Source organism: Lepisosteus oculatus, chromosome 8 (genome assembly GCF_040954835.1).
Source record: "Lepisosteus oculatus isolate fLepOcu1 chromosome 8, fLepOcu1.hap2, whole genome shotgun sequence".
Classification (NCBI taxonomy): domain Eukaryota; kingdom Metazoa; phylum Chordata; class Actinopteri; order Semionotiformes; family Lepisosteidae; genus Lepisosteus; species Lepisosteus oculatus.
The window spans coordinates 35,377,131-35,504,871 of record NC_090703.1 but is presented as its reverse complement, the minus strand read 5'-3'; the positions used below and the strand labels follow the sequence as shown (position 1 = coordinate 35,504,871).

Sequence of the window (127,741 nt, the reverse complement as noted above, 5' to 3'; positions counted from 1 at the left end):
TGTTTACATTCTTAAGCAGCTTAGCATTGTAATAAATGAAATTTTTGAATTATATACCAAACAAACATCTCCTATATATTAAAGTGAAGTTCTCATCTGTAAGTGTTGGAATCAGAATTAGTTTAGCAGTTTTATAAGAAATCTGTAAATCTTTTTTAAATCTGTAAATGTGTTTCATATGTATTCCTTATAGAACTGAACATTTATGTCAGATGAGGTGCAGTATTATATTTATTTTAAGGCTGACACCTTTATCCACTGAAATATTAGTACAGGTTGGTGGGGGGGGGGGAACTAGTATTATTTATAGATTTCATTTTAAAGACTTACAGTCTATAAGTGAATGTACAGTGGCCATCAAATGTATTCCCCCCGGACTTTTTCACATTTTCAGTGGTTTACAATTTTATGCCATTGATCAACACAAAACACTCTAGAATGTCAAAGTGAACCTAAAACTAAAATTCTACAGATCCTCCTAAATTAATTATAAATAGAAAATACATAATTGTATAGGTATTCACCGCTTTAATGTGGCACACCTACAGTGCCTTGCGAAAGTATTCGGCCCCCTTGAACTTTTCAACCTTTTGCCACATTTCAGGCTTCAAACATAAAGATATACATTTTTTATTTTATGTGAAGAATCACCAACAAGTGGGACACAATTGTGAAGTGGAACGAAATCTATTGGATTTTTGAAACTTTTTTAACTAATAAAAAAATGAAAAGTGGGGCGTGCAAAATTATTCGGCCCCCTTGCGTTAATACTTTGTAGAGCCACCTTTTGCTGCGATTACAGCTGCAAGTCGCTTGGGGTATGTCTCTATCAGTTTTGCACATCGAGAGACTGAAATTCTTGCCCATTCTTCCTTGCAAAACAGCTCGAGCTCAGTGAGGTTGGATGGAGAGCGTTTGTGAACAGCAGTTTTCAGCTCTTGCCACAGATTCTCGATTGGATTCAGGTCTGGACTTTGACTTGGCCATTCAAACACCTGGATACGTTTATTTGTGAACCATTCCTTTGTAGATTTTGCTGTATGTTTGGGATCATTGTCTTGTTGGAAGATAAATCTCCGTCCCAGTTTCAGGTCTTTTGCAGACTCCAACAGGTTTTCATCCAGAATGGTCCTGTATTTGGCTGCATCCATCTTCCCTGTCCCTGCTGAAGAAAAGCAGGCCCAAACCATGATGCTGCCACCACCATGTTTGACAGTGGGGATGGTGTGTTGAGGGTGATGAGCTGTGTTGCTTTTACGCCAAACATATCGTTTTGCATTGTGGCCAAAAAGTTCGATTTTGGTTTCATCTGACCAGAGCACCTTCTTCCACATGTTTGGGGTGTCTCCCAGGTGGCTTGTGGCAAACTTTAGACGAGACTTTTTATGGATATCTTTGAGAAATGGCTTTCTTCTTGCCACTCTTCCATAAAGGCCAGATTTGTGCAGTGTAAGACTGATTGTTGTCCTATGGACAGACTCTCCCACCTCAGCTGTAGTTCTCTGCAGTTCATCCAGAGTGATCATGGGCCTCTTGGCTGCATCTCTGATCAGTCTTCTCCTTGTCTGAGCTGAAAGTTTAGAGGGACGGCCAGGTCTTGGTAGATTTGCAGTGGTCTGATACTCCTTCCATTTCAAGATGATCGCTTGCACAGTGCTCCTTGGGATGTTTGAAGCTTGGGAAATCTTTTTGTATCCAAATCCAGCTTTAAACTTCTCCACAACAGTATTACGGACCTGCCTGGTGTGTTCCTTGGTCTTCATGTTGCTCTCTGCGCTTTCAACAGAACCTTGAGACTATCACAGAGCAGGTGCATTTATACAGAGACTTGATTACACACAGGTGGATTCTATTTATCACCATCAGTCATTTAGGACAACATTGGATCATTCAGAGATCCTCGCTGAACTTCTGGAGTGAGTTTGCTGCACTGAAAGTAAAGGGGCCGAATAATTTTGCACGCCCCACTTTTCATTTTTTTATTAGTTAAAAAAGTTTCAAAAATCCAATAGATTTCGTTCCACTTCACAATTGTGTCCCACTTGTTGGTGATTCTTCACATAAAATAAAAAATTTATATCTTTATGTTTGAAGCCTGAAATGTGGCAAAAGGTTGAAAAGTTCAAGGGGGCCGAATACTTTCGCAAGGCACTGTATAGTTATAATAAATTTAGGAGGCTCAGTAGAATTGTGTTTTCATTTTGACATTAAGGCGTGTTTCCTGTCAATCAATGGCAAAAACTCCTAGTGAAATACATTATGATTCCATATTGTAAAACAATGACATGTAAAAAAGTCCGGGGGGGGATACTTTTGATAGCCACTGTATTTCAGGAATCTACTGTAAATGGAAGTTAACAACTTAAGCTTGGAAGGGATAACAATGATACCTCAATCTTGCACAGGTGTACCTGCATTATGGAAATGAGCTATACATACAGTCTATCAGAAACAAACACCTTCCCTTTACATTCATCTCAAGCACCCTCTCCCACCTTGCGGCTATCCTTTGGTTCACTCAGTCTGAATGGGGTTTGAGGCTCCTCATCATATGATCAGAGGAATACCCATTAACCAAACCAGTTACCCCAAACCCATTTAATCTAATATTCCAAACAGGAAGAATAAAACATAAATGTAAACATTTTCAAAGCTTTCCTGTATAACAGTACAAGACAGGATGCAAACAAAGTTTTTTTATGACCGCAATACACAAAATACTTTTTTTAAACCAGAAAAAAAACAACAAAAGAAAATCTCATTTGATGGGACTTGCCAAAGAAAAGATTTCAACTTCTTGAAAGAAAAGGCATATTACTGGTTCACACGTTTGAGGTTATTTGGAGGAAATTTCCTAAGAGAAACCCAATTCAGTTGTAAAATTCTCATTTGAAGCATACAGTAAACACAATATTTGTGTTTACTGTTTTTGAACAAATTTTTATTTAATTTTGAAAACACAAACAAACGTACAGTATAAACATGGAAAAAAGTTGGCTAATAAAATGTGAAGAAAGCATCATGCTGCCACAGTTCGCATGCTATCAGATTTAATCTAACTGTGCTTCTAATTAGGGTTGCACTGTGAGACAGTTGTTATCATAACTACCTCACAGCACTGGGACCCTGATTCCAATTTCTGGGGTGCTGTCTGTGTGGAGTTTGTGTGTTCTCCTTGCATTAAAGTGGGTTTCCTCCAAATGCTCCACTTTCCTCCCATAGTCCAAAAACATACTGGTAGGTTAATTGGCTTCTTGGAAAAGTTGTGAGTGTTTATGTGTCTGCCTTCTGATGTACTGGAGTCCCATTCAGGACATACCCTGCCTTGCGCACGTTGCTTGCTGGGACAGGCTCCAGTTCCCCATAGTTGCTGAATTCGAAGAAGTGGTTAGAAAATTGATGGTTGTACTTGTACAACTTATACAATGTACTTATATTAGCATAAGGATGATTTCTGTAAATGAGTGCAGACCAAACAAAATTAGGGATGTGGGTCTCCATCCCACTTTTTTTTGGGTTGTCGTTAGACCCGCAAGTAAATACTATAGCGCTCCTCTACCCCCAAAGTTATGGACTGTGCCATTGCCCCATGACCTTGTGTGTAGCAGCTTCCCCCTACCCCACTATACCCTATAAAACGAGGGCCCTCATAAAACTCACTGTCTTTGCACAGCCTGGCAAGCTATGGGAAACTGTCCTCCCCCTTTCTCTCTACCTGCAGTCCCTCTGTCTCTTTACCTCTCCTGGTGAATAGCTGCAAACTTGCTTCCTGCCTATTTTCTGTCGTCGTCCTCTATCTGAAATGGGTTTGGGGTTGTTTTGCCACAATCTACCATGTCTGAAGATTGATAATAACTTCAAAATAATCTTCTTGGACACGTTGTTCATGGTGAATGGGTACAGTCATACCAGTCTATAGTAGACAGGTCACACACCATAAGGTTCTCATTACGGGGCTCTTCGGGCCCATCTGGACACAATTTTTATTTTCACTCTCACTTTATTCTTACCTACTAACCTTTTTTTTCATTCAACACTCAGTCTGGCGTGTACTCAACCCTGTCAAGGTCTTTCTCTATCCCTGCAGTGGAGACAAACCAGAGAAGACAAGTTCTGGACAGGCCTCCTGTACCACTCTTCTTACACAGAGGCCAGGGTGCTTTCAACTGTACATCCTGTCCTATGATTCTACGCCAGGATAAGTAATAATCAGCCCCCCCCCCCTCCTTCCTACCTCAGGGATAGGATATTACAGCTCAGTCTCCTGCTCTCCAGACTCACATTTACACATTCACTTCAGAACACTTTCAATCAGACACACTTCAACTACTCTTTTCACATTTCTCTCACTTGGGTGTGAGCAGACAGGAGAGAAGACCTCCTGCAGTCTAAAAGTCCTTTTTCCATTTTCCATGATTTCTAACATTGACAAACAGCTCATTCTTCTCCAACTGCTGTCTTCCCCGCACACTGTTCACTCTGACAAATACCAGTACCACCCCTAAGCACACGGCTCTGTGCCTCCATATTGTACAGTATCTCATTCAATTCCAGCTGTCAGTCTCCTGCATGCAAGGTTGCATGTCCCTGGGCTCTCCTTCTGAGGCTCGGGAAATGTTCTGGACACCATTGCAGCTGCACCTACACACAAACAAAATGGACTTTACAACGAAAGTTTAAGAAGGATGACAAGTTCAATCAGCCTCAGCTATCAGCAATTTGTTATCATTTTCTGACGTAATTTCCTCATGTAAAAAAATGATAAATACTGATAAATACTTCTCACTCTGCATGGGGGTCCTAGCCTCCTTGTCCTATGGCCAGGTGGATGACCCTCAGCCGAGCAGGTTAAGCCACATTTACTGTGACTTAAAACACAAAATACACCATTCAATTCACTGAATTTTGGGTGGTTGGTTTTCTGAACTATTTCTTAACGGCACACCGACTAAGTTTTCTTGCCCCTCAGCAGTCCTGTGGTTGTCAGCAACCCAGCTACCAGCAGCTACCCAGCTGCCCTCTCTCTCCAGCACATGCTAACACTCAAATATACCCTGCTTCTCTCTCACGTTTGGCCAGCCCAAATGACTCATTAACAGAAGAATAGGAAGAGTTCTCCACCTTCACAACTTACTACTTTAAGGGGAATACTACTTCTTCTCTCTCCCTCCCAGAGAACCAGTGCAGTCTCTCTCGAGAGGTCATTAAGACATCGATTCCCAGCAGCTGCCGCTTCCTTAGCGAATACCAGCCAATGGCCTTTCATACAGTCATATTTGAAGGCACATTAATCACACAAAAATATTCTTTCACAGGCCACTCCAAAAATATGTATTGGTAGGTACCCGTTATGTCCTTAGTGTATCTGTCACAGCCTGGACCAGAAGCAATCCATCAAGAACTGCTGATATAGTGCCTGCATCTCAAGCAGAAGTATGGAATGGATTTGCCTGTGTGCCAAAGAGGGAGTTCTGTCCAAGACTGCATCCTAATCAGAAATCCCTGTTTTTCTAGTTCTCCGTCCCATGTAATGTGTATGTGGGAGATGACTAATTTTAGACAATTTGATCAATTTTAGAAAAGGTCATACAGAGAAGAGAATAGATCCCTTGCAGTGTCTGTTGAAACAATTATTTTACTCACTGAGTAAATATGGTGTCAAATGGGTGCAAAAGGTTTGGAGTTGGCAAATTGGCTTTAAAAAAGCATAAACTTGAAGAGCAAAATGATTACAATGCCAGGTTTAGCATGAGTGGATCCTGGAAGTTAAATGAGCTTAGAACCAGGGCATGATCAAGTAAGAGATTTGGAAGTATTCCTGTGGAGGTAATGTATGAGGATGAAAAAACAAATACCTAGAAAAAATGCAAACATTCTGAATATGCCAACATTTAGAATACACAGTATACACGATGAATCACCATGAACATATATATTATAGAAGACCTAAACCTTTTCATAAGTTGCCTCTTTAAACTCAATATTTTCCTTCTTATAGTTTATGTTTCTTCTATCTGCTTGTAACACTCCAAACTTGAGTACATTGTTTGCCCAGTTTTGATATTTATACTAAATGTTTTTGAATTACCTCTGCAGTGTTCTTTAATCCTCTAACTTTAGTATCATATGCAAACGTATCTTATTTATCATAACTAACTATATCTTATTCTACATAATTTAAATCCCTGTTGTACTTTTCTAACAACTACAACATAATTGAAGCATTCACCTCTTTTCTGATAAATCATTCTCCACCCAAACGCATACATTACCTTCAATTTTAGAATTAAAACTTAATGACGAACTTTATCAAACACTTCCGGAAATCTAAACATGCCATATCACATTCTCTGTATCTGTAGCTGCTAACGTTTGCTCAAGGAACTCTTACAGTTTGAATAAGACCTACTTTTTCAAAATCTTATTATTACTTAGAATTCTACTGCCAATCAGACTACCTTAGTTTTAATTATTTGTCCTTATCCTTTCATGTAACAGAAATGCACTTTTTTTTTGTTTTAAGGGTCTTGAATTGTCATGTTGGTATCTGGTGTTGCATGGTTCTGTTTTTTTTACATTTTCATGGAAAAGTGGTATCATCAATGAGTATAACTTTCTTAAGCTGGAAGAGTTTTCCCAAGAGCTTATGAATAATATATCTTGTTTCCTGCAGAACAATTGGTAGAATACCACAGGCCCTTGAAGTTTATTAATCTTAAGTCATTTTAGTACCTGCTGTATGCCTTCTATGCTAGTGCTAATTCAATACAGAACTTCTATTTCCTAAGCCTGAGCTATGTTGGTGATTTGTTCCTTGGTAAACCCGTAAGTGAAATTAATTTAGTACATCAACTATGTTCCTTTCATCATCTAAAAGCTGCTCAGTATATTTACTGAGCCTATTCCTCCTCTTTCTTTTGCTGTTCTAAAACAGAAAAAAAAACTTTTGTTTTGTATTCAGCCACTATTGTCACATTTTGCCTGTCTCACCTCTTTATACTGTATGTCTTGCTTGCATTTTCATAGAATTAAAGTACACTTTTGTTAAGTGCTTTATGTAATTATTTTTTCACAACCTTGATGATATTTAACAATTTGAGCCTCTGCTATCAAGCCTTTGATTTACTTATGGAATTAATCTGTTTCATGCTTCAAGCAGAATATCTTTCAACTGTTGCTTTACATTATCTACTTATTCCATATCTGTCTTTTTCCATATCCCATTACTGCAAGGACCCACCAGGTGATATTTATCGTTTTTTTACCCCCAATCCTGTTTAACTGTATTCCAGCATTTTCCTAAATCCCCCATTTGTTAATCTAATGTTTCTTTCATGTCATTTTACTTTTATTAATTTTAGAAGGCTATTTTTAGAAGTACAAGCTGAAGGTATCTCAGTAACATTTCTTGCTTTTGACATGTACTCTGTACAGTCTTTAGGGTTTTAATGACAAAAATCTTAAACTAGATAATTAGAATCCATAAATGACTTATAAATATAACATATATAATACATTATAACCCCAAATATAAAGCTGGAAAATGAAGAATGAAAACTGCCTTGACCTGAATTTATCGTGGATCAGAATTTATAGACAGTGCAAATTTCAGGGAAGATCTGGTGTCTTCTTCACTTCCATTTCCTGCTGCTCATATCCTTTTGTCTCCAGATTGTGATCAAAGCTGTCTGTGCTGGCCCCTGATCCCTATCTCACTCATTTCGTAGGGGTCGTCACCATATTGATTTCCTTTGATGGAGGTCAGCATAAATCCTTCACAGCTGATTTATTAAAAAATGTTACAGATCAAAAAGAGTAAAGGACAAATCCCTGTGTAGGACATCTAAAAGGGGTCTGGCAATCATAAAATAATCAGCTCTGTAATTAGGGAAGTTAAAAACTGTAATTGCCGCTTATAATATTTTAGCAAACTATCTAACACATTGCTTTACTACAGCATTTTGTAACAGGAACATTTATTGGTTTTTATTATTACTGAAGAGTATTCTTAGATATTATGGCTACAAACAACTCCTCTTTCCAAAGGTTACTGCCATATTGCTTTAATATTTTATGACAATGGAACATGGATATTGGGAAGCCTCCAAACTCCTAGCAGATTTCGAGTTATTTCTCAAGACATTTTTTCACAACCAAAAGGATAACACATTAAAAAAAGACTTTCTATACTTGTTTCAAGCAATTTCCTGAAATATTATGTTCAATTGGCATACTTGTAAAGACAACTGTATAGATTTGACATACTGTATTAAATATAAGTTGAACTAGAACTTTATTGCCATATGTGCAGTAGCTGGTACATGTAGAAGGTCACCAACACAGGTACTGGCAGTAGTTAATACTGTACATTTTTAAATGATGGTGGAATTTGCAGTCATCATTGCCACAGCTTCCACACAATATTAAGCAATTTATGTTCTCTACTAGGGTGGCACAGCAGTACAGTGATTACCATTGCTGCCTCACTGTGCTGGGGCCCTGTGTTCAATTCTCCATCTGTGTGGAGGTGGCATGTTCTCCCCATGTTTACATGGGTTTCCTCCAGGTTATGGGGTTTCCTCCCACAGTCCAAAGACAGGCTGGTAGGTTAATTGGCTTCTGGGAAAACTAACCCTGGTGTGTGTGCTTTTTTCTGTGTGCTGCCATGAGGTTGTAACCTGCCTTGAGCCCAATGCTTCCGGGATAGGCTCTGAGCCACCATGTATCTGGTTACTGAAAGTGATGTCATGTTCTTTACTGCAGTCAGTAATGCCTCCACTCATGTAGGTAGGGAGAGGAACTATTGAACAATTAAAATTGGCTTACTTATCTGCTTGTTCATAAGCCTGATAGCACCTACAACACTGTTTGACAGATGTTTTACCTGTAGCCTGATGTCATTTGGTCTTAGAGGTTAAGGAAAGTTGCCCTAAAGCTGGAAGACCTCTAAGGAAATCCAAGTTGCTAGTTGCTGCTGTATTTGTTGATCTTTTAGGTGTCACTTGTTCATCTAGACCAGACCCTTTCCCTCTGGTCTCAATGTGATGATCAGGGACACTAAGCTGAAGAAGTACCGCTATAAGATGAGATGAGATGCTAACAAATTATCCTTGATTATTGAAGACCCTATGATAGTTAATAAGAGTAGAGGTGTTACTCTGGGATCCAGGCAATATCTCACTTTGGGCTTGCACAAAATGCAATATATTATAAAATTAATTTCCCCTTAATGTAGTGAAGTCATTTCTTCCTCATTTTTTTCTGGTCTAAGGACGTCAGGTCTTTGTGTCCTTAGGGTGTTTTTTTCATTTGTTAGAAGCTCTCATTATTACTGGTACACTGAAACAATTCTATATTTTTCTAAGCCAACACAGTCTGTGCTTCAAAGCATTACTGTTCTTTTATTCTGTCCTAGCTACTGCCCTCAATTACAAAGAAGAGACGAAATGTTCTTATGTTCTGTTTTCTTGTAACTGGGATGTGGCAGAAAGTGATTTTGATATTTCTTAGTTTTCTACAATCCAAATGGCATATATTAAAACGAAATAAGAGGTACACAAATAAGAGATACATTTCAGCAGTACATAGAACAAACAAAATCCAATTCATATCAGGGAAAGTAGTCATATGCTCTCCACAGGACTTGATACAGTCATGCATGAAGAAGACTGATTATTTATACTTTGGGCATGAAAGTGAAGAAAAATGAGACATTTTCACAATTTCACACAGAAATTTCAGACAATCCAAAGTGGGCCCTGCATACATAGAAAGATCAGAGACATCGAGAAAAATGGTAAGAGAATAAAATACCTGTCTGCTGTCTTTTTTTCTCGATCTGAACTCTAAATCAGTATAGACTTATAGTCAAATCATTTCTGCACTTAGTACTGTTTCAAAAGCACACTAAATGTTTCCAGACACCTCTGCACAGAGAAACTTAAGCAGCCTTCCCCTTATGTCTGATGAAACACCTCTTAATAGATGGTCAATGCATAATGAACAGACACAGGAACGACAATGCGTCAAACACTTCCACAGTGATTTTTTTTTTTTCATTCTGCAAAGGCCTAATTGGTTTCATTTCAGGCACCTCTGAATGAGGGCAGTTCTGAAATTCAGAAATTGATGCGAGGCTGGTAACTAATTACAAACCCCATTCAGGCTTTTAAAAGCTGAAAGCAAATTTATAAATATAACCAAAATAGAAAATTTTGCTACAGCAAAAACCAGAAGAGACAGTGGTCCCTCCAGAACAAGGATCAGTTGGAACAACTGATCCTAACGGGTATAAAGACACTGTAATGAGCAGAGAACACATAAATAAATGACAGGATCCATAAGAGTGAAAGAGGACTTTCTAACAACACCTGAGGAATCCAATTTTCCTTTTACTTAGATTAGGTCTATAACATCTGTGAAAACATACCATAACCTTTTATGTGAAGATGTGCTCCCTTTCTTGGTTTTAAAAGCACTTCCACATAGTTTCCAACAGTGTTCTTTGGTTCGGGGGGTTAACTGCCACTTCTGAATACGTCCATAGGGTTGACTTTGAGCAGACCCTTCGAATTTCAGAGGATTTTGAATACTTGAATCAGGTATCCTTGTAGTCTTCTCCGTTTAATAATGAAAACAGTTCAGCTCTTTTGTCCTGTCAGTGTAGGACACTCCTTTAAACCTGGAAGTGTATCTAGTTGCTTTTGTTTAGCCTTCTTTTATCTCAGAACACGAGGACCTTTTTTATTTGTGACTGATATTATACTGAATATTCTAAACACGGTCTAAAGGACTTGCTTGATTTCAGTTCTGCATTTTCAGCTATTTTCTAACTGCTTTATCTAATGCATGGCTGTGGAGGAACCGGAGCCTATCTCACCAAGCAACAGGCATAAGGCAGAGTACACACAAACACACTCACACCAGGGCCAATTTTCCCAGAAGCCAAATGACCTACCAGTATGTCTTTGGACTGTGGGAGGAAACCACAGCACCCAGAGGAAACCCATGTGTATCCTTTACAAATATGTAAAGAACAATGTGTACTGTTCTTTGCATATTTGCATATTCATACACAAGACTAAATATATGATCTTGGAAGCAATAAAATACTAGCTGCTCCAACACATACCAGTAAAATTAATCACAACAGATTGTGTTTAGGATAGATGTAATTTCATAGCAAACTGTGGGAGGAAATTGAGTACCTGCCATGCAAACAAGTTAAGAACATACAAAAGCCACACAGATAGGACCCCAGGAACTGAACCCAGGCCCCTGAATTGCAAGACAGCAATGCTAACCACTGTGCCAATGTTGCACTTAATGCTTTATGCTGTAACTATACAGTACATCCTAATATTATTTGTTTTGCTATGTAAATATGGCACTACAGAAACAAGTCTTTTTCCTAAGTATCATCAAGCTCAATAGAAACAAATTCTATTTTGCTTCTATAATGTATGTATTACTACCTGCATATAAAATCAGTCTGCACTTTATATGAAACATTATCTGCAAAGTGTTAAAAGTCTTGAACACCCTTAACATTTCTTTGCTGCTTCAACAGTCTGCTAAACCTCTTTATTTTATGATCTATGCAAACTTGATCAGTTTATTAACTATACCAGAATATATCATCTTGTGATAAATTGGGAACAGCAGTGAACCTCCACCAACTCCATCACCAAGATCCAAACATTCACCATTTCTGGCACTAATTTCCATATGCTGCATTAACCATTTCTCAAAGCGTGTGCTTTGTAGCTGCCAATAATTTGCTAATGATTAAGAGATGTCAGTGAATTCTTGAAAATGTTGAATTTTCATCAATACTGATGGCAATTCATGGCAATGCCGAAGACAGCAAGGAGCATAGTAGTGAAAATAGTTACCAAGGAGGGATGTAGAAAAGGAAACATTTCAAACAAGAGAGCAAACTTTCAAAGGGAAGAGGTAGACTGTTGTCCTGTGCAGTTATGTAATGTTCCTCTAGATCAAAAGAGAAATGCAAACTGTGCTTTGCATAAACATGAGGTTGCAAGGACCTACATTTTTTAGCGGTTAACTGTAAGCAAAGAATAGATGCCATCATAGGATTGAGGTTTACCAACTTAAAGTGGCTCTTGACACTGCTAATATTACCCTATGTGTTCTAAACAACCTAGCTATGAAGAGTTGGTTGGAAAGTTCACTGAAATACAATGGTATCATACTTACAGTATGTTGAGTAAGCTGAATAATCTCCAAAAACTCTAACAAGCAAATGGTTATTTTAAACACTACAGTTGATTATATCAGTAGTCAAAGTTCTATTGTGTTGCTTAATGTGGTATTTATAGTAAAACCTGCATTACCTGCATATGTTTTCCATCAAAATTGTTTTCTGCAACCTGTCCATAACGTTTACTAAAAATGACAGAAACACATTATCACAATCAGCTGCTAATGTAGTGGCTTCCATCTTATTGTAGGGATATTCAAAACAAAATGCATTAGACTCAATAACACAAGGCAAGGCAAAGAAAGAAAATGAGACCAGACAGCATTTTTTTATCCTTTTGAGTTTGATTTTTATTTTTTATTGGATAAATGATTTTAAAAGGTAATAACAATAGTGTTTAAAACTACAATATCATCGCCACAGCCATATCTCACATACCCACTTATAATCCATCTAGAGGAGATTTTCTCCATTTTTACCATTTTTTGGAACCTTACTATCATTTTAATTGCCCATTTCAAGTTTATCACACTAATAGCAATTAAATGTGGAAGGAAGGAGGATCTAGTTCTAAAGAAAGGGCCATTATCTTTTTTTAACTGTTTCTTTTAAAGTTTTTTTTTTCTTCAAATTGCTAGGAAAAGGAAAAAACAAAACAAAAATTGGGGCCATAGAAGCTACACCAGGCAGCCCTAAAGCCTTCTATATCACTTCAGCATTATAGATCATTCTATTTGCTGGTGATATATTCCAACTAATTGTGTTTAAATTTTAGAACATATAAAACCACTAAAATAATTTAGAAACTAGATCCAAAATATTTTGAAAAGAATTAAGTTCGATATACAAAAAAGTCATTTTTCTTTTTATATTTTCTTTTTTTTTTACAAAAAGTTCCAAACACAAGTTTATTGTAGTTCTTATTTATTATTTTTTGTATAACTCTATCAGTGCGATTGTATACCAGTGCAGCTACTGGGTCCAGAGTAAAGAAAAAAGGCTTTTTTTTCTTCTTAAACAACAATAAAAATAAGGTTAAATGCATCTTCTTATATAAAGTATCACTGCTGGTCTTTAGGAAAAAACACATTAAGAAACCCATAAATCTAAGAGGCACGCTATGGGGTTTTCTTTAAAAAAAAAATAGAATAATGAAAAAAAAATGCAACCAGTTTCTCAATATCCGACACCTTATGAGGCATCAGACTTTAAAATGAAAATTCACTTAATTAAGGTTGCTAGCAAAAAACAGTTAGAAATCGTACAAAAAATAGCTTTAAAAACAAAACAAAAAACAAAAAAAGTTTAAACATTTATCCTGCAGGGTGTTTTTGGAAGGACAGGAAGGCAGGCTTTTTTTGTTTTAAAGAGCAGCATTTGAACATGGCTGGAGGCATCTTTGGTTCGTTCTAACACACAAAGGTAATGTATGCCTACATGCTCCAGACAAACTTAAAAGAAGGAAACAGAACAATAAACTAAACTCTTGTATGCTTTGATTGGAACCCACAAACTTCTACTACCGTATACATTTTTACATATGGTAGATACATTTCTTGTATGTTTTATCCACATTGCATCAGTAATAACTTTTGGTAGGGCATTTTACACGACAATGGTGTTGCACAAAGTACAAAGAAGTTAAAACAAATACAGAGCTCTATACAACCTGTTCTGGTTGACTTTTTTTTACTGAAATCAGATTCTATCATTTTAAAGACAGATCGTAAAATATAGGAACTTAACCACTTGACAACCTGGACATCTTAACACCATGTCAATAATCAACGGTACTCTTAAACACAAAGAATATAAGCCAATTATTAATTTTCAAATAACGTAGATCTTCAAAAACCCACAAAAATGGGTCCCTCCAGCACAACGAGGAAGCTAGAGACCATGCTAGTAAACCAGTGCTCACAAAGTGCAATCTGAACTGGATCACTATGTTGCTTTTCCCCACGCGATCCTTCAAGTATGAAATTAACATATGCAGAAAACACAGAATGGAGCTAGCTCCACAGCAGGAACAGGCAAACCAAAAATCTAATTCTTTCTTGTCAATATTCTAGTATTTGTAGGAACTGACAGTATTATGTCTAAGCAGCATCTGTTTGTACGTATGGCATCTCCCACAATATGATGTTTTGGTTTACCATTTCCTACAGAAATACTGTTTTGGGTCCTTCTGCACTTTTCTACATACGTTTTTGCATGGTTTCTAGCTTTTAAATGCCACTGATCCTTAAACAAAAAGCTTCTGGGATAAGCTTTAGAACTGGACAGATAAGAAAACTGAACCGGGCTTCAGTTTTAAATGAAAGGGCCAGCTTCACTTCAAACACCAAGAACTGAATTGATTTTCAAAGACCAGAAGATCGTATCTAAACAATGGTAACAGTTGTTGTAACAATAACAATACAGTACAGTTTTGTCTTCAGAAACTGGAATCAATTTGCTAAAGTGTACTAGTACTGGAAACAAATATAGGTTTCAAAACACATTCATTTCTGAAAAGTGGGGAAACTTAGTGAGCAGATGGACAATAACATATTTTTGCCATTGAAGTATCAATATGTGCCCACCAGTCACACTAAATTGATCACATTCACAATGACTTTAAAATATGTTCCAAAACTTCATGTACATAAACTCTCCCTTGACTTGTACACACAAGAAATTCTCATACATTTTTGGAAAAAGTAAAAGTGATATTTTATATTAAATCACAGGAAAGCTAGACTTGTCGAAGGACAGAATAGTAGCGTTTCTGGTTTCTTCTAAAACCATGTTTTGTGTTAGAGGAGGTTTTAGGTCTGCCCTTATGCGGGATTCATAAAAACACGGGCATTACTCTGAACAACCAGAACAGTTTACAAACAAAGGAGTTATTAAACAGCCCATTAAATGTTTTTTTTTTCCCTGTCTGAAAAATCTTTAAAATATTTTTTATATTTTTATCAGTGTATTGTTAAACAGATTTACTGATCGGGGGGGGGGGGGGGGGGAGGGGGGAGGTGGCATTTACACCATCATAGTGTCACACACCAGCTAAAGTGGAAAAAGCAATTAAAGATACTGTGATGCCATCCACAGAAAGGCAGGTTTATTGCACATTGAAGAGGGAGGGAATGATCTTGATGAATGCCATTAATTGTTCTTCCTCCTGTCAGTTTACACCCAATGCGAATGATGGAGATTGAGCCCTCTTTACTGTCAACACCACACTGAGCCCAGTGATGCCTGAGAGCTCTACTGACCTTGACTCCAAGTAGGTGCATTTCTAAAGCCATGTGAAACACATCGGTTTTGATATCCAATGCAGATCTTGTGAAACCAAATAAAATTAAATTAAAATTATGGGCTGACGCTTGCAAATCTTTAACATGAAGAAATACTGAACTGTCCCAACATTAGTTTTTTGATGAATCTGCTAAACTGAGAACAGCTGCATTTAAATTGATGTCAAAAGCACACTGAAGCCCTTGAGAGCTGTAATGCATTGAGGGCATCACAGTATGTAAAATATTGCATCTTTTGCTTGTATACATTAATTTAGCACATACATTGTAAAGAAGACTTGAAGGAACAGGAAGGAAACACCTCAAAATGATATATAAACATAAAAGATAACATAAAATGACTATCTTGTGAGAGATGCTCAAGTGTATGTATACAGTGGTTTCAGCATTTTCTGAACAATCTAAAGCCACTGCACACAAAAAAATAGGAAGCTGTTCTCAGACAACAGTCTGAGAAAAAAGTAACCTCTGTCAGTTCTCAGATCTGGTGATGCTTAAATCCAGGAATGAATGTGCCCCTTGATGCCGCTATGCATGAGAGACAATTAAAAGCTATGCCGTTTTCCCCAAGCCATGGAGGGGAGGATTTGCAGTCCTTGTCCTTTCAAACCTGCAGGATTTTATTTTATCGTTACACTGGTAAGAAACACCTGTAAAACAGATCTGCATATATCAAGGATTATATTTTGATATGATTTGATGAGTCCGCATGACCAGTCATGTGACCCCCCCAACATGAGGTCCATTAGCACCATAATTTTTAGTTCTATAATAATCTCTAGCAGTAGGATGAGCATGCCGAGGCAAAATAGATTTAAATTTTCATTCACATTTTATATATACATACACATATACAATGTAGATATATGCATATATATATGTAATGTCTTATTCAGTAATCTTGTAGACTTGGTTTTGCAGCAGAAAATACCCAGTTTGTGCTCTTTTTCAGAACAAACCAGAAAATACTTGCCTGGGTGCTCTTTAAACTTTATTCTTAAAATATTTTTAATTGGATTTTAAACAGATCTGACTGATTTGAGGTTTTATTAAGTTTATGCATTTAAATAGAGAGCCTATGCTTTCATGTTCAAGAGCCCCAAGGCACTATTCTACTGGTTATTTATTTAATCATTCATTAAGGCAACACAACTGAAACAGGTTATTTTCTTAATTTTTGGGGAGCAGTAGGATCGCTGTGGATGGAATACCAAAAGTCCTTAACATTTAAAAAAATTATCTCAGCAAAGGGGTGTATAAGCCATCTTAAAAGGACCACCGGTTTTAAGGCATGATTTTTTAAAGCCATGAAGATAACGACTTGATTTCTAACCCTCAACCAGCCAAGTCTATAAACGATATTCCAGTTCTAGTTGAGCCTTAATTTGTAATTTTAGTATGGCAAAAAAAGCATGTTCAGGTTCAACATACAGCGAGCAGCAAAATGGACAGTGAACATGACAGGTTCAACCGCAAAGTAATTGTTCCCATTAGTAAACATTCTTTAGCCTTGATTTAAGAGACGGTTTTACAATCTATTACTCTTAAACATTAAGGTTCGGTCCACTTAGGAGACCTTATTCACCCCTTGTTTTCCCTTTCTCCTAACATCACTATCATAAGGACCTCAGCTCCTATATCATATACCACCAGAGTGCTACAACTTATTTTGCTTGCATGGCAGAAAAAAAAAATGCATGATATTCCTTTTTCTGAAAGCACGACAGACTACATCTTACAAACTTGCAATATGCAGTGGATTTCTAAAAACATGATGGCTGACAAGAAGATGTTAGCACATTTACTACTCAGCAATGGAAAAAAAAATCAGGAGAGACTTTGGGTGATTGTTGTGGCATTCCGCAGAAATCAGTAACTATGAAGAGATGGTTCAAATCTAACAAATGTCGTGCGCAAGTTGACAGTGGGTTATGTACCTGATCTTAGTTCCTCTTCAAATAAGGGTTAGCAATATCATTTAAGATCTGGTTTCCTTAGCAGCTGTTCATACCCAATGGATTACCGTATCAATTTTAAAGTTGTTGTGACCTCCAAGGCTTATGACATAAAATTTCCTTGATACTCCAGTAAAGACACCATAAAAACAAAGCTTCTGCCTCACGTCTTTAAAAACTGAACCATTGATCACCCTTAAAAGAAGCATGCATTAGAAAAGAATATGGCTTTTAGTATATTTAAGTTTGTCCCTCTTTTTATACTCAATATCTCGCATTCATTTCCTTCCCTGCTAACTGCACTGCTGAATGATTAGGTGAAAGCCTACAAGGAAACACAATGGTTATACAATCTTTCACAAGAACCATTACACAACAGGAGTGTTTCCTTTCCAATCATCTCAGGCAACATTGGTATTCATGTACCCGATTGAAACAACTATGCCTTCTGAGAATAGTGCTGTACAAAATATTAAGACACTATTCTTATCTGTCGAATGGAACACCTCTTGATCTGCGTGATGTACAAATACGTGTGAGAACAAATGATCTTTTTTGAGAAAGAGGAACTCGAGAGATGCAAAATGTGTTTAGAAAAAGTTTTCATCCAACTATTCATGCGAGTTGACCTAGTTAAGTTACTCTTAAAGTTTCAAAATGTAAGCACATAAAATGTAATTACTGCCTGGGGCATAAAGTTTTATAACAGATGTTATAGGACATTTTGACGATGTCCAAAACCTAATTTAATTTTCTCCTCTCATACTTTTGGCTTTAATTTGTAGTAAGCTTTCAATTTCCGAAACTGAAAGTCAAACACCGATAGATGACTGTGAATTAAAATAAAACTTACCTCAGGTCTAATTTAAACAAACTACAATCCTGGCTTTCTGTAACAAGCTACCCTGAAAATGATATAGCCTGCTTTCCAACAGCTCAACGTCTACCAAAAACTCATTAAATTCTACACAGCAAATTAAAAAAAATATTGACCTGTCTTTTGTCAACATCGCATGTAACGTACGTCACTCAAGATACACCTTTATCTAAACAGAAATAAAAATCAAATCAAAGTAACGAAGAATCCTCTACATACGCATTTGCAATACTAAGCTTAGCATACACAAACTAAAAGCAAAAAACTTAAGCAACTTAACCCATTATATACTCAACACTTCCTTCCATCCACAGACACAATAACCTGATTAGGAATTTTATTAAAAAAACAAGAAAACTATTATTTATTAAAAGGGATTATATATGCTGCAAAAACTCTAACTTATAAGAATGAAAAGGGTAGAAATGACATGGGGTTTTTCTTTTTTTGTCATAGTCAAAAAAATGGTGTTGCCGCCCGTTGCCATGCCGTGGTCCATAGACTGACGCCATGGCAACGGAAACTATCATCATAAAATGGTACAGTAGTAGAGATAACTAGACCAGGAAGGGGCGGGTTCTCCTGGGAAGAGGTCCGCAGAGAGGTCCAGTGACTGGTCATGCGGCTCGGTGTCAGGAATAATGGTTGTATGGTGGGAGAGGGTGCCCGATGCCATTCTGGTAGTGATGGTGCTGGCGGTGGGCGATGTATTCCGCATAGCTCATTGTCATCTTTTCGCTACGATACCTGCAGAAGCAATTACAAGAGAGAAAAGAAAAGGACACTCATTTTCCGAGGCATAACTGCAGAGGAACGTTCTACTCTAAATCCCTAAAGAACTAAACGAGAACAAAAAAAGAGATTCTCCCATCCCTCAGGGGAAAAGGCATGTTGAAGCTATCCACACAGCTAAGCTAGAAGGTGAATTTCATTTATTTAGCAGGAAAAGCTTTGCAAGTGCCTTTGAAGAGGAATAGAAATAAATTTATTAATGCATCCATGCACCAAAGCATACTGAAAAACAATTTTTCAATTAGCACTAATGTGGAAAACTAGGCTTGGGTCTAATCTTGGAAAAACATTCCTTTACAATACGTAACATCACACCTTATAAAAAATATTTACCGTTGGCCAAGGTGATAGTTTACTAAGGGCAGGATTATCCAGACAACAACAGGAGGTTTAAGTTAGAGTTAAATGTGCCTTTCAGGAATTCAGGAAACACAGCAAATACAGTTCTGTTATATCTAGTTTCATCTATTGCATACCTAGCAGATCTGTGCATCTCAGTGTTCTCAAAGCTGTGCTAAGACAAGCTTAATATTGAAAAAATGGTGAATAAAAAAAAAGACTGGTCCCTTAAATTGATAAAAGCAAATGGAAGATCCTGTGGATTAGTTATATACCAGCCATCTGCATGTTTAAACACTGCCAGGATATGAAGAGCTAATTAATTCTGTATATTTTGAATTTCGTAAGGATGAACATTGAGAGAGTGGTGGGAGACACAGGTTGAAATAGATACAAATTCACTAAATAATCAGTGAACAGTGAATCTTTGGTGAATACTATATTAATTCATTGAATAACTAATCACTAATAAAGTAAACAAATTTGTTAACAAATAGACTTATTCACATATAGAACTTTGTCTGGATAACGGTCAAGTGAACTAAGCCAGGAAGGGGAGTACATAAAACTGTTTTCATTTTAAGGTGGAGAGAAACTTCACATACTCCCCTTACTCAAAGTGTTCGTGTATGAAAACAGAATAACTTGGCCCATGTTATCTGGTTTTTCAAACGTAAAAATTTGTTAGAACATCCTAGCATAAAATGTTACGTGGCATGTAAGCCAGACATGCCCAAATATTTTTTGTAAAACCTTTCTTCTGAAAAGGTCAAGTAAAATAACTCTGAACATTAGGCACATACAGGAAATGTAAACAAATGGGAACTTGGGTAAAAGAGGGGCACCGAGTCTGTAGAAGGCAAGGGCTTCCACACAAGTGTGGCTTATGCGTTAATGAAACTAATAACATCCCAGCCAGCTTAGTGTCATGTATAAAAATGCTGCACATGCCTGCGTGTCTATAATTCTGACTAGCACGTCTCTAAGAGGAAGCCTCGGTGACTCTGAATGAAAGGTGATGGTTGATGTGTGTTTTGCGGGAGCTTCAGCATCCAAGACAGCTCCACATGCAGAAGCTCATGTGAATTGTGCACTAAGTCGAAGTGCAAGACAATCACATTTTTAACCTGGCTAGACAGTTTTATCAAAAATGGCTGGCTGGGAAACTTAGGGAGTGGGATACTTTGACCTGGCTGCAGTGCACAAACCTCTCATCGTACTGGGCAAAGTATTTCCGAGTTCAGTGGTGCAATATACAGGCAATGGACTACTGAGCAGTGGAGAAAAATAAAAAAAGAACTTCACAACCCTGAGTGCTGGGTTGCAATAATGGAAAGTTTCATGTATTACATAACGTTGTGGGCCACATTTTCTTGGTATCGTTTGGGTTCAACCACTCCCTTAGATGGAAAATGGAACCACCAAGTGATCATCTTCTCCCCATGTTACAGCATTACTTTCCTAATAAGAAAGGTGTATTCCAGGATGACACTTATGTTATCCATATATGTAGATAGCAATTTTTAACCTCCGACAACCAGGCATGAGTTCACTTTCTCGTGATAGAATGGTGCAACATCCCTTCTACAGAATTCCAGATGCTGGAAAACTATGTGACGTCAAATACTAGACTCTACTGGCTGATGTGGTGGCCCAACACATTATTTCATTGGTGTTAATCATTTTGTTGTCTACTAACTGTGTATTTGTGAAGGCAGTTCAATATATAAGGCTAACAAGCGGTCCCACTATACTGCGCTTATTCAAGGGCAATTGTAAGTATAAGCAATTAAAGGCCTTAACTAACTTCACTTTAATACGCATTTCCAGACCCATTATGCATGTGACCCCTTTTATGCTAGCACATCAAATCCACTATAGCAGAAATCATGGCAAGCTCCAAGAGGAAAACATGGACTGCCTGATATACTTGGATATTGATAGTAAATTGTCTCTGGACAGCTGTTTTTATAAGAGACTGAAGAGATGGAAATCATAAAGTACCAGGTCAGGGGTCTGAGGTGGATGAAGGATCCAAGCACCTGTTCTTTTTTAAAAAGCACTGCAAGAACCACATCCATTCAGCATGCTACTGTGCAGAATGCATCAGAGAAAATTCAACCTAGATATGTGAATTTCTGTGTTTGGTAGCCTTAATGCTTAAGGACAACATTTTGTACTTTAATCAGGGAAATGCGGAGTCAAACAGCAAATTTAATGCATCTTTCCTAACAATGTCTTCAACTTGGCAAATATTCTTATTTGTAAGCAGCCAACCCCACACCTGCTCATCATGTAAATCTTGCAGCAATCAAAGGCACTAGAACACAATCACACCCATTTATGTACCGACCTGCAATCTCGAAAATAATTTGGTTTTATTACAGAACGTCGGGACACTCTCAAGGACTTGTAATGTTTTCCGAGCCCTCCATCTTTTTTAACTGCAGGGCTAATTCATTTTTTAGCATGGAAAGTCTTAGTCCCTTATTTACTACAATGCCTACATAAATGGGACCACAAGTTTGTCACAATTTTCTTTTGAGTGGAAACAAATTACAGTGCAAGATGGAGTAGAATTAGCCTGCGATCCTCTTTGTAGTACTTCACATTTCTATCAAGTGTAATTGTATTTCTGTGTTCCTATACACCTATATGTTATAAATATCCCATACACCTATATATATTATTTTCAGGATTTATAAATAAGTCAAATATAATCAGCATTAAATGAAATGTTTAACCACAACAAATTCACAAATGTTTTAACCTGAAAAGGATAAAATCTATTTTGTATATTCAACATGGTGGATGAGTTGAAGAGGGGGTGAAATGTCACAGGATAATAGCATGTAATCACTGTTGGATTTTTGCAGTTCAAGTGCTTTAAATGCACAGTTTGAACATTCAAGTTTCAATAAAAAATATTATCTTTAAAAATAGTGTATGCTTTTCTTAATTCAACAAAATGGGATATTATTGGCGGGGCGTGAATAATTTTGCAAGGATCTGAATAAATTTCTTTTGATACAAAAGCCCGGGTTATGGAGGATAGGGAGACCTATCTCAGCACGCAATGGGCACAAAGTGGGGTACATACTTGACGGGAAGCCAGTTCATTGCAGGGCACACAAACGCAAACATACACACAGTCATACCAGGGGTAAATTTTCCCAGAAAGCCAGTTCACCTGCCAATATATCTTTGGACTATGGGAGGAAACCAGAGCACCAGGAGGAAATCCACAACAACATGAGAAGAACATAAAAGCTCTATGCCGATAGCATGCCAGGTCCAGAATTGAATCCAGGGCCCCATCGCTGTGAGGCAGCAATGCTAACCACTGTGCCACTATGCTGCCCTCCACTACAAATCTGCTGTATAAATAAGGAAGAAATATAGCTCACTGTACTTTCTTATTCTGTTATGGGCATTAGGGTCCAACTTAAATCTGCCATGCATATAATATATACTTCAAAATGCACACATACAGATAACATTCAAAAACACATAACAGAATAGGAATTCTATTAATTGATTTGATGATTGTAATAAGCATTTAAATGTATTGTTTGACTCTACAAACCTTAAGGCACAACCACTGTGAGCTGCAAGACTGTGATTGAAAGTAACATGCTACTGCAGAACACTACTTATAGCAGTTAAAACATGGTACTTTCAGGCAGATTATACAAAAATACAGAGCCAGTTGCACTGCTGTGATATCTGAAATGCAGTACAGCACACAGCAATGTAATAATAGGCGGGTCTATTTGTGAAAGTTTGAGTTAATCATCCAGAGAACATTGTGTCTTGTTTCACATGATGCTTATGCCTCTGTATTTGCAGTTTACCTGGTACAACCGTAATGTTGAAAAATAAACCAATTTTTAGAGCATTTACAAACTGAAATGCAGGATGTATCAACTCATACTTTTTCCTGGCAAGCTCTCTTCCTTTTTCTGACCCCAATAACTGAGATAACTTTTTATATCCATATAAATATGTTTCAAAGTTGGCTGCAGATATTCTTGTTTTAAGTTGTAATCATTAAAAACGTATACTAAATCACAAATTCAAGATTGTTATCTGTAAGAGCAGGCAGTTAACAATATTCATCTGTCTGAGACTAATAGAGGGAATGAATTTATATTACATCTATATTAACTCAGACTTTTTCAAAATTAAAACGTTAAACTTAATTTTAAAAATCAGCAAATGAATTAAGCAGCTTTTAGCTTGTCTGCAGCAACAGCATGACTCACAGCAAACTAAAGAAGTAAATGAGCAGTTCTATTGGAGATTTTTCTTGGTCTTCTAGTTCTTGTATTGACTTGTCTAACAGTTCCCTTTAACTTCCATTTCTTAATCACATTTCGGACAGTGGAAATAGCAAGCAGGAAGCATTTTGATATCTTTTTATAGCCTTGTCCTGCTTTGTAAAAGGCAATTATCTTTATTTTCTGATCCTCAGTCAGCTGCTTAGAGGAGCCCATGGTTGTTGAGTATAAGCACAACACCCTGAGAGGTTCAAAGAGTCAGATAATTTATTAAACTCTTTAATTGATTGTCATCACCTGACTAAGATTAAGGCCTAACGAGTCAATTACGTTCTGAGAGTGTATCAACAAACTTCTGCACATGCCACATTTACTGTTTTTTTTTCAATCTGTTAAATTCAGCCAATAAATAGTAACTGTGCATTAAAATTTGCAGAAATATGTCAAGTTTAAGTTTGTTCGCTGCAGAGGCTGTTAGAAAATCAACAAAACAATTTGGCCAGGCAGGCCCGAATGTTTGCATACAACTGAATATATATATTTATCAATTTTCTACATATTTCACTTGAAAATAGGTTTTGTGTGGTGTTTGTACCCTAATATGCAAAGTGACACATTTTCTGGGTAAGAAATAAGCATTTTATTTAATCCCTTAGCCATTTTCATTTTTGTGTAACACTGTTGGTCCTCCTTTGATACCACTTCCTTTTGGTTTACTGTTTAATCATGACTGAAAGTAACACCGACTTCAAAGTGAATTACTTTCATTAGTCATATTTATGGTTTATAATTATGTTTTAATGTATTAAAGCTTTAGATATAATTAGATTATACCAAAATCAATGTTTTGCTACATTTTAAAAACTGAATTTCACATTAAAAGACTATTTCCAAACATGTGACTATAAACGGACGGCTAATTACACTGTAAAAGTGTCATACTATATTATGACAGAAAATTATGTATTATATTGAGATGTACTTAATGAAGGATAGTTATTTCAATGCATTTTTTCTTTAAACACAAAAGGCTAGTTTTACTAATATTAAATGAAAATAAACCCATCATGGATGTACTGAGTTTATTTTTGCCTTTATAGCATTTATTTCACTATCTAAAAATGTACTCTGAACTCTGCAGTAGTGATGGCACTTTGCACCAATAAGCAGGACTTATCAAGGTATGTGAGCTCTAGCACATTTGAGTAAAAATTGGTCAAGGGAATCTGGGAGCTGATATCGCAGTTCTTCTGTACATTGCCTTCTTTGGTGGCAGCTCATTTTCAAATTTACACAACACTACCTTTTCAAGGCCTCCTTGAAAATGAAAAGGCACAAAAAAGAATAGGCTGTTCCGGTACAAAGTGTATTTATAGGTATATTCATGAGGTGAGTCATTAAGATTATGTTTTAAATACTCAAACTGACTGAAATCTAATACTTCTGAAAACTTAAAAAGCCCCTTTTGCCCATAATGCCATCTTACTTGGTGGGTAAAGTGCCTTACGATTAGAAGTATTTTAATTTTCTGCTCATCATAGATCTGTCTTTACTTTAGTAAGAAGTTTGGAACAACGCCAAACATAAAATCTATGTGACAGTATAATGGGAGCAAACTTCTTCTAAGACCAAGATAATTTAAGGGATCGCAGAAAATAAGGCTCTATAAATTGCATTCCACGGTGTGTGGATGCATTAGCCACAGGAAAGAGCATTATTGATCAGACTAATCAACAATGCTGCTAGGCAGTTCACTGAATCAGATGTCTGACAGGTAGGGCTCATAGATCATTTGATTAGTGATTAACCACCATAGTATTAATTAAAGTGACTAGATTGTGGACTTGAGGAATGTTCTACTTCCACCTTTGAGTTTATTAAATAAATGCTCAAATCATTTTATGTTTCCAGTACACTGGATGTGCAGTATTGGCTACAGCATACAGCTCAGAATCTATGCAACAGATTTGGAATGAGCATGTTGTCTGCAGTGGGCTTCTCAGGAAGTCTACCGGTGGCAAATGCAAGCCCAGGAAAGCAAGAGCAAATATGAAGTTTAGCATAGCTGAAAGACTGGTGCAGAGAACGGATCCTTTAGGAACAGATGGGACCTGCACAGAAGGAGAGATTGTACTTGAACCAGAGGAGCACTGATGTACTGGGAAAGTGTAGGTGTAGAATAGCTGAGGAGCATTTAAACTAGGGAACTGAGGCGGGAAGGGAGCTTAAAACAGGCCAGCTCTGAAGGGATCAAAAAAGCCCCGGTCTAGTCCAAGAACGAATTCAGAACAAAACACCCATTCTTAAATGCTTACACTTTAATGCTAGAAGCATAAAAATTACATTCAAGAGCCTAAGACTATGGCACTGACTGGGAACTACAACATTATAGGAGGAAGTTAAACATGGTTAAGTTAGGATGAGAAGGGAGAAAGAAATCAATGGGTACACACTTTTTGGGAAACAGACAGGACAGATGGTGGTGGTGTGGGGCTATACACTGTATATCAAACATCTAAGATCTAACCTACAAGCAACAGAACATGAGTTAGAGGGTACAAGCTCTTTGTAATATACATGGGCATAAAAGGGCTTACCAACAGGTACAGCTATAGACTAATGCAGATATGGATACAAATAGCTTACTGAATGATTAAATCAGGAAGGTATATAGCTAAGTTGGCATTAGATTGCTAAGAGATCTCAATTTTCTACACATAAATTGGGATATTGTGATGGGGAATATACAAACTGAGATTAATATGGCTGAAATGGTTAATGATTGCTTCTTAAATTAGTCTGTAAAAGCACCAAGTAGGCAAGGTGCTTCTACTGACAATCTTTTTAAACAACCAGGATATAACTGAGGTGACAGATGTGATAGAACAACAGGGAAATTGTGACCATAACAGGTATCTTTGAAGAACTTCAAACCTAAAAAACAGAAGTCTAGATTAGGGGTTATATAGTTGTAGAAAAAGCAGACTATAAAGGAAGGAGGCAGACCTTACAAACAGTGAACTGGAAACAGAGAGATACCAAGTCAACAGAAGAAAGATGATCTGAGAATTGAACGTGCACGAAATCACTGAAGTGTTAACCTCAACTTTCAGCAATGCAACAGACTAGGATCGTGAGACGAATGTGGCTAGTGAATGAGCCCTACCTGCCACCTCCCATGGACTCACTACTACATCATTATCCCAATGTGGTCTTGTTTTGATATTTTAACGAACGCTCCTGTTTGTGTCGGAAGTGTGGGGTATGACAGGCTGAAGATGACTTTACAGTTTTGTGACACTTTTATTGCCCATTTCATTACAGTGCAGTGTGATAATCATGCAATAGGAGAAAGTGAAGGAGGACAGATTCATGTTTATTTTCACTGATTACTGTAGGTTTGTGATAACTGTTGCTTCTTTTAGTTGATCAAAGATTATTATATTAACTTGAAGCCAATGCATTAGCACTTTAATTACCATATAAAGAAGGACTACTTTTTTAACCATACATACTATACACTTCAAGTACATTATACTTGTGTAGTGCAAAACAGTCCACATGTCACATGGGTCCTTCTGAACTGCTGCAAGTTTGACATGAAAGGGATCTAGGTGTTTATGTAGATTCTTTTAGTCCTCATTAGGACAATGGGTAGAAGCAATAAAAAAGCAAACAGAATGCTTTGGTACACAGTAAAACAAGTTAAATTTAACTCCAGGAAAATCATTCTTAAGCTGTATAATGTACTAGTAAGACCTCATCTTGAATACTGTATTCAGTTTTGCTCACCATGCTACAGAAAGATATTATAGCCTTAGAAAGCGTTCAAAGAACAGCAACAATAATTATTCCTGTTATCATGGAACTGTTGTATACAGACTGATGAAGGAAGCCAAGTCCCTTCAGTCTAGAACTGTAGAGACTAAAAGTTGATTTGATTCAATGTCTATATCTAAATACTATGAGTTCAACCCACAGGATCGGAACTAGAAACTTGAGTGGAATTTGTTTTGGATACACAACAGGAAAAACTTTTTTACAAAGTGTGTGGGTGTCTGGATTAGGCTTCCCAGCCAGCTAGTGGAGGCCCAACCTCTTGGGTACAAAATTTCAGATTCAAGTGGCTACAATGTTATGCTTACTATAACATTACTACAGTTGGTTAAGGTGATATGCAAGAATGATGTACTTTTTGGACATAAAATCACTGCTGCAGCTGGCATTTCACTTGCTCCTTGAGGTGTGATTAAGCAGTGTACCCTATTTATGCTTCTTACTTAATTATTTGGACTGGCTGATTCAGTGGTGAAATCAACAGCACCTGTGACTCCTGAAAGACTGTCCAATAGTAAATCTTAAGGTGTTAGAATGTGATATGTAATTTAAATTGTTAATGTGAATATAAATTGAAAAGATTACAGGACAGTTAAAAACATGACAGTTGTAATGTTCATATTTTTTACTGAGATCTTTGAAAAGCCTTTCCTCTCTTCCTGAGAAACCCAGCAAGGCAGCTCCTCAGTTTGTTGTTAATGTGACAAGGCACTGTTGGACAACAGGCCATTCGACTGAAAACGGTCCACAGTACCCCTTAATACTCAGAATATGGAACACAACCTCGATACAGGAGTTCTGGTCAATACCTACTTGGTGTGCTCTTTACACCTACCTTCAATAAAGTAATCTCTATAGCTTGTGGTCTTCATACAAATAAAAATTCCACGCAGCTTGTTTCAATAGTGTTTGGAATAAAATCAATACTGACCAAGAAAAAACAATTGAGGTTCTAGTTTTTCAAATGACTAAACTCCCAGTGTTTAGAAATGCAGCTTTAACAATGTAACCATGAAAATACACTTATTGTGAAAAATGAAGAAAAAATAATTCAATTTTCGATTGCTTAGGATAATTATCATGACTAAATTAAAGAACTTCGGTGTTCTTAATTTATGAGGACAGTGGTCTTGGCAGGAGCTATTTTATACAATTTGTTCTGAATCAAATGTATGCATATTCATTTTGGTACACACAGTACTGCTGTACCAGCATTCCAATTGTTTTAATGGACATTTAATCAAAATCAATTAAAAATTGGGAATACAGCGGTAGCCTTCTGACTCCTCTACTCTGAATATTGATAGCTTTCCTTACCTGGTCAATTTAATGGTCTTCCTGAAGTCGTTAGTAATGGGAGCTTTATATCCTCCCTTTCTTAGTAAGGAATCTATGGTCTGAATGTGGTCCCATCCTAAAAAATAGAAACATTCATTACCATTAGTGACTTTTAACAGGCACAAATGTCATTCAATCCAAACACCACAGAACCTTTACGATATGATACTGCCTGTGGTGGTGTATGGAACTGGCTGTGGCCTGTAGCTGCTGTGGCAGCAAAGGTTGTGCTGCAACATTGAATGATGAGGCTGTGTTCTCCCAGCTTGACAACAATGTAAACTCTCCTCATTAGTGGAAGTAACAGTCTCATTCAAATTCTGGACAGGAAATATTTAAAACTGTTTAAAAAAGATATACCACGTTCCTTAACCCAGACTTCATCTGACAAAACAGGTTGCTTTAAACAAGAAACGTGAACTCAGAGATTTGTGAACCAGAACAATATTTGAAGAAAATAGTTCATCGGTGCCGGCCTTAACGAAATTAACAATTCCAGATGAACGTTTTAATCTCTTTCTCAGTGCACCAGCTTCATGTCACATCAATTTCACTCTCAGACACAACAGGATTATCCATTCATTTTCTAATCGCTTTATCCAATACAGGGTCACAGGGGATCCGGAACCCATCCCGGCAAGCAACAGGTGCAAGGTGGGGTTCACCCTGAACGGGACACAAGTCACAACAGGATTATATGTAACAAATTCAGGATATCAAGAAAAGAAGCTTATATTGGAAAAAGAACAGAAACAACAGTATTTTAAAACCTCCCCATTTACTTGTGATAATTGTTAATAAAATCAACTTTAGCGTTTCTTCCTTCATACCAGCATGGCAGGACTGGAGACACTACACTTTATCTCTGAAACACTGTTAAAGCCATCTGCTATTTTCACACTGCCAATCCCACAGTGCCTACTGCAGTTACCAGAGCATCAGCAGGAGGAGTGATGCAACTCACATTTACAATGCTGCAAGGTTACAGGCAGAGTTCACTGCTGCATGGGAGGCAAAAGATACCCAAACCCCCACAATCCCCTCAGAACTTGGCCAACAGATGGCCACTACTAGTGGAATCCCAGTGACAGTGTAGCTTAATATCCAGAGAAAACTTTAAGAAGCTTTATTAACCAGTAACACTAATCTTAGAATCACATTAAGTAGTTAGCTGCAGACTCTTGAAAAGCTTCAGGTGGAGCTAAAATAAAAAATAAAATGAAATCTTAAAGAGAAATTGGAATTCAAATAGAAATTTACAATTTCAGGTTAATTACCAGCAACAGGCAGCAGCAAAGAGGCACCACAGAATTACAGCAATTGATGAAATGGCTAAAAGATGAATGTTCGCAAGAGCAGACTGGCTTTTGGATTATTGTGAATTGTGGCAATCTACAACTGACTGCAGTGCAAACGAGAAGTACATTATGTTCCGGCAATCATAAGGTGATTCAAAAATAACACGGGAAGAACAAGGTATCAAGACAGCCAATCATAGCACAATTTTTTTTTAGAAAAACAAGATTACAATTGAAGAGAACAGGGGGGAACTTTATATTTGAATTCTAAATGCATTAACAATAAAACAAGGTTTAAGACCATAAAAAACTAGCATTGCATTGGTTTGTCAGGAGACTGAGCAAAAGAGGTAGGGAAGACCAGACCTAAATATAATAGTACAACATTTTTCTTTAGAAGCAACTTAATATTTTAAAATAAAACAGAAAAGAGGATGAGGATTAACATAAAAGAGATGAGGGACTGGTGGCTTTTGCACATAACCATCTTTCTAGTCGAGGTATAACCTAGAGCAAAAGTCTCAATGGTTTGAACAGAAAGTGATAATTGATAACATGGGGGATATTAATTTTCATTCCCTCAACTGGCAAAGTCTGGGTGAGTTGTGAATTAAAGGTAAAGAAGTGCCCTTTTCTGCTCTGGAATAAAAGAAGACTGAAAGAAATATCTCTGTGTCAAAATGAAAAAAGAATACACTGTACACAACAGTCTCCCCTTTGAGAGAATCATGAATTTGAAATAGGGTCCATTGCTGAAATATTTATGTGAAACTGGTCCTTATTTCAGGCTTCACAAATTTCAGATACAAAATAGTAAATTCACTATTATGATTTACAGTGCCTTGCAAAAGTATTCAGGCCCTTGACCAATTCTCTCATTTTACTGCATTACAAAGCCTACAGTGAAAATGTGTTCTCTGTGATATTTTTATTTCTAAGCACTGAAACTTAAAATTAATTATTTTAATGTGACTGTTTTATGCTAGAAAATATTCTTAAGAAAAACAAAACACTGAAATATGTTGTTTGCATAAGTATTCAATCCCTGTGTTGTGGAAGGTCTAAGTTTACATAGGTTAAAAACAATTGCCCTAACAAGGACACAATTGCCTTACAATTGGCCTCTATCCGTGAATCATTAAAATAACTGCCACATTTTCTGCATAAAAACCCCACGGTTAAGGGATCATTATTCAGGTGGTGAAGCTGAAGGACCGCTGTGAAAATGCTAAAGAGCATTAAAAAGAAGTTAGAGATAAAGTAAAACAAATGTATAAATTAGGAAAGGGGTAAAAAACAATATCAAAGTGTTTGAATGCCCTAGTGGGCACTATTGGTTCAATTATCAGAAAGTGGAAACTACATCAAACCACCCAGACACTGCCTAGAAAAGGTCATCCCTCAAAACTCTCAGCGTGAACAAGAAGGAGACTTGTGAGAGAAGCCACAGAGAGTTCAGTAGCTGAGAGTGGAGTAAAGGTGCACCAGTCAGCCATATCAAGAGCTCAACATAACACTGGCCTATATGGGAGGGTGGCAAAATAGAAGCTATTACTAAAAAAGAACCATGTGAAAGCATGTCTGGAGTTTGCCAAAAAGCATGATAGTGACCGAGTTGCAATGTGGAAAAAGATTTTGTGGTCAGATGAGACCAAGATAGAGCTTTTTAGCCAAAATTCAAAACGATATGTGTGGCGCAAATCTAACACTGCCCACACCTAAAAAAAACACCATGCCTACAGTACGTTAAAGTATGGTGGTGGTAGCATCATGCTGTGGGGCTGCTTTTCATCTGGAGGGACTGGGCATATTGTTTAAATAGAAGGAAGAATGGATGGTGCAAAATACAGGGACATACTGCAAGAGAACCGGTTTCAGTCTGCTAAAAAACTGAAGCTTGGGAGAAAGTTCATCTTTCAGCAGGACTATGATCCTAAACACAAGGCCAAAGTAACACTTGAGTGGCTCAAGAACAAAAAGCTGAATGTCCTGCAATGGCCCAGTCAAAGCCCTGATCTCAACCCAATTGAGAATCTGTGGCACTATTTGAAAATTGTGGTGCGCAAACATCATCCAACTAACCTGAACAACCTGGAGCAAATCTGCCTGGAAGAACGGGCCAAAATCACTCCTGAACAGTGTGCAAAGCTGGTACATACTTACCCCAAAAGACTTAAAGCTGTTATTGCTGCAAAAGGTGGCTCTACAATATATTAAAATGAGGGGATTGAATACTTATGCAAACAGCATATTTCAGTTAATTTTTCTATTTTCTAACATAAAACAATGTCACATTAATTTTGAGTTTCAGTGCTTTGGAATACAAATATCACAGAGAATACAATTCCAATGTAGAATTTGTAATTCAGTAAAATGAGAGAATTGGTCAAGGGTCTGAATACTTTTGCAAGGCACTGTATATCACATAGAAGTCTAGGATGTGGACTACTCTGAATGCAAATAATACACTTGGTGGTACAGTGATTGTCAAGAAACAGATAGTTCTCATCATTAATATCTATAATGTCAGAGAATGGTGAATGTTGCACAGTAACAGACTTGCATGTATAAACAATAGCTATGACAAGCTGTAATATGTAGAGTGTAATACTGAGCTGTAACTCAAAATGTGCTTTAGATTCTCTAATACAAAATATTAGATTTACAGCAAGAAAGATTAAAGAGTGGGGTATTGCAGTTTTCGTTGAAAGTGTAAAGAATAACATGCAAATAACAGTTCAGATCACTGGTCAAGCAGGTTTCTCTCATATATTCAGAAATCAACCTTATTCCTTTCACACAACGTTTTCAAGTCAATTGTTATGATTCTTATGGGGTAATTGAGAGAAATTTTGAAAAGTTAAAAAAGGAAAATCTCTGACCTTGCTCCTTTGCAACCTCTGGAAGGTAGGTGGCGGTGCGCTTTGATCCTTTTTCATTGAAAAATTCTATCCTAATTCCATGTACACCCACCTGCAAGAAGTGGGCAGCGTTTTAAATCAAAATTAAACTCACACGTTAAGCCTGTAAAATAAAATATTTGTATTAGAAACTACATTCCAGAAATAAGCCCTGTGCAATGCATATTATAGTACAATTAAAAACTGTTGTCTTCTTATTTAATCACACATTCCTCCAGCAACAGCTGGATCATAAATTAAAAGATTGTCAGGGTCTTTTGAGAGAAACACAGTGGGATTAATGAGCCACATACAAAAGGTAACTTTTGCAATTTACCTAGTAGTGTAGTTAAAGAGACTGTGAGGTTTTTCCAGTAAATTTACACAATTTCTGAACTTGAACTTTAAATGATGCTGGTTTCTAATGATTCCTTCTGTGATCCTTTCAAAAGACGCTTACAAAAATGGCAGAAATGTAGTCATTTTTAACCATGATCAACTAATCAAATGCCAACAAAGGCTGGCATAAAAAATGTACCCACCCTCATCCCTATACTGAAAATTATAGTGTTCATTACTTTCTATTACATATCACTTTCAAAGAAACATTTTTGCTGTTTTCACATGTGAATAGTCAGTGTATAATACCCAAGAGAGTCTATTTGCATCCAAAGACTGTGTATAAAAAGGTTGTATAAATGAATTCATTTGATTCAGACAGACCTCCACCAAACATTAGCCAAACAGGATAATGGCCTCTATTTAGTGTAAATGTCAGCAGGTGGCATTTATAAGCACAAGAACACAAGTTCTGTCAGAACATTATCATAACGCTTTCCTTCCCACACACACATTATTAATTATAATAAGCTTTTGAAACCAGTCCCCACTTCAGGACTGAATAACTAAGCAAGGAAAAACTTAACACTGAATGGAGCCAAAGCAAGGAAAAATCTGGAAATGGCATTCTAGACAGAATATGAAGCATAAATGCAATTTTTTTTACAGGAGTGTCACTGTGAACAGATGTTAACACTGCCACTGTAATAACAGTAAAAATTTTGTTCAACAAATGCTAAATGAAAAAAATCTAGTGCTGTTGAGCTGAGAGAGACAATATTGCTATAAGATACAACAAAACAAATTTAACTCTAGCTAATTAAGCTCAATAATTATATGTTTTTCTATCCAAGTGCAGCAGAGGCACGAAGAAAGAAAATGCATATATCTTAGTCACATTTTTAGATCCCAAGATTCACTTGCATCTATCGTGACCTGATTGTTTTGGGGTCTCACTGTAGGAGAGCAACTTAAAAGGGAGGATTCACAGGAAAGAATGCTACATCTGCTACTGCTCATGAAATAGGCAACTTGCTCAATCAGCTTATTAGCATGTCTCTGGAATATGAGTGAAAATAAACACACAAACTGAAGGGGAATGTACAAACATCACACAGAAGGACCTCTTGCCAGAACTGAACTCATTACCCTAGAGCCCTAACCACCAACCCCTTTTATTCAGCCATTACATGGTGCTGGCCAACAATTGAAAATATGCATTTAGACAACATAAACGCAATGTACATTTTGTTAAAATCAATGCACATTTTGTTAAAAACATGACTAATCTTGAAGGGAACACTAAGTAGTTAACAAAACTATAAACTCTCCTCATAGAATTTAAGTTACAAAGAATCAGTGATGTTACTTTCAGCCCCTGAGCTGAACTGCTACCTCAAATTGCTTCCAGTGGGCACATGAATAATGGAAACCTTCAGCCATGAGGAGCTTAAGAATAACTGCAATTTTTCACATCCTACCTCACAAAGCCTACCTACCTACCTCCACTTAAGGTTCAGCTTCAGCTTCCACTTAAGGTTCAGCTTCCAAAAGTAGGGAAAACAAATGATTAAACTGTCTACTGCTAGTGTGATTTTTGTTTTTTCAAAACACATTATTGATTCATTATAAGGTACTGGTTAAATTAAGGTTGTTAAGGACACCCCTGAAGGAAATTCAGAGAGCATACTTTATGGATATTTGCAGCCAAACCCTGGCCCCTGAACCCCCAGAGATTTATTTCTCTCCTCTTTGCCTGATTGTCACACTATTACTGTATCATAACTAAAATACTTCACATCCACTTATACTCATTTCCTTCTGACTGATTGTACTTTATAACCCCATCTGTGACACTCTGTTGTGAAAGATGCTTCACAGATAAAAAATAAGAATGACTTTCCAGATTAACGCCCTGCGATTATTTTTTAATTATGAATAATTCCACTCTAATAGAAGAACATTTCTTTAATTAGTGATGCAGTGTACAGTTTCTGATGCGAGGTCAAGGATTTAGCTTCTTGACAAGACCACCATTTTTAACAAACAACGCTAATTTTGTTGGCAGAAACCTGTTATTAGCCCATGCATGAAGTAGCAATATACTTTCTGCATTAAGTCCCAAATACTAGTTCCATGCTCTGAGTCTAAAGTATGGTAAAATCAACTTGCCTGCATGTGCTCTTGGTGCTAAAACTCAAATAGAGTATCAAAACAATTTTATAAATGTGACCTATTGTTAGACGTTTTATGTGCATATCATTGTTTGAGACCTTTTTTTGCTACAGGGTTAACAACAATATCTCACTGTTGTTGAGATGCACTGTAGTTAGTAATAATAGAAGTACTATACGTTAGTTCAAGTAGGCAGCTGCGTCAGCATGCGTAGGCTGCAAAGGAACAAGTTAAAGGTTTATTCCATGCTGAAAAGAGAAGAAAGGAAACAACGTTTCGGCTGTGGAGCCTTCTTCCTCTCTCCACACCCAAAGAAGGCTCCATAGCCGAAACACTGTGTTCCCTTCCTTGTCTTTTAAAGGTTTATTCCATGCTGAAAAGAGAAGAAAGAAAACACAACGTTTCAGCTGTGAAGCCTTCTTTGGCTGTGGGAAGAGGAAGAACCTGCGAGTCAAGCTGCGAGTGGAGAATTAAAAGTTCTTTTAAAAAAGTTTCTGCAGACGTTGTCACAGATATGTCAACTTGGAAGAAGGGCTTAGGGCTTAATTCAACATTTGGGACACGGCCATGATGAGCAGATTCTAAAATGGACAACTAGAGGGACACTAACAAACGACAACAAAAAGAATCATTAATGCTGAAGTCAAATCATTAGTTTTAACTGAATCTATGAATAATATTTGACTGCTCTGTCCTTTTCTTTTGCAATACTTGCAAAATAAACAATCATTAAAACTAGATAATAAACATTTGCTTGGTGCCTGGAGAATGAAAACAACTAAAGAGAGGAAGAGCTGGGCTACACAAATTAGTACATTTTAAATATTTTATTCATTCTAATCAACCAATTTTAAAAGGTGGGGTCAAATAGAAAAATATTATCAGCCTGTACAGACATATGTGAATGCGTTATGTTTATAACCCAAGAGTTTAAAGATTTCCCCCCCCCCCCCAAAGACTGGAGATACTGACTGTAAGGACATTTATGGTCAATTCCTAGAGTGTACGACTAGCACAAATTGCTCACTGCTGCATCATTATGGAGCATAATGGAGCATTCTTCAAAAAATAATGAAAACTACAATAGATTTTGTGCATCAGTTTTGACTTTGATTTCCACAACAGATAATAATGAGATGTCATAAGTAGCTACACGTCCATGTACCTTGGAGCACTGAGTAACAGAGCTCTGCTCTTTGTGTTGAGTGGCTTAAGTTAATAAAAAAGGCATTAGGTGATTCTGAGTTTTCAGTTTGATCTGTGACAAATCAGCATAGTAGGACAATTCTATCATAGAAGGAATGTGTTATAGTAAACAGGCGGACACCCCCCTACTCTTTATTCCACCAATTATCCTTCACTTCACTTAAGAGTTTTCACTGTAATCTCCCATTTTTAGTGTAAAAATGTTACTTCTCTTCATTTTCCTTTGAGGTTTATATACTTAATGAACTACGGTGTACACTACATTATTCACCCTTATTCAAAGTTATATTTTTAGTGCATTATATACTAATATGTGCTGAGTTTATTCTCCTCAGCAATCCATTATTAATTGTATATGATTTTTCCTATCTTAAAAATACAGCAACTTTTTTAAAGCTGTAATGTTGATTTTTGTCCATCCCAAATTGGGACACATGTAATTTATAATTCTCCATAAGGACCTGAGATGTGTGCTTGCACCCTGCTGCATTCATTTTATCATACTTTACTTAACCAGGCAAGTAAACTGAGAACAAATTGTCACTTAGAATGAGGAGCTAAAGTTCCATCTATGCAGAAGGTCAACTAGTGAAATAATGTGAGGGAAGAAACTGGCTCAAATGTTTAACAGCAGCTTCCCACACAGGATTTGAATTCAGAACCTTCTGGTCACGAGACATAATAACATCAAAATGTGTGCTCTGTTCTTATTTAATCATAATAACCACAATTCCCCAAAAAACATGTGCTTGACCCCACCTTATCCTACGTTTAAAGGAGCAGCCAAACTCATTTGCATTTTCCTGTTATTTTGATTGCACAAAGTGTGCTGTCTGATTCTCTGCTGCTGTATCTGCTTTAATTGCAGCACTGTCTGCCATTCTAATTATCCCAGCAAAACGGCTCAGAAAGCTGATGCAGGGTGAAGAGGGGGGTATTGAAGTCCACTGTTATCGGCACTGAGCATGGAGGGATGAGCACAGTAAAATTCCCCAACTTATTCCACACAATCAAGTATAAGAAACCCTTTTACCTGTGGCTGTATTTTCTAGGATGGCATACAGAGGTGAATCGTATCAGAGAAGTACTGACAGAACACTTAAAGAGACAGGGAACACGAATTATCTTGACCAAAAACAAGAAAAGGCAGGTGAATTGAACTGCTCCATTAAATGCAGTGCTCTTATGAAGCTTGGTTTACTGGTCTTCGTAGTCTTCTGGTCTCCTCTTACCTCCCAGTCTAGGTAATCACCAACGTCTTCGAAGTTGGTGAGCAGAGACACTGAGCAGAACAGCCGCGGCAGCTCGTCCCTCGTCATCGGGGGAAAGCGGCTGTCTTTAAGGGCACTGTGGACACAGGGAGACAGAACAGCCTGTTCAGAAGCAAAGCTGGCGTGATGTGACCTGCATAGCCCATGAAGAACAAACTCCCGCCAGTTAAAGAAAGAAACGGAGCAGGAAACCCACAGGCCTGAAGGTAACATTCAGATATCTTCATCTTTCAAATGGACACAGAATTTGGTTACTTCTAAGTCCGTCTTCACTGGATAAAAATCTTTTCAATTAACTTCAGCTATAATAATGAAAGGAAATACGTTGTGCTTACAACATCCACTTCTTTTTTTTTTTAAATTGCCTGTCACTTTTTCTGTTGTTGGGGCACACTATAATTAATCTTACTACTGCAGAGCTGCAAGTGGAGAGAGCACTTGTGTAATTGTTTCTGCCAGTCTGCTATCCTCGTGTTGTCAAATGCCTCCAGCACTATGAATTTATGAATCACCTCCGCTGGAGCTTTTTAATTTCCCATGTCAAAGCAAAGGAGAAGACAGGGATAGCAGCCTTTACATATGTCCCACAGGTTCAAACTTTTGTTGTTGCTTTGTAAAACCGTGATAAAGGGATTCAACTGAAAGGCGACACAAAGGTGACTTGCCTCTGTACAGCATCTCCTTTTTAATTTCTGCCAAAGTACAATACAACAAAAGTCCATTTTTGTTTTGTGAAGTTTTCATTATTGATAATACATGAAAGCATCTTGGGATGGCGCTGTACCTCTTATAAATATTCTATTCGGCCAGAAATACAAAAGTCACACATTCAAGAGCTCTATGGAATGTCACAAAATAACCCCCACATTTCAATAAAGAAAGGGAACATGGAACTTTGTGATTTTTACTTCTCTAGCACCCATGGCACGCCTGCCCTTTAAGAAGCAGTATTATACATTGGCTTTAATTCCATATCTAATCCATAAACACCTTAAGATAAAGCATCCACCAATAGCTTTAATTCTCCTCCCTTTTGTCTGCACAAGCTCACATCCTGACAGCAACCTCCACCAGCAGTATGCTATTTTTACGCTTTTGCATTTTAATGTCAAATCCCCATGCCTCCTAGATTTACCATAATCCACAAGTGATTTGAAGCACGGATAAAAAGCACTGGGGGAATCCGTTTTTCCAGGATAGTCAAGAGCTGCTGCAAAAAGAAAAGCTGTGATCCCTGCAGTAATGCACTCAAGTGAACAGAGCTAAAAAGCATTTTCTCAATTTATGCATGTCAGCAGCTAATACATATTGGCATTTCGAAAGCAGCCCTACACGTTTGCAGAGTGAGATGTAGCCCTCAATGTAAGCCACGTGACCCAATTAATCCTTCTTCACCCCACTGTGAAATAAAAATAAAAATAGAAGACCTTCTGGAATCACAATCACACATGTACAGTATGTTTAGCATCCAGAAACCTAGGCTTTCTTTAATAGCACTAATCTGTTTTACCAAGTCAGGACTTGTTGACCATTGTCAAAGATACAATTCTGAAGTTACTGCCAGGTTCTTCACAATTGTACAATAAGAAAAATGGGCACAATAATGTAAGGTAAGTTTAATCAGTTATATCACAGCAAAAAAGTATCCATGGAGCTCATGTTGATGAGGATATAACACAGTAGGCAGATTTATTTTCTGTTTCATAGGCGTTTGTGTAAAGTGCCCTCGGGCCTGGTTTTAATTGCACAGCATAGCCCTGACCTTTTCCCTACACAAGCACAATGTTAACCCAGGCCGACAGCTTTGCTGCACTGCAGGGATAACTTCACCTGAACTCTCAGAGAACCGCGCTCCACATTACAGGCTTCCAAAACAGCCAGTGCCTGCTCTCAGAAAATGCAGGGTTTCCAAAAACATTAAGCAGATAAAGGCCATTTTAAAAATAAATCTTATAGCACAATATACACTGATACGACATGTTAGAGAAATCAGTATTTCTGTAATTTCATTTTACAGACATCAGTATTCTAAGCTATAAACTGTATAAAACTATGCGCAAGATATAAAAGTAGACTTACGCAACAATATTTGCACAATATAACTCATAAAAATGCAAACATTTTAAATTCAAAACTTCACATGCTCACAGTGTGTAGCTCTCACAATGCTTGACTTGATAACGGAGTAAATGATGGTTGTTCTCTTTTTCCTTCAAAACACACAATGTAGAACCACTCGCTATTTTACACACTACAAGATTCACAGTGTCTTACAGGCTCTGTGCTAACTGCAGGAGCAATTGCTTGTTTCTACTGACAGTGCTACAGGCTTGCCTATGCTTGGGGAATTCTGGTCATACAGAGCTAAGGACAGTCCAGGGCTGATTACATGACTGCAGGGTTCAAGCAAGCACCTTTACCATTTGAATCACTCCAAAGCAGCATAAACACAAAACTGCAAAATAAAAAGTCACGTCATCATCTTCATCTCCTAGGTAAAACAGAAAACAAACCCAACTAAAAACATTAAAATTAAATTTAATTTGATCATCTCAGCATATGAATACTGCCCTTTTCACACATTCAAAGGTTCTGCCGATAAAAATACAATACATAGAGTTTAAATGTAAAATGGTGTGTACTTATACCAGCCAACCTTGATTTATGTCAGCTACGCCACACATTCCAACAACACATAAAAGCTTTTCTGGAGGAACCCCATCCTTTCTTATTGCTTTTTTCTCTGGAGCTACTTCTATGTATAATTCATCAGCCATGTTGAAAGCAGTGTTAAGGCAGGCAACTATCATGTTTGCAGTGTGGTATGCAGCACTAAGGCCTGCCTGCAGCTGCCCTGATTGCACCTGGGACATGGGTATTTTTCTTCTGTGAAGATTACAAATAAACAGCAGGCAAAATTGCACTGGAGGGAAAGCTTTGCTAAAATCCTAATGTTGACACTTTAAAATTTCTATAGAGCAGGGAAAATTGGAGCTAAAAAATGAACTTGAGTATGATATGCGGCAGGATCTGTTGCTTTATAATAAAGAAAACTCCCCCAAGTTTTTGGATGGGACTTAATGAAGCACTCATGTCCCTCCACACCCCTCTCTGTGAGCACAAAGGAGCCTGAAGCCTAACAAATTCCAATACCTGTCCTGAGAGTCTGCCTGATGCGAGTCAAAGGTTTAGAAGAAGCTTACAGTCCTATAAATTTTCAGGAAAAAAGAAACAAACCCTGAATTTCACCTATGGTATTACAGAAGTTTCACAATGGTAAAGGGTCACTGCTCTGAAGAGTTTCATCATTGGGAAGCTGTGCTAGTGCACATGCTATCAATGCAGCATAAAAGAAAAAGAAGAGGATCAGACAGGCCATTAGAAATCCAGCAGTAGAGTGCACAGACACTTCCCACTCAGTCTGGCAGCCTCAGAAAATATCTGAGAGTTTAAATGGGCAGGACCTTTCTGTTTGGAAAAAATGTAAACTCAATAACAAAAATAAAATCCAGAAAAACTGAACTTTTGTGTGGAATAGATAATGGTGGACAGCCATAAATCATGATCAATCGCAGCCAGCTGCTGGTAAAATTTAAAGCTTAAATAATCAATTAAGCAGCAACTGACTGATTTTAAGACATGACCTGGCTTCGTCAGTGAGTTGAAGCAGATGGAAATCTAAAATTCTAGACACAGGGATGCTGCCTTCAGCAGAGGAGTTCAAGTGAGGAATGATTCTTTCCATGCTTCACATAATCTGTTTTTTTTCCATTAGGGAGTTAGGAGAAACTTTAATACGTGTTGTGGCAGCCAATCTTTTAAAGCAGTCTATTTTATTCCTGATCTACTTTGAACTTACAAGGGTGTGTTGTCCTCAAAAGTGGTCATATTATTTATTAGGGGAAAAAAAAACGTCAGTTTCTTATAGCTTGAGCAAAGTAAATGAATTGAATTTTCATTATAATTAGTTCAACAATTTCCTTGAATCCATTATTTAATATCCATCATAAATAAAATGTATGCATGAACAGAATACAGTACATCCTATGATTATCCTATTTAAAAAGAACAGTTTGAAGATGCTGCTTGAGAAACGCCTGCCCTGTGGTTTTCCTGGAGCTCGACCTCACAGACTCAAAGAGATGGCATTGCTGCCAGTTCTAGTGCTGCACCCGAACTGTTCAATTTGTCTCATTTTCCTTTAGCAAAATCTCAAAATTAACCTGGAATGCACATACAAGTTCCTAAACTTCGTGGACGTTGACGGAAGTAGGGCTCAAGTCAATGGTCTGATAATCCTGAACCTTGATATGAGTAAAAGCTTCTTATATTAAACAACGCCCCAAAGTACCAGTGTGTTCTGGCTCCTCTCAGTGACCTGTTTAATTGCAATACGCACAGAGGCAGCAGAAAGTAGCTTCACTCGGAGGGCAGCTTTCTTGAGCGGCTGCTTGTTTCAGCAGTACAGCTGGAGCTGGACCAAGCTGCTTAAATTTTACAGATGAGGCTGCTGTCAGGGCAGACACAACACAGGCCCATTTAGTGATTAACAGGCCCCTCGCCATCCACATTGATATTGTGGTATGAAATTAAATCAAATACTACCCCCAGGGGAAACAAAAAGAAAAAAAGACTAAAAAAAAAACAGTCTCAATCCGATTGAAATGTTGCAAATCAAATAAATCAGACTGACATGTTCATCTGAAAACAAACTGAAGCCAACCAATAATCATAAAAAAACTCTTACTGATTGATAGCTGTGACTGTACAATAACTAAATGAGGACACAGACACCACCCTTACCAGAGAGGAACAGACAATAACCTAGAGCTAAAGCTTTTCAGTAATTGATTTTAAATGATCTGACCTCATTTTTTTTGCCCTTTTCACCTAGGAAAACACATTATATTAACAATATGTCTTTGAGCACCTACATGTTTTTTTTTACATGGCAAATATAATTTCAAGGATATTTAGTGCAAGAATTATCCTTAACCTTAACAGTTTGTATAATACAGTAAGTACTTTTAGGGCATATTCTCATGTTTCATGCCAAACAAGACAAAATAATGACTGGAGGTTATATTTTTGATCGGAAGCCCAGTCAAATATGGAAACTCAGAGGGTTATGATAACCGAGCGTTTAGACCACATTTAATGGGGAGCATGTAAGTATGAACTACATTGTACTTAGTAGTTATTTATATTTGACAAGGTTTATGTACAACAATGCACAGTACAGATGACCTGATCTACCAAATGCAGCTTTAACAAATACCAATTTAATTTTGTGTGGTTATGAAGAAAACGTATTGGAATGTAGTCAATGTTTGTCCCTTCCTGACACAGGAATATGTTTAAACATATTAATGACTGAGGGCATAAAAATTATTTTGTTGTTAAGTTTTACAAAATTATAGACTTAAGATAAATGGAAAGGTAAGATGCACTGAGATTTTGAAGGAAAATAAATTTTAAAAGGAAGTGTTAATGTGAAGGAAAAGTTATTTTAAGTTTTCCAAGCTTTCATGCGGAGCCATGATAGTTCAGACGGCAAGGGTGTCTAGCGCCTGACTGGAAGGTCCCGGGTTCAATCCCAGGTAGGGGCAAGCAATGTAGCTTACTCTAATTCCTTTCAGATGGCTCCCAGGTCCACTCAGCCTGCTTTCCAAACGAGTACTGTGGGTTAATCCTTCTGGGGGTAATAGGCCAGCTGGAGTGTGATGCTGACCACATCACCTCCACCTCCAGGTTCAGATGGTTAAGAAAAATGGTGGCCCTTGCCCCCCATTTCCCACGGGGCCTTTGTGGCCTGTACCTAAGCTTTCATGCCCCTGTTGCCTTACACTGAACATTTAAGTTCTTTTAACGACATTTAACGACTCACATTGCTCAGTGGGGATAAATCTTATCGAAAGTTACCCCTTATTAGCACAAGTTAATACACTGCATGTCATGTCAGTTTTAGAAATTACACAGTACATGCTGTATCTTGGTCTTTTTCTTCCTTTGTCTAGTAATAACTAGTTATTTACATTCCGTTCCACTAAAGTGAAATATTTGACACAGCATATTTAACTGATAAGGATTTATTCCAATACAATAGAGCAAAACATGACTTCTCACGAGCTTTTATCAAACTGGAAACTCTCAAAAGGAGCATAATGCAAAAGCCACCATAAGTATTCGAGAATTGATTGTAATGGCAAACATATGAACAAGTAGCACTGTAAAACACCACCACCTGCTGGTAGACCAAGGAAGTGTAAGCTGTGAAAATGTGGGAGCTACCATGCCAGGTGAACAGGCAAGTTTCCAAAGTAGTGCTTCTAAAATAACATCGCTGCCCTTTAACAGGCACTGAACAGGGTGGGTACATATTCGTACACCATGCCATGGATTGTTCCTTTGAACATTAGGACAAAAAAGGTTTACACATAGTTACTATACTGTTATTACATATGTAAATGTAGGAAAATGCACAGAGCTGAAGATACAACTTGCAGGTTTAGGTTAATCTCAGTGTGCATTGCAGAATTTGATTAGAACAGACAGAAGAATTACCAGACAGAAGAACTGGAACCTTGACCTGAATTACATCAATCAGGCACCTAATTCATAAGGATTCAAGTCTATTCCAAATGCAAAGCCAGCCAGGATAAGGATCGTATCTGAAGTGAAACAAAAGCAATTTTGTTCTTTAGTCACACAGGTTAGCTTTTTATACATGAAAGAAAATGAAATACTGTAAGCTAACATAAAGCAAAGCCTTTACTCTCACGATATTTTATTAAATTTTCAATGTTTTCTTCACTGCTGGGCCATTCAGTTTAAGGTAACATGTTCTGCCAAAATGCACTGTTAATCAGGTGAAAATTAATTCTTTGTTTAATTTTAGCATTTAAAAACTAAAAAAATAAATAACATATGGTAGATAGTGAGGTGTAATATTTAATTGCAATTTGAATGTACAGAATAGTTCTATAGAAAATGGAAAACTGACCTTAACATGTGATATGTAATAAAATATATCCCAAAGGTTTCAGAAAAAAATGAAGCAACAAATAGCATATCAGTTAAATAGCCATAAATTATAACAAATGTAGCGTTTCCTGCAGTACAGAAATGAAAAAAAATGTGGAAGTTCATTACTTATAATGGACATCACATTGATAATCTTATGTACTGTTCTGTAATCGGCAATGAGCATTACACTCACACTATTACAGTGAGTTAGTCAAACCTCAATCTACTACTGACAGAGAGTCTGCATTATAAAATATTTACTTATACAAACCAGATCTTTATTATAGTTTTTACATCCAGCAAACAAACCAGACCCAATCATTAGTCTTTTAGACCATTCAATTCACAAGAAGGGATAGGAGATTATCTATACAGAAACACAAGAACATAAGGAGAAATCTAGTGTGAAATCAAAAAGCAAAAATTAGGTGTATGTATTCTACATTGTTCAAATATTTCTTCTTGGGTCCCCATATAAAGTGGAAACCTCGAGTAAAATTCAAATGAAAATTCTACCAGATACAGCTTTAAACATACAGATTGGGTTATTGCATTATAACAATAATGGCATTATTGGCATGTTAGAAAACATTTCCAAAAGGAAACAGCACCAGTCTTCGCAGTACAGCCTTTGGAGCCTGAAAACGTGGGTTCTGTATGTATCAGAGCTTTGGTCACAGATTTATGCCTAGTGCTACTTCCACGGTCACACCACATTTGGGCAGTTGGGCAGATAACATCACAAACAATCTCGTAAGTTAAAAAATACAAGACATTACACCACATTTCTAAAAGTAATCACAGGTGTTACATCCTTCACTATTAAATAACTCGTTTTAACAAGAGGGAGGCGCACGCAGAAGTCGCTTCAAATGAAGAGGTGAATAAAATCTGTAATTCAATGAAAAATATCTAAAAAATACATCAATACAGGATCTTGTCATGTTAGAATGCAAACAGCATTAATTTAGTAAAGATTGTTTTTAATACAGTATTTTACAGCACAACATTCTATAGAGTGTATCATTAAAGCAGTTCATTTTCATGCACACACAGACGGCAAGCTGAGTTTATTTAACATTGTAACTAATAATCTATCAAACAGCATTACAATTAAAGTCTCAAATCAAATTCAACACAAAACCATGTAATTACTTCCATATACTGTTTGAGTATTGGAATATATCACTATCCATAATAGGCTGGCACACCAGAGTTGGCACATGAATATATTTGGCTTGGCACGTGCAACCCTTTTCGGAGGCTCTCAAACAGATGAAGCAATTTCTTACTTCTCCACTTGATCTGCTGCGTAGTTGAGCTGCTGGCATAGAATGGCAGCCACGCATCATTCTTTCATCCTGTGGGATGAAAAGCAGCTAGAGAAACGCAATGAATTATTAATCATATCTAGTATGTTTGGACCAGCTCAGTTCTTATTTATATTGCACAGATGAGAATCTTAACAGTACTGACAGAGAAATGTAAAAAATATAAATATATTTAAATTCCTATATTTATCTCAGGAACAATAAAACCCTGATGTAACACCTAACAGGAGCAAATTATATTCTAATGTTCGTTATCTATTAAAAGGGAAAACAATGAGGAAACTATGTAATGTACATACAACCTACAGTACAATACACATATGCTGCAACATGCATAGACTGCAACATACACCTATACTGCATCACATTCCCACAACCACAAATAAATTAGCAGTATGAGGAAAACCTGTGAGATAACTGCAAAGGTTTTCCTGTCTATCTGCATACCATTTTATTCTGGACTACGCCTCTGTGAATTTGGGGATAGCTCTGAACAGCACGGCTTTCTATAATGTACAGGGCACGTTATGGTATAACAAATGCTCTGACAACTGTCACTGAAAATTTCTATACAGTCTCAAAAGTGGAACACGTTTTATTCAGTAGCAATGCAAGATATGTGCGACCAACCCTCCAGGCAAGTGAAAGTTTTACATTTAATCATTTTATAAAATGTATTGTTTTACGACAAGCAGTTTTCTCTCCACGTTAAAATTACACAATGTGTACATTAAGGAGGTAAGAGTATATGCATAGACCTAAATAATGAACTACTGTAATCGCGCAGAATAATATTAAAAAAAAACTCATCATTACTCTTAAAACAGATTTGTTGGAAGTTGCTTACCTGCTTACCACTGCTAATCTTCAAAATGGAATAGGATGGGAGAAGATTATTATCCATAGGTTCTTACTGGGTGGCGCAGGGCCAGCTGTGCGTTCATATATATAAATAATATATGTTCAAATATCCATTAGACCAGGCCCTGGCCCTGCATGTGCCAGCCCGAGACTGAAAAGGTGACCTAAACTTAGGTCTTTCCATGGACACCTTTTCAATGATGGAGCATTCGCACTTAAGGCAACCTTCACACGAGGCTATGCTAAAAAGTAAATGCGAAAGTGATGCCTCCGTCATCCTCAAACTATAAGAAACACCCACAGTGAAAAATAGCAGTAATACTCATGGAATGCCCTTCAAATAGTTCTGTAGTTCACCTTTTTTTAATTATGTTGGAACAGTCTAAGGTGGCAGTGGTTACAGTTGCAGTTGGGCTCTGAATTCAACTGTGGATCTGGGCTGCTGTCTGGGTGGAGTTTGTATGTTCTACCCGTGTTCGTGTGGGTTTCCCCTGGGTGCTCTGGTTTCCACCCACAGTCCAAAGACACACTGGTGGGTTAATTGGCTTCTGGGAAAATCAGCCCTGGTGTGCGTCTGTGTGAGCGTCTGTAGTTTGCTGGAATAGACTCCGGCTACCTTGTGACTCTGAATTGGAAGAAGTGGTTGAAAAGGGGATGGATGGATAAAACAGTCTAATCCAGTATGTTATTATGAGATAACTCCTATTGGCCTGATGCAATGCAAGTATCTTCATACAATCTACACCGAACCAATCACTATGCAGCAAGCTAAAAGGAAGGTTTTCCAACACTGATGGCAAAACATTCCACAACCTGCAGGTAGCTTACCACTGCCTGAAATAGGTATAGTATCCAGTCTGTAGGATTAATTATGCAGTTTGATCTCAGGATCTCAACAAATGATCCACAGTCTCAAGTCATTTTGGACACAAAGGAAAGCAAAACCTATTTTCTGGAGAAAATAACGACAATTCGAATCATGAAACATTAAATGCCTTTATTGGAAAACTACATTCTGCTTTTATGAACCATTTGAAAAAAAAATGACAACAACTAACTTACATGGCCCTATTATCCAACTGATATACATTTGCAGTGTCATTCTTTCTAGAAAAGATTTGTGTATTACAAAACTAATTTCTAAGTGAACCTCACCTGCCCCACATGCTGCTTTAAATTTCTGCTTTCATCTCTTAACTCGAGACATTTAGTCAGTGCTGTCTTGCTCCATGGCTACTGCACAGATAACCATCTAATAATAAACAGGGAGCAGGGTTGCTGAAAACAATTTGTAATTGCCGTAAAGGAAATGCAGTATACAGTGCCTCACAGCTGTTCACATAACCTCCAAAAAGGACAGCGCTGAGGTCATTCCAGGAAAAATCTGACATCACTGGATCTAAAGATTGCTTGACCATTTCTCAGAGCTATTATGTACAGCACAATGAAGAAGACTGCAGTGGTGTTAGCATATTCGTGCTTCACAAACAAAATAGAAATGGCACAACACAGTACAAGACAAAATAAATTAGAACAGAAGGTAAACCCTTCAAGAAACATCATCCAAGATGTGGAAAACTTTTTCCCCCCCGAACAATGCTTAACATTTCTAAACCTGAATCTGTGATGGTCTACTTTATCACGGGACCTATCAGAAAACCTTTATAATAATCAATATACTTGAAAAACTGAGTTTTCTGAAGAGTGTATAGTCAAGAAACATTAAAAAGCGATTCAGATACCAGAATTGCAATGAGCACTTAGTCTTGCCATGGAGCTAGCAGGAAAGGGGAATAATGTATCAAAATCAGTTCTTTTGTAATTACCAGCATAAGACTACACATTGGCAGTAAATGGCACTGTCACATTAAAAAGACTACTAGTTTTAACATGTGAAAAAGTGGATGGCAAAATGATTAATAAGGAGTAAATCTGAGCAGCAAGAAATGGCGTAGGAGTCTGAGGCAGAGAAAATCTAATCAGACAGGAAACACGATCATTTGCGAGCTTAAACCTCCAATGTTCCCATTAGTGATGTGTGGCGTCTTCTCCCTTGGTATCTTAGTATGTTTTTTTAACAATTTCTTGTGCTCTCCCATTTGGTAATTCTTAAAAGCAAAAACTGGATTCTGAACACCTGGATAATCATGAATTCCACCACCAATCCCTCATGAATCAAAGGAATGTTACTAAATTGGTTTATGAAATAGTTTTAGCTACTGACTGAACAATCTATTGACCAATTTCAGAAGGCAGCAGGTCGGAATTAATAGTCCAACAGCGTAGTTTTAATTGCAGTCACAAAATGGAGGCTTAAATTGTGATAGGAACTAACAATTTTATTCAATAGAATCATTAAGCTTAGCACAAAGGAAACACTCAATATGACAAACTCACTGAAAAAACACTATAATGCATTCTGTAAAATCTTGCATACATATTATATCATTAATGCTGTTTAGAACATTTCAAATCCTATTTAATAGACCCTCAAATTCGAACACCAGGTGTTCAATGGAGATCACCGATACTAACATTTTACCCTGCTACTATGCTTTCCTCCAATATATGCACTTTTGAAAGTCACCAGTACAATCCAGAGGAACCATCATGACAGATTGAAACAACTCTCACTGATAACATGTCCACAGATCCCTGGGCAATACACTGGGCTGCTGCCACTACACTGCAAGCTGAGGATGCTCTGACCAGCTCAAACCACCCGAAAAACCCAAGGCATGCAGTCAGTACTGAGCATTCAAAAAAGAGAAACACATTCATAGACAATGGCATAGCCCAGACCAGATGTGAACCAGCAACATTTGCTATACATCTCTGAATGACTACCATCCTGGCTGAATTACTATAGAGCCAGCCTGGTATTAATTTTGTTTCAAGCCCTGTCAATGGCTTTGCATCTTGTCCTCCCTTTTTACCTTAACAGTGAAAAGATCTTTTTCCTCTCTCTGCCTGTCAGACAGAATGGCAAATGCAAGACTGCACTTGTTAAATTTCCAATGTCATTTCCCAACTGTCTGAAAGTCATGGAGTAAAGCAATTGTAACAGAAATATTGATGCTAGAAATCTAAATTTATAGGTATTCTGGTGATGGCACAAACTATTGACAATCTCATGATTCAAGCAATTTAGTACTTTCCCTGCTTCAGTGACTCAAACGTAATAGGTTCAATACGCAAAACCTGTATGCTCTTAAGATTATTATAGAATATTTACACATGACAATGATTAAATCAAAGTAAAAATGTGCATTATTATGCATTATGCATTTATTAAACAAAATCAGGTTAATAAAACAGGTCATTTTAGGCTATCAAGCACAACTGGAGACCTGACAGCTTGACACAGACCTGAGAGAATTTAAAGAAAACAAAAGGGTTGATGTACACCTGACAATGTGCTCAGGCTCATCACAAAATAATACAGGCAATCAAAAGACCTGATTATCTAGCCCAGGAGTAAAGGAAGCCACATTAAACAAATGTGCGCTACCATGAGAACCAGAATTCAGCAGCCACTTCTTGAGCAGGAGAAAGTAGTCAATTGTTCACAGAAAGAGCAGAAAACTAAAAGGCTGATCAACTCAGTTGGATTCCTGCTGAAGGACAGCCTTGCCTCACAGCACGATTCTCACTCCTCTGTCCTTGCTGCGCCAGGCTCCCTTAAAACAAGCAGCAAACCGGATGAGCACAGTGGAGCTGACAGCTGCTGTTTGGAAAGAGGGCAGAAACTCCCTCCACATCACAGTGCATCGTCACTGATCCAATTCAGATGCTCCAGAGCTTCTCTGAGCTCCCCAGACCCAAAATGAACCACTCGAGTGCATGATGGTCCAGCTGGTGTGTTTTTCTGAAAGTGTGGAGCGTGGAATTAAAGTTAATGGCTTTGTAATTTGTAAATATGCTAAGGAAAAAATAAGCTTTAGGCAGTTGTTTACTGATTAAATAAAGAGGTGCGAAATTAAGTGAATAGGTAGCTTTTAATCAACTGAACAGGATGGAATCAAATTACAACTGAAAAAAAAAGTCTCTCTCAATAGCCACTCTCCTAATAAAAAGAGAAAAGAGACCAATGTTTTTAAAGGGAAACCCTATCACTGCTGCAAGCTATACCTACTATAAGTCTTCATAAAGATCTCATTTAAGACAATAAGATTCCATCCATTAATCCATTATAATTTAAAATCCAGTAGCTAAACACTGAGAAAATCATGTTCTAAAGCATAGGTTTAGGTAATTCAAGAACCTTTTTTTAGATTTTTTATTTTTTCTATCACGTCTTTGGTTAAAAGCAATATTAAAATAATGTTAACATGGGAAGTAAGAAGGAAGCTCCTCACCCTGATACCATCAAACATCTTATATACATTTAGAGACAAAAATGAGGAACCCAGCACTGCACAGGTTAATTGACAATATCAAGAGACTATGAAAAATCAGCCACCAGATACGTTTTCCTGACAATCAGCTGTCCATGTCAAGGCCTGGCCTTCCATCTACGTAAAGGGTCACGCACAAGTTGGTTGCAGACATCACAGAAGTGATAATGAAACCTTTAATTGGATTTTCTACTCCTTTGCTTGCTTGTCTTTCCCCGATTTCTCCTTTCGCAACAAATAAGCTGATTAAAGCTTAGCTAGATCCCCATCGGTTCTAGCACTTAAGCACAATATGCCTGGACAATGAACTACTGAAAGAAGTGCTCAAAGACTGACACAAACTAATTGGGAAAAGTGCAGGAAGCCAAACTGAACCTGCATTCAACACCAAAGAACTTGTTTACTAAAAGCTTGAGGACTACTTTTCATGATTTTTTGCACGTTCTGTTTTTAACAGGTTTAAACTCAGAAGCTCAAGGGAGTGGGTAGCATGGTGATTTTCTAACCACTTTTTCTAATTCAGGGTTGCAGGGGAGTTGGAGAGTAAGCAACAGCCGTAATGCAGGGTACACCCTGGGCTAGTCAATGACAGGGCAGATGTACAGACACAAACACAGACAGACACACTCATGCCAAGAATAATTATCTGAGAAGCCAATTAACCTGCCAGTATGTTTTTTGACTGTGGGTGGAAACTCACACAAACGCAGGAAGAACATGCAAACTCCACCCAGACAGTCCCCAGGATTCAGAATTTACCCCCAAGGCCCTCTTATTTTTTTATTCATTATATCGCATTTTTTTTAGAAAAATCACCTGCGCTAGCTTCTACATCTGTATATCAGTGCTTTAAAAAAGGTTTCTCTTTTCTGAGGCTTGAGCTTTGAATAGTTTACTGCAAAGAGCAGAATGCAGGGACGTTAACAGAAAGAAACAGGAAGTATTTTTAATTTCCTGAAGAATCAGGAAACCCATACACTAGTATTCTACTGATATTAGAATATAAAAACATACGAAAGGTCACAAAGGAGAGGTCTGGTTCTTGTTCATCTGGTTGGATTCTGAAATCATACAACCAGTCACATTGTTTACTAAAGGATCAACACAGTGCAAGCTCCACAAACATGGTAAGGAACTTTGCTCTAGAAACCCATGACTGTATAAAGAAATACTTCCTGTTTCCTTCCTTGAATGTGCATAAACTTCATTTCTACTTGTATCCCCAGGTGTTTGTATTGTTGCTTTTCTGGACTAAATCCCCTAGATTAATTTAATATTCCCGTTTCCAGTATACAAACAATAAAATTCTGTTAACATGTCCAAAAGACTAGGAATCAGTCTTGTTTCCAAAGCAATATCCTCCTTGTTGCATGGTGACCCAAACTGAATAGCATTCCAAATTATGCCTAACCAGTGTGTTGCTAGGAGACATGGCATACTTTTAGGCATCCTTGCCAAAACAAAAAAGTTTCTAAAGACACACTGGACTGTAATACATGCATTCTAATAGTAAAATAGCACAACCTCACCCTTAAATACCACTTAAGAAAAAAAAATATCACAAAGAACAAAAGAATATTTAGCTTTCCTTGCAATAAGCCCTTTCCAAAACTGATTTTCTTCAAATTTTTGTTTAAAGAAAATAAATGTATAGTCATGCACAAGTACCATACGAATTACTAACCTGTTACACTATGCAAGTTTTGATGAAGTTTCCAATGCAGTACTTTGAGAGGCTTAGTAAATGGCAAACAATTCAAATTAAATCTTCAATTACTAATCAACAGACTTCAGATCAGCTGACATACAAACTCTGCAGAACTATTTTCAGAACTGTGTGAACCTCAGAGTCCCTTATCTACTTCAAAAGACCAAAATATTTGCTTTATGAAAACACAGGCCCTTATCCAACAGAAAAGCCTGGAGGTTTTGGCCGAGAAGAAATTCCTCCTCATAGACTCAACTCTCTGCTCATGACTGTAAGGAGCTTTAAAAATAAAGCATCCTTGAAAAACATCTGTAGGCACTATATTTAAGAGCATTACTCTCCCCTAAAAGCTTTAAATAGCATAGTCTCATAAGCTCAACTCCATGCAAACTAAGAATTAACATTGTTTTAAGTATAAAAATGGTTTGGTATGATATGAATGTTAAGAACAACACTCACAAAATACAAAAAGTATAGCTATTTTGCATTCCATAACCAAACTGAGAAAACATGCCTTGTTATTCAAATGTTATTCCCTTAATTCCATTTGTGACAACATAAATAGCAGAAATATTTAGGCAATTTGGTCAAAATAAAGCTGCATACTGGAGAAGTAATGAACAACAAAAGCAGTGCAGGCCATAGACTCAACCTAAGCCAATAGGTTTTATTAATAGAGATGACCAGTAATATTAAATTTATAATGTGGTTTCTGAATGACAAAAATGCCATCTGAAAAATGAGCTTTACCAGTTTTCATACATGACCTACCCTGAAGCCTTGGTGTAGAATTATCCTAGCAACAGGGCCAGCCAATGGAAGGTGAGAGAAAGCCTGAACCTGGAGCCAATCAAAAGTGTCCTGTGTAGCAGCGTGTAACAGCTCCTGCTCCACTGAACAGGCAGTCACAATATTTTTTCCCCGTCCACCTGGCTTGAGCACACCCTCTTGAATATTTGATAAATGGGGCCCTGAAGAAGGAGCTTAAATCTTACATGACCTCAAATTACTAAATGTAAAAAGAAATGGGAGAGGCATAAAGAACAAAGTCTGTTCAGATGATAATTCTAATATGTATTCAGATAATGCTTAAAACTAAAAACAACTAAAAACACCCCCTATAAAAATAGCCAAGAAGTAACATTAATACTTCAAGCAGTTTGACAAATAAAAAGAATACTGTTTCAGTTACTACTTGCATTCTCTCCTTGTATACATTCGGCATACTACCCACAAACACCTTTTTACCCACAAAACCATTTTAGGTAAGATTTTTAGGTTTACCAAAATTTAGCATTTTTTGTACTCCTCTTAGGCCAATACCACTTCATCTTCAACATTAATTCTGTTTTCCACTTGTGGCCTTTGCACCATATTTCAGTTTCATTTGAAAAAGCATGACATGCTGTACTTCTGCTTATTTGTAAAGAATGGGTTTCACAACACCGTCTCAGTGCTATTCACTTAACTTTGAATAAGTCTCCCATGAATTCCATCAGCCTTTCTTCATGCTCACTGGTCTGACTCTCTTGTTATATGAAGATTCACACTATAAATACACTTATTAGTGATGTGTCACATTGAAGCCAAATTAAGTTTTGGCAGCACGATTTTGCTTTGTTATAAACTTAAAACTACTAACCCTTAATTCAGGCTCTTAAACCTAAAGATCCCAAAACTATGAAACTGAAGAGATGCTAAAGTTATAAATAATCTGACAGGTATGTATCCGTTTTAATGCCACAGACCATGCTAAAAAAAACCTTAACCAAGAGAAAAACATCTCTGTTACTTCAAAAAAGGTGTGATGTATTATTGCACATTATTTTCACTTCTTATTGCACAACAATAAAAATATCCAAGGAATAAGGAACATTCCCAGAAGATAATGTGATGTGTTTAAATATGCTATATTCAGGTTCCCATAGGAAAAAATACTCAGTGGAACCAATAGTTGATTAGACAGAACTGTGTCCCTAAGGAGACACAGGCCCTTTCATCCTAGCAACACATACATAATTTCCACTTTTTGGTACATATTTTTTAAAGTATCTTTTTAAAACATCATAAAAAAACAAAATACAAAACTGCAAAAATAATCATACAAAAAAAGAGGAGGACAGAACAATACCTGAAGGCGAGAAAGCATCTATTTACACCCTCATTGTTTTTGCACTAGCAAAAGGTATTTCACTTCCTCACAACCATGTTTCAATTAACTCTGGCGTATTTTTAAAGACAGTGGTACTATTCTGCTAAAGGCACCAAATCTAACAAAGCTCAAAAACAAGTTGTCAAACTGATCATATATGCAACCATTTAAGGTACAGTGCTGAGTCTATTAGTGAATTTTGTATTAGCAGATTAAATGAATTCACTACGTCTTACATATCCCAACTAAAGAACTCCCACCTTTAAAATCCATGGTCACTGTTGACCACCTTCACACCCTGCTTATGGAGTCCTGAATCACACAAAGCAAAGAATCTTACTGATGAATTCATTCATTTTAGATTCTGTTTTGGAGGTTTGGTTGTTTATAGCTTATATTTAAAATCAAATGTTAAGCTTATTACTAAAAGTTAGGATAACATGAAATGTATCATTTCTGATACCAGAAATACAACCAAAAACTTGGAAAAAAACTGCAAGCATTTAATATCCCAGCCCTCTTCAACAGTGTGAAGGGATGTCAAACTAGAATTATTCTTACCACTCTTATAACCAAAACACTTTTTTAAACATCAGGATTAAACATTTAAGGAAAATAAATAGATGTCTGCCCTGTTTTCACACGCATTCATCTTTTAAGTACGAATATTATACCCTTGAAGGTTGGCGTTAATCTGCTAAACAGCAAGTAGAAGAGGTGCTGGCGTTAAGGGGGACATTTTCTCAAGCACCTGATCAACTAGTGAATGTGTATAGAGTATTACATGCCATACATATACATGTGAGGTGCAGCTCTGAGGCAAGGCTTGTAAGGAAACCTGCTCAGTGTCGAAAATCATTGCAGCGGTTCCAAGACGGCAGCTTGAATTTTGAAAACAAAATAGTGGTCAGGCAGCCATTATGATCTAGCAGGAGTATTTCACCATTTGAGCACTGTCTTGTCACTATAGTGATAACTACCCATTTAAGGGTTAATGGGCCAAGCAGTCCTTGAACAGAAGCAGATTGAGTAACATCTCACCAAGTATTTGATGACCTGCTGTGGGCGGTAAAAATTATCACCACTTCGGGTGAAGTGCAAATGAGAAGCAGCTTCTGATGTTCATCAAACTTGCTAAGTCTTCTGTCAATCAGTCCAGTCGTTGCCAAGACAGTGCCCAGTGTCTAATAAGGAAATGGCAGCCGCCTGGTCATCTTGGTATACACAGAAAGAACTGAATGTCAGGGGTTAATGGTACTCCATCCAGTGAAATACTAACAATATTTGGAGCTAATGGAGCAAATAACGTTGAAAGAACGGATACCCTGTTTTCACAAACTTTCCTTGGCTTGCAGTAGACTTCAGTTCCAGAAACTGTTCCACAACTTGAGTTTTACTCCATCGATATGCACATTTACCATTTAATATTTGGATGATAGTAGAGTCCTATCCTATTCTCTGAATAAATCCAATTCTGCAATAAAATTTAAAAAAGTCATCTGCAAAAAATAAAACTCAAAATTATTTATGACTTAAACTGAACTAAAAACTCACAGATTACATCTTATTTAATGAAACTCTACAAAGCTTTGAGTAATAGTAGGTGAAACTGAAACTGGGTGTCTTTTATTTTGCACACTTAGTATTCATGTTAAGTAACCCAGAGAGTGCCAGTATGTTCATCCTGGTGGTGCTAGTATCAACACTATAAAGTTTTGTATTATTTTGCCAAACACTTTTTAGCAGTTTATGCGACAAACCATGCTTTTGACAGGGTTTAAGGCATTCTTGGGGTTGGAAAATTATATTTCACAAAGTTTTAGGTTTTGATGCCTGCTTCCATTTAATCGGTGCAGCAGTTCATAAGAACCCAATTTAGGTTGATGTCACAAATTTAATGGCTTGTCTGTCCCAATACACTCGTCTTGTATGAAGCACCGAGCACAGTTGGCCTCTTAACTATAGTCTAAATTTAAAAGTGGGAAGAAGATAAAATTTCCTTAGGATTGCAAAAAGGCCTCCAGTAACTGTCTGGAAGCCAAATAAAATCTAGTGTGTGAAAATTGCTTAGAGATCTGAACAATTCTAAACAAAGCTCAACAGCATCTGCTGTTATTCAGTTGCATACTAATAGGAAATACAAACCCTAGGCCAGTACACTACTGAATGATGTACATCTGATTCACATAATGCCATCTCTCTACTACTTTCTACAGTGATCCTAAACACTGGAGCTCCCCAAGGCTGCTGCCTTAGTCCTAGGCTGTACTACGTGTTCACCTTTGACTGTACAGTTACTTATAGCAGCTGCCACATTATTAAGTTTGCAGATGATACCACAATTGTAGGGCTCATCAGAAAATAAGAAAAAAAAGTCCTCATACAGAAGTGAGGGGGAGCATCTTATAAAGATGATGCCTTGAAAACAATCTGGCCCTGAACGTCAACAAGACCAAAAGACTCATTGTGGACTTCAGGAGACCCAGAGGGAGTCACGCCCCTATCACCGTCGGTGGCACAGCAGTGGAAACTGTCAGCTGCTTCAGGTTCCTCGGCCTGCAGATCTCCACCAACTTGGTCTCACAACACTGTAGCCCATCTGAAAAAGGCAAGACAGAGCCTCCACTTTCTGTGGTACTTAAAGAAATGCAGTATAGGGAAGCTGAACTATAGAAAAGTGTCCTCACCAGTGATATCATTGTGTGGTACAGCAATACAACCATGCATGATGCACTACAAAGGGTTGCAGCAATGGCACAGAAGATTATAGGATGAGATTTACCATCAGTCAGTGAGATTCACATCATCCGCAATAAAGCCCAATCCATCATTCAGGATCCCCAACCATCCCGGCCACAAACTGTTCTCCCTCCTCTGCTCTGGCAAGTGGTACCACACAGACCACTAGATTTAAGAACAGCTTCTATCCTACTGCAGTATGCATTCTCAGCAGCTAACTGCAATGCCTCAGACTCAGTGCACATCTATACTATGCATGTTTTGCATGGTCCACCATATTTATTTTTCTGTTATTATTTATGTTTGTAATACACTGCCTATAATGGGTGGTGTTGTCTGTTGTACAGTGTCACCTCGTACTGTGTACGTCCTGAGAGATCAGCGCGAATAAGAATTCCAAAATACATGTACCTGAGGCGAAAAACTCCTGTCCTCTTCTTCAGTCAAAACTCACAAGCACCTTTGACCCGCGCATTGAAAATCCCTTGTGCTGATAACGTTTCCATTGTCAGCGTGTTCCATGCAGACAGGTTTCTAACAGTCAGCGTCTCAGCCATCCCCTCCCCAGTTCTATGGAGTTCTGCAGTGTTGGGAGCAGGCCAGTTGGTGTTCCATATGCAGTACAGCCAGATGTAGCAAGCAAATCAACAGTTACATTTACATGCTGTCAAACGACCAGGGGGCACAGCAATGAAAGTTCAAAATGCCTTGCATAAAACCATACTAAAGATACATCATGACTCCTCTTGCTTATTCTCTTTTTACAAAACTAACTTTGCTTAAATCCAGAATTGCATTTTCCAGTGTCTGATTGTAATGCTCCAGCCTAAAAATAACATTTATACAAGGACAGCTCAAAAAGAAAAGCGCAAGACTCACAAGCTCCAACAGAACAGATGTCCAAAGTAATTTGTGAGTGAAAGGATGTTCTGCTAGAAGGCACATATTTAAAGCTGCCTGGGGTGTTTTTTAAATACACATATATAAAGGGAAAAAAAATAAAGGCAGAGTTGGAATAGCCTTTGTTGGTCTTACTGCTATTGAACATGACAGTCTGACGAGTATTTAAAATGACAAAGAAGCAGCCTTCAGTTGACGCAACACTCCCCGGCCCCATTTAATGTTATTCCAAGGCTTCCCTAAAAACATTAACACTGCAGCTGATCCAGCTGCTTGCAATCCATACTTGGCCAAGAGCTACCGCTCCCACCACAACCTCAACTGTGTCAAATCATTACAGAACTTGAGAGAGAAAAATGTTCCTCATCAGGAAGAGCTGGGTGCCACAGATCTTCAACGCGGAATGACCTGGATTGTGTTATCATAAACCACAGATGGAATAAGGCAGGTAATGAACAGGGTTTATTTCACATTTAGGTGCTAGGGCTGTTAAAGGAAGAAAAACAAGTGTTAAAACGAATACCACAAATCTATAGAAGCATGACATTTTATTGCATGAAATAAGTACTACCAACCAAGGAAATTTAGATGACCTGAATGGTCTCTTTGCACTTCTTCTGTTCTTATCATCAGGGGTGTCAACTTCAGGTTTGATTGCTCTAATGACACGATCTGAGGAATCCATCCACCAATTTTCTATTTTACTCAATACAGTGCTGCTGGGGAGAGAGCCTATTTTGGCAAGCCACGTGCTCAAAGCATGATATGCCCTGGACGGGATGCCAGTGCATCACAAGGCACATACAGACACAAACACACATACACCAGCACCAACTTCCCAGAAGCCAATTAACCTACCAGTATGTCTCTGGACTGTGTGAGAAAACTGAAGCACCTGGAGGAAACCCACATGAATAAGGGGAGAACATACAAACTCCATACAGATAGCACCCAAGGAATTGAAGCTCCAGCATTTCAAGGTAGCAATCCTAATCACTGCACCACCATGGTGAGATATTCATGCAAAAATACAAGCTATAGAAATTGTTCAATTGAAACCTGGACATACTTTTCTTTGACAAAGTAAACTGTTAGGGGCCAATCAATTTGGTTGCTATCACAGGCAACACTAAAACCCATCTAGTTGACTTTGCTGTAAGACAAATATTTAACATACTTCTGATTGAGTTGGCTCTGGGGCTTTTCAGTTACCTCAAAATGCACAGTCAGTTCTCTTCATTTTAATTATCAAGTCTCTGTTCTACTCTCTTAATTTGCACAGCTCCTATCCATTATCAGTTAATCATGACAGGATTGTTTTGCTTTCCGATTTCAGTCTGCTAAGTAATACTAAATTATTTACACTGATGATGCATTTTTAAAACTAGTGAACTCCCCTGAGTTTGCCTAGTACATTATAGAGTAAAAGCATAATCAAGGGTATATGGCAAATTTAGTTGTTTTGGTTAATTTTCTTATACAATTCCTGCTGCTTCAGGTAAAACAAGATCCAAAAACGCAAACCCCCTAATGTAATGTTGATATTATTCAAAGAATTTTGTAGCTCATGCCTCAATTGAATCTAGACTGGTCTACTGCAATGCTTTGTCTTCTGATTTTGGAAACCAAGCCCTGTCATTGAATCAAGCCATGGCTTGTGAAGAAAGCAGCTGCTGGAGTCCACACAAGGAAAAGGGCACATTATTCCTGTGCTGGCGTAACTATATTGACATCCAGAGCTTTCAAGGTGGGGCACTGCCAAATTCACTGCTAGGCAAAATGGGGCATAGACTATGAAATGTTTTTTTACAGCATTGAAATCCAGTGAATTTGTTTAGTACATTTAATATTTTTATGCAATTATTAGATTTCATTTTAAGAAAAGTTTAACTAATACCCACCCCACCACTCACTATTTGGTTTTGGTGTTATGCAGGTGGGAAATCTCAATCTATTTGTAATGTAGAGATCTTGATTGTCTGGAAATATCAGTCAAAACAATTTGAATGTTCAAAATAGATCTGTTACAATTATATTAATTACTACAGAGAACAATGTAAAATAATTTGGAAGACAAATACTACATGTTGATCATGATGTACTGTTTCACAAATCCGAAATGTATCTTCTATGTGCCTGATACATGATGAAGACGTTAGTTGGGTGTGGTCAGGTAATTCCATTGAACTTCAATGATGCAAACAGAACCATGCTTAGATACGGGTAAGATATTGTAAAGTGTGTAACAGCTGGAGCATTAATGTTTCCAGCTTCAAAGGAAACAGGATGTTTGCTGAGATGTAGGGGGTTCAGATTCTGTGATCAAAGCAATAGCAAACTTTATCTTGGTTTATCTTAGCTAAATTCTGGATAAATAATTATCAATTAACAGTCCAGAAAGACACCATAAAGACAGAAAAGACAGAAAAAGATCACAAGAGAGGGAGACAGGAGAATAAAACTTAAAGCACATACCAGGTAATTGTTCTAGATCACCCAAGACCTACTTGGAGCAAAGCATTTGAATCTTGATAAGAGAACTTGCTATTCTGTACTTTTTAAGGGAACTTGGATTTCCTGAGTAAAGAATCCCTCGGTTAAAACAGCCTCTCCTGCTGAGCGGTTGCATTTTTAAAACAGGGAGATTTAAAAGATTTGACTATAGTTTGCTTTCTGTTTAGAAGGCAGTTTATCTTTTATAAGCATTGTGACTTGAAAATTTGGTAAAACTGGGATTTTTTTCTGGGTGGTTAGGACCTGAGGCCTCTGGGATGTCTTGTCTGTACATACTGTACATAGGAAAACTTGTGTTGTATGTTTATGTTAAGTATGTGTTATGTAGTATTTGTATTGTCACTTTTAATAAATATTTGTTCAACCAAGTATGCCTGAATTATTACTCTTTTCACCACAAATGTGCCAGAAAATAAAGAATTAATGTGCTTCTAACTCTATCAGCCACCCAGGTATATTCTTGGAGAAATCCTTACAAGTTGGGGGTTATGATTTCTTTTAGTTGACTAACCCACTTGGTCAATTCCTGCTATTCGTCATTTGTAACAATATGATGGCAGAAACAATTCTACACACTCGCACCAGACTGCGTTTTGGAAAATGAAGACTGTGATCTACTCAACACACATTTTTGAATACTCCTCTGTGTTGATGACAATCAAACAGGAACTTAAAGATGGACTTTTTTTCCACTGGTCATCACAAGTTTTTTGCATTTATTTTTTTAAATTTAGGCTCATATTTTGTTACAACACCATGAAATTTCAGACTTAAATGTTGCAAACTGTGAAATTCAGATGCTTTGAAATGCCGTGACTGTGAAATTTGTTTTTTCATGGTTGCAATAAGTGTTTACTACACCCCCCAAAAATTAAAACAAATACATTTGTTGAAAAGTGCTTCAAGCGGTTTAAGTACAAAGGCACACAGTTTATACCCTATCAGCCTACTGTAAAACCTTAAATTTACATCCTTTGAAAAACTAATTTCAAAGTTAACATCAGGGAATAAAGGCATTTTAAAAGAGTTTCAAGTTTTCATACGGAGTAGAAGATCCTTAAAAAAGAAGATCCTTAAAAAAAATCAACCTCAGTTCCCTAAGACAGATGCCCAGTAACAGAACTATCTCCATAATCTAGGCTATACCATTTTCATTTATGCAGCTGGGAGTCTTGTTTCATTTTGATGCTTTCTCCAACAGAGACCAAATTGAGTAAAAAAAAATAAATATACAAAATAAACAATTAAGTAAGACAAAACTGAAAATGTATGGTCAAGACAACTCACCTGGTAAGAGTGTACTCCCTGAGTCCTGAATGCAGATTCATGGCAGAAAATGTACCTATACAACCCCTCAACCGCTTGTCCCGTCCAATTTTCCACGTGACGAACAGCGGGCTGTAAAAGAAAAAAAAAAGACATACAATCACTTCATAACTTTGGAAGTAGCAGGACACCGCTTAAAGTAACCTTATTGTGAGAGCACAGTCCCGGTGGGGACCACATTCCCCAGATTCCTCTGGGGGAATGAGTTGCTGTTCTGTCACCTGACCAGTTTCAGGAAGCCAACTCAGGTCAGGTGACTGCTTAAAAATAGGAAGAGCAAGGTTCCAAGGTCAGTTAATGGATATCTGCTGCCTGAAAGCCAGAGGGCAGGACAGCTCTGTGTGCTGTTTACAGGAGAAAGAAGAGCTGACCATAGACCAATGGGTTTGTGAGTTTCTGGGAAAAGAACATGTGTGGTTTTTGTGATCATTTTGTGAAATATGAATAGTCTCAGAGAGACTTGGTTTGTTTGGAGGCTGATAACCAAGAGTAGCTTTTTGGCTATGACAGAAAAGAGAAGAGCTCAGGCTTTTGTTTTTATTTGATTGTGCCATTTGGAATTTTGCCCTGCACAATAAAAAGAAACAGGTGTTTTGAACCTCACAGCTATGTTTTGGTGTGTTTCTTGGCTTAGACCTGCCTATTTTTAAAGATCCAATTATGATACGCCCAAGGGTATGTCACAATATGTAAATGCCAATGAGACATTAATAACATAATACACTAAATTTGCAACATTGCACATTTTTGCTTTCCCAATACAAATAAGAATGGGACAACAATTTCTTATGATCACTGTCACTCCACTAAAGCTACTGTTGTGTAAGTTTAAAAAATTAAAAGGCAATAATATGCTCATGTGTGGACTTTTGCACAACATTCTCGGTAAAAGAAAATGCTATATTCATTTAAGCACAAAGCAGATTCAAATAGATCTAGACGTCTGTTCCACTGCATGCACGTAAACAAGGAAATTCCTTGCACAAACAAAACTAGGTTAAAAATAAGCTTACTAGAAAATGCAAAAGTTGGCAATACAACATTCCAAAACTACAATAAATTAACAGTTTGATGTTTTGGGCTTAAAAATTATGTTTATCTAGAAAAACAACCTCATTCTATTAGCTATGTAATTTCAGCTCTGGCCTTTAAAATATCACTAGGGTTGTAATAAAACATGTTACCAGTCACTCACTCACAGTACAATCTAATTTTGTATGAGAAATGCATTTCTATCAGTATCAACAGCTGAAACTTCTAGCTATTCTGCTCTAAAATCAGAGTCTACATGTGGTAGTTTTTTAATTAATTACAAGGTGCAATGAAAATCCTAATACCTGTCAGAACTTTGACTCGATTCTAGAGGTTCACGGTATTATATACACACACAGGGTATAAAACATCATGCCTGCTTTTTGATTAGACCGGATGTTATATGCGGAGTGGGGCTTTATAAAGGCTCATCTTCAACACTCCAAGAAAGATTCTTAAGATTTAGAATGACTAAATTTGTTCTGCGGTATGCAAACATGCACCTGGTTTTCTTGTTTCATACAGAAAACCTAAGGTTTTTCCATTTGACGAAAACTGGAATCTAAAACCTGTGCACATAAAAAGAAGAACCAACATACAACTAAGTGAAAAACAGTTAACGTGACTTTGGGCACAACTTAGCATTTCATTTTAATGTTGAATGCAGAAAAGTCTTTTGAATACAAAGGAAATGCAAGAGTTTTCATGGAAACAGTTTGAAGCTCTTGGCAATTCCACTTTTGTATTTGCACTCATTCTTATATTTTTAACGTTTGTATTAAAATCCTTATTACTAGTATAAACCTATTTATATAAACTACTCAAAAGAAAGTCGAGCAATTAAAGTCAGTTAATTAGAAGGCTTTCTTTACATGATAAAAAAAATTTTAAAGACCTAGTTAAACAGTCTCAAATATTCAACTAGGTGTGGTTGTAGGTTACCAACTTAGTAATTCAGCTAAAACAACCCGCTTGAAATCTGAAATGTGACAAAACCTGGCTTTAACAAAAAGTCCCATTTAACTGAAATTAGAGGCAAAGGTTTTTTTTAGTTGTATGGTACAATCAGAATAAGGTTTACAAAGCCTCCAGTGTAAATTCATTTCAGTTGTTTAGTGTCCCTATAAAAATGATTTTCTCAGTTTGTCACTTGAAATTGGTTAATGGCCTGAAAAACTTTACAGACACCTGCAACATTCCTAGGAAGAGAAATCCATCAAATCATGGAATTCAGTTGTTAATACAACACAAAACCCAGTCATCTATTTAGAATAAGACCTCTGATTTTCTTGTTTTACTGGATTTTGCAGAGGGGCATTAAGCATAAAATACACTATAACTATTTACACTACAACTGACTCACCTTAAAACACTTGCTTTTTCATTATGAGATGTCCATTTCATTAAAACTTTTAGAAGTAAAGTTAAATGCTCAAATTGGCAGTTTTTGCAGGCCAGTTTAACAGCAATAGATTGACACTCCTTTCCTCATTAACTGATCAGTAATTAGGCTTAATTACTTAATTAGGCTGCCATTCCACACTAGAGTTAAAAAATATAAACTATACAAAAACAACCAGACTTTTTTTTCCAATTTAGAAATGATCTACTCACACAATTGCCCATTATGAAATGAATCATGTCTGATTAACCTTTTGTATTTAGTTGTACTAGTAAAAAAAAAAACACTTTTTTTAACATAACATCAATTTAGTAACCCTATACAATTTCTTGCATTAGGAACTTGTCTTTTCGCATACCCCAGCTTGCTCTCCATGAGACACAGACACACAAATACAGGGAGAGAAGCTGTGGGTCAGAACGCAGGGTCACCATTGTACAGCACCCCTGAAACAGTTGGGTTTAAGGGCCTTGCTCAGGGGCCCAACGGAGTAGGATTCCTCTGCCAGCTGCAGGATTTGAACCTGCAACCTTCCAGCCACAGGTGCAGATCCTTAGCCACAGAGCCACTGCTCCAACCCATTTTAAAAAGATAAAATTGAAATCAATTTAAAAACATCATTCAAGATGTTCAAGTAAGTAAATCAAGTAAGAGTCTGGGTAATATACCAAGATGACAATACAAAAACTGAAAGTTGAATATATATATAGAAAACAATCAGAACAATTTAGTATTTAGTTGTGGGTACAGTACAAACTTTTTAACTATCAGGAGTTCATTAATAAAAATAAGAATTTTTCGCACTATTATTTGCTGTTATTACTTGAAAGAAAAACTTCCAAAAGTAATAAAAGACTTAATTATAAAGAGAAACAGGTCAGGATGGCCACAGTTCAAAAACTGTGGGCCTGAACAATCTTTCCAATCATTTCTTGTGTAACGGCGATGTACCACATGATGCATGAAGTCACCTCAGTTTAATCTGAGAGGGAAAGAAATCTCTCCTAATCCAGCACAACTCCACAAGATTACACGGTGACGTGCTTGCGCTGCTCACACGTCTTTATTCATTTTTTTATTTTAAAGACACTTCACTTGCAGAGAAAAATAGTCTAAAAAAGTGGAGACTGGTGTTGTTGCGTAAACAAACATTACTAGTTAATCATGCTACTGTCCTCTCCGTCTGTGGAACAAAGAAATGCAAAAAGGGCTTCTGTTGCGACCAAGTGCCCCACATGAAACCTGTTTAATTGCAAACCAAATGACTCGTCATTACCTCATACTGGTCATTATGTGCTCTGTAGATATATTTGGATGTCATTGTCTTTAGTCATCTTGAATTGTTTAGTAAGCGGAGCATACAGTGTAGATTTCCAGTAGCATCCAAATAAACCTCACAGTTATTTATGTGGGGCAGAATGGTGGCACAATGGTTAACACTGCCTCACAGCACCAGGGCCCTGGGTTCAATTACTGGGTTGCTGTCTGCGTGGGGTTTGCTTGTTCTCCCCATGTGTGTGTGTGGGTTTCCCCCAGCTGCTCTGGTTTCCTCCCATTGTCCAAAGACTTGCTGGTGTGTTAATTGGCTTCTGAGAAAACTGGCCCTGGTGCAAGTGTGTGCCTGTCTGCCTTGTGATGGGACTGGCTTCCTGTCCAGGGTGTATCCCACCTTGCGCCCACAGCTTGCTGGATTAGACTCTGGCTCCTCCTGCAAACCCACAACTGGATAAGTGGTTTAAAAAATGGACAGGGATTATCTGTGGGCTAACGTCTCTGGGCTTAGTGCAATGAGCACCTTTCAGAAATGGCATCGTCCCTTTTTCAAATAGACGCTGTAAAACTCTGCCGTGGCAGAGTGGTATGGTGCTGTGCATGCACAGAGCCTGAGACTGACCAGGATCAAATTCCAAGAGAGGCAGAGAGAGCAGCAGTATTGTTTAGTTGTAGGGTGTACTCCTACCTTGCATCCTTTACTTCTGGAATGGGCTAAAGGTGGCTGTGGCTCTTACCAGAAAATAAGCATCTTACTGAAAATGAATGGAATTAGGCCTTTAACAAAAGTATTCTCCAGATTGAATGCTTTTTTGATGGTTTTACATCAGTGCCCTGCAGAATTATTGGCACCCTTGGTAAGGATCAGCAAAAAAGGCTATAAAAAATGTCTTTGTTGTTTATCAGCTTGACCTTACACTGAAAATGAGAGAAATCCAACCTTTCAGTGAGGTAAAATGATTCCCCCAAAAAATCCTTATAACAAAATTAACATTTTTTCTCAAAAACACGTGTCACAATTATTGAATAAATCTAATTGACATATATTCCCATTCATATTTGACCTTTTTTAAGCACCCCTGAGTCTTTAGGATCTCTTAAGTGGTCATACATGACTTCCTTTTTCACTGGGGTATAAATATGAAGTGACGCAGGCCAAACACCTTTAGTAATCCATCAACATGGAAGATCAGAGAATACACATCAATGAAATTAGACAAAAGGTTGTTGACCTTCATAAATCAGGCAACGGCTATAAAAAAATAGCTTCACACCTGAAAACATCCATCTCCACTATTAGGGCAATAATTCTGAAGTTTCAAACAATTGGAGCTGTGACGAACCAGCCTGGAAGAGGACGCAAATGTATTTTGCCCCCACGCACAGTGAGGAGGATGGTTCGAGAGGCAAAACTGAGTTGGCTGTATCCTGGGGTCACCAAGTCTCCAAAACTACAGTGAGACGCCACCTCCATGCCAACAAACTAATTGAAAGGCTTGCCAGAAGAAAGCCTCTGCTGTCGTCAAACCACAAACGTAAACACCTGGAATTCGCTAAACATCACTGGAACTGGGTTCTAGGATTAGATGAGACAAAAACAGAGCTTTTTGGCAAAAAACACCAGAGGTGGGTTTGGCATAAAAAGAATCAAGGTCATGCAGAAAAGAACCTAATGCCCACTGTGATGTATGGTAGCGGATCTGTGATGTTGTGGGGCTGGGAATCTTGTTAGGATATTTGGCATCATGGACTTCATCAAATACCAGGAGATTTTAGATCAAAATCTATCTGCCTCAGCCAGGAACCTAAGACTGGGTCGTGGTTGGATCTTCCAGCAGGACAATGATCTAAAGCATACATCCAAATCCAACAAAAATGGTTTTGCTGACCACAGAATCAAGCTTTTGCAGTAGCCATCCCGGTCCCCTGACCTAAACCCCATTGAAAACCCGTGGGTTGAGCTGAAGAGGAGAGTCCACAAGTGAGGACCAAAGACTCTGAAGGATCTGGAGAGATTTTGTGATCCCTTTATGTGATCTCCCACCTCATCCAGCATTATAAGAGAAGACTCAGTGCTGTTATCTTGGAAAAGGGAGGGTGCACAAAGTACTAAATGCAGGGCTGTCAATAATTGTAAAAAAAATGTAATTGAATAATTTTACCTCACCTAAAGGTTAGATTTCTCTCATTTTTTCATAGCCTTTTTTGCTCATCTTTACCAAGGGTGCCAATAATTCTGGAGGGCACTGTAAGAGACACAGCATCTATATCTTCTATGTGAAGTAACTGGTATGATATTTGCTTGTCTTCTTATTATTTGCAATTCATAGGCTAGGAAAGGGAACAGCTGAAGTACATTAAATAGCAGGTGAAGTTGTCAGGCATAAGGGTTCAGATTCACTGTGGCAGAAAATGTAAGAGATAGCACATACCGTTCTTTCTGTAACAAAGGTAAAATACAGTACTAAACTACTGCTTAAAGTTTCCAAGAGGCCAGAGACTTAAGATACAAGGCTCTTGTAGTTCCTACATAGAATACTACTAATGTCAAGTCACATTTTATGGGAGGAAAACATTTCACCCAATTGGAATGTATACTTATAAGCATATATTTGAGTTTTAGGTTGGCTTTATGCTGCCTCAGGGCCACCTTTTCATTCTGGGAGTGTACACACTTAAATATAGCCTGAATTTCTCCCTTTTGACTCAGACCCAGGGATGATGACTGAAGGACCCAAAGCCAGCCTAATGGCAAAGCATTTAAAAAGCAGGCTAATAAAATCAGACAATAGACAGACAAAAGTCTTCTAAGCAGCAGTACTATAATAGCAGCAATGTTTCAATAAATAAAATGTCAATTTTATCGACAAGTCTTTTACTTCTTTCAGTCATGTCATTGACTGAATATTTCAGTGGTGACATGATTATTTTTCTGAAAAGCATATTGAGCCTATGCCATTTATAAACTGTTGTGCAAACAGAATGTGTTAAATGGGCACAGATGTGAATTAATTCAAATTATCATATTTCCTGCTGGTGATGGGTCTGAATCTCAGATTGTAGAAAAAATAATTGAATCTGGCATGTAACAGATTTGAACAGGTCTGGGTATGTTTTGAGGAATATGAAAGTTTTAAAGAAAAGGGAAACCACAATTGTCTTAACTGCCAAAGCATGTAAAGAAAAGAGCTGTCTGGTTTAAGTAGTATTACTACTGCGACGATATGGAATAGAATATTATTCTCAAATGTCACAAGCTTCCATTTCTGAAAAGCAGTTTTATAAAAATTAGGTTGGCTTTTCAGTCACGATTTTTAAGGCCTTAGGCTGCTGTAAATCTCACGTGTGAATGGAGGAGAGAGGCAGCAACAAAAAAGGCTGACCTACATTTGATTCGACTAAGGGCTGGGCCCTGGGCTGGCCTAATAAGTGTGAAAGGTACCTAAGTGTGATGATGAGAGAGCCACACAAACAGATGACGCCAAGTTAATCATCCTCTTCCACTCCCTCTTCTTCCATCAAGAAATGCAGAGGCTGTCTTCATCTACAGGATGTACAGCTCTCCTAAGCATATAACGCAAGCTGATTTACCCTCATCTCCAGTCAAAATGAAAGAATTTTCTTCACAAACTTACTATCAAATCTCAGTCAAATAGGTGAAAAACTAGTGATCTGAGATGCTAATTTTATGATGAATAAAATGGGGTGAGATCATTAGGAAAAATAGGCACCAGTAGAAAAACTATCTTGACTAAACACACTGTCTTGTATTAGTAAACGAGTTAGGAGTGAAGATAGTGTTAGTGAAGAAAGTGTTAACTTGCTGCAGTCAAAGACTATGTTCAATAAATGGGACTGAAGCTCTGCACTGTTTAATTAATTATATTTAGCATGGAAAAAGACTTTCACAGTAAAAGTAGGCAAAAATGTCTGGAAATTCCCTGCTGTTTTCACTATCTCAAGACTATTTGCCAGTTACCGCTTGCCAGTGTGAGTCACAAACACATGGCCCCTGAGTCACAGGGAGATCTTCCATACAGTCTGCTGACCTGTTCTTCCATGCAGCTGCAAAAAGGAGTGGAAACAGAACCCTGCTGAAGTCGATATTCATCATTAGCATTTCTAATCATATCCCTATGATACAGGCAAAGGAAAAATAAAATTTAAATTAGTGGATGTACGAAGTAATCACTTTCAAGTCAATTTTCATCATTAGCATATTTAATTTTCTTTAATAAAAGAAATTTCAAATTAGTGTACGTGACTTGAAAGTGATTACTTCGTGCGTCCACTTATTTAAATCTGAATATTGAATCCAGATCCCACTACAAGTGTTTACCAAGACTGTTTTCAAGGCAGGGCCAAATAAAGCAAAACTGTAAGTTATTTCAGTGCGCTTTTCAGGAAAGAACAATGGGCACAATGTTCTTTAAAATTGATTTTCAAAATTCAGTTAGCTCTTCCCTTGCTTGAATGATTGGAATGAGACTCCAATAGGTGATCTTGATATGACTATCTAAGCATCTACACTTGCCCAAGTCAATCTACGTAGCTTAAAAGCCTGTAAGTCTTTCAATGCCTTAATATGAACATCAATACACAAAGGGTTATTTCTGTAACAAAATTAGAAAATGCTCACATTTTTTGCTCATTCTGGAAGCCTTGAGGAGTGACAAAGACAGCTGAAGAATGGCATTATGTAGCTGCCAGCTGAGGTGAGAGAGATGGACATATGGGCTTTGCTGTTTTTATTTAACCACAGGGGATGCCATTTTTAAACAGGGTTTGGCAAGCAACCATGTGTCTCAATCCTGTATCAGCATACGCTTCCAAACAAACCATAAGGATCAAAGGATGCCACCTCTTTTTTTCCCCAACAGAGTTATTCTGTGAGACCATCTGGAATGGAATTCCTAGACCTGCACCTACATGGACAGCTGAAGGCACGTACTGTTCGCAAGCCCAAAGTAACGCGCACTGTAATGACATCCGTTACAACTCCCATCCCATTCCAATGTTACTTCCCTAATAGTTTGGTCTTTAAGGCATAAAAAAGGCAGGTAATTCTGTCAATTCTACTGGATAGGAGCAAATGCAGTTTGACTTATTAAAAAGCAGGCTAACCTGGAAATTGAATGAACTGCAAATCTGGATCAATCTTAAAAGGCCTGTCATTAATAAATGCAGACCAGTCTTCTGCCAATGTAATAATAATAATAATAATAATAATAATAATAGCTTACACTTATATAGCGCTTTTCTGGACACTCCACTCAAAGCACTTTACAGGTAATGGGGTCTCCCCTCCACCGTCACCAATGTGCAGCATCCACCTGGATGATGCGACGGCAGCCATAGTGCGCCAGAACGCTCACCACACATCAGCTATTAGTGGGGAGGAGAGAATGAATAAATAGGGATTATTAGGAGGCCATGATTGGTAAGGGCCAATGGGAAATTATCGAGAAATAATACTCTGGGAGTATTATTAATACCCTACTCTTATCGAGAAACGCCCTGGGATTTTTAATGACCACAGAGAGTCAGGACCTCGGTTTTACATCTCATCCGAAGGACAGCACCTGTTTACAGTATAGTGTCCCCATCACTATACTGGGGCATTAGAACCCACGTGGACCACAGGGTGAGCGCCCCCTGCTGGCCCCACTAACACCTCTTCCAGCAGCAACCTTAGTTTTTCCCAGGAGATCTCCCATCCAGGTACTGACCAGACTCACACCTGCTTAGCTTCAGTGGGCTGCCAGTTGTGAGTTGCAGGGTGATATGGCTGCTGGCATAATGTAAGTCATATATACTACATCAAATACATTAAAAGTATGCCTTAACATTATGTTGATGGCATTTCATCATAGTTAAAATGATCTAACTGTTAACTCGTGTTTATTCACACCTTTTTTTGCCTGTGCTATTATAATAATAATTAAAGCAAAAAATGTTAGCATGCTCCCCTGACAGCAATTTCAGACTATTATTAAAATTATAACCATCATTAGGTAATCCCCTCTGGAGAGAAACCTAGCATGAAAATCATCGTCTTCTACTTTAGGTGGCACTCAGTTAATGTCAATTCTTCTTAGTGAGCACCCTAAATAAACACTGCTTGCAATCAATAAAAAGGCCAAGATTCCACAGCATTATACACAGGATGAAAACAAACACTTTACATTAAAAGTTAGCTTAGACAATCCCAATCAAGAATGTCAGCAAATCTGGAGTTCGATTCTCTCTTTGGGATTTGGGAAACATCTAAGAAAACCCAAGTAATTGGACAACAACTTCCAACCCAATTCCCCAATAACGTAAAACAGGACACTGTGCTACAGGAGTTAATCCAATGGAATCAAAACAAGGTCCTGCTGACTCGCCCATTAAAGATCCCAGGGTTTTCATCAGAGACCATAACATCATAAGATCACACAATGATCTCTAGTAGTAGATGAAGTGGGCCCTCTCTTATACGTGAAGTGCTTTGGTATGACCTGAGATGAAAAGCACAATAAAAAGACAAATCCTTTTATAAAATGTTTTGGCTTTACCACCCTAGCACTCCTCAAAATTCTCATACAACGTCCTTGGGTGGCCTCAAACAACTTGCATTTCACAGGACTGAAATGGATTTCCTGTGACAATGAAGGAGGCTGTCGCATTAATCAGCACACCAGAAATTCAATCTCTAAACATTTCACTGCTTTTAACAGAATTTAAATACTTTCATGGTAGACTTTTCACTTGGCTTTTCTCTACAATGCCGTTTCATCTGTCTCGTTAAACATTTCACTTAAGAAAATCACATCACTACACCGAAAACACTTTAATGGAATGCTGAGAATTAATACAAAGGTCAGCCAAGGATATGTAATTTGAAACTACTGAAGGCATTTTTATTTCCAGAGGTTGTCCATCAAATTTTCTAACCACTTACAGGCTCACAAGGGAGCTGGAGCCTAACCTGGCAAGCAATGGTCACAAGGCAGGGTACACCCTGGACAGGATGGCAGTCCATCATATAGTACACACAAACACAGATACAAACATGAACAGACTCACACAAGCACCACACCAGACATTCTGTTTTTTCCAGAAACCAGTATGTCTTTGGACTGTGCGATGAAACCAGAGCAACCAGAAAAGAAAACATGAGAATGAAGACATGCAAACTCCACACAGATAGTAACCCAGGAATTGAATCCAGGGTCCCAGTGCTGAGAGACAGTAATGCTAATCACTGTGCCACTGTACCACCACCAAAAGTTATCATGTTAGACTTTTTACTTTTTGGAAAAAAACAACAGCAGCATTTCTCCTTCTTTCTAGACTTTTTACTCTGCTAGGTACATTTACAGTTAATAAAAAAACAACTGTTTCTTTTAATGTAATAATAATATACTTATAATAATCATAGACTTGTTTGTGCATTATCTACCGATAGATTCACATACATAAACAATAAGAAATAATAACAGAAGATTATCTGACAGAATGCCTCTATGATATGTAAAAGAACTTAATATTTAAGGATGTTTAAAATTTCACAGTAAAACTAATCCACATTTATACTGAACAGACACTCATCATTGTACATTTATACAATTATGTTTGTATCCAATTACAAATACCTCGACTGCATTAAAAGGATATTTACTAAATGCTAACGTGAGTGGTTGAAAATTAAAAAACAAAAATCAAACTGTGGCTCAATAGCTCCCACAGTGCAGAGTACTCCTGGAACTCATTAATTCAGTGAGAACACCCTTCTCCCCCTCGAAGAGCTCTGTGAATGAGGAGGTACACTGTACAGACTTCAGCAATGTTAGCCCAATCCAACAGTACATTACATGCTCAAAGAATCAAAGTTGGTGAATTACGTAAACATTAAAAAATAAAGGAACATTGACAATCACTGTATTGCAGGACTCCTATGGGCTGTGGGATGGACATTGGTTTCTATGAAGTGACAAGGTGAATAATTAAACATATAATGGTGATCTATGAGAGGAAACCAATTCAACCACTTATTGACAGATGCCAGAGCATAATCTTCAACAACATGGCTTGACTGTTTTAGACTCCCATAATCCTGTGGGAGCTCTTATCTCAAAAGAATTATTGTACATGTCAGGGAAAAACTAATTAGCTAAGATCCATGGCACAACTACATAAAACACATTTAGGTTACTTTAATCTCTATGATCACTGGAGAAGCGACTTCTCCAGTGCCTTCAATACCATCCAGCCCTTACTTCTAAGGAGGTAGCTGGAGGATATGCAAGTCGATGCCTCCATGACCTCGTGGATCACTGACTACCTGACAGGCAGACCACAGTCTGTGAGACTTCAGAACTGTGTGTCTGAACAGGTAGTGAGTAAGGGACAGTTCTTTCTCCATTCCTCTTCACCCTCTATACTTTGGACTTTAAGTACAACTCAAAGTCATGCCACCTGCAGAAGTTTTCAGATGACTCTGCAATTGTGAGATGTATCAAGGGTGAGCAGGAGGAGAAGTACAGAGGACTGGTCAGCAGCTTTGTGGAGTGGTGTGGGGTGAACCACTTAGAACTGAATGTAACAAAGACAAAGGAACTGGTGGTAGATTTCAGGAGGAAAAAGGTCAAACCTACTCCTGTCTACATCCATGGGAGTGGCATGGAGATGGTGGACTCGTACAAGTACCTGGGAGTGCACATCGACGACAGACTGGAATGGTCTAAGAACATCGAGGCCATCTATAAGAAGGGACAGAGCCGACTTTACTTCTTGAGGAGGCTCAGGTCCTTCAACGTATGTAGTAAGATGCTACATTTGTTCTATCAGTCGGTGGTAACGAGCGCCATTTTCTACGCAGTATGCTGGGACCCTGGGATTAGAGCAGTGGATTCTAAAAGGCTGAACGAGCTCATCAGGAGAGCAAGCTCTGTCATTGGGTCTGACCTGGACCCCTTGGAGGTAGTGGCTGAGAGGAGAATGGTGTCCAAACTAGAGGCCATCATGGACAACATCCCCCATCCCCTCTATGACAGGCTTGTAGAAATGAAGAGCATGTTCAGCAGTAGACTGATTCATCCACGGTGCGACAGGGAGCGCTACAGGAGGTCATTCTTGCCTTCTGCCATAAGACTGTACAGCGCATCCACCTTGCGTCTGGGCAGAGGCAAAATTGATAGTGACCTGTTTCTGGACTAAACACATCTACTGCTACATCTGTTCTCTTTCTTTTCCTGTTTACTGTTTTTTGTGCAATATATGCCAGGGACATTTTGTGCAATATATGCAATACATTTATATTTATATCTATATCTATATTTACATCTATATTTATATTCATATGTGTGTTACGATTTTTCTGCGTACTGTTCTGTTCTAGTTTGTTCTTTGTGTGTCCAGACTGTGAGTAACACTTTTAGTGCACCCCTCACTGTACTGTTTGTATTGTATGTATTGTACTATTATTATTATTGTATCATTCGTTACACCGTGGCTGTGTTGTCTGTGTAAAGCTGCTGTTGCACTGCAATTTCCCTCACAGGATCAATAAAGTATCTATCTATTCAGAAGTAAGCTATCTGGATGCATTTATAACTTGTACACAATTCTGAAAAGGGTATGGTTACCATACAGATGGATAAAGCTATTATTGAATAGTGTACTTAAAGGCAATTGGTAATTTAGGGAAGACAATCAGGAAACCGTAAAAAAATGACAGCGTACTTTAAACCAAAATCAAAAGGCAATGCTGCCTTGTTTCCAGTGGAAAAAAAAGGTGTCTCCATATCAATGTTGCAATTCTTAAATGTGCTAAACTGTAGTTGTAACGGTTGTTGTAACAGGTGTGACAGGACATGTGTGGCAGTGAAGTGTGATTTTACCTTTTATCAAAACTTTACTTTCAGAATAAGAGGTTTGATTTCAATATTTGGAATTACCACAAGTCCTATAATTCAGTATATGTGCCAATCGTCTGTTTGTAAGGTATTAAAAGTATTAAAAGTCAGAGTTGTAAGATCCTTTAAACAGAAAAAGTCTTCAGTTCGAAAGCAGCAGACAGTTAAAGCATTCATCTTCTGTACATTGCTGAAAAGCAGGCCAGGTTTAGAAAATACCAGGTGTTGGCAGAAAACCACCTTGCTAAATGCACACTTCAAAGGCAAAGAGGAAAATGTTTTTTGTGTGCAACTAAGACTATCTAGTATCAATGTTAATATAAGGATCACTAAGATACTTTGGCTATAACATGAATGACACCTTCAATTAAAACGGAAATCATAGAAAATGTGACCTTGTAATAAAGTGATAAAATAACTGCAAAAACTAAAACAATTGCTAAAAAGGGGACAATGAACCTGAAGTGAAAGAGCACCACATAAACAATATTAATGATTTCAATGTAAATTTAGGATAAAAAAGATTTTCAATTTAATGAATGCTTTGCTGTACAGTGTGTAAAATTAAACAGCTTTTTTTACAATCAAATTGAACAAATTAATAAGTCTGCATTGTTTAGAGTGCTGTTAATGACTAAACAAAGTAATCTACCTGAAATTATTTTTACAACTAAAACATCTGCTTCTCTCTTTTGAAAATTCCACTTTGTCCAATTATTATATTGTTTTATCAGAGGCGAAAACTAGAAACTGCAATCTAGAAAATGAAAACCATGAGTACAAAATAATACTAAGTAAAGCGTTTTTTTCATTAACTTAAGAAATTATCAACATGAAATTAAGTGATGACGGACAGGACCTAATCCTATTAATTTAGAAGAACTTCTAAGAACTTAGAAGTCCTCTGAGTATGTCATTCACAATCTCTCATCAGGTACATCATGAGGTATCCACTGCCTGATGATGTACCAATGTAATGAATTACAAAAGATGTAAACATTTTTAAACTGTATATTTTTAATCAAAATTAAATGATCAGTCTGCACAATATTAAAGGAAAAAAAAGTACATGTCACCCAAAAATTAAAAGAAAAATAAAAAAACTAAAATGCTAATTACTTACGTATTCACTATGGCAAACCTAACTTAGCTCACGTGCACAGAAGGTAAGTCACAATTAGTTGAATGGCTTCTGTATGTATGTATAAACAGTGGTTTGCATGATTTCAGAATAAATACACTTAGGGTGTATTTAAGCAAAGATTCACCCATCAAGACAAAGAAACTTTTGAAACAATTAACGAAAAAAGTAGTAGACCGACAAAGATCAAACCAGAAACTGGTAGGGTTGTTACTGTAAGGGCTCAGATGGGTAAAAATGGCCATGGGGCAACAATATCCCAGTCAAATACTGAAGCTCTATGGCAGAACTATCTCAAATCCTACAGGTAGTTTACAACAAAACACTTACATGAAACTACAGAACCTTGCTACCTTAGAAAAAAGTAATGTTGGAATTTTTTGGTGTTAATCCAAAGTGTTACACCTGGTGCAAACCCAACACATGACATCACACACACAACAGTCAAGCATGGTAATAGCAGCATCATGTTATACGGCTGTTTGTCATCATCGGGGAATAGGAATGTTTTCAAGGACAAGGGGAAAAACAGCCGGAACAAAGTACAGGCAAGTCTGAGAGGAAATCCTGCTTCAGTTTACTAAAGACCTAAAGCTAAAAACAAACTTCACTTCGCAGCAAGACAATGTCCCAGAATACAAGGCCAGAGCTACAATAATTGTTTGCCAGAGTTCCAATTAGGACAATAAGAAAGCAATTGTCTTTAAGTGGCCCAGTCGCTATGGCTTGAATCCCATAGAATATTTGTGATAAGACTGAAACTATTGCGTCATCCAAGTTGGTAGACACATCTAAAAAGACTTACAACTATATAATTGTTGTCAAAGATAATTCTACCAAGGACTGACTTACAGGAATGTTTCTGGTTGTGTCAGGCTTGTATCCTCTGTTGCTACCATCTTTCAGTACGCTCATTTGCTGTGAACATTCATCAAAGCACAGTGTTTTGTCTCAAAATATTTACACCATCCAACATTCTACGTGTGGTCTCAGTCCTGTTCCACATTGCTTCACATTTCTTTTCTCTTACAAGTGCGTTACAGGGAATAATTTCCACTGTGTGCTCGCTGTGCTACCCTTTAAGTCAAGGATGAAAAGTATTCTAGAGATGTGAAAAGGAAGCCAACACTATGAAAAAAGGTATGTGTATTTCTGTTAAGTTTTGCAATGCTCTTTGAATTAGTTTAAATTACTTTACCAAATACTGTAAAAATATTGTAACAGCTGAATTGTGTATTAATACAGTATGAGAGCCAACATATGAGTGTTTTGAGACTTATGTAAATTTCAGATTACATATGGTCGTGCCGATAAATATTATTGATCATGTGATAAAATACTTAAATCTTGACTAACCATTGAATGCCAGTTAGTAAAACTTGTACTCTATTTTATTATTAGGCATTCTGATGTGATTCATGAATACACATTTAAATCTTACTGTGTTTTGTATTGAACATGTTCTTCATTACAATACAAATCCACATTTGACAAGATACTTGTAATGCAAAGCATTAAGAAAAGTGGGTCATATGATATTCTGAAATGCTTTTAGCTAACATCAGCATAAAATGAGAACACAATGTAAATTATTCTGCTGAAGTTAAGACTATTCAGCAGAGGCTAACCTTATCTAGCAGACGCCTTCTTTTCTTTATCTTCTTAGAAAAATGTCTCTGCTGTCAGTCACACCACGCAATTTCTCCCAGGTTCATAGCATGCCAGGATACATGAGGGACAGAGGAAGGCAGACAAAATAAGAAATAAGAAAAACTCATCTAAATGTCAGCAAGGTTGCAAGTTCTCCTGTACTAAATTTTGGGAAGTTTAAAAATCAGGATAACATTAACCAAGTTTTGGAATTCCTAATATTCTGCATTTATGAGTAACAAGACAAGAAATCCTAAAGGAAAAAGAAAATGTATCTGATAGAAGGTTATGTCCGAAAAAGAAATATGTATCCTACTATACTAAACAGACTTAGTTCAAATCCATCTGCAGCCAGGAATACCTTAGGAAAATATGGCAATACAACAAAGACCGTTTGTGCTTAAGAGCACTGGAACTGAAACATTATCAGTGAACACCAGATCACTGGTCTGCCCTACAACTGACATTAAAGCCCCACTGTATTGTAGAACTACAGTGCAATTAAATGCTGCAGATTTTGACAATACACACACGTGTTCCACCAGAGCACGAGCACAATTTGAATCTGCTATGACTAGGTTTGATTTTCACTCACATTTCCTGCAATCAGGCATTTTCTCTCAACCGTAGATCCAGGGCATTGCACAAAAAGGATCAAAGGATTAAGTTTTGTCATCATAACTGCCCAAAATCCCACCCGATATCAAGTGCTCTGGAATGAAATAATTCCACATCTATGACCTCTTGCTCTTCACTTACAACCAGATATTAAATATAAAACCTTCTTTCAAATCAACATTTTGCATTTTGGGACAATTTCTTTCATCGATATTTAAAAGAAATATGAAAATGTCTTCTTTATTTATACCACAATCCACATTTTTATAAATAGGTTTAACTCTATGTAGCTCACAAGGATGTTCAATTAATTATTTTATTACAAATTAATGCCTTACATTTAATTTCAGAAATCACCCACACAAAGTACTATTTGTGCTTTTTAATTAATTCTACAAAATTAAACTGACACCTGATACCTTTGTTTACTAAGAGCAGCACATTCATTTCTGATATTCTGAATCGTTAAGGCCCTAATTGTAACTATGGTGAGTTTTATAATTTCTCTTTTGGATTTCTTTGAATGCTCCTCATTCAACAACACTATGAATGCACATCATCTTTCTGAAACCACTTCCACAGTAAATCTAGGTCAAACACTGACAGCTAAGATCAAACTCTTTCCTTAGATAAAGCAGTGGAGACCTGTTCTGAAGGAATTCACTCAGTCTACAACGTAGAAAGTGCCGTCCAATGCCTTCTGAGCCCAAGAGTCTAGGTTTGAGCTCCACATAGACTCCCAGTGGAAAAATCAATGTAATGAACATTCAGGCTGAGCTGCCAGCTATACTTCCAATGCCAATCAATAGAAAGTTTGACATAAACAAGAGAAATCACAAAGTATATAACAAATGCAAAATGGCACAATTCTTGTACAATTTAGAAATCACTTCTTGGGCAGAATTGTAAAGAGATCGAGGCACAGTGGCATGATGGCTATTATTGTAACCTCACAGCCAGGTCTTGGATTCGATTCTGGGCTGGGGTGTCTTCCGTGTTTAGAGTTTGCATGTTTGCCCATGCTTGGGTTGCCCAGCTTATTTCCACCTTTCAAAGACATCTTGGCTTACTTAACAAGTATCTCGAAGTTAGCCAAGTCAGTGTGTTCTTGAGTGCATGGAGTGAATGCACTCCTGTTCCAAACAAGGTCTAATCCTAGCTTTCACTCTGTGTTTCCAGGGTAGACTCTAGATTACCACAACCTTCATCAGGAATAAGAGGCTTTCTGATTATGGGTAGAATGAGTGGATAAACAGATGCAGACATTTTCTAGAAACTAAAGTGGAAAAGATCTAAAACTGATCCAAAACCACAAGGCATATAAATCAATGTCCTCCTTTTTTGGTAGGACACAGTGCTATTAGTCTATTAATCAAAAGTGCCATAATGTATTCTCAGAAACAATATGACTGTTCTTCTAAAATTAATTTAAGATTTTAATTATAACTACACATATCCCACAGTTCTGTATGTATACAGTATGCCTGGATATGCTGTTTCAGGGTTACTGCATATCCTGTAGATCAGTAGTTCTCAAACAATGGTACGTGTACCACTTCTGGTACCCGGAGAGCCGCCAGGTGGTACGCCATATGACCCTGGAACTTTGTTGTGTGCACTAAAAAATTGGGATGTTTTTTCATATTTTCTATTTTAATAAAATTAGTTTGTCGAATACGCAGCCTATGTACTACAATACAGCACGTGCTAATACTTGAGTGGACACAAGAGCTACTATGTAATTCTATACCATTGTATAGGAATGCGTAATACGAACATAAGTGACCAATTGTGTTTAAAAAAAGTTATCTCCAGTAAATAGGGACGTAGGAGAATGTGGGCAAATTTGGACCAATGCCAATGTTGCCAATCTTGTGAGTACAGGAAAATACAGGATAGATAACAGAAAAATATTTAAGAACTGTTCTAGGTTAATTTGAGAAAAATACACAGAGCATCTCTGTTTCGCTCCCATGCGCACAAAATAAAAACTTCTTTTAACTTCTGAGACGGACTCCTGAAATGGAAATGGGGAAAAATGCAAGCTTGCGGATTGCTAAAGCAAGTAAGCCCCATATTATTTTTGAAGAACCTTGTTTACCATTGGCAAAAGAGCTGACACGTATTATGTGTGGAGAAAAAGCTGGTAAAACAGCTCAACCTAATGCCCCCTCCAAAAGACATAGTCACTCATAGAATTATTGATATGGCGGATGATATCAAAAGTACGCTGATAGAGCGCGTTAAGATGAGCAGATGCTTTTCACCGCAATTAGATGAGTCTATGTCGTTGATTGGGCCAATTTACTTGTTTACTTTAGATGTGAGTTTGAGGGCTTTCTGTTCTGTAAGCCGCTACCAACAGGAACTACAGGTGAGCACATATTTCAGCTTCTTAATGAATTTATCAAAGAGAATGGCATCGGCTGGATAAAATGCGTCGGAGTTTGTACAGATGGTGCTAGAGCAATGACAAGCTGACACAGCGGTATAGTTGCATGCATTAGAGAGGTTGCTCTAGATATGAAGTAGATGCACTACAGCATCCACTGCGAGGCCTTGGCCATCAAGAAAATGCCTGATGTTTTAAAATCTGTTAGACTCTGCTGTGAATTATATCAAGACTCGATCAATGAATTCATATGTGCTTTGCTCGACTAAACAGGCTCACCCCTCTAACTGAAATGGTGCTTTACTATTGTTTATTTTTAATTGTTCTTGTTCCTGTTGTCATTCTGTAAAGCGCTTTGAGAAGCCACCTTTAAAGGCGCTATATCAAATAAAATTATTGTTTTAATATTTATTATATGTGTATGTGAGTGCATGAGCGCACACGTGCTCATGTCGGTCATTGAGATTTTCTGGGGTTCCTATGAGGAGATGACTTGTAGGTGGTACTTGGATGCTTTGGTTTGATCAGGGATGGTCCAAAAAGTTTGAGAACCACTGCTGTAGATAATGCAGATAAATGTGGGAGAATGGGATCCTTCTACACAATGAGGCAATAAATCCAGTCTTCAGCATTTACATCTTGCTTAACCATTTCTGACAATCCATTCAAGAAAACCTGACAGGCTCAATCTTTTAATGGGTAACTGAATTCCAGAATCAAGGCAAAAAACACAGAGGATTTATGCTATTGCTTTCTCAGTGTGACCTTGCTGATGTCATAGCCTGCTTGCACAAAGTCCTTAAGTTGACATGATAAACATCTGGTTTGACAGCTATCCCTAACCCTGTAGTTATGTGAATGTATTCCTTTACGTTATTCAATGCAAAAACATCTGGCAAAACACTATATATTTGCATTGTTTGAAAGAGCGTAATTTTTTTCAAGCAAGGCCAAGTGGTAAATAATGAAATGAACAGTGTCTCAAGCATTATGGGAGTAAGAAAAAAAATAATAACTTAAATAACAAAACCTTATAAACACGCAACTAAGTTTAAAACTGTACATATATTAATAATCTCAGCACATAATCTTGTTCTTTTTGAAATTACCAGTAGGAATGGCCATAAGCACCACTTTAAATGGTTGTCAAAACTTATTTTTACCTCAATTATCACCACGACCACATGAACTACCCTTCTGTTACTCACTGAATTTAAATGTATCCACACCAAATTATTTTCCATGTGAACTAATAAACAGGACCTGCGAGTACAGGATGTCCAAAAGGATGTGATACATTACTGCAGCAGTGTGCTTCCTATTATACACACATAAGTCAGTGAATCTGTATCTAAAAGTTTGCACGTACATGTTTTTTTTTGTATGTAGCTCACTGATTGTGAGGATACAAAATTACATGGGCACTGTGAAGTGTAACACCACATAACTACACTCCAAAAAAACAGATGTTTTTTTATTAATTAAATCCCAGACTTTGCCTTCAAACCTAAATTGTTGCGGTAGAGTACAGCAACATAAAAAGGGAAAGCAAGTGTTCTGTCACTTAGGTTAAATACAATTTGATCTCAAGCAAAGAAATAGACAGCAGTTTGCAAAAGAGATATAAAGTCAACACTTAAGAGAACTATGACATTAGAAAATATGTTTTCTAAAGATGGTGACAGAAGTCTACGTTCAAATATCAAATTACCAAATATGTTCTGCGTTGTACTTGATGCTCTTCATCACTTGTCCTGACTGCATCAGGATATTCTATCAGGTGCAAAGGGATTGCAAAATATTTTTAAAGATCAGCATGAGTTTGTTTTCAATAGTTTTCACTTAATTTTGAGCCCAGATTTTGATGGATGACAATTTATCACTTTTGCTCCATTTAGAGCTTATGTACAATAAAGTGCTTCATTAATGAAAAGACTGTTAATTAAACTGCATCTTTCCAGAACTCCACAGAGGTCGACTGTAATTAATGTGGCTGCAAGGCCCTCTACTACAGTGGTTCTCAACCCTGATTCTGGAGTACTCTTGTCTTTCGTGGTTTTCATTCCAAATGAGTGCTTAATCAAATGGGACAAATTATTTTTAAGATGATTATTAAGACTCTTGGATGGATTTAGTAATTAACCCTCAGCCAGCTTCTGGGTTTCACACCTACCGTTGTTGAGGTAGCCTCTAAAGAACAGCTTTCCTAGTATTTTATATAAAGTCATTCTCACCTCTGGATATCATTAATTGGTTGCCAATTAAGAACTGTTTAGACAGAAACAAATCTGCAACCAGATACTACAGATTGATACAGAATGAGCTGTGTTTGATAAATCTCTCTGCAATACTCCTGCAAACCAAATGGTGAGTACAGGGACTTAAACAGGCTTAAAAAAGTGTTAAAAAGATTTATGTGCTCTGTCCACACAACAGAATTTAAGTATCAGGATCAATTAGCCTCACTGATTACGAACTCAGTTGGAATTAAAACCAGAAGACAAGGGGGGAAAAAACTGAGAAAAGCATAAGATATTAATTCCAATACTTTACTCTTTTAAAAGCCTTGATTCAATGTACTAATTTTCCAATATACTCTGACTTGACTGACAACTTCTCCATATGAGAAAGCTGTAGGCTTAACCTTGCATAGAGAAAATTAACGTTAGAAAATAATTACTACTTTAAAGTTTAACTGCTGTTTATAATGCAAATAACCCGACTGAAATATGTTCCTCGATCACTGCTGTCCATACTGCTAACTGGTCTTTTCAAGTCCCTGTGGACCTTGTTGTCACAGGCTTTGTAAGAAATCTGAAGTATTCTGAAATCAGGAAAGCCTCTATGGGTAAACCTACAGCTGCCCTCTTTCACTATTCTGTGTAGTATTCTATAAATAGCCAGCTAATTCAAGAAAGCCCCATGTGTGTAAGCTGAGAGACAGCCACCATGTGACCTGGTATCAGCCAATAATCTCACTCGTCTTCTTCCAGTTATTAAAAGGAAGAGGCAGCCACAACACAATTCTATTGTTGCAAAAGGCAGAAAACTGTTTTTTCTGAACAGCCAGTCTGCTTCCTAACAGGATAAAATCATTAGTTTAATTTCACCCCAGCTCGCTGCCTGCCGTCTTCCTTACGATATGGCCTGCTACTTCAATTTATCAATCTGAAGCAAATTAACTCACAGCTACAAGAAACAATTTGGAGAACAGGGCTTTAGGCGTAAACACACAGAGCAACCTCCATTGTTCAATATGTGCCTCAGAACAGACCAGCTTAAAGAAAAGTCACCCCATAAAAGCAAATAAAAAAAGCTAGTTAAATTTTATATTACTGGGATACAGTAGTGTCTTACAATTATAAAACTAGAGTCACTGCAGGCTAATTAAGAAGACGCTATTCTACAATTAAAATAATCGTAAAAACAAATCAATTAAACCTGTTCAGATAAGCCAGCAACCTTCCAATGCTGCCTGAATGCAGAAGAATGTTAGCAGAAGAAAATGTACAAAAAACAGTCAACCAACATTTGATATTCCCCTTGAGAACCATTTTCTACATAAATATGAAAAATAAACTAGACTAGAAAGAGGTTTCCTGGTTTCATCTGGGGCTTTATTGCAAACTGTTAGCCTCTTGGTAGCACACAAAACAGGTCAAATTAAAAGACCACACCCAAGAACAGACTGAAAACAACAGTACTATACACTTTCAAGAGCCCCCCTTTGAATACCAGAAACAAAACCCTCACGTTCATTGACAATAAAACCTTCTAGATTAGCTTAGGTCTCTCATTAAGCATCTTATTTGGAAAAAGTAAAATCACAAATCCTAGGACTTTATTTCTCAGCGGGCAGAACAGAGGCGTGGCAGTTAGTTGTACTGCCTCACTGCTCTTGGATCCCAGATTCAGTTTCACACAAGGGCATGAAGTTGGCCTGTGCTCCATATGCACCTGTTTTCTCCAGGGGCTACTTTCTCTTGGTTTCCTCCCACCTCCCAAAGATGTGCTAGCTACATTTGATTTGCAATTCTAAACTGTCCCTTACTCCACGGCCCTGCGATGGAGAAAGTACAAAAGCACAAGAGTGGTCATGGAAATGCTTATGTCAGAACTTGTACATTAAATGGTTTATATTGCTTTCATACGCAGAAAAGCTCATTTTCATCCTTTAGGACAATGTTACAAAAGGGACTGAAGCTACGTAAGCTTCCGTCTTCAACAGCACACCGTGGGCATTTGGAAGCTTGTGACATAAGTGAATACAAGAACTCCCTCTACAACAAACTGATAGGCTAGAAAAAACAGCTCCTCCTGACAAGAGCTTTTCACAGATCACACTAACATAACTCTTGATGACAGCAAATCTGTTCGTCTGCCAGGAGACTGCGGTTCAACTTGCCCTCTTCCTCCCCCAGGAACGAATGTGCCAGTATTATTCACACAAAAGATCCCCGTCTCTTGGGACCAATCCATAGAATATCCCGGTCTCCCAAGCACTTTGGGCAAAAGCTCCCCTTGAGAGCTTTCCATCACATCTGACCTAAGATCAGCTTTCAAGATAAAGATATTCACTATGTTCGCTTTCAAATCTCTTAACTACAAAAACAGATTTTTTTCTACAGTAAAAAAAAGTCACTCCATCTGTATGCATGTATGCGTATATTTACATACATGTGGGTAGCTGCGTCAGCATGCGTAGGCTGCAAAGGAACAAGTAATAGGTTTATTCCATGCTGGAAAAAAAAAGAAAGAACACAACGTTTCGGCCGTGGAGCCTTCTTCAGGTGATGAAGGCATGGAATAAACCTACTATTTACATACATTCCTTCATGTGCACCTCATGTAGCAGGTGAAGAAACAGCCTTGGCAGTGGTCTGACTGAGCTTGGAGTTCATACATTCTAAAGGTCATGCTGGAAACCGAAAAGCAACAGATGAATTAAATCTCCATAAACCCACTGGCAGAAATACAAAAAACTAAATTAAATCAATTACTTGTGTTAAGATTTTTAACTCGAGTGACACCAAAACCTGGGAACAGCCAGACCTCAGAAATCAAATATCTTTCATTTGATTGATGTTTTTGTCCAAAGCAAGTTATATTTATACCCTTTTAGATAGCTGAGCATTTTACTGGAGCATTCTGAGTGAAGTATATTTCTCAAGGATACCATAGTGTCCGACCCTAGAAATGAACCCAAAAAGTTTCAGTGTCAGGTCCAGAAACTTTACCACTGCTCCACACAGCTACTGTTCCCTAACACTATTGTTTTAATTATAACTGGAAAATAACAATCCAAGTTGTCATAGTATCTAAGGGAGCTGAGAGCTACCTGCTGAAGGCTGGGTCATTCACAGTGAGCTAACTCCTGAAAACTGAGTACACAATCACACCTGAAGAGGTACAGGTAAGGCACACTTTCATACTAGCAAAATAAATAAAAGTGTACTTCTGTTAAAAGGAGGAAAACGCACTGTTCCATAACCATATGGTAATATACTGAAAGGCAAATGCTGACACCACAGGGTCATAAAGCCTGTCCTATGTTTGTCAGAAACAGCTGACAAACCTGTTTTATAAAAGAGCCTGTTTGAGCCAGGGATAAAGGGAATGAATGCAGAGTTACCAACTCACCACTCTTAAGTACACCCACTGTTTTCTGATGGCAAAAAACATCTGTGACTGTTCAAAACATGCTATTTAAATGAACTAATTTGTGTAAATAATTTGTTGTACCATGTCTAAATTTAAAACCTTACTAAAAGCATTTGGATGAAAAACAGTTATGTCTCAATGCATAGGTGTTGTAATCAGCATGTGTGATCAGCATGTGATCAGATTTGTTGCTTCCACATCACATTTAGTCTGGTTTAACAGAGCAGAGTGACCTATTGAACTATACCTACAGTAATGGTCTCAATATCTGATGTTTTCCATCAGAAGCACTCGACCTCCCACAGTTAAAAGACTGTAGGCTAAGTGTGTGCTTGTAGGCTACGAAAAGGAGTATTTTGTGCCTTTCAAGTGATTAGAAGTCTAAAAATTACAACCTTAGTGCACCCCATTATAATTTCACCAGCCCAGCTCGAATGATAGGGTGCTGGGAGCCACTTAAGTTACCTTCATGCAAGAATCTGCCAGCTGATCACTGTGTGGTGACCAAAACTAGACAAAGACTGAGCACATAGCAGGTAATCAAATTAACATCAAGACTTGTAAATATCACAGCAGGGCTAAAAATTGAGTGTATGAAGCTAAAAATGCTCTGTACATGTTAACCCTTCACCCAAGTCCAATTAGAGCAACGCAATCATTGATTCAAAATACATATCAAGTTCCTACTTTACCAGCCTGCTGCAGAGGTAGAAGATCAACTGGTTTTGGATTCAAGATTATCCTTTGTCTGAGACTGGATCACATCTCTTATCATTCTTTACCTGTGTGCTTAACTGATGTTAGTCAGTGAAGTCTCCTGAATCCTGAATCTACTAGCTGAAACAGAAGAGCAGCAAGCAGGTTCTGATTAATTGTTTTCAAATATACAAGCCAGGAGTTTGAATCGAAACCTAAACAAATTTAGAACAGATCTAAATTAATAAATTACAGTCTGTAATTAAACCAATTTTATACTGATGAATTGTCATTTATTTTGCTTTTTTTTAACCTAAAATCTGGCTCATTAATATAAATATTTAATACAATTTTCAAACGTACAATAACTTGAAAAGGCTATTTTCTATGCTCCTTGAAATGAAAAAGAAAAGCCCAATAATCTAATGCAAATCAATACAATTTCTTTTACAGAAAGGAGATAGGAAACCACTGCATGGGATTCAGAGAAACTTACAACCCAAGCAGACAGACCTCTCTGCCCCTCCTAACTACAAAAATAAACGCCACTCTGCAAATTTCACATTATTACAACTTATTTTAGCAGTTACTATGACAGCATATAGACTTAAAGCTTAGTTATTTGATACAGGGACAGGCCTATATTACAAATAAATAATAATGTGGCAGCTATCGCATCTAGCTAGGATTATGGGAGGAAACCGGAGGACCCAGAGAAAACTAATGCGAACATGAGGAGAACATACAAACTCCAAGCAGACAGCACTCAAGGTTTGGAACTGACTACAGGGACCCAGAGCTGCAAGGCAGCAATGCTAATGCTAATCAATGCTAATGCCCCCCTGTGCCGCTCAAAAGGCAAACGAAGCATCTTAAAATGAGATTAATTGGTTTCTGGTAAGTTTGTCGCTGGTGTGATTGTGACTGACGTCACATCCAAGGTGCATCTTGCTTTGCTCTCACTGCTTCTCAGGATAGGCTCCGCCACCCCCTATTGGAAGTGTTTAGAAAATGGATGGATGGATCTAGCTAGGAAAGCTACAAGCGCTGTGTCAATTCAAGTGAACAAGTAATAGGTTTATTCCTTGCTGAAAAAAAGAAGAAAGAAAACACAACATTTAGTCCGTGAAGCCTTTTTCAGGTGTCCAATACTTTGATTCAAGTGCCCACCTTCTGTGGATACAAGCTGGATCCAACAACAATATAGTTGTTCAAATAAAAATCTTCAATATGTTACCAACTTAAGTATCTAGCAATTTGTATCTAGTAATCAGCTTTAACAGTACATTTGGCAAATCATAGTGTTATAGCCCTAGGAAGATAAATTATAAATTGTGCTTTTTACTGTTAAAGAAATATTTTATTTTATAACCTAAGTATAAGTAACTCTAGATTTTTCTAGAAAATAACCCAATGCTTTTTTACAATTACATTTTAATTTGACTGCTATATTAAATATGTATTATATTTTATTGTTTATATATAAACATCTTGAAATCTGAACTATTTGATTTAATTTCAATGTTACAACCTTTTAGTAAAGATGATAAAAATGTATATTTTGGCCTATTAAAGATTTTTATTTCAAAAAAGTATTTCCTAAAATAACATTTCTGTATGTTATTGTATGAGCTGGACTGTAAAGTGTTGCAATATGCAGAGCCAGTGGTGAAAATTATGTTAACAGAACTGGAAAATCATCATTCTTGTCGTAGATGCGTGAACTGAACAGCCTAGCAGTGATGATAAAGTCCGTCAGTCCAACTGACTATTCAGAGTGATGTTTGTGCATGTTTTCAGAGTGTTGGGAAATGTATTGTTTTAAGAATTCACCATTATCTTTATTTACATAATTACATACACAAACCAGGGCAGAAGACAGTTAGAGTGGAAACGTTTTAACACATGTAGCACACATCTAGAATGCTTCCTAAAAATGCCTTTCCTCTTTCCCCAAACACATTTTCCAACTTGGGGAATGAATTTTCAAGAATCATTGTGTTCCGCGATGATACCAAAGGATACCTGTAGCTTAAAAAAAGAACCACAAAGCGTAATCCTTCCAGCAGGTTTTCAGTCACCAGAAGAAACAGTCATGTAAGTGTGTTTGTTTACTGTTGCTCTCTATAATCTCATTGCAGTTCAATAGCTCCAGGCTCCCAAACAAATCCTTAGAAGGCCCCACATTTAAAGGCAAATTTAGAAGCTGACTCAAGACAGTCAAGTGCTTCAGTACCCAAGAAGCCAATGACTTTTGGTGAGCAGCAACTGGATTAGTTTGAGAATTAATTATACATATAGGTGCTCGGTGACACAGTCCTACTATCATAAGCAAGTATCCTAAATTAAATTTATAGTGATCAAACACACCGAGCTATAATAGTTCAAAAACAAAGAAAGTACCAGGTGCAGATACAGTTGTGTTTAAACATATATTTAACAAGTGTGACTAAACTTAAGAAAAAATCTATAGGGAATTCTACTATTTAATCACTAAAGCATCCACAAAGGAACATTTTGCTGGTGTAGGCATTTTCAATAAGGAACCAGATGTTTTTCAAAGAATGTGTGCATCCCAAGCATTTAATTAAAACAACAAGCAGGCTAATGTTTCAAAACCAATGCTTTTTAATAAAACAGATGCATCAGTTTGTTGAAAATAATGCAACAAATCTTGCCATACTGAATTAATATAAATATCAATTACAAATACAATTAAAAAATAATTTCTGTACAATAAGACCGACTCTGGTAAAACCTATTTTTAAAACAAATAATGAATCTAAACACTGAGAATCAATATATTTAGATTATTCCGAATACCATTTATGAGACTCAAATCCATTCAGACTTATCAGGCGCTTAATTTTTAACCCACCAGATCACATTTGAGACTTACAGCAGCCTTGTACCTTCAAACATTAGGCTGAAAAGTGCATTTTAATTTCAGAAATGGAAACTTGTGGTGCAAATGTGATTGTCATATGATTATATTTCATATAGTAACAGTCTTTACTACTTAATAGTAGTTGAAGTCAGACAATTGTTTTGTTTACATGCTTTGACAGTGTAAATGTGGTTTATCACATTCTCAATTTTGTTTTGGTTTTCTCGTTTAAAATGTTTTAATGCCAATATGCATCACTTAAAACATACCAAAACCTACTTAAATCTGTAAAGTGCCACAAGAAATTGAACACTAGATAAAGCTTTTCTTTTATTCAGGGATCAGACCTATCACCAACATAAATTACATGAATTTAAATGAATTCACATCTGTGCGCATTTGACCCAACGCTGACTATTAATGTGTAAGGCTAAATTTGCCTACTACAAAGCTCTACATTTCATTACATACTGTAGGTCTACAGTCTTTTTTGAGCATCAAAGGATTTTTGTAAGTCTTATGATAATACGTCTTCTAAGGGACAATACCTACTTTGTCCTACTGTACATTTCATAAATGTGTGCAATTACTTCAAATTAACTAGAAATACAGGCAGCCAAATGTTGCAAGCAGAGTCATTGTGGATAACTGTCCGCAACATACAAGAATAATACACAGGAAAACAACAGGAATGCTTTTGATTCTTCTGCAATACAGTTTCCATCCTCCACCAGCAGTACATGAAAACGAGTTTTAAATCTAATTCTGCAATAAAATGTACTGTGCTACAAACACTGTAAACTATTTCAAAGTGTCTTTCAAGTTACATACTATTTTACAAAATGTACTAAGAACTTGTACAATCCTTAAAAGCTAATTATTGTTACTGCTACAGATTTGTAGCAGATTGCCATTTCATTATTTTTATTTTAAAAAAAGACACTGAACTTGTCGGCTTTCAGTAATGGGTCTGATCCAAGTGCAACAGTGCCCATGTTTCCATGTTCTGCTCCCTGGAAAGTCCAGAAATGGCTTCTGACCTTTATGTTCACACTGGCTACAGGATATGAAAAGTTGGTCCAAAACCAGCTGTGTGTTTACATATACCCTGGGCTGGCCCTGGAAATACCAACCCTGAGTCAAAAAGGTGAATTAATTCAGATCGAAATTTCATTCTGAGAGTGTTCAGACAAGGGAAAACTCCTTGAGGCAGTTAGGCAGCTAAAACTGAAGTCTCAAAAGGGTCAAAATCGTAAAACCTGAAGAGATTCCCTAAAGCTGTGCCTGGGAATATTTGGCACAAAGGCTAAACCTCTGTTCTGTTAACCTTTCATCATGAAAACCTGTCGCAGAGTTACAGAAGAAACAGGATTTGGGGTTTCCTTAATCCCATCTGATTCAAACTGTTTCAACAGGAAAGTCTGGAGATTAAGGAGAAACGATAATAATAAAGCAGGGATTCTGATTGTACAAATTGTGTTTCAGCTGGTTGCACAGCATTTCCTAATATTACGCAAAAAATAAAGAACTGCACTTTAACTCATTAAGCAATAAATACTTCCATGTTAAGTGTTAAGTACAATGCTGTGGTAATTGTATAAAGCAGATGACCACAAAGAATGACTCAGGATTGCAAGCAAATTTGAATAAATTCAAAATGATCAAACAAAGTACAGTGCCTTAAAAAAGTACCTACCCCACCCAAACACGTCAGATTTTTTAATTAATGACATACACATTTTTAACATAAATATATTTAATGAGAACTTGAATACTCAAGATGAGCATTTGGATGGGTAAAAGAAGAAAAATGTCAACACCAAAAGCAATGAAAAATCAAAAACTAGAATATGTTGATTATTTGAGGATTTACCCACTTTGCAAACCTAAATTAGTTACACAGTTAGTTGAATGGCCTCTGTCTGTGTTCAACAGCGGTAGTTCAGAATAAATACCAGTCTCTTTAAGGTCCTTCATTAACCTTCTCTGGCTATTACTATTAGGGTCCAAATCTCAATTCTATTAAGAACTTGAATAACATTCATGCACTTCTACTCCACACCCTATAACCCATCCCAACCTAACTGTGTGGAATACACACTCTTTCTGCTGCCCGCAGAGGGCCAGTAGTTATTTGGTGGGGGTTTCTAATATCTGTGCCAGTCTGAGCTGGAAATAATATTTATTCTCAGATGATTTTCATTAAAAGTGATACTTTTGTTTGCTACAATAATGCTACAATAATAACACAATAAAGGGAAAAAAAGGGAATTGCATATATTCTTTGTGGCTGGCATGTTATCTACATTACATATTTCACAATACTTTCCATAAAGGAAGTAGCACCAAGCAATACTTAGCCTTGAATGGAGTGTGTTGTTACTGCCCTTCTTTGTGTCTTGTATTGGTTTCTTCCAGATTGGCAATAACCAAATAGGACAGTTATCTGTTGCTCACACGCTGACTCAGTAATGCCCAGCCGTTGACGTTCTGACCTTGACACAAGCTGGTAGCTATGAGAGGCTCCTTGTGCTGGCCCTGACCTGCTTTGACACAGCCCAGCAGATGCAGGCCAGGGGGCCTTGAACTCACATAGCTTGACTAAAAATCATTTATTAGGAAATGAAACAAAGAGAAAATGTTAATGCTTCCTTAAAGAGTGTTAAATCTATTAGGAAAGATGTGACTATATTTGCAACACTCACAAATATGAAAAAGCCTATAAATGAAATTAAATAAATGAATACAGCATTGAAATTGTAGAAGTTTAAAAATAATATACACTGTAAAAGAAAAAGCTCAGTCCCCCATATATTTCTTTTGTGAGTCACACACTGAAGTTTCCATTTAGTCCGTAAGTCCCTGTATCCATTACGCCAGAACATGTACATATAATCCTAACAAAGCTAGCAGCATTTAGACTTGTGATCGCTTCTTTTTCTAATTTAGTAAGGTGATCAGTCTCGGTGTCTGCCAAAAAAAAACAATTAATGACCTATAAATCTGATACCGCCAGTACTTGTATTAACATGATTCATAATCGTAGTTATGAAGATGAAGGATGAACTTGAGAAAGTAAAGAGGTAGCTGAGAAAACACTGTCAATAGATCATGCAGATCTAAAACCATCTCCGGGAGAATAGATTTTCCACTTCTGACATACAAATGATCAGTCCTGAAACCTGCCACAAAAATAAATTACTAACGGCATCATGATGTATTGTGCGTCTCATCATCCGGAGACACTGACCACAGTCACAGGTCGTGTGGCAGGTTGCCCTCTAGATGAATGACACCTCCAAGCGCAAAATACATCAGGGTCTTCACTCTGCTAGGATGTGAGAAAGGGTGCACCTGTTCTGGCAAACTGCTGCTGCAGAAAAACAAAAAAAGGTACAGGATTCAGCCACCTATCTGAAAATCACTGCAAATGAGCAGGAGCTAAAAAATGTTGCTGCCAGGGATATAATGTGGCTGCCTGTCTTTTACATTGCTACATAGCTATTCTACACTGGTATACTGTTAAATTATTAATCTGTGATTAATTGAACATCTCTGGACCTGGAAGCCCTACACTTGGCTAGATTCGAGGGAGGACAGGGTGATAAAAAGTTGCCATCAGTAAGAAAACCTTGTTAGTAAAGACAAAATGTTTGCCTTTTCAGTGGTCTGAAATACATATAATCTTAACTCTTAAAATTGTACATCTATGAGGAAAAAAAGACTAAAAAATACTTTACATGACAAGTCCTTTCTACTAAAAAGAAATATTTATAAATAATTGCTTATAACAGAACTCCTAACCCATAAGAGCTAATATAAAGCTCACTATATAGAACAGAATATCACATTATACACTGTATGATGACTCAAATGTAGCATTCATCCTTGGTGCTTTATTACTATGGTGCTGGATGAACAGTCTTAGCAAACCTTCTTAGCTCTGAACTGTACAAGGACTTTTACAGTCTGTCTTCACAGAACTGTTGTCTCCTCAGAACTGAGTATCTTCTGCACAACAGCAGAAGGCTCTAATATTTACACAGCCTGGGCTGTGGAGATCAGTCTATAAGGCTCATTCAGCTTCTTGACCTCTCAGGGCGTGACCTTGTCTGTTTACCACCTCGAGGAAGAGGGTGCGACAGCTATAAGTCAGAAAGAGCCAACAAAAGGAAGTGTGTACATAATACACTAAATGCATAATGGAAAAAGTAACCATGAATAACTAAAGAGGGAAAAATAATTACAGATACCGATGGGAACTGCGCCAAACTATTGATAGTTGCAGAGAGCGTATTCAAACACCTGCTGAAGCACAAACAAGAAGACCAGCACACCGATGGAAAACAATGGGCTTGTGGTAGTGACCATGTCGCTGATACACTTTTTTAGGGTTGCAGTTTAACATCACTCGGGAGTTGTACCATTTCATTCTGGCAGTCTTATCTAATGAAGTACTTATCCGCCATTAGTTTCAGGAAAAAGAAACAGTGAAAACAAATCAGAACTTAGACAAGAAATCTACCCTAGATTGAATGTACTATTCAAGTGGAAATCGGTTTCTTGACTTCCATGCTGATTGAAGTCCAGACACAAATCAAAGAAATGTCAGGACTCTGCCTTGGCTGGGTTTGGGTATCCAATGGCCACCATGCTATTGTAGGAAAACTTCACTATCTTTACAGACCATTTTATTCATTTGTAGTACTCCTTTCGAGGCCAGAAGGTAATGGAACCCAAGCTAAAATACCACAGCAGTGGAATTGGGAACTGTTGTCTTTAAATATCCACAATATTACTGTCCTAAAGGCATCACTATTGTGAAATATAAAGTTAAAATACCATAGCAGTGGAATTGGGAACCCACAACATAACTGTTCTAAAGGCATCATTATTGTGTAATATAATGAGCAATCATGCATACAAGGTAGGAAAGGAAGAAACAAAAAGACCACATCAGTTACATACTGCAATAATATATGAACAATTTATGTCAGGTATTTTGCCAAACCGCTTTATACCAGTGTCGCTGGAAGCCAGATCCTACCTGGCAAGCAACAGGCGTAAGGCAGGGTCACCCTGGACAGGGCACCAGTCCATCGCAGGGCAAGTGCAAGCCAATCAGACATGGGGACAATTTGGAGGCCATGGTAAAGGCAAAGGGTGCAAATTTGGCCCAGACACCAGCATAACTCCCTACTCTTATTGAGAAATGCCTGGGGATCTTGAAAGACCACAGAGTCAGGACCTCAGTTTAACATTTCATCAGAAAGACGGCACCCACTACAGTATAGTGTCCCCGCCACTGTACCGGGGCATTAGGACCTACCCGCAGGGTGGGCACCCCCCGCTGGAAATAATTTATTTGCAAAAAAATTACTTTCCACAAGCAGAGTTATTTTACTGCTTTAAAATACTAAAAAGCTTTACAAAACCCATCTGAAAAGGTGTGGTGTAAGCTCTTCCATAACAAAAAAAGCACTTCAGGAAATTTCCATGGTCCAAAGCAACATCAAGTTTGGCACGCAATTCTGTCTTTTGCTATATTTGGTTTGACTTAAATCAGTTCGGCAAATCAAAAAGTAGTCATCAGTAATCAAACATTTGGGATCAACTGGACTTAGCTGAAAAACTCTAGTTCCATGACACAAAATACTCGGTCTTGTTTATGTTGTAATATCTTGGATCTAATGAGCCCTTTCCAAACGTTAGCAAGTATAAAGATGGAGGCTTTACACACTGGCTCATTACACTCAAAGATTTACTGTTGTATCAAAACCAGACCAAGCAATCTGACGTAATGCTTTTCAGCGCCATTAGGGTATATGATGTCATTATTTTCTTTATAAAACAGTTATAAGTTTACGACAGCCGAAACTAATTTTGATTGTCAGGGAAACCTAGTACAAAAAAGCAAAATTAGGAACAAAATTTGGCATTGCTATTCTTTCCTTACTTTTAATTTCATTTGTACAATAAAAAATGATGAGTCCTAACCTCATTCTTTACACTTTCAAAGAACAATATTTTAACATTAAAACAAGATTTTAATTTTTTTATTTATAGGACTGATAGATCATGTGATTAATTTTTTTTCTACCTGACAAAAAGATCAGATACTTAGATAATCATTTTATTTAGCAATCATACTGTACTTCATGACAATCCATCCCAACCTTGTCAAAGACTAAGGTTCTCAACACCAAAAAGCATGTAATGTTTACAAAGTTAACATGCCTCCAAAATTCTAATTTCTACAGCATTTGTTCATGACTTCATTTTGCACCTTCCTCAACGTCATTGTCTTTTTTCCTTAAACGATAGGAGCGAGTCCATTTTTATTAAAGTTATTTGACAGACATCTTATTGAACACATTTTATAACCTCTCCAGACTATTCTTAATGAAGCCATACACAGCAAGCACAGTCTTGATCCTTTTAAAGAGCAGAAGAAACAAAATACCATACCCATTTAACACTATTTCGCAAGTTATACTAAATATTATTAAGGAATTAAAAACGTGACCACAGTGCTTTATACATTCAATCGTGTCTTTCATTCATATTTTGAAAAACAACTGAACAACACAGAATATGCTGGGTATCTATAGAAAACGACAGTGACATGTTAAGAGTCTTCCTTTTATGTATTAATGACTGGGTATACATCAAACTATTACAAACACAAGAGAAAAGATTTCAACCATCAGTTAACCACATTTCATTTCTAGTGGGAAGAAAAATACATTTGTGCACTTTCCAGACTGGAATAAGGTTTATTTTCTTTGATAAATATTTCCTAAATCCACATAAAGCATTCAATTTGTTTTGGGGTATTACAACACTGTAACGAGTAAAAAGTTGATAACTTGTGGTATCTAATGGCACTGTCCCATAATGCCCCAATGTGTGACATCAGAGGTTCACAATGCAGGTGAAGGTCTGGATTTAGTCACCATGGCAGTTGTCAGCAATACTGGGTAACCCAATGAGAGAGGTGGGACTCAACAATACTTTCTTCTCTTTGGGGGCACTCCACCCAAGTGCTAATGTTAAAAACGAATTGCAAGTTCAAACCTACTCCTTCCTGCTTTCATTCAGACTACATTTGTTTGTGTACTTTTAACTAATGTTAAATGAAAGCCTTTCAGCATGTACTAAAATTACCCCTCAATGAAAAGATATTTAGGCCTATTAAATTAAAGTGGGAATTTCGATAAAATAAAAAACCTTCTAGTGAAAAAAATCAATACTGTAGTAGAGAAAAAATATCAGGCCAAAACAATTATTTTATTAATCCTGCCCTGTCTTTCTGCTCTCCATTTTCACATTTTCATGAGCAGTTTATTAATGTTGTGTGTTTAACATTTTTCTAGGATAAAGATTTAAAGACCAAGTTTACAGTGCAACACTAAAGATTTAACCACAATGTAATCAAGCAAATCATTTTAATACTCTACTACTGGACATCATAATCTCCCCTGAGATTTGATGCAGCCATTTAATTAACCTTTGCATGAGGCTTTGAACACATAAATAAAGGACTCATACAGAGCACAAGACTGCTTCTGTAACAAGTATCTCTTGAAGGTTTTCCATTTGTCTCAGGGATATAGAATCCAGAAATTCTGCAAGCCACCCACTCAAGAAATACAAATTGTAATTTGGGTATTTTAACTGTCCAAAGCTTCATATACAATATGTATGTCTAACACTGTATGTACACAGTATATATGACCAGTACATTAAAAAACATGCACATCAGAGCTTGCTTTTGTGGGAATTGCAAAAAAAAAAGATACATACTAAGCCAGTCAAAGATAATAAACACACCTTAGTTCTGTATAAGAGGTTCAGAGGTAATTATTTTATGTGCAAAGTAAAGGAAATGTAATTCAATAACAACAGCAGTAGCACAACAAGGTCAAACAAAGACTGCATAACCCTAAATGATTTCTGAAAAGATCTTCCTTCAAAGTACGCTTTGTTATTTTCTAGGTTTTCATTACAAGAACAGTGGAAGAAATTTACGAACAGGAAAGGTTTGGCTGGTAAATAAAACAGTGTTAACGAAAAAAAAAACCGTCGAAAAATTAGACAAAGAACCAGCAGCGGACTTCCTTCAATTATGAAGCTAGGACTGTATGGAGTGTCCTGTATGTAGACGTATACAATACCGTTCCGAACAAAGAAAGTGTTTAAGCAGCTGTCTTAACTTTAAATTATTTTAAAATACGTTTTTCCCCCCATCTAATAGTATACCGTGGAACTCTTAAAAACTAAAACGAACACACTCTCCCACGAAGCTAAAGACAAAAACCGAAGACCTTAATTACCCTCCGACCTAAAGAAAGTGATAGTAGTATATCCTCATAGGCCTATATCAGCCATATTTATGTTCACACACAAAGCAGAGCACGGTATACTTCAACAAGCAGGACTGTTACACTTAAAGATGTACGATCAACCGGGGATATACGCCTGTTTGCCTGTGTTGGGGGACGAGGGGTGTCACTTCGTCATTCATTATTAAAAACACAGGATTGACACAGGAAGATCCGCAAGAGACTCAATACTATTCCAATACTCCCTTCTTGGTTTACACAGGCTACATTTTTGCAAAGATTCATTTACAACAAACAAGGAAGATCCTTGCCTAAACTGAATATGCTACTGACTCCTTTTTTTACTCCTTTTCAACAAAACCTAGTTGCATATTTATACGTAAAGTACATTAAAATGTCATTTGCAATTCGGTAAGGTTACACAACCATTTGTTCACAGACGATGAAAGACCATCAATGTACTAAAACACCCCAGGCTCTGCAGCAGACACCGAGTTGTACCTTAACTTGAAATTTACATTTCATACATTTTTAAAAGAAAGGTATTTTCGCACACCTCGAGGTTGGACTACACAACCTGCGGTAAGTTACTACTTCAGCGATGAAGTTCAAGCACAAGCAATACTAGCCATCGAAACAATTAAAACCAATTCCAAAAAAATCAAGCTTCTTAATTCTGGGTCGAAATTAAAAATCAGGAGCGCCCGAGTGACACCTGGAGAACCTCGCTTTGCACACCAGCTCTCTCGACGCAAGTTTATTGATGTCTCTCTTCCATGTTCAAAACCGGTCGGCACTTTAAAAATAAATGAGTGAGCTACTCTGTTTTGAACAGCAGACGGAGAATAGCCCCAGTAACATAACGTGTCTGTGAATCACTGCCTTGTCCTTTACCTCACACTGACCAAGAGCTGAACACAAAAACTTTTGGAAATTACTCCGAGAATGAGATCTCCAACTGCTGGACAGGCACGCGTGCGAGGAAGCATACTACTACCACACTAACCACGATACTCCAGTCACTTTAAGATAACACAGTTTCGTGTTGTGTGTGTAGAAATGAGGTTAATCAAAGCGAAAGGACGAACACATCAGGAAATAACAAATGCATGCTCGCAGCTGGGGTACTCACTAAGGGTCGTTTGTAAACCTGGGTGTCCGGGGAGGCTGGTATCCGTATAGATGACAATAAAGCACGTCGAAGCAGAAGCAACACATCTCCGCCGAAACAACCATCTTCCTGCTGCTGCCAGAGCCGGGTCCGGGGCTGAGGTTCGGGGAGAGGCCGGTGGTGTTATAGCCTCCCGGAGTTGGGGACAGCGCGCTGCTGTTACTGCCACTGCTACCCCCGGGACCCCCCAGGCCGTTCACACGATTCACACTCCCGGCCGCCACCGCCGAGGAAGAGCCGATTCCCAAGTCCGAGCCGCAATGTCCAGTCCCAGCTCCCCCGCTCCCCGCCCCGCCGGGACCCCCCGACCCGGGGGACCCCGACAGCTTCTGCTTCTTCACCCCGCAGCACCCGGCCGCCATCTTGGAACAATCTGCTCCGACACACCGCTTCCGACCCATCGCCGTCACCGCGGGAGGGGCGGGGGGAAACGCCGACCAGACGTAGAAATCCCACTGCGTTAACACGTAAGACGGACAATGCTCCACCTTCTCTCTTTTTCCAAATTTAATACCCAGCGTAGACTACGTTAAATTTTCAACTCCCAAACAAGGGGGAGGGAGGGGGACGCAAGGAAAAAAGAGGAGGGGGAAGACTGCAATGTCACCCGATCCTTTTTCTCTTTTTTTAAAGTGACGTACCTTACGGAGAATCCTTACGCTGTTTTCTTAAGAGAGTCTTCTGCCCACCGGACTGTTGCAAATCCACTCCTTCCACCGGACCCAGATAATTCGACAATGTGCAGGCCCCAGTGTTTTGGACAATAAAAAAAAGATGAACGACCGCGTTAAGAACAAGCTGCTCTGCTTCCACGAACCAGGTAGACGCAGACCATTTGGCACTCGCTACGATATCTGCTTAAAAGGACAGCAGCTAGGTGGTTTGGTAGAGAGGAATACTGCACTGTCAGCACAGAGGCAGCGATCCTGTTTTTGTGTGGGAGTGGGGCGACTGAGCGCGCAGGACCCACACGTTTCAGCATGAATAACAAGTAAGGCTCCGGATGAGATAGCTACCACACACCCGTTGTTCACTTGCATCCGAACTTCTTTATATTTTCACGAGTTCAGGTCCAAGACCCACTTGATGCGAAGTCCAAGCGGTCTAAAATATGCAGTTTATTTTCACAGCATCTGCAACGTGCTTGTCATTGTTTTTAAAAAAATGTAGCTGCAGCTGGATTCCACCTGCTTTTTTCAGTGCTCTGGACGTGGTTAGCGTTTTTTATTAAAATACCACAGCGTACAAAGCAGACTTGGAAGTTTACTGTAGCCCTGTGGGAAGGATGTCATCAGTTTATTCTGAGTCATTTTTGCACGACATCCTAGTCCGCAAGGCAGAAGTCCAGCTCTTTCCACTCTATCTCCTCATCCGGCTGGCAGGTCTGGATGCTGCCCGTTTCAACTGCAGTAGAAATGTGTCGTCCGACCATCCGAAACCTCTCGCACCTTTTTCTTACTGGTTCCACATACACAAAAAAAATACTATTCAGGACGTATTTTGCGATTAATTCCTACGCATAGTACGTAAATTCTCTCGGGTCATCAAATCTCTGAACCCTGCGCGCTATCTGCGTACAAAGAACAAGAGAAAAAAACTCCATGCAGTAGTATACAGTACGCTTAAATTGACAGCGCTGGCTGCGTAGAGAAGACCATTTTTATATCCTTTTATTAAGATCGGTAGCACCCTCTGATGATTCTGTTCCAGTCCAAATCCTAAAAGAAAGAGAAACAACGAATTATGAGCAATCAACGTAGAGATATTCGGCTGCCCCTGGTTTAATGAATTCTGTTTTCTGTATTGAGATGAGTCTGTAGGTAGAGCCAAAGCAATTCCCCAAGCCTAAATAACCCACAAAAGAGTAACGGAGGCCGTTTTAATGTGGTATGTCATCCTCTGAGATTACAAAGCACGGCTTTAAAGCTACAGTGCATCGCACGGCTCCTCGGGATGTCTAGTTTTTCACGCCTATACAAACAAATCAATGAAAATTGGAGAATGCCTTAAGGGCACTCCGCCGGAAAAATGCTGTATAATTAAAATTTTCAAAGCGAACTCTTCTACAACAAACACTCACCCTCCTCCCCACCAAAAAAAGATTTTCAAGTACTGCATTTGCAGCATTTCTGAAATCACTACATTTCGTTATAAGCTGATCCCGAGTCCATAAACAAGGCATGTCATTTATTTGATTACAATGTTACTCAAAGTGATGTCCTCGGTCTACTCCTCTTGACTATTCTCCAATTGCAATTTCTACCAATTAATTTGCTATATCCTATCAAAGGCATCTGTAATTTCTGCAACAAGTTCCCAACAACTTGGTCATTACAAACCCCATTAGACTTCGTAAGAGTAGGGGTGTTGTTAACCCTTGTCTCCCCGTTAAAATTGAAATCTAAGCTTGCAGTCTGGGCTACCTATAAAATCCAATTCAGTATGTGCAGTAATGCTTGACTCTACCTGACTTGGTGTGTATTGGGCTTTTGTGGCGCATCACAGATGTGGTTGCTGTGCTTTAGTGGACGAAGAAGTGAGTCCCCCTCCTAAATGAAAGTGTTTTGGGATGAAAGACTACTAACATTAACATATGAAGTGTAACCAATTGTGTGTAACTTCCATTACTATTGTTTTGAGAAAGGTACGCCAAGTGAGAGTGCATGGAATGTTAGTAACTCCTGGGAATTCATTCTCTTAACACCCCAACACCTCTTAAAAGGTTCAGTTCCGGATTTCAACAAATGATTTTTTCACCTAATGGCAATTATTAGAAAACAATTCTTGAAACCAGACTTTCAGAGGAACTTTGTAACTCATTATTTAGCTTATTTGAGCTCCCAAAAGAAATGACTGCAATTAGTTAAATATCATTAAAAAACTGAGACGTTGATGACAGATTGAGTTTAAAACCAAAACTTAAAAAAAAACATGATTCTCTTAAAACGACTTAAAGGTATTTAAATGACCTGGGCATTGAGGTATATCTGAATTACCTGAAATCAACACCTGTGGTGTTTAAAGATGAATAACTGATAGAAATGCATTGTAGCAGCCACAACTCTCTGCAGAACTGGGGGACTAAGGCAGTCTGACATAAATGACAAGTTGTAGGAGCATTATAGATAATTGGATCCTGTGTAATCAGTGTTGATTATTAGTGGCTAAATTCTTTGTGATTGTTCTTTGTGTACAAGTGTTCTAGTGATCTAGAGTCATTTGAGAGCAGTGTTTATTTGGTGTGGATGGGAGTGGGCCCTGCCTAGCAGGACATACTGTACTCTTGCAAGGTGGTGTTGGTGGTAGGGGTGTCTTGCTAGCAACAAATGCAAACATAGTAAGGAAACCTTCCAAGAAACAAGGGCAAAAGCAGTAATTGCATCACCAAGTAATGACAAACCTATGTGACTATTGTAAAAGCAGTAATTGGTGTCAGGAAGGAAGACAACTGTGGTGGTAGTATTGCCTGAGGTCCTAGTCTGCCAGCTCCCAGTGTGTAGAACAGAAACAGCAAAAGGACCTCCAGACTACGGCCTGGCCACCTGGAGCACCTGCGGGGTAACAGTGGGTGCCAGCGCCCCCATAAGGAAATCCAAGCTTGCCAGGCATCCTTGCTTATGCCAGCCACCTAAAGTGACAGTGGCATCAGCAGCAGCAACAAGTGTAAATGCTGGCTAGTAAGAGCCCGGGATGATCTGAGTGTAAGTTACCCTGTGGTGGACAAAGCCATCTAGCTGCTTCATGTCACCAGCGTTAAGATCTCTAACCTCAATGAGCTGAATGAGTCTCCAGTGCCAACAAGCCAAATTCCTGAGCCAAATCCCTGCATCTGATGGAATCAGGCCATCCACAGAGAACTGTGTTGATTATTTTGACAGATCTGCACCTTGGGAGTCTTTCTGGGTGCAGTTTAAACTGGTGGTGAAGACTAAGGCATGCAGATTGTCTCTCAGCTTTGGGCAGGACTACATGGGCCAGAAAGTTCTTCTAAATCAAGAGGGGAAACATTTGATTAACATTTAAGGATCAGAATCTCTGTACTCCCACTAGCACTGATTCAGGAATGTAGGCCCCTAATGCTTTGTCGTCAACAGGACTGGGGAGGGAAAACCCCAGGATCTTTTGTTGCTGATTTTGTGGTATCTGTCAAGGCAAAGTTACTCTAATCACCTGTTAAAATTTGCCCCCATATCCTCTTCTCAGACTGTACAAACTAGGGTCAAGGCCTGGAGCAGGCTTTTCAGATCAAGGCTATTTATTTACACAGAGGCCTCTATGATAAAGTACAGGGACAGTCAAGACAACAAATTCTGTGTGAAGAATTTTGCCACTTCCAGGTAGTTCTTTTCAGCCCAACAACCCCTTTAACATGAGGCTGTGCAAGTCTCATTTGTAGGATGGACCTGTAAGGGAAAAAAGTGTTCACATCCTGTGTAATCAGGGGAATTTTTTTTTTTACATAATTTCCTCTGTTTTCCAGATCCACCCAAGGATTGCACCAGCAGTAGAGGGGAACAATCGTAAGCCCTGGGCAGACATGGGAAAGAATAAGGATGTGGACAGGACGGTTGCTACAACCTACATTGGGCAGGGAACTCTGGACATTCCAGTCTAGGGTGTAATATTCAGCTTGCATTATGGTTGACAAGGATGCATCCTCAGCCATTTACTCACAGCAGGGGAGAAAGAGATTGGCCTGTATCTGTTTCAGGTGTTTCAGATTAACCTATTTTGGCAATTTGCTTAATGCCTTGGCCACCTTTGAGAGACTACTTACCCAAGTCGGTCATCTGCTTCATATGTGAACCTACAACTGGTGTTTCACCATATATTGGTGGCTGGATTGAAACTATTCCTAGAGAGGTGTAACCCCTTCCAATGTGAAGGGTGGTTCCTGCCTGGGGCACATAATGGGACCAGAAAGAGTGTGAGCCCAGATAAAGTTGCTGCAATAGTCTTGGTTGTTCCCTACTAAGACCAAATCAGTGCAGAACTTACTGGGACACGTGTCCCTTTACCTGTGGTCTGTTGAGTTGGTGACTGTCTCTGGTTCACAACAAAGGGGGCTTTCTTAGAGTGGATGGAACAACCATTTGTGTATGTGGAAATTAGGGGGTTGATAGTACATTTAGACCAATTAGAGAACAAGCTATACTCTATTATAGTTATGCACTAAGTTAGCTTTCTTTCAGCTAAATTTAGCTGTGTAGCCCTGTTCCATAACAAAGTGTCTCCTGTGGTGAGACCCTATTAGAGGGGATGTTCACCTGGCGTGGTGTACAGGAGGAAATCTGCTGCGACCAGAAGTGATGAGCTTGAGGAGAAAAACATGGGTTCTTAACACCCCAAAGACAAAGAGGGGTTGGAAGAGAACCCCAAGGACATGGGGTCAACCCCTTCTGTGCCCCAGCATAGAAGCAGGTCCTGATGACTGCTGAATCATGTGGCCTTTTTCAGCATTTACTGGTAAAGTCAAAATGGATCTGGTAGGGATGCCAGAACCCTGTCCTGGGGCTGTGTACCTCCATATGCCACCCCGAGGAGCATGAGGTGATATTTGGTTAAGAGCATCATGAGTGATTGTTTCCCCAGTGTTGATAACTTGCTGTTCTTTGTGTGGTAGTGTTCATGAAAATATTGGCACGTGTCTAAGAGCCCTTTTGAGACAGGATGTGGGTGAAGAAACTACAGGTAGTAAGGAGGACCACAACAGCACCAGGATGTATGAGCCAGCAGTGGGTGCTGTCTGATCCTTTTGTGAGCCTCAGAACTAGCACAGAACCTTTGCAAAATAAAGTGTGAGAGCAAATACAGTTATTTGGCAGCTTCTTTTAACCTAGGTTAAGTGTTACAGCCGGTGCCAGGATGCAGGACGTGAAGTGAGGCAGCAGCTTTGCCTGGCAAACAGTGCAGGAGAGATGTCAGGGAGCAGCACGAAGAGTATCAGGGGCCTGCAGAAGTCAGGTGCTAGAGCTCACATCCACATGTTGGAGGATAGACAGCAGAGGCTTTTTTCTAATATTCTGTTTCTTCAGAACCTATGTGAACGCATGCAAGTTCTAATATGCTTGATTCATTTAATGTTTTTGTCTCATTTTGCCAAACAACAGGAGCAAAATTAAAAATATATGTGCAGTTTTACAACACATAGAAATGAATGGCTGGGTTAATTTAACATTCACTGCTGTGCTGTTGTGTTCTATTTTTTGCATAACCTTTATAATTGTTGTTTAAGTGATATACAGATGCTGTTAAGTCAACAAATATGAACAACAGATCTGCTCCATTTAACATCCATGAGGCATTGAAGAGCATATATCTGATTTAAAGTAACTGTAAAACACCAAAATAAAGATACAGACTGACTTTATTTTAATTTCTTACTAATTCCAACTGTGTACAATTTTTTTTAAGTTTATGGTACTATTTCTTCCATGTAATAGTAGATATTTTACAAAAAGGAAGTACTGCATATAATCTTCTGTTATGTTTTTTTTTTATATTCACAGCTAAATGATTAGCACCCTATATTTGAATGCACTATATCATTCAGTTGAATAAGCATTGTTTATTTAGGTGTATTTATCAGTAAAAGCTTTTTAAAGATTTTGACCAGTAATTCATCTTATTGAGTCTCTGGTCAGCTAATTTCATATAGGAAGTACTAATTTCATATTGGGAGCACTTGTGTTTAAATTTGCAACATGAATGCATAAACATGGATCCAGGGCAGTGATTTCCCACTCCTGGTCTTGGAGGAACACTGTGTCTACACGTTTTCATTACAGCTGAGTTCTACATCTCCAGTGCTAATTGATTACTTAATTGACTTGCTTGCCTGTTTAGAATTTTGTTTCTATGTTCAGTTCTGAGTGTCAAAAATACCCTGCTTCAAGGATACCGTTTTCAACAACTTCTGCATATAGAACTTTCCTCAGCTTCCTTGCCCTTATTTGTGCTTGTACTATTCTTATGAAGTGTTCAATTGATGATGAACAGACAAGGGTGCAGAAGACCCTATATCAGACGCATTGCAAGGAGCGTGTTTTCCTTCTGCAGAGGTCCAGTTAGTTACATTTCAGACAAGACACTTGAATCTTACCAAGATGCTATTTGATCTTTTAAGCGCTGAAAGCAAATGTACAACTAAGCCCCAAGTGGAAAACTGAAAGCATTTAGCCAGTAATTACAAACTCAGCTGGAACTAAAACCAGAAGACATTGTTCCTCCGGGACCAGGGTTCGGAACCACTGATGTAAGGCAGAAGTAATCAACCTTGGCACTTTTATCCCATTCCATCGCCAGTCTTGTCCAGCTAATCCTCATTTATCAAAGTGATCTTCAGCACTTCATTGGGCGATTAAGCATAAGGTCAGTTGATTTACTGGAAAAAAGAAACACCTGGAATGGAAGTACCCAGGATTTCTATCCTATTCTAGAGTATAGGATCTAAACATATGCAAAAGTCAGCAAACAATCCTAGAACAAACACGTCTCATTCCTGAAATCAGAAATCTTTATCAGACTGAGTCCTATAGATGGCTATTTATGATTTCCACAAAAAACTCCTGTCAAAATTTTTACAAATACTGTCCTTTAGCAAACTGGATGTATTCTGATAAGATTCTGTTCTATTACAACGTAGCAGAGCATTAAATAGAATCCCAAAATCTAAACAAAACAAAACAGTTTATTATTGCTTCTGTAAAGCAAATATTTTGTTGCTTTTTCTTTGGGGTCTAATAAGAAACTACAACTCACATACTGAGTTTTGCTCCAGTCCGCAAATAGAGGCTTTTATGTAAAATACAGAATAATGCCTTCACAACCAAAGTGCTGCAGAGCCTGTCAGCACCTGAGCAATAGCTCAGTCCAAGGATACATTAAAGGCACTTAGTATTCTTCCCCTGTGAATTAACCACCACTTGCCATCTTATCTGAATGTGCAGATATCTCATGCAGTAAGAATACTAACAGGCTTCAGTGACGTGTGTGCAATACAGAAATAAAGTTATTAATTTCTGTATAACTTTACAAAATGGGGTAATGCTAGGGTTGCAACCTCTTCATGCCTTTAACTATAAAATATTCCTATAAGAAAAATATTCTCCTCTGACTTGTGTTATTTAGAAAAGTTAAAAAGAAATCACGGAATGATTTTTATTGAACCAATTCCTAATCCAGTAGATGCTAAACCAGAATAATTTTACAAGGGCATCAAAACTAAAACTGTGGTAGTTTGTAGTAGGAATTTCAGTACACAAAACACAAAACTGGTTACTAACCATGCCGAAGTTCAAAATCAAGTGATTTAATCAGCTGAGTCAAAGTATTTAAAACGTGCACTTCATTGAAAAACAACAAAAGAAGGGAAAAAATATCTGTACCTACCTCAATAACACTAGGCACCAAAGTAAATACAATACTAAATACTATATAATGTTCCATATTCAAGATTTAAGATTTTGGCAAGGATCAGACTTTGTCACTAATTTTGTAAAAACAGTGGTGTTTTTCTTCTGAGTGTTAAAATGTCTTGTTATTGGAAGAGATGTCTCTTTCAAAATGCCAACCTGAACTTTCTTTTCTTTATTTTTACATGCTTAAGTACAGAAACAGAAACAAACACACCACTACATATGCACAGTTAAAGAAATATTTACCTGGTTTCTAACTGATTCTTCCAATTCAGGATCACAGGTGAGCTGGAGCCTATCCCAGCAAGCAACAGGCAAAAGGCAGGATACACCCTGGGATGCCAGTGTATCACAGAACAGACAAACACTCACACCTAGGGCCAGTGTCTCCTGAAGTCAATTTACTGTACCTACCAGTGTGTCTTTGGACTATGGGAGGAAACCCATACAAGGGAGAACATACAAACTTCACACAGATAGCACCCCAAGTCCATTATTAAAACCAGGGCTCAATTTGTAAGAGCTGAAAGGCAGCAATGTTAACCTCTGTACCACCAATCTATCCTAAAAAACATACAGGTGTACATGCCAAATTAAGTGAAATACAGTAATACAAAGTTTATAACGCTTAGGAATAGGAAAAACAGAAGGGGATGTTGGCTGTCAAGGCATACAGCCCTGAAAAACTATTAGGTAAAGGTTGGCTTTCAAAGTAGGAAAGGAAGGGCTATTGTACAACACAAAATCTTGAGACCATCTTGAATGTATCAAATTTACTACAATTTGTAATCATGCAAAATATCTCTAATTCTATTGAGTACCAAAACTCAATATATCGACTGTACGTATATCTACTGTACACACTTTATTCAGGAAGCCTTCTGGCTTGGAGAAGGAACAAATTCGTAATTTCAGGTAGAAATTTGATTGAAGAACACTCTGGGCTGACTTTAAATTGAGTCAGTGGGATATTTAGGAGACTGAATGGACAATTTGGATACCTTACTGTACCTTATTGTACAAGTAATTCACAATTACCAAAAAAAGCCATGTAGTTGGCAAGTTAAAATAGTTACATGTAGATACTTTATATATTTATATAAAGAGTAACATCTTAATATAGCACTATAGTTTCTTAGTTATGCAAAGGTTGTAAAAAACAATGATAAAAGAGATCTTTCAAGAATTTCAGATAATTTCTGTTTCAAATGTAGAAGAAAGTGTCTCTCAGACATAGACAAGAAATGGTGATGCAGAGTGAATGTTGGCTGGACTGGAGGAGTTAGTGGTGAACTGAGAAAGACATAGAGAGGTACATACATATTAACTACATCAAGAATGGAATCTGACAGGTTGCCATTTCAATAATTAGTCACATGAGGAATCTCCACTTTGGGTGGCATGGCTGTGGGCACTTTCATACATAAAGGAATTTAAAGGTCCAAGAACCTAATGCGTATGTTTTACTTTTCCCGTAAAGTGTCAAGCCAATTCTGGATTTTTAGAATGAATTATCCAAAACAAGAGCTGTACAGAACATAGAGTATCATGTGATCATATTCATATTTTAATATATATCATATCATTTGATATTTTGCTCCTGCTTATAACTTAGACTAACAGCTAATGTTACTGACCCTGTACAAAAAGATAAAACCAAGACCTTTAATTCAAACCCACACTGCCCCTAAACAGCCTAAACATTGTGACTGATGATAATGCTTATATAGCCACCCTCATGTGAGAACTCAAAAACTGCACTGCATCAATCACCCATATAAGCAAACAGAGGTGAACTACATATATATCCTACGGCTGTAGTATATACTTCTTCAGAAAGGCTTTAATGTAATTTTTATCTGTCTGCTCCTTGCATCTTCTACTACAGTACATTTCTAATTCTTTGTGTTTCTTTGTGCCAATTTAGTTATCTCTATTTTAGTAATTTAGTTAGTTTTCATTTATCTGTTTTTAACCTTTCCTATAAAGTGCTATAGGCACTACATAAAATAATGCTTATTCTTTCTTATTCTTATTTTTATTCTTGATGGTCTACAATACAGTACAAATTAACTAGTGCTTCCAGTCAACTCCATAGCAGCCTCTTGTGGTGGCTCTATTGTCAATGCATTCCAGACAGCCACAAGACACCACATTAGTTCCTTCTGTTTATGCTAATGAAGCCAATATGTAACTTTTTAATATTGCGGGCCAGTAGCCATTAAAGAAATAAGGAAAGGTCATGCTAACTAGATGTTTAGGTGTCGGGAGCAAGGCATTCCCAGAAAGAGGATTTCTCCCATTCCTCATAAGTGAAAGCATGAGTATTGCAAGTGTGAGAAAGATGGAAATATATTGGAAAATATATATGCATTTTGAAAATATGATCATTTTAACCAAATTGACATAACCAGCAAGTGAGAGAGAAAGAGAAGATCTATATACAGACTACTGTTTAATACTGTATGTTCTAGTTAGGGGGACTACACAAAATGTGCCAAAGATGTAAATGGGTGAAAAGTTTGAGGTGTTAGTTTCTAAAATGAAGCTGTACAGCAGGATCAAGGAAGGAGGATGATGTAGGTCAGCTGAAATGTTAGCTCAGTTTCTGAGTTTGCATGTCCTCTCTCTCTGCTCAAGCCTTGATTTACATATCCTGAAACCATAAGACCTTTGTGATCTGTAATCACATCTGAAGTCCAGCTACCTTCTTCAGGAGTCACTTATGCATATATATCCTTTTTAAAAGAATGCCCAAAACTGGACTCTGTGATCCAGGTGCAGTCATCAAATAATTTAATATACTGTACCTCCTGTTCATATTTGACAGAGTGATGACAGAGCAAGAAGGCATGTGTCTTGCTGTTTTATTTAGGATACGTCTTCAGTGTGTTGTATCCCAATCACTTTAGCAATAGTACTTCTGAACACACAATTGAATTAAGCATGTGGAGGTGTTCATTTGTTGGTAACCATGCTCCAGCCCTCCACATTGAGAAACACACAACTGTAAAATTAACATTTAAATATTTCATATTGAAACACTTCAGAAAGCCAGAACAATTTCACAGCTTAATTGCACAACACTAAACTACAACAAATTAATCTGTTGGAATGATATTATGAGAAGTTGTAACTGTACAGCTCACATCCTCTTTTTATGCTCCTTTGTAACTGGAATGTTTTACAGCAAGAGTGATACAAAATGTGTACTTTTACGTGTATATATAAAAAGGGTGACATATGTCTGGTTAATTGGTGAGCACTGCATTCATAATTACATTTACCAGTCTTAGTCATATGAAAGTGAGACTGAAAATGAAATGGCACACATTATGGAAAGGTTCCTGGCTGGAATACTGCAATGTGAAGTCACTGGTGAGTTCATAGTCCGTCCATTCAGTATCGCTAGTCTCCAAAAGAGTTCCTGCTGGAAGGTACCCAGCAGAAATGAAATGATCTAGCACTGTGAACAGCAAATTCAGAGATATCACAAGAGGGGTTACCTCTACATACTACATACGGACCACCTCAGCCACAATTACACAAATGGGTATGCTGAAAGAGCCATAAAACAATGACTCATAAACCTGATTGTAGCCCTCAGGTGACTTTATAATAGAAGGGATATGATTTGCACCTTTTGGCCTTATGAAAACAGTTTGTGGAACAACACAAATGACAGCCGGTGTGTTCTAATGAATCCCCATGTGATTCAGTGATGGTTAAGTGAGTGTCTACAACAGAAGTTTACTTAGGATTTATGTGAGGCAACCACCTGTTGCTACAGCAGCACCAACATGTTCACAATCCGTTAATGTTTCAATATGATAAAGCTTCTACCCACACAGCAACAGCAATATGAGCCCATTTAAGACACACATTATGCCCTGCCTTGCTGTATACTTTGCACAGCTGAACACCCCTAGATAGATATTTCCACTGCCAAATAACTGCTTATTTGTCTGTTTGTTTTTACATGCAATGGAGGAAAGTCCCTGTGGTCTGTGTACAATGTCTGTCGGTCTGAGCTATTACATTTGCATGTCTGTGTATCAGATGTGGGCTCCTTTGATATTGGTTACTACCATAGGGGTACCTGACTTGAATGCACCAGGAACCCCATATTATTTCTGAACTTTCTTTCCAGAATGACATCACAGCCAAAACAGATAGATAATTAACTTTTATCACATCTGGTGTTGGGCAGCACAGTGATGCAGTGGTTACTATTGCTGTCTTACAGTACTGGGACCCTGGGCTCAGTTCCTAGGGTGCTATCTACATTGACTTTGTATGTTCTCCTCATGTTCAGTGTCCATGTGGGTTTCCTCAGGGTTCTCTGGTTTCCTCCAACAGTCCAATGTCATACTGATAGGTTAAGTGACTTCTGGGAAAATTGGTCCTGGTGTGACTGTGTGTGTTTGGGTCTGTGTGTGCCCTGCGATGGACTGGCATCCTGTCCAGAGTGCATTCCGTCTTGCGCCCATTGCTTGCTGGCTCCCTTGCAGCCCTGTACTGGATGAAGCAGTTAGAAAATGGATAGACGGAAGGACATGTAACGTTTATATTGAATATTAAGTGTATCAGTATATATAGCATAGTTCCATGCTTACAGTACATTTTTTGTAATCAAAATTAGATAAGAAAACTGCTTGTGATATTTTTTTCATGAATATGTGACAGTATCTGATGTACATCATCATACCTCTAGGTTCACTGTGTATTAAAGACAACAAAGTGTTCTATTATCTTTAAAGCAATCATTCCATTTGCCAGTAATTGTATGCCAGTAGTCAAGGTGAGCAAAGCATTACAACTAAAAGAAGTTCATGTCTTCTACAAAAATGAGGCATGTAGCTGAAATGAGATGTAAACTCTTGAAACACCATACCTAACAGCAGTAATCTGACAAACATTGGAACAGCTGCTTAGTCTGTGAATGCTGAGGCCTTTAACTCTGTTTTCTCATCCTCCTTCACATCTAGCATGATAAGTCAGTGAAAACCCATACATTAGACAAAGCATCAAAGTACATTTGTCTGTACACTGGTAAGTACAATCTTATGCCATGAAACACAATTAAATACAAAATACAATTAAAATCAACTTGTTTGGAAACCATAAAATGAAATGTGAATATTCATTTTGCATTTTCAAATTCAAAATATTCTTAAATAAGAACTGTACAATATCAAACGTGTGATTAACCTGAGTAGATCTGTATAAAAAAGAAACAAAATTAAACCCTAAGCTGAACACACCAAATCTCACTGAAATTCAGACAGGAAAGTTATTCATGTTCTGAATAATTATAGCCTTTCCAAAAGCCTGAAATCAGAGAAGAATGGCTAGCTTTTTCTAAGAAATCCTGACTGCACCACATATACTGTAGCCAAAATCTTTAGAAAATATACAGAAATATCGCAGGATATTAACCTTTTTAAAGGTTTTAATACACTATAGCTTTGACCTGGGATTTGTACTATTCACAATCATGTCATCTGCATTGTGACTTATGGTAACATTATTTCATGAATACTGCAAAATATAGTAAAAAATAGTGTTGCCAAGTGTTGAAAGTGAATTCACAGATGAAACACATTAAACAGCAACTCTCTAAGTTTTAAAAATAGGTAAAATACCTGGTTTGAGGATGATGCATTATATAACATTCCTGCTTTACTAACGGGCATCTGAGGCATAAACCGAGCCTATCAATTAGCAAGACAAAATGGCTATCTGACATATCTTCGAAGAACATGATTGTTTTTCAAACACTATTGTAGATACAATATTTTAAAAGTGTTATTTATTATTAATAGTTAATTGGTAGGTTCTGCTTTATGAATTGAGAGAGACTGCAGATCTGAGTGATTAACATTGTACAGAAAATTCTTAAGGCTTAAAGAGAGGTTTTTTTTGCAAGGAACATCTCCCTGAGGTATAATAAACCAAAAACATTCTAGTCTCCAAATCAGTTTATTCTGGCACTCCCAGTCTTCGACGACACAAATCCTCCTGTGATAACTGTTTTAAATGTATGCTTTCACTCTGTACCCTATTTACTAAACCACAGAGCATATCTCATTGTCAGTTAGAGCTCTTTGCTTTGAACTTAGTAGGAGTTGATCCACTAACTCAATCACTGATTCTACATTCTAGGTTCTATACACGGGCTCTGCACAAATAGAACCGGTTTCATATTCCAGTGTTCCTTAGGTAGCTTGGTGTATTCTGTTATCAAATACTCTAATACAGAAATAGAATAAACCTAAAGCTAAAGATGTTTGATAACTCTCAAACCTTCCAAAAATACAGTATATAAAAAATATATACTGCAACCCACTTCTTGATTCACCATGACCAATCCAGACCAATACATGACCAATAGCCTTAAGGTGCCAACTTCATTACACTATACTGTATATACACTGAATCAGAACTGAAAATAACCTGTTTAACACACATAACCTAACCTTTAGCCTAAAGGTTAACCTAATTCCATTATTTTAATCTAGCTTAAACTAATTCCATCATTTTAACCTAATTTAACCAAATTGTATGCTGAGGTGAAACAACAGAAATTACTCTTCATGCAAATGATCTAATTTCTCAGTAGAGTCAGACGGAAACCAGTGCTGAATCACTGGGAAATGAACCAGAGAGGTCAGCTAGAGTAGGAGAGACTGAGAACTGGAGTCGTATAATTGGTAGAGTACCACAGGGATCTGTATTAGGAGCACTGGATTTCATATAATATACATTTTGGAATAGTTTTTAAACTAGTTTAAATAAATTATTTATTAGTTATGAATAGAGAAGACTATGAGAGAACCAGATCAAAGCATTCAAGGTCCTGAAAGGTATTGACAAAGTCAATTCTATAAACTTCATCAGAACTGTGAAATATGAACTAGACGACAGCAGTGGAAGCTGAGGAAGAAGAGTGCTTTAAAACTGAAAACAGGAAGTAAACGTGTGTGGGAGTATGTCCAACCATGCTGTTGAGGCTGATAGCATTCTTCATAATAATGCTGGATTAGAGTGTTTGCTTAATACTGGAAAAATTGCATATTTCCAGTTGTAATCATTCTTATGTTCTTACCTTCAACACATTGCTTTGGTGTGGCTACCTTACTAAATATATTGTTGTACTCTGAAGCACTATTGCTTCCACTTTCTGACTGACTTGGAATAATTAATGCTTAAAAGCCCAAATTGGTGCCTTGTGTTATATACAGTGCATGACATACAGTATAGAAAAACAGGTGCTCATAATGCAGTATCAGTCTGCAGTACAGTTTTCATTGTATTCAGCATACTGCACTACTTGGACATAATATATTGCATACACCATGGACACATAGCAGTTCTATTCATATTGAGTTTTATTCAATTTCTATAACATTATTATCTATTATCATGTAACCTTATTTTCGTAACTTTAATTTTGCGATTTTTGTGATTCTTGTGCTTTTTGTGAGGTCGCAGAAAAGACATTTCATTGCCAGCAACTACTGCTGCACGCTGTATTGTTGTGCATTTGATAAATAAACTTTGATTTGATTTGGATTTGATATCTGCAGATGTTTCGGTTATTTTTAAACCTTGTTCCCTCACCCACTTGAGAAACTCTCCTTAGCTTCCCAGCCTTTTGCCTTAAATTTCACTAGAGGAATATTTATGTTCTATCAAAGACCCCATGACAACAATGGGTTGAAAACATTAGGAGACACGGGCAAACCATAGATCAGTTAACAATACTAAACAGCTATCTTTGCTTAAGGCGATGAATTCCTTGGAAAAAAGTCTTTCAAATGAACAAAGGCTGTGGGTATCCTGGGTGAGCAGACAAATTTATGCAAGTGCTGTACTCTCAGATGGTCTGAACTTACTTTCCAATAATACAAGCTTGAGAAAAACTAATGAAATATGACCACACACAGACAAAGTGTGACAGGAGTAAAGGCTGTGTGTTTCACACCACTTCGTTGTGCCTTGTGTAGAGCATGCAAAAACGAATGAAGCATGAAGGCACTAAGATTAATGCAGAAGGATTTGTTAGGAAGCCAAAAAGTCATTGAATTAAAAGAAAGATATTTGACCCATTTTACCTTCACAGTATTAAAAAATATGTTTACTTTGACTTTGGCAAGAGACATAATTTCCACAATGTGATCCGTTCCAGTGCCACGGCAAGACACAGAAAACATCCTTTTAACAAGGTTCACCCAGTTTTCCTAAATGAAATGACACTTCATTTCATATATCCATGCATGACAGATCATTCCGTAGTATTGAATAAGTATTCTCCTTTTTTATTAATGTGAGAAGCCCTAAAATGCAGTATTCTAATCCACTGCTATATAAAACAAATTTACACTTATAATAATGAATAAGTCACACTCTTTTACCTGGCAATTTTCAAAAGTAAGGCACATCTCATAGTATGATTATGAAAATCTTATTTTTAGAACTTATTGAACAAAAATGTGGATTGTGGATGAGCACGACTGCCAGTAAAAGGATTTAAATGTATTTGTTAATTTCTTCACAGATTAATTTGTAGATATTCAAGTCAAAATTTGCCAGAAAGCCATGTGTTTCTAGCAAGGCAGTTCTATTATCTGGTCCTATAATCACACAAGCAGGCTTCGTGGCATCTTTATAACTGCACACCCAAGTCCTTTGTTTTGTCTCAATCATTGTTGGTTAAGGGCTTCATTAAATGCCCAGTTATATAAATCAGTAAAATTGTGTGTTGTTTAAGATAAAAGTGTCATCCGGAAAAATTCTTGGACATGCTGATGAGTGCAAAGATCATAATTAGTATTCACCAGCTTAAGGTTTAACATACTGTAGAGGGGACTATGAAACTGACCATTACTTATACTGTATATTACAGTATTTATATGGAGGTTTTTATAAAATATGTAGGGAACTGGATATTTTTCTATATCATCTTGTCACATTAAACCAAGTTAATGATGTGTTTCAAAGTTCCTAATGCAGATTTTCATGTTGAAATCTACAGTATTTTACATAACAAAATAGATTCTTGTACTTATTAAAAGTGAATAGTTAAGGGAATAAATTCACAGTGTATGTGCAAATACTTTAAGGTTTTTTTATAATCAAACTTTCACTTCTTTCTTGGAGTAGGCAATTTCAGCTTTGACTCTTCTGCTTTTTTACATTAGCTATGGACTAGCATAAAATGTTGGCACTACACCTAATTTACCTCAGACAGTAACAGAAAAATACACATTAAGAGAATTTGCTCATACTGTATATACAGTACAATGCATCTTGTACTGAAGTGCCACGAAGTCTTATCTGCAATAGTCCCTTCTGAGACTCCAGCACAACACAATGAATTTGCCTTAACAAAAGAAAATAAGAAAGGTTAAAAAACAAGAACTGACAATTCAACCCACCTTGCCTGTTTGAATGATAACAGCGTATTGATTAGACGATCTCACTAATAAGAAGCCCAGGAATTCAACTGTAATTATCTTTGCAAACCTTTACCGGATCCAGAGTTGATCTTTCCGCAGTGCTCAACTAGCATCTTCAAAAGAGGACAGAGGAGGACATTGTTCCAATGAAAGGGAGAAAATCAAAATGCAAGGTTCGCATTTTCACTAAAAGACCTAGTTTTATACAGTGTGCACTGTTTCTTGGGATGGCAAAATACTGTGCCCACTCTTAGTAATTTAATAAAAAAAAAACATTTGCTCACCATTTGATATTTGAACAGAAATTAAATTAGAAAAATGAGTTGATTAAGAATCTGTTCAAAAAGATGTACCAATATTAGAATGTTTGTAGAAGAGAGGAAATCCTTTGCTTCATCTAGAGTGCTTGTTTTTCAGCAGCCCACATTCTGAAAGTCCTCTTGTAGTCTTTACTGTTCAAGACTGAAAGCATTTGGTTTTTATTGTCTGCCAGAATAGAATGTTTTCGTGAGGCCAGGAATGTGGTGCTCCTCTCTGGACCAGTCTTTTTAATAATGTGGTGATCAAATGTTAACAGTACAATGGAAATTCTACAGTATTTCTAATCCTTCTATTTTGGTCAATAAACTTTACTAGTTTACAAACTTTCAGAATTAAGATAATTGCTATAAAATAAAAAGATCAGTGGTCCTAATATAGATCCCTGCAGTTCACCCCAAATGCAGAATTAATTAAGCACGGCCTTTTGTAAATCCATTTACTATCCTCTAGAATACAATTGCCATACAAATCTCTAGTTTGTTTGTGATTGTTCTTTTTACCTGCAATGGAAATTATTTCTCATGATTTTAATGAATGCAATAACAACAAAGGATGTGACCATATCTCAAATGAGTAATGCTTTTCTTTGATCTGTATTTTTGTTCACATTTTCCTGTGAAGAACCAAAAGCAATGGCTCTACCACAGAACATTCTGCTCTTTTAATATGTATAGCTCAATGATGAGTTTATTCTGTAGAACTTTGATTGAATATGTTGTATATTTTACTGTGGTAGACTGGACTGAACATAATAGTGAAGGAAGCCAGCAAAATTATCAGTGCACAACAGCTACTGTACAGCTGGCAGACCTCTATACCAAACAAACAGGGCGGAAGGCCAATATCATTATTGACTGTCATGACCACCTCCTGCACAGTGAATTTGAGCTCTTTCTATCAGGGCATTGATTTAGACTACCTACATTTAAGTGCAATAGAACCAAGTTATTCCTTATTCCCAAGGCTATTAACCTGCCTAATTAGAACCACTGATTGTTATACTTTATTTATCCCATTTTATACCCACTTCATCCAATTCTGGTTCACAGGGAAACAAGCAACGGGCACAAGGCAGGATACACTCTGGACAGAACTCCAGTCAGTCATTTATTTTTTATCTGAGGATTACTTAAAGCTGCTAACTTTTTTTTTATCTCATGCACATATGTTTCTCATTTGTAAATGGATTCATATTGTGTTAAATGCTTTATATGCTGTATTGTGTTATGTCTTTTATCTGCCTGCAAAGATAGTTATCCAATTGGGATAATAAATGAATTGATTAATTTTGTTTGGTACCTACAGTATGTTTAAAATATTTGATTAAATCTATTAGACTTTACTGGAAAATTACTTTTGGCCAATACTATATGAATTACTTTTGAGTGGAGATTTATCGTACATGTTATTTCTGAACTGACTGTTAAAAAGGAGTCATTCGTACCTTTCTGCCTGCACACCACGAATTTGTGTTAGGAGGGCTTGTGTTGGTTCAGGTGAATCTGGACTGACTGCAAAAGAGAGACCCCAGTGACTTGCTAGATGCATTGGAGCAATCTTGTTTGTCATAGTTATATTGCTCTTCTAATTGCTACAAAGTCTGGTGTAGGCACTATAGAACTGACAGTGTACATTTAAGAGAAAAGCTTGGTCAGTTCTCACATTTACAGTTCCAGTAAAACAGTAGTAGTGATTGGAAAAGCCAAGTTAAAAAATACCAATTCTGTTGGGCATATGGGCAGATAGAACAATGAGGAATAAGTACAATTTGTTGATGAGAAGATTCTCTGTTGGATAAGACATACTGTACGTCTCACAGCTCTAAGTAACAAAGACACAGGACACCATTATCCTCAAAATAAACAACAGGCATCTTAATAGAGTAAGGTTAAAGGCCACAGTCATTCACAAAACAGAGCTAAACAAACAGCTTCCAGTTATTAAATTAAAAAAGCATTTCAGTCTCTGTCAGTGTTTTCAAAAGCATAGAATTCAAGCACAGAATTTTCTTAATCACCAAGAACCTCCTCTTTGTTCAGCCATGAAGAACCCTGGTTTGTTTTCACTGCATTAATGGAAGTTGTTTTCACCTCTGAATCTTTCATTGCAAATCTCTCAAGAGCCACAACAATTTAAATGCAAGTACTGTGCCGTCCTTGGTTAATATTTCTGCTCATACTGTTTCATATCCTCATGAAAAAAAGATTATATTCATCATTCATTGTCAACGCTGGATGCCCAAACAAGTATTAATTCCACCACAACATACCAATATACTCAGCTTTTATTTTGTTTGTTTCAGTATTTAATTTTTGACAGCATATGACTTCACTCAGTTATTGTATATCTAAGGATGGAGTAAACATGCACTCTCAAATCTCCTTGGTTAGAGATGATCTGAAATTTCCCTTGTCACATACCATAAGGGTTTTATTAGTGATCAATTGCTTCAGTCTTTATCAAAATGAGATGAATATTGTATGGTTCAACATCCATTATACCTTTAGGACATGTAATAAGCAGTGGTACTTTAATTCACATGAAATCATTTATGGTTTTCTGGAACCCACTGTACTTTCTATAAATACCTACAGGCATACAGTTTTTAGGGGTAATGTATTGACTTTGCATGAATTTTTAATGGTACAAGAAAAAATGTAGAATTCTAAATTGCAACCCTGCTCTCCAATATGATTCACCTCTTGGAACCTATTAAATTTGTGCCAATATCATATTCCCACACTGCTGTGAAAATATGTTTTATCAGCAGACTTTCCACTCTGTAGCTCCAGTTTATATGAAGGCTGCTAAATTAGAAATTTTAGGAAGCAGAAATTGATGGCTTAGTCTGTAGCAAAATTAGCAAGATGGCATGTCTATAGATTGAGTCAGACTTGAACAATATTTTATTTTATTAACCAAAATATGTCTTTGGTCGCTCAGTTCATGTTTAAATAAGAATATAGCGGACATTATTTTAAAATAAACTATTTCTCCAGGGAATTTACTACAATTATGTTTAAAAGAAAGTTAACATCACATATCTATCTGGGTATTCCAAATATGCACTGGTTGTTGTGTTTAAATGGAGTGTACTGTGAGTTTTATGAAACCCTCATTTCTTATACTTTCAAAAAAATAAATCTGATTTCCTTTGCAGCAAACATAAATGTTCTCCTTTGCTTCTTTTGGAATATCAAGGCTGCATTGGACAAATATGTCAGTTAAATAAATTAATACTATTAATAATAAATTAAAGAATTATGGCATATTAAAATGACCAAATCAGTGCAAAAGTCCAATTTCCCTAAGTACTGTAGTTAAACGTTGCTGCTGTCAAAACTGACAACTAATAAATGCTTCAGAAAGGAAAATGAAAATTTTCTGAATAAATGAATAAAATATAAAAATGAAAAAATGGCTTAACAATAGCAAGATTCCATGTCATTAACTATTCTGTGTCCCACTGTTCTTCTAATTTAAATTATGTATAAGCCTGTCATTCTTTGTCTCTTTAATAATCAGCATTACCATGGTTACATTACAGTATTGCCATCATTTCATGTAAAAAGTTTTTTTAGGACAGCAGGTGCGGTTTTGACATTTTTCATGAAATCCGATAATCAAATTAGAATTATTTTCAACCATTTGTACTGTATATTTTCTGTCCATTATGGGCTTTTTCCACAAACATTTTCTTGTAGAAAATACTATCTTGCAGTCGTGTTCATTATTTCATGCAAATATTGGAATACATTGCAATAATTCTGGATAAATCTTACACAGATATGTTCACACACAATAACCACACATACAGTGCCTTGCGAAAGTATTCGGCCCCCTTGAACTTTTCAACCTTTTGCCACATTTCAGGCTTCAAACATAAAGATATAAATTTTTTATTTTATGTGAAGAATCACCAACAAGTGGGACACAATTGTGAAGTGGATTTTTGAAACTTTTTTAACTAATAAAAAAATGAAAAGTGGGGCGTGCAAAATTATTCGGCCCCCTTGCGTTAATACTTTGTAGAGCCACCTTTTGCTGCGATTACAGCTGCAAGTCGCTTGGGGTATGTCTCTATCAGTTTTGCACATCGAGAGACTGAAATTCTTGCCCATTCTTCCTTGCAAAACAGCTCGAGCTCAGTGAGGTTGGATGGAGAGCGTTTGTGAACAGCAGTTTTCAGCTCTTTCCACAGATTCTCGATTGGATTCAGGTCTGGACTTTGACTTGGCCATTCAAACACCTGGATACGTTTATTTGTGAACCATTCCTTTGTAGATTTTGCTGTATGTTTGGGATCATTGTCTTGTTGGAAGATAAATCTCCGTCCCAGTTTCAGGTCTTTTGCAGACTCCAACAGGTTTTCATCCAGAATGGTCCTGTATTTGGCTGCATCCATCTTCCCCTCAATTTTAACCATCTTCCCTGTCCCTGCTGAAGAAAAGCAGGCCCAAACCATGATGCTGCCACCACCATGTTTGACAGTGGGGATGGTGTGTTGAGGGTGATGAGCTGTGTTGCTTTTACGCCAAACATATCGTTTTGCATTGTGGCCAAAAAGTTAGATTTTGGTTTCATCTGACCAGAGCACCTTCTTCCACATGTTTGGGGTGTCTCCCAGGTGGCTTGTGGCAAACTTTAGACGAGACTTTTTATGGATATCTTTGAGAAATGGCTTTCTTCTTGCCACTCTTCCATAAAGGCCAGATTTGTGCAGTGTAAGACTGATTGTTGTCCTATGGACAGACTCTCCCACCTCAGCTGTAGTTCTCTGCAGTTCATCCAGAGTGATCATGGGCCTCTTGGCTGCATCTCTGATCAGTCTTCTCCTTGTCTGAGCTGAAAGTTTAGAGGGACGGCCAGGTCTTGGTAGATTTGCAGTGGTCTGATACTCCTTCCATTTCAAGATGATCACTTGCACAGTGCTCCTTGGGATGTTTGAAGCTTGGGAAATCTTTTTGTATCCAAATCCGGCTTTAAACTTCTCCACAACAGTATTACGGACCTGCCTGGTGTGTTCCTTGGTCTTCATGATGCTCTCTGCGCTTTCAACAGAACCTTGAGACTATCACAGAGCAGGTGCATTTATACAGAAACTTGATTACACACAGGTGGATTCTATTTATCACCATCAGTCATTTAGGACAACATTGGATCATTCAGAGATCCTCGCTGAACTTCTGGAGTGAGTTTGCTGCACTGAAAGTAAAGGGGCCGAATAATTTTGCACGCCCCACTTTTCATTTTTTTATTAGTTAAAAAAGTTTCAAAAATCCAATAGATTTCGTTCCACTTCACAATTGTGTCCCACTTGTTGGTGATTCTTCACATAAAATAAAAAATTTATATCTTTATGTTTGAAGCCTGAAATGTGGCAAAAGGTTGAAAAGTTCAAGGGGGCCGAATACTTTCACAAGGCACTGTACTGTATGACTGTATACTGTTATAATAAATCATAGAAGTAGCTACTCAGTTTTATTTTAATGGAACCCATAAGACTGAATGATTAAAGCACTTTGAATTTGCAAATACCACATGGAAAATAGAGGTTCAACTGTAGAGACAACACATTATTGGTTGGAATGGTAGAGGGTTATCATGTGATGTCATAGAACAGTGATACCTAATATGTATCACTTTCAATCCACTCCATACACTCTAACAACAGCCAGATCTTTTCTTCCTGAATCCATAATTAGCAGGTTCAATATAACAATCAAGGTTCTGGTCATATTAATGCTACAGAAACTATTTCACTTTGTTTCCAGTCTCTGGTTTGAATACAGACTAATGGAGCAGGTTGCGAAGTCTGTATGTTGAGTAACCCTGCTCTTTCATGTTTATAGGGTGCAAGAGCTGTAAGAGGTTCTCTGCTTAATCATGTGGTCTTGTCTGAAAGATGTGTGTCTGTGTCCTTCCCCATTTCCACAATTTAGGCTATTCTCTCCACACTATTCTCTCCGCAGTGTGAAAATCCTCAGGGACAAAAGAGGGTCTTTGCTGAGCGGCTGAGATTATATCACATTCAGCATGTTTCCTCACATTCAGCATCACATTCTGCATGTTTCAGCATGATATAACCTCAAAAGTGGCTGGTGATTGATTTGCATTGGGTGCTGATATGGATTACTTTGGCATCTATCTTTATGAAAACCTCTGTAGAGCTCCAAAAGTGTTTCTATTTATCCCAATTAATAATGTTACTAGTTTTGAGCCCAGAAATTCACAAGTTTCATTCATTAGTTGCTTTTATTTCCTTAGTGCTTTCCTCTGCAGTTGTGCTAAGTTGTGCTATAAACTGTCACCACATCCAGTCTTGTCAGCAAAGGAGAAGCCTACACATTATAGAAATAGGCACTCTGTCATGAAGCGTTATGTATTATTAAAGTTAAAACTGCTAGAAAATAAATCAAATTGTTCCATGGTCATATTATGAATTATTATATAGGACAACACTATAATCAAAATATTAGTACAAAAAACAAGAATGTATATCCTTGCGAAATCAATGACAGGGCTTCCTGCACAATACTTATGTTACTGTATTTTGAAGGTTAGTTGTGATTACTTCATATTTCATGTACTCAAAACCAAACCATACCTAATCCAGTTAAACTTAGTCTAGTTTGTATTATATTAGTGCAATACTTACTCTATATACCATAACATGACATTCTATAGAACTATAATTTTAAAACTTCTAATCAATCCACTTAAGTTTAAACCAACACAAAAGGAAAAACAGTAATTGTTCAATCAAATAATCTCAGAGGCAGAAAATTAACATGTTTTTATGGAGTTTGGTGTTATTTAAATCTTAACAAATCGTTTTTAAAATAGCGTTATCATTTATTTTCTGCAAATATGTTTTCATTAAAATTGTTTCAACAATGATCGTGTAACGTTCTAACCTAGCAATGGTATGAAAACAAAACACCCATGAATAATTCAATTATCAAATATCTGGAGTCCTAACCCTTTCATACTCCCTGCCATGCTACAAATGACAACCATACATAATTTAAACGCGCCACAGAACTTCTTTAATGCACAGGAATGACAGTATGACTAATGTCAGGAACAGCAGGTCCCTGAAAATTGCTCAGTTTCTGCAACACCTATCCACCCACCTCCACCACTTTATTCCTGCTAGTAATTCTGCTATGCGATTAGATCTGTCTTCTTTCCAACTCGTTTGATCGTCATTAATAACTTGTCTTATAACATCTACCATATCTCTATATATAGTATTTATATACTGTATGTATTCTGTATACGTATTCTTCAAGTGACTGTTGAAGAGAACACGGCAAAGAAACAAATAGAAATGTTATAAACTTTTATCACATAGCATATATACATCTGTTGATATGTATGTATGAAATATCTTATTTTTACATCCAGGCCAAAGCTCGAAAATAATCGAGGAACTGCAGAAGGCAACAAAGGTGCACATTAAAGTGAAAATACTAAATTCGTATTTTTTGCATTGAAAGAACCCCAAATTGAAGTTTATAGTCACAGTCCGCAGTGGTATTCATTCAACTTAAGCATTCTTATTTGAAAGGTCCTCAAATCAAATGTAGTTTTAAAAAAATAGACTCAAATGAATTGAATATATGCATATTATATTATTTAATTTTAATGATTTCTTCAAAAAGGTTTATTTTATGTAAGTTTATCGTCTTTGTCTGGTCACCCGTGAGAATTTCCCGATGGTTTTTCAGTCTTACTCTACAAGGTGAACAGCGAATGAAGAGATCAACGCCCAAAACATTTAATATACTGTATGTTATATAAATAAATAACTGGAGGAGTCCGTTTTCGCAGCAGGGTTATGCTTTATTACAATTTAAACCTGTAATCATCCCAATTACTAATCCAACAATTCAATTCCGTTTACATTTAAGATACAAGTAGGAGAGCCAATTTACAAGCATTTAGGCTTTGCAAAAACCATATAAGCCACTGTCACTGTATCGCAAACGATGCTTAGTGTGCAATTGAGACTGACCATAGACCCGCAATCTAAAAAAAACTAGCTACTGCAGTTCTTGCCAAATAGATTGACATTAGAAAATGGCTATTACGTGTATTTAGGTGTACGTAATGTCCATAGGCGAACAACGAATTTAATACTATAGTCTAAAATTACCGGTAAATATACTGCTGTAACAAAATCCAAATCAATTAAACCCTTTTAAAGGTTGCGCTTTACTAGAGATGAGAAAATGGAGAGCCGAGGCAGCCTGCCATGCCAGCAATGTTAAATCACGAAGCAAAT

The 127,741-nt window shown here is 37.5% G+C and overlaps 1 protein-coding gene and 1 long non-coding RNA gene across 4 annotated transcripts; one reads left to right on the top strand and one right to left on the bottom strand.

Annotated features, from left to right (window-relative positions):
* Nucleotides 1–12,547: 12,547 nt before the first annotated feature.
* On the bottom strand, nucleotides 12,548–101,764 carry ammecr1 (AMMECR nuclear protein 1). Of its 3 annotated transcripts, XM_015351112.2 has the most exons (7): nucleotides 101,214–101,764; nucleotides 63,048–63,158; nucleotides 38,094–38,208; nucleotides 33,124–33,214; nucleotides 32,405–32,444; nucleotides 28,923–29,019; nucleotides 19,017–19,104 (listed from the first exon to the last, which is right to left on the bottom strand). In XM_015351112.2, the coding sequence occupies exons 1-6, from the start codon at nucleotides 101,651–101,653 to the stop codon at nucleotides 28,968–28,970; spliced, it is 849 nt and encodes a 282-aa protein (XP_015206598.1). In that variant the 5' UTR covers nucleotides 101,654–101,764; the 3' UTR covers nucleotides 19,017–19,104; nucleotides 28,923–28,967. The 3 variants fall into 3 exon arrangements, with proteins under 3 accessions (XP_006632681.1, XP_015206599.1, XP_015206598.1); XM_006632618.3 differs by lacking the exon at nucleotides 32,405–32,444 and having other exon boundaries at nucleotides 12,548–19,104; XM_015351113.2 differs by lacking the exons at nucleotides 28,923–29,019; nucleotides 32,405–32,444 and having other exon boundaries at nucleotides 18,988–19,104.
* A 215-nt stretch (nucleotides 101,765–101,979) lies between these two features.
* Nucleotides 101,980–107,617, top strand: LOC107077839 (uncharacterized). The gene is made up of 2 exons (XR_001478822.2): nucleotides 101,980–102,072; nucleotides 105,733–107,617. It is a non-coding gene; the product is annotated as an uncharacterized lncRNA (long non-coding RNA).
* The last annotated feature ends 20,124 nt before the right edge of the window (nucleotides 107,618–127,741 follow it).

Excerpts from the sequence above, each read along its gene's own strand:
- ammecr1 (XM_006632618.3), bottom strand. The coding sequence starts at position 101,653 with ATGGGTCGGAAGCGGTGTGTCGGAGCAGATTGTTCCAAGATGGCGGCC. Across the intron at positions 63,159-101,213 it reads AGGTTTACAAACGACCCTTA|CCCGCTGTTCGTCACGTGGA; the intron begins GTGAGTACCCCA and ends TTTCTTTTACAG. Across the intron at positions 29,020-33,123 it reads AGAGGTTGCAAAGGAGCAAG|GATGGGACCACATTCAGACC; the intron begins GTCAGAGATTTT and ends TCTATTTTTTAG.